Source organism: Hyla sarda, chromosome 7 (assembly GCF_029499605.1).
Source record: "Hyla sarda isolate aHylSar1 chromosome 7, aHylSar1.hap1, whole genome shotgun sequence".
NCBI lineage: Eukaryota > Metazoa > Chordata > Amphibia > Anura > Hylidae > Hyla > Hyla sarda.
In genome coordinates this window covers 23,455,670-23,599,848 of record NC_079195.1, presented here as the reverse complement: position 1 = coordinate 23,599,848, position 144,179 = coordinate 23,455,670, and the positions used below count along the sequence as shown (strand labels likewise).

The 144,179-nt window shown below is 46.0% G+C and overlaps 2 protein-coding genes across 3 annotated transcripts; one reads left to right on the top strand and one right to left on the bottom strand.

Annotated features, from left to right (window-relative positions):
• Positions 1 to 36,734: 36,734 nt before the first annotated feature.
• Positions 36,735 to 92,902, bottom strand: CASP2 (caspase 2). 2 transcript variants are annotated; one of them, XM_056529410.1, is made up of 11 exons: positions 92,642 to 92,902; positions 70,002 to 70,146; positions 66,590 to 66,748; positions 63,409 to 63,463; positions 58,014 to 58,102; positions 55,847 to 56,020; positions 54,846 to 54,974; positions 51,726 to 51,816; positions 47,993 to 48,139; positions 47,285 to 47,394; positions 36,735 to 37,140 (listed from the first exon to the last, which is right to left on the bottom strand). In XM_056529410.1, the coding sequence occupies exons 2-11, from the start codon at positions 70,143 to 70,145 to the stop codon at positions 36,991 to 36,993; spliced, it is 1,248 nt and encodes a 415-aa protein (XP_056385385.1). In that variant the 5' UTR covers position 70,146; positions 92,642 to 92,902; the 3' UTR covers positions 36,735 to 36,990. The 2 variants fall into 2 exon arrangements, with proteins under 2 accessions (XP_056385385.1, XP_056385384.1); XM_056529409.1 differs by lacking the exon at positions 92,642 to 92,902 and adding an exon at positions 74,569 to 74,805 and having other exon boundaries at positions 36,736 to 37,140.
• A 21,830-nt stretch (positions 92,903 to 114,732) lies between these two features.
• Positions 114,733 to 117,884, top strand: LOC130281872 (protein spinster homolog 1-like). Its single transcript, XM_056529604.1, has 2 exons — positions 114,733 to 114,847; positions 116,328 to 117,884. The coding sequence occupies exon 2, from the start codon at positions 116,353 to 116,355 to the stop codon at positions 117,865 to 117,867; it is 1,515 nt and encodes a 504-aa protein (XP_056385579.1). The 5' UTR covers positions 114,733 to 114,847; positions 116,328 to 116,352; the 3' UTR covers positions 117,868 to 117,884.
• Positions 117,885 to 144,179: the final 26,295 nt, after the last annotated feature.

The following is a 144,179-nucleotide window of genomic DNA, read 5'->3' as shown; positions in this document are numbered from 1 at the left end:
AAACCCTACACCAGAACGCTGGAGCCAGCGCCGGGAGCTCGTGAAGTCATAGCTCCACCCCATTATAACGTCACATCCCGCCCCCTCAATGCAAGTCTATGGGAGAGGGTATGTGGTATGAAGCGCCAGCAGTAGCTCTTCCCACACTTTTCTTTAGAGGCTCCTGTGCCACCATTTTAATGAAGGAGGCTGAGGCACAGCTGGAGAGGAGGGGTAGCGGAGGGTGGATCCTGGAATAAGTTACTGTGTGTCCTCCCAACCAGAAGAAGAAGCTGTCATCAGGAGCGAGGGAGACAGTCAGGAGGAGAGCGCCCTCCACTGCCACAACCAATCAGGGTGGGGGGTGCTGTTATGTGTGTGCGGGTAAGTGGGGAGACTGTACAGCTGGTCCCTGCCCTGGAGTCTTCTCCTGCCCAGGTGGCACATGGAATAACTCTGCTGCCATCTGCAGTGCTGCCAGTCAACCACAGGCCCCGTGCTACATCTCCGGTCAACCTTCCTCCTGCTGTACCTCCTGTCACTACTGTCATCCTCCTGCTGTACCTCCTGTCAACCTTCCTCCTGCTGTACCTCCTGTCACTACTGTCATCCTCCCACTGCACCTCCTGTCACTACTAAAGCAATTGCATAAAGAAAGCTATATATTTAAGCCTGCAAGGGGCCCAATTTCCCGGTATTAATTAGCAACTGAATCAGCCATGGATGGGGGGGATTTTTTGACCCCTCTCCAAACTGATGGAGGGAAAAACCTTTTTAAAACATAACCTTTAATTGGTTTATAGTAAAATACACCAAACCCAGTGACAAAAGTGCTATAATACCCAGCACCAACTCAAAAAAGGGTCAAACAAAGCAGTTACCACAGTTGTATGTGGATTTTACAGATTTAGTTTAACTATTGCTTGGAATATCACCTCCTGTCACTACTGTCATCCTGCCACTGCACCTCCTGTCAACCTTCCTCCTGCTGCACCTCCTGTCACTACTGTCAACCTACCACGGCACCTCCTGTCAACCTTCCTCCTACTGCACCTCCTTTCACTACTGTCATTCTCCCGCTGCACCTCCTGTCACTACTGTCATCCTCCCACTGCACCTCCTGTCACTACTGTCACCCTCCTTACAAAAAAGTGTGAAAAAGTTTTACAAAAAATATTTTTAAATATTTTTAAAATGCCCCTAATAAAAATTCAGGACACCCCAAAAAAAAAAAACACTTAAAAAATAAAATAAATAAATAAATGTATATGATATGTTCTGCTCTAAGTGTGGGCCAAACCAATGCACAGTCACTCTCTATAATAATGGACTGATCCAATGAACTGTCCCATCAGTCTCTTAGCTAACTGTGGGCCAAACCAATGTACAGTCACTACCTACAATAATGGACTGATCCAATGAACTGTCCCATCAGTCTCTTAGCTAACTGTGGACCAAACCAATGTACAGTCACTACCTACAATAATGGACTGATGCAATGAACTGTCCCATCAGTCTCTTAGCTAACTGTGGACCAAACCAATGTACAGTCACTCTCTATTATAATGGACTGATCCAATGAACTGTCCCTTCAGTCTCTTTGCTAACTGTGGACCAAACCAATGCACAGTCACTATCTACAATAATGGACTGATCCAATGAACTGTCCCATCAGTCTCTTAGCTAACTGTGGACTGTACCAATACACAGTCACTACCTACAATAATGGACTGATCCAATGAACTGTCCCATCAGTCTCTTAGCTAACTGTGGACCAAACCAATGTACAGTCACTCTCTATAATAATGGACTGATCCAATGAACTGTCCCTTCAGTCTCTTTGCTAACTGTGGACCAAACCAATGCACAGTCACTACCTACAATAATGGACTGATCCAATGAACTGTCCCTTCAGTCTCTTTGCTAACTGTGGACCAAACCAATGTACAGTCACTACCTACAATAATGGACTGGTCCAATGAACTGTCCCTTCAGTCTCTTTGCTAACTGTGGACCAAACCAATGCACATCCATTACCTACCATAAAGGATCCATCCAACACAGAAGCACATAAGCTTATATCTAGAATATATGAAATCATCCCCTTCTGCTGGACCGATTTCAGTCAAATTTAATAGGGTTGTGTATCATCCGCAAATATGTTATTACGTTAAAATGAAGACAAATCTACCAAGGGGTAGACATCCAATCAGAAGAATATCAAATGTCCTTTATGAAAGATCTCATTGGGACTGAAGGGGTATTATACATTCTAATAGGATTGGTTCCCCAGAATGGGGACTGACATCATAGTGCAGTTAAATCAATTTCTGAACATGAGTCAAGTCATTAAAGAAGAATAGCGCTTACGCATAAGGGACAACACATGACCGGTTTGCTAGGAAGGTTCTCAAGTATATAAAGGGTACTCCGGTGGTCAATGTGTTTTTGTCATCTTAAAGGGGTACTCCGGTGGAAAACGTATTGTTTTAAAATCAACTGGTGCCAGAAAGTTAAACAGATTTGTAAATTACTTCTATTAAAAAATCTTTATCCTTCCAGTACTTATTAGCTGCTGAATACTACAGAGGAAATTATTTTCTTTTTGGAACACAGAGCTCTCTCCTGACATCATGACCACAGTGCTCTCTGCTGACACCTCTGTCCATTTTAAGAACTGTCCAGAGTAGGAGAAAATCCCCATAGCAAACATATGCTGCTCTGGTAGATTTGTCTTAATTTTGACGTAATAACATATTAGCGGATGATACACAACCCTATTAAATTTGGCTGCAATCGGTCCAGCAGAAGGGGATGATTTCATATATTCTAGATATAAGCTCATGTGCTTCTGTGTTGGATGGATCCTTTATGGTAGGTAGTGACAGGGAGCCTGTCTGCTTCAATGGGTGGATCGATCGCTTGGTGGGAGAGAGATCAATCTGCAGCTAATGCAACAGCTGTCGGCACCCTGATTGAAAACCACAGGTCTTATGAATCAATGCAGCTCATTTATGTTTCAATGGGTGGGGTGGCTGATGTGTGGGAGGGAGGAAAATGGAATTATGGGATTTGTAGTCAAAAAAGAAAACTAAAACAGGAAATACTAGTTGACAATAAGCTAGCCACAGTATTATGGTAATCTACAACATAGCCATATAGCCCCAAGACAAGCGCAGATCCTTCCTAAGCATGTCCATTACTGTCTGCTACCCAGTAGCCTCGCAACCCTTGACAAAGCGGATTAGTCCGTGAAACGTCGGGGAGGCTGTTGTCTAGGTTTTAACCAGCGGCAGACAGGAATATATACAATAACAGGACTGGAAGTCTATGGATAGGTGATACAGGTATATCCTGCACACCAGCCAGTATAAGAGATACCATAGCTCCAGTGATACCTGTACAAGTAGGGGATTATCACAATACCCTCACTGTCAATTCAGTCACCGGCCGCTGATAATTTTAAAACGTGTGAAGGGGTTAATTTTAAAACAATAATAATAATAAAGGTTATTTTAGGGGAGGGGATCTAGTAAGGGTTTATCCCCGCGAGGGGGCAACCCCTTAACGGTTGTTTATCAGAAACCTGACCGACTGCACTAAGCCTCGACCTCAACTCCAACACCACTGGAATGAATTACAAGAGATTGCGAGCCAGGTCTTCTCATCCAACATCCGTGTCTGACCTCACAAATACTCTTCTAGATAAGTAGGCAAAAATTCCCACAGACTCTTCCAAAACATTGTAGAAAGTCTTTCACAGTAGAGCGGAAGCTGTATACCTGCAAAGGAGAACAACACCACATAACTGCCTATGGATTAAGAATAGAATGTCCTGAGAGCTCCTGGAGGTGGAATGTGAAGGGGACACAATACTTTTGTCCACAAAGTGTAGATCTGATAAAGACCAGCTAAGTGGTGAAGACCAGCCATACACTGCTTTAATCAACATAAGGTATCTTCTCTTTAGGAGTGGGTATATTTGAGATATACTTTTGTATGTACAATTTGCGCCACTTACCGGTTTTACTTTGGGAACAGAGTCTAAGTGTTCCCCTGTTTTCACCCTCTATTCTGCTTCAGGATGCGGAAGCTGGACTTCAGCTGCAGGGAAGACACCAGTTCGCTACTGCAAGAGTGGTCCTGGTTAAGAGGCAGTGCCAAGCACCAGGGATACAGGCAGGAGGGTCGAGCTGACACTGAAAATGGTATAACCACAGCAATAAGAGTACGATGCAGCAAAGCTGGGATGGTGTTTGTAGCAGAGCTGTGTAGCTCAGAAGCAGCCAGGTGGTGTTTTGCTTGCTGAAAGCAAAGGCGTTGTTCGACAGTACAGGTCATACACTGGAGGGCAATGAAGTACAAGAGGAGCAGGCAGAGACAAAGTCAGTGAAAGTGCAAAGGAAAATCTACAGCTCACCTCCCGTTGGATCCTTAGCTTGGCCCAGCTTGGTACGTAATAGTAAAATAGAAGAGAACATTTGATCCAGCAATTCCTTAAAACATTGATTCTTTATTCCAAAATGATAAAAGTTGCAAGACGAACACACATCACACCACCTGGCCAGTGACACACTCCCAATGGACGAATTTCGAGCACATGGGCTTGCTTGATCACATACCACCTGTGCACACCTAGCCCTCTAAGTACGTGACCCACATTGGGGGGTCCGTATTTACATAGTTATATAGTTACATAGTTAGTATGGTTGAAAAAAGACATACGTCCATCAAGTCCAACCAGGGAATTGAAGTGAAGGGTGTAAGGGGATAAGGGGAAGGGATGTAGTTTTATAATTCTGCATAAGCATTAATGTTATTTTGTTCCAGGAATGTATCTAACCCTGTCTTAAAGCTGTTAATTGTTCCTGCTGTGACCAGTTCCTGAGGTAGACCGTTCCATAAATTCACAGTCCTCACGGTAAAGAAGGCGTGTCGCCCTTTAGACTAAACCTTTTCTTCTCCAGACGGAGGGAGTGCCCCCTCGTCCTTTGGGGGGGTTCAACCTTGAACAGTTTTTCTCCATATTTTTTGTATGGGCCATTTATATACTTATATACGTTTATCATATCCCCCCTTAAACGTCTCTTCTCAAGACTAAACAATTGTAACTCCTTTAATCGCTCCTCATAGCTAAGATGTTCCATGCCCCATATTAGTTTAGTCGCGCGTCTCTGCACCCTTTCCAGCTCCACAGTGTCCCTTTTATGAACAGGCGACCAAAACTGAACAGCATATTCCAGGTAAGGCCGTACCAATGCTTTATAAAGGGGGAGTATTATGTCCCTGTCCCTTGAGTCCATGCCTCTTTTGATACATGACAATATCCTGCCGGCTTTGGAAGCAGCAGCCTGACATTGCATGCTATTCTGTAGTCTGTGATCTACAAGTACACCCAGATCCTTCTCTACCAGTGACTCTGCCAGTTTAATCCCCCCTAAGACATACGACGCATGCAGGTTATTAGTACCCAGATGCATAACTTTACATTTATCCACATTGAACCTCATTTGCCAAGTGGATGCCCAGACACTTAGTCTATCCAAGTCATCCTGTAACTTATGCACATCCTCTATAGACTGTACCGTGCTACAAAGCTTGGTGTCATCTGCAAAGATAGAAACAGAGCTGTTAATACCATCCTCTATATATACACAGCCCCCCTCTATATACAGAGCTGTTAATACCATCCTCTATATCATTAATAAATAAATTAAACAACAGCGGGCCCAGTGCTGAACCTTGGGGTACACCACTAATAACCGGGACCAATCAGAGTACGAATCATTGACCACCACTCTCTGGGTATGATCCATGAGCCAGTGTTCAATCCAGTTACAAACTAAAATTTCCAAACCCAAAGACCTTAACTTACCTGTCAGACGTCTGTGAGGGACAGTATCAAATGCTTTAGCAAAATCCAGAAACACTATATCCACAGCCATTCCTCTATATACACAGCCCCCCTCTATATACACAGCCATTCCTCTGTCAAGGCTTCTACTCACCTGTTCATAAATAGTGTTGCTCGCGAATATTCGCAATTCGAATATTATTCGCGAATATCGCATATTCGCGAATTCGCGAATTTCGCGAATATAGCGCTGTATATTCGTAATTACGAATATTCGTTTGTTTTTTTTTTTTGTTTGTTTTTCTTCACAGTACACATCACAGTGATCACCCCTCTCTGCTTCCAGCTTGTGTGGTGTAAAGAAGGCTGTAATACTACTGTGTGAGACTGGCGTGCGGAAATTTGCATATGCTAATTTTCGCATATGCGAATATTCGCATATGTTAATTTTCGCATACGCGAAAATAAAACGAGAATATAACGAATATGCGAATATTCGCGAATATATGACGAATATTCGTCCATATATTCGCGAATATTCGCGAATTCGAATATTGCCTATGCCGCTCAACACTATTCATAAAAGCAAATTAGATTGGTTTGACAACTTCTATCCTTAGTAAACCCATGCTGGCTCAGTGGCGGATCCAGGGGGGGGCAACGGGGCAATTGCCACCCCCGCCCCCTAGAATGGTGGAGCCGAAGCTGTAAGCTCCCGCTCCACCATTCACTAACCTTGGCTGTCACACGCTGTGAGTACACAGCGTGTGAGCTGTGGGGTCGCGATCCACTGCAGGCCGGTGCGATGACGTCACATCATCGCGCCGGAGCCTGGAAATCCCTTCGCCGCGGCCAGCATACAGTAAGTAAGAAGAGTATGCTCAGGGCCCAGGGGATTTGGGGGATAGAATATGTGCCACTGTTAAGGGCACTATATCGTACAGGAGGAGGGGGAAGAGAAAGGGGCATTTTTAATGTGAGGGGCTGCAGGGCAAAGCACTGGGGGCACTATATGTGAGGGGCACAGCACAGGGGGCATTATATGAGAGGGGCACAGCACAGGGGGCATTATATGTATGGGGCACAGCACAGGGGGCATTATATGATATAATTCCCCCTGTGCTGTGCCCCACACATATAATGCCCCCTGTGCTGTGCCCCACACATATAATGCCCCCATCATGCGCCCCTCATGTATAATGCCCCCATCCTGTGCCCCTCATATATAATGCGCCATCATGCGCCCCTCATATATAATGCGCCATTATGCGCCCCTCACATATAATTCCCCCTGTGCTGTGCCCCACACATATAATGCCTCCTGTGCTGTGCCCCTCACATATAATGCCCCCATCATGTGCCCCTCATATATAATGCCCTCATCCTGCGCCCCTCATATATAATGCACCATCATGCGCCCCTCATATATAATGCCCCCATCCTGTGCCCCTCATATATAATGAGCCATCATGCGCCCCTCATGTATAATGCCCCCTGTGCTGTGCCCCTCACATATAATGCCCCCTGAGGGGACAGGACAGGGTGCATTATATGTGAGGGGCGCATGATGGGGGCATTATATGTGAGGGGCAAAGAACGGGGGCATTATATGTGAAGGGCACAGCACGGGGCATTATATGTGAGGGGTGCATGATGGGGGCATTAGATATGAGGGGCGCATGATCGGGGCATTATATATGAGGGGCAAAGAACGGGGGCATTATATGTGAGGGGCACAGCACAGGGGGCATTATATGTGAGGGGCATATAACAGGAGCATTATATGTGAGGGGCACAGCACGGGGGGCATTATATGTGAGGGGCATATAACAGGAGCATTATATGTGAAGGGCACAGCACAGGGGGCATTATATGTGAGGGGCATATAACAGGAGCATTATATGTGAGGGGCACAGCACGGGGGGCATTATATGTGAGGGGAACAGCACAGGAGACATTATATGTGAGGGGCACAGCACGGGGGGCATTATATGTGAGAGGCACAGCACAGGGGGGCATTATATGTGAGAGGCACAGCACAGGGGGGCATTATATGTGAGGGACGCATGATGGGGGCATTATATGTGAGGGGCAAAGAACGGGGGAATTATATGTGAAGGGCACAGCACAGGGGGCAATATGTGTTAGGGGCACAGGGCATTATTATGTGGGGGGAACAGGACGGGTCATAATTATTATATGTAGGGGCACAAGATGGGGCATTATTACTATATTTGAAGGCACAGAGTGTTCTGCATTTCAGAAGTATATTGTAGATTATGAGGAATTTCTGGGGTGGTACATTTTTTTATGGGCAACAATACATTTGGGTATTTTATTCAGAGGGTGCACTGCACAGCAAGTTATATTCAGGTTATATTCAGAGAGTGCAGTGTTTGGTAGTATTAAATTTAGTGTCACGATTCGGCTGGCAAGAGGTGGATCCTCTGTGCCAGAGAGGGATTGGCGTGGACCGTGCTAGTGGACCGGTTCTAAGTTACTACTGGTATTCACCAGAGCCTGCCGCAAAGCGGGATGGTCTTGCAGCGGCGGTAGTAACCAGGTCGTATCCACTAGCAACGGCTCAACCTCTCTGACTGCTGAAGATAGGCGCGGTACAAGGGAGTAGACAAGAGCAAGGTCGGACGTAGCAGAAGGTCGGGGCAGGCAGCAAGGATCGTAGTCAGGGGCAACGGCAGGAGGTCTGGAACACAGGCTAGGAACACACAAGGAAACGCTTTCACTGGCACGATGGCAACAAGATCCGGCGAGGGAGTGCAGGGGAAGTGAGGTATACATAGGGAGTGCACAGGTGAACACACTAATTAGAACCACTGCGCCAATCAGTGGCGCAGTGGCCCTTTAAATCGCAGAGACCCGGCGCGCGCGCGCGCCCTAGGGAGCGGGGCCGCGCGCGCCGGGACAGGACCGACGGAGAGCGAGTCAGGTACGGGAGCCAGGGTGCGCATCGCGAGCGGGCGCCACCCGCATCGCGAATCGCATCCCGGCTGGAGGCGGTATCGCAGCGCACCCGGTCAGTGGATCTGACCGGGGCCCTGCCGTAGCGAGGATGTTGCGAGCGCTCCGGGGAGGAGCGGGGACCCGGAGCGCTCGGCGTAACAGTACCCCCCCCCTTGGGTCTCCCCCTCTTCTTGGAGCCTGAGAACCTGAGGACCAGACTTTTATCTAGGATATTGTCCTCAGGTTCCCAGGACCTCTCTTCAGGACCACAGCCCTCCCAGTCAACCAAAAAAAAAGTTTTTCCTCTGACCTTTTTGGAGGCCAGTATCTCCTTTACGGAAAAGATGTCAGAAGAACCGGAAACAGGAGTGGGAGAAACAAGTTTGGGAGAGAAACGGTTGATGATGAGTGGTTTAAGAAGAGAGACATGAAAGGCATTAGGAATACGAAGAGAAGGAGGAAGAAGAAGTTTGTAAGAGACAGGATTAATTTGGCACAAGATTTTGAAAGGACCAAGATAGCGTGGTCCCAATTTGTAGCTGGGGACACGGAAGCGGACATATTTAGCGGAGAGCCATACCTTGTCTCCGGGAGAAAAAATGGGGGGAGCTCTTCTTTTCTTATCGGCAAACTTTTTCATGCGCGATGAAGCCTGTAAGAGAGAATTTTGGGTCTCTTTCCAGATGGTGGAAAGATCACGAGTTATTTCATCCACAGCGGGCAAACCAGAGGGCAAGGGAGTAGGGAGGGGGGGAAGAGGGTGACGGCCGTACACCACGAAAAATGGGGATTTGGAAGAAGATTCAGAGACTCTGAAGTTGTACGAGAATTCGGCCCAAGGTAGAAGATCTGCCCAGTCATCCTGGCGGGAGGAAACAAAATGCCGTAAATAGTCACCCAGGACTTGGTTAATTCTTTCTACTTGCCCATTGGATTGAGGATGATAAGCAGAAGAAAAGTTTAATTTAATCTTGAGTTGTTTACAGAGAGCCCTCCAGAATTTTGACACGAATTGGACGCCTCTATCCGAGACGATCTGCGTAGGTAAACCGTGAAGACGAAAAATGTGTACAAAAAATTGTTTTGCCAACTGAGGTGCTGAAGGAAGACCAGGAAGAGGAATAAAATGTGCCATCTTGGAAAATCGATCAACGACCACCCAAACAACAGTATTGCCACGGGATGGGGGTAAGTCTGTAATAAAGTCCATACCAATCAGAGACCAAGGCTGTTCGGGGACAGGCAGAGGATGAAGGAGACCAGCAGGCTTCTGGCGGGGAGTCTTATCTCGGGCACAGACAGTGCAGGCCCGCACAAAATCAACAACATCCGTCTCCAGAGTCGGCCACCAATAGAAACGAGAGATGAGTTGCAAGGATTTTTTGATGCCCGCATGGCCTGCGAGGTGGGAGGAGTGACCCCATTTGAGGATTCTGAGGCGTTGGCGTGGAGAGACGAAGGTCTTCCCTGGAGTAGTTTGCCTGATGGAGGCTGGAGAAGTGGAGATCAGGCAGTCAGGAGGAATGATGTGTTGCGGAGAGAGCTCTACTTCCGAGGCATCCGAGGAACGAGAGAGAGCATCGGCCCTAATGTTCTTGTCGGCAGGGCGAAAATGAATTTCAAAATTAAACCGGGCAAAGAACAGAGACCACCTGGCCTGGCGAGGATTCAGCCGTTGGGCAGACTGGAGATAGGAGAGATTCTTGTGATCGGTGTAAATAATAACTGGAAATTTTGATCCCTCCAGCAGATGCCTCCATTCCTCAAGTGCTAATTTAATGGCCAGTAACTCTCGATCCCCGATGGAGTAGTTCCTCTCCGCCGGAGAGAAGGTCCTAGAAAAAAAACCACAAGTAACAGCATGCCCGGAAGAATTTTTTTGTAGAAGGACCGCTCCAGCTCCCACTGAGGAGGCATCAACCTCCAATAGGAAGGGTTTAGATGGGTCAGGTCTGGAGAGCACGGGGGCAGAAGAAAAGGCAGACTTGAGCCGTTTAAAAGCGTCTTCCGCTTGAGGAGGCCATGACTTAGGATTGGCATTCTTGTTGGTTAAAGCCACGATAGGAGCCACAATGGTGGAAAAATGTGGAATAAATTGTCTGTAATAATTGGCGAACCCCAAAAAACGTTGGATAGCACGGAGTCCGGAGGGGCGTGGCCAATCTAAGACGGCAGAGAGTTTATCTGGGTCCATTTGTAGTCCCAGAGCGGTGTGGCCCATGACAGAGCTTTCCCAGACAGAAGGCTGACTACGAAAGCCACCTTAGACCTTTCAGTAGGAAACTGGTCCGACATCATCTCCAAGTGCAGGGAACATTGTGAAAGAAAGCCACGGCAAAACTTAGAGTCCCCATCAAATTTATCCGGCAGGGATAGTCGTAGGCCGAAAGCGGCCACTCGCTGCGGAGGAGGTGCAGGAGCTGGCGGAGGAGATGATTGCTGAAGCTGTGGTAGTAGCTGCTGTAGCATCACGGTCAGTTGAGACAGCTGATGGCCTTGTTGCGCTATCTGTTGTGACTGCTGGGCGACCACCGTGGTGAGGTCGGCGACAACTGGCAAAGGAACTTCAGCGGGATCCATGGCCGGATCTACTGTCACGATTCGGCTGGCAAGAGGTTGATCCTCTGTGCCAGAGAGGGATTGGCGTGGACCGTGCTAGTGGACCGGTTCTAAGTTACTACTGGTATTCACCAGAGCCCGCCGCAAAGCGGGATGGTCTTGCAGCGGCGGTAGTAACCAGGTCGTATCCACTAGCAACGGCTCAACCTCTCTGACTGCTGAAGATAGGCGCGGTACAAGGGAGTAGACAAGAGCAAGGTCGGACGTAGCAGAAGGTCGGGGCAGGCAGCAAGGATCGTAGTCAGGGGCAACGGCAGGAGGTCTGGAACACAGGCTAGGAACACACAAGGAAACGCTTTCACTGGCACGATGGCAACAAGATCCGGCGAGGGAGTGCAGGGGAAGTGAGGTATACATAGGGAGTGCACAGGTGAACACACTAATTAGAACCACTGCGCCAATCAGTGGCGCAGTGGCCCTTTAAATCGCAGAGACCCGGCGCGCGCGCGCCCTAGGGAGCGGGGCCGCGCGCGCCGGGACAGGACCGACGGAGAGCGAGTCAGGTACGGGAGCCGGGGTGCGCATCGCGAGCGGGCGCCACCCGCATCGCGAATCGCATCCTGGCTGGAGGCGGTATCGCAGCGCACCCGGTCAGTGGATCTGACCGGGGCGCTGCCGTAGCGAGGATGTTGCGAGCGCTCCGGGGAGGAGCGGGGACCCGGAGCGCTCGGCGTAACATTTAGAGGGCACAGTGTGGTAGTATTATATTCAGAGCAAGAAGCGAAGATACCAGCTCACTCCTGTAAGTGCCCGGATTGGATTTGGACTAATCCAGGTAAGTAGTAGGCAAAGAAAGGAATATCCAGCGCAGACTCTCATGCAAAGGAACTTCTTTATTGGTTAAAATGCATGTTGCTAAGGGATACAGCAAGGATTCATGCAGTGTGACGCGTTTCAGCCCGCAGGGCCTTAGTCATACACTTAAAACATTTTTTATGTGAGTCTGCTTATATATGCTAGGTGGAAGTGACGACACAACAGGTGACGCCTCTGCTACACCTGCATACATAATTAGCATCACCATCCAGTGTTAAATATATACACTACAAATGGAGCATAATACATTGGCAATGCCTTTAACTCTACTTGGACACTCAGGATTTATCATATAGAAAATTTATAAAATAGATAACAAAACCTTTCATTGTACAATCGTGAGCAGTCACAAAAAGAGAAAAAATCAGAAAAATAAAAGCAGACATGATAATATCCATAAAACTAGATGGGAGGACATGTAGATTTAATATCTTGACTTGGGTAATTTCGAACAACACACTTGAGGTATTAAAAATTATTGTTAATAAACATGAATAATCAATATGGTATAATGCAAAAATACACGATAGAAAATGAAGGAAAAAGTTTATTACTTCTAGACTTAGAGACCATATAATTGCATGTAAAGTGGAAGTAAATCTATATGTATGAAATAATATAAAAAAAATTATATATGTAAAGAAACGTACATTGAGTTTGATAGACTTTCCACTAATAATGCAATATGGTGTCTAGTCGTCTATTCAGACCTTGCGGCATGCGTGTTTGAAGCGTTAGGATCCAAAAAATCTCTCCATCAAGGACCTTTTGTCTCAAATCTCCTCCCCGTAGTGGTTTATTCACTCTTTCTATTCCTTGTAACATGAAGCTGGAGGTGTTCCCTTCATGTATGTCTACACAATGTTTCGTTACCATGGAGACATGCCGCCTCTGGAAGTGGGCAACGTCTGACAGATGTTTGCGTATGCGCACCTTGAGTGGATTGATAGTACATCCAACGTATTGCACATTACAGACGCGGCATGTGAACAGGTAAACAACTCCAACAGTTTTACAATTTATATATTGTTTAATATCATATGTCTGATTATTAGTGTTGAGCGGCATAGGCCATATTCGAATTCGCGAATATTCGCGAATATATGGACGAATATTCGTCATATTCGCGAATATTCGCATATTCGTAATATTCTCGTTGTATTTTCGCATATGTGAATATTCGCGTGTGCAAAAATTAACATATGCGAACATTCGCATATGCGAAAATTAGCATATGCTAATTTTCGCATATGCGAAAATTCGCACACCGTTCTCTCACACAGTAGTATTAGAGCCTTCTTTACACCACACAAGCTGGAAGCAGAGAGGGATGATCACTGTGATGTGTACTGTGAAAAAAAATAATAATAATAATAATAAAAAAAAAATGAATATTCGTAATTACGAATATATAGCACTATATTCGCGAAATTCGCGAATTCGCGATATTCGCGAATAATATTCGAATTGCGAATATTCGCGAGCAACACTACTGATTATTACTAGATGATACAAACGATGTAGAGTTGTGCATGTATTTGCAACATATGCACCTCTGGGACCCACATTTGTAGGATCCAGGGTGATTAAGCCATGTTGGTTTTAGGCAAGGAGACTCCAAGTATAAACTCGGTGAGTGGGGGCCTTTCGTGAAACACACATAAAGCCATCACCGAGAGCCTCCCTAAATTCTGGATCAGTGTGGACAATCGGTATGTTTTTCTCAATGATTTTTTTGATGGCTGTAAAGTCAGTGCTATACTGTGTTGAAAAAACTAAAGAAAGGGATTTTTTACTAGTCGATTTGTGTGAGACCACACAATTATATATTCAGAGAGCACAGTGTGTGGTAGTATTATATTCAGAGGGTGCAGTGTGTGGTAGTATTATATTCAGAGAGCACAGTGTGTGGTAGTATTATATTCAGAGGGTGCAGTGTATGATAGTATTATATTCAGAGGGTATGGTGTGTCGCGGTATTATATTCAGAGGGTACAGTGTGTTGTTTATTCAGGGGGTACAGTGTGTCAGAATTATATTCAGAAGGTATGTGCCAGTATTATATTCGAAGAATACAGTGTCTGGCAGGTTTATAATAATTATTGTTTTCATATAGAGGATCAGAATCCGCTGACATAGTGAGGAGCCATCTGGGCGTCAAGTTCTGCAGAGAGAAGATTTAGCTGGAACAAGTCCGGCGGTATGTACCATCTGAATTAGATAAGGAAAGACAATAGAGAAGACGTCACCTGTAGTCACTGATATCAATGTGTATTCTCCTCACTATAGAGAAGACGTCACCTGTAATCACTGATATCATTGTGTATTCTCCTCACTATAGAGAAGACGTCACCTGTAGTCACTGATATCATTGTGTATCCTCCTCACTATAGAGAAGACGTCACCTGTAATCACTGATATCATTGTGTATTCTCCTCACTATAGAGAAGACATCACCTGTAGTCACTGATATCATTGTGTATTCTCCTCACTATAGAGAAGACGCCACCTGTAGTCACTGATATCATTGTCTATTCTCCTCACTATAGAGAAGACGTCACCTGTAGTCACTTATATCATTGTGTATTCTCCTCACTATAGAGAAGACGTCACCTGTAGTCACTTATATCATTGTGTATTCTCCTCACTATAGAGAAGACGTCACCTGTAGTCACTGATATCATTGTGTATTCTCCTCACTATAGAGAAGACGTCACCTGTAATCACTGATATCATTCTGTATCCTCCTCACTATAGAGAAGACGTCACCTGTAGTCACTGATATCATTCTGTATCCTCCTCACTATAGAGAAGACGTCACCTGTAGTCACTGATATCATTGTATATCCTCCTGTGTGTGTCCCATCAGAGCTGGAGTCACTTGTAAGTTCTGCAGTAATGATGGGTAAAACAACAACTCCCAGCATCCCCTTACCATTGCTTAGGTCATACTGGAAGCTGTAGTTTTAAATGGTAGAAACTTCTTTAGCACTTTCCCATTCTGTGGCAATTGGTATATTTGATTATTATTCTGACATGTGAGCACGGCCAAAAAGTCTTAAACAAGGTTAGGACTGTATGATACATTTAATAATATTGTAAGTTCCGTAAGCAACATCTTGTTACGCCGAGCGCTCCGGGTCCCCACTCCTCCCCGGAGCGCTCGCAGCATTCTCGCATTTGCAGCGCCCCGGTCAGACCTGCTGACCGGGTGCGCTGCAATATCCCTCTCAGCCGGGATGCGATTCGCGATGCGGGAGGCGCCCGCTCGCGATGCGCGTCCCGGCTCCCGTACCTGACTCGTTCCCCGTCTGTCTTGTCCCGGCACGCGCGGCCCCGCTCCTTAGGGCGCGCGCGCGCCGGGTGTCTGCAATTTAAAGGGCCACTGCGCCACTGATTGGCGCAGCAGGCTCAATCAGTGTGTTCACCTGTGCACTTCCCTACTTATACCGCACTTCCCCTGCACTCCCTCGCCGGATCTTGTTGCCATTGTGCCAGTGAAAGCGTTTCCTTGTGTGTTCCTAGCCTGTGTTCCAGACCTCCTGCCGTTGCCCCTGACTACGATCCTTGCTGCCTGCCCTGACCTTCTGCTACGTCCGACCTTGCTCTTGTCTACTCCCTTGTACCGCGCCTATCTTCAGCAGTCAGAGAGGTTGAGCCGTTGCTGGTGGATACGACCTGGTTGCTACCGCCGCTGCAAGACCATCCCGCTTTGCGGCGGGCTCTGGTGAATACCAGTAGCAACTTAGAACCGGTCCACCAACACGGTCCACGCCAATCCCTCTCTGGCACAGAGGATCCACCTCCAGCCAGCCGAATCGTGACAGTAGATCCGGCCATGGATCCCGCTGAAGTCCCACTGCCAGTTGTCGCCGACCTCACCACGGTGGTCGCCCAGCAGTCGCAACAAATAGCGCAACAAGGCCACCAGCTGTCTCAACTGACCGTGATGCTACAGCAGCTATTACCTCAGCTCCAGCAACCATCTCCTCCGCCAGCTCCTGCACCTCCTCCGCAGCGAGTGGCCGCTTCCGGCCTACGATTATCCTTGCCGGATAAATTTGATGGGGACTCTAAGTTTTGCCGTGGTTTTCTTTCGCAATGTTCCCTGCACTTGGAGATGATGTCGGACCAGTTTCCTACTGAAAGGTCTAAGGTGGCTTTCGTAGTCAGCCTTCTGTCTGGGAAAGCTCTGTCATGGGCCACACCGCTCTGGGACCGCAATGACCCTGTCACTGCCTCTGTACACTCCTTCTTCTCGGAAATTCGAAGTGTCTTTGAGGAACCTGCCCGAGCCTCTTCTGCTGAGACTGCCCTGCTGAACCTGGTCCAGGGTAATTCTTCTGTTGGCGAGTACGCCATCCAATTCCATACTCTTGCCTCCGAATTATCCTGGAATAATGAGGCCCTCTGCGCGACCTTTAAAAAAGGCCTATCCAGCAACATTAAAGATGTGCTGGCCGCACGAGAAATTCCTGCTAACCTGCATGAACTTATTCATCTTGCCACCCGCATTGACATGCGTTTTTCCGAAAGGCGTCAGGAGCTCCGCCAGGATATGGACTTTGTTCGCACGAGGCGGTTTCTCTCCTCGGCTCCTCTCTCCTCTGGTCCTCTGCAATCCGTTCCTGTGCCTCCCGCCGTGGAGGCTATGCAAGTTGACCGGTCTCACTTGACACCTCAAGAGAGGACACGACGCCGCATGGAGAATCTATGCCTGTACTGTGGCGGTACCGAACACTTCTTGAAAGATTGTCCTATCCGTCCTCCCCGCCTGGAAAGACGTATGCTGACTCCGCACAAAGGTGAGACAGTTCTTGATGTCAACTCTGCTTCTCCACGCCTTACTGTGCCTGTGCGGATATCTTCCTCTACCTTCTCCTTCTCTGCTATGGCCTTCTTGGATTCCGGATCTGCAGGAAATTTTATTTTGGCCTCTCTCATCAACAGGTTCAACATCCCGGTGACCAGTCTCGCCAGACCCCTCTACATCAATTCTGTTAACAACGAAAGATTGGACTGTACCGTGCGTTACCGCACGGAACCTCTCCTAATGTGCATCGGACCTCATCACGAAAAAATTTAATTTTTGGTCCTCTCCAACTGCACTTCTGAAATTCTTCTTGGATTACCGTGGCTTCAACGCCATTCCCCAACCCTTGATTGGTCCACAGGAGAAATCAAGAACTGGGGTACTTCGTGTCACAAGGACTGTCTTAAACCGGTTCCCAGTACTCCTTGCCGTGACCCTGTGGTTCCTCCTGTATCCGGTCTTCCTAAGGCTTATATGGACTATGCTGACGTTTTTTGCAAAAAGCAAGCTGAGACTTTACCTCCTCACAGGCCTTATGACTGTCCTATTGACCTCCTCCCGGGCACTACTCCACCCCGGGGCAGAATCTATCCTCTGTCTGCTCCAGAGACTCTAGCCATGTCGGAGTACATCCAGGAGAATTTAAAAAAGGGGTTTATCCGCAAGTCCTCCTCCCCTGCCGGAGCTGGATTTTTTTTTGTGTCCAAAAAAGATGGCTCCCTACGTCCTTGCATTGATTACCGCGGACTTAATAAAATCACGGTAAAAAAACGCTACCCCCTACCTCTTATCTCGGAACTCTTTGATCGCTTACAAGGTGCCCACATCTTTACCAAACTGGACTTAAGAGGTGCTTATAATCTCATCCGCATCAGGGAGGGGGACGAATGGAAGACCGCATTTAACACGAGAGATGGTCACTTTGAGTATCTGGTCATGCCCTTTGGCCTTTGCAACGCCCCTGCCGTCTTCCAAGACTTTGTTAATGAAATTTTTCGTGATCTCCTATATTCCTGTGTTGTGGTTTATCTGGATGACATCCTGATTTTTTCTGCCAACTTAGAAGAACACCGTCAGCATGTCCGCATGGTTCTTCAGAGACTTCGGGACAATCAACTTTATGCCAAAATGCAGAAATGTCTCTTTGAATGTCAATCTCTTCCTTTCCTAGGATACTTGGTCTCTGGCCAGGGACTACAAATGGACCCAGATAAACTCTCTGCCGTCTTAGATTGGCCACGCCCCTCCGGACTCCGCGCTATCCAACGTTTTTTGGGGTTCGCCAATTATTACAGACAGTTTATTCCACACTTTTCCACTATTGTGGCTCCTATCGTGGCTTTAACCAAGAAAAATGCCAATCCTAAGTCCTGGTCTCCCCAAGCGGAAGACGCATTTAAACATCTCAAGTCTGCCTTTTCTTCTGCTCCCGTGCTCTCCAGACCTGACCCAGCTAAACCCTTCCTATTGGAGGTAGATGCCTCCTCAGTGGGAGCTGGAGCTGTCCTTCTACAAAAAAATTCTTCCCGGCATGCTGTGACTTGTGGTTTTTTTTCTAGGACCTTCTCCCCGGCGGAGAGAAATTACTCCATCGGGGATCGAGAACTATTGGCCATTAAATTGGCGCTTGAGGAATGGAGGCACCTGCTGGAGGGATCAAAATTTCCAGTTATCATATACACTGATCACAAGAATCTCTCCTATCTCCAGTCTGCCCAACGACTGAACCCTCGCCAGGCCAGGTGGTCGTTATTCTTTGCCCGTTTTGACTTTGAAATTCATTTTCGCCCTGCTGACAAGAACATTAGGGCCGATGCTCTCTCTCGTTCTTCTGATGCCTCTGAAGTAGAGGTCTCTCCGCAACACATCATTCCTCCTGACTGTCTGATCTCCACTTCTCCAGCCTCCATCAGGCAAACTCCTCCAGGGAAGACCTTCGTTTCTCCACGCCAGCGTCTCGGGATTCTCAAATGGGGACACTCCTCCCACCTCGCAGGCCATGCGGGCATCAAAAAATCCTTGCAACTCATCTCTCGTTTTTATTGGTGGCCGACTCTGGAGACTGATGTTGTTGATTTTGTGCGGGCCTGTACGGTCTGTACCCAGGATAAGACTCCTCGCCAGAAGCCTGCTGGCCTCCTTCATCCTCTGCCTGTCCCCGAACAGCCTTGGTCACAGATTGGTATGGACTTTATTACGGACTTACCCTCATCCCGTGGCAACACAGTTGTTTGGGTGGTCGTTGATCGATTTTCCAAGATGGCACATTTTATTCCTCTTCCTGGTCTTCCTTCAGCGCCTCAGTTGGCAAAGCAATTTTTTGTACACATTTTTCGCCTTCACGGTTTGCCCACACATATCGTCTCGGATAGAGGCGTCCAATTCGTGTCTAAATTCTGGAGGGCCCTCTGTAAACAGCTCAAGATCAAATTAAACTTCTCTTCTTCTTATCATCCCCAATCCAATGGGCAAGTAGAAAGAATTAATCAGGTCCTGGGTGACTATTTACGGCATTTTGTTTCCTCCCGCCAGGATGACTGGGCAGATCTTCTACCATGGGCCGAATTCTCATACAACTTCAGAGTCTCCGAATCTTCTGCTAAATCCCCATTTTTCGTGGTGTACGGCCGTCACCCTCTTCCCCCCCTCCCTACTCCCTTGCCCTCTGGTTTGCCCGCGGTGGATGAAGTGACTCATGATTTTTCCACCATATGGAAAGAGACCCAAAATTCTCTTTTACAGGCTTCATCCCGGATGAAAAGATTTGCCGATAAGAAAAGAAGAACTCCCCCCATTTTTGCTCCCGGAGACAAGGTATGGCTCTCCGCTAGATATGTCCGCTTTCGTGTCCCCAGTTACAAACTGGGACCACGCTATCTTGGCCCTTTCAAAGTCTTGTGCCAGATTAACCCTGTCTCTTACAAACTCCTTCTTCCTCCTTCTCTTCATATTCCCAATGCCTTCCATGTCTCTCTCCTTAAACCACTCGTCATTAACCGCTTCTCTCCCAAACTTGTTTCCCCCACTCCTGTTTCCGGTTCTTCTGACGTCTTCTCCGTGAAGGAGATTCTGGCCTCCAAGACTGTCAGAAAGAAAAAAATTTTTTGGGTGGATTGGGAGGGCTGTGGCCCAGAGGAGAGATCCTGGGAACCTGAGGACAACATTCTAGACAAAAGTCTTATCCTCAGGTTCTCAGGCTCCAAGAAGAGGGGGAGACCCAAGGGGGGGGTACTGTTACGCCGAGCGCTCCGGGTCCCCGCTCCTCCCCGGAGCGCTCGCAGCATTCTCGCATTTGCAGCGCCCCGGTCAGACCTGCTGACCGGGTGCGCTGCAATATCCCTCTCAGCCGGGATGCGATTCGCGATGCGGGAGTCGCCCGCTCGCCATGCGCGTCCCGGCTCCCGTACCTGACTCGTTCCCCGTCTGTCTTGTCCCGGCGCGCGCGGCCCTGCTCCTTAGGGCGCGCGCGCGCCGGGTCTCTGCAATTTAAAGGGCCACTGCGCCACTGATTGGCGCAGCAGGCTTAATCAGTGTGTTCACCTGTGCACTTCCCTACTTATACCTCACTTCCCCTGCACTCCCTCGCCGGATCTTGTTGCCATTGTGCCAGTGAAAGCGTTTCCTTGTGTGTTCCTAGCCTGTGTTCCAGACCTCCTGCCGTTGCCCCTGACTACGATCCTTGCTGCCTGCCCTGACCTTCTGCTACGTCCGACCTTGCTCTTGTCTACTCCCTTGTACCGCGCCTATCTTCAGCAGTCAGAGAGGTTGAGCCGTTGCTGGTGGATACGACCTGGTTGCTACCGCCGCTGCAAGACCATCCCGCTTTGCGGCGGGCTCTGGTGAATACCAGTAGCAACTTAGAACCGGTCCACCAACACGGTCCACGCCAATCCCTCTCTGGCACAGAGGATCCACCTCCAGCCAGCCGAATCGTGACACTTATTTTCTGTCCGCCAATACAAAATACTCTAATAGTGCCCCTCCCGAGACTCGACTCTGGATCCGACCCTGTGCTGGCTATCACTTATTATACTATTATCCCCTATGTATTCCTGTATGTAATCCCTTATAAGTCCTTCAAACAATTTACCCACAATGCACGTTAGACTTACTGGTCTATAATTGCCTGGCGAAGACCTAGAGCCCTTCTTGAAGTTTGGTACCACATTAGCCTTGCGCCAGTCCCTTGGCACAATACCAGACACCAGAGAATCTCTAAATATCATGAAAAAGGGTACAGATATTTCTGAACTTACCTCTCTAAGAACTCTTGGGTGTAGTCCATCCGGCCCTGGAGATTTGCTTACATTTACTTTACTTAACTTACCTTGTACCATCTCTACATTAAGCCAGTTCAGTACATTACATGATGTGTTACCAGCACTGACCTGGCCAATGTCAGCTCCTTTTTCCATAGTGTATATAGAACTAAAGAACCCATTCAGTAGCTCCGCCTTCTCTTGATCGCCCGTGACAACCTCCCCATTATCATTATTAAGGGGTCCTACATGCTCTGTCCTTGGTTTTTTTGTATTTATATATCTAAAAAAATATTTGTGAAATTAAGATGCATATAAAATTGTGATGGTATAACCAAAGCAATAAGAGTCCGATGCAGCAAAGCTGAGATGGGTTTTTTTTCTAGCAGAGCTGTGTAGCTCAGAAGCAGCCTGGTAGTGTTTTGCTTGCTGAAAGCAAAGGCGTGGTTCGACAGTCCAGGTCATACACTGGAGGGCAATGAACTACAAGAGGAGGAGGCAGAGACAAAGTCACGAAACAGGCCAGATCTGAAACACAGGTTCACAGAAACAAACAGACACTTTTGATAAGAGAATACTCAATGTTGCTTAGGCACCAGAGAACGGGTGAAGCAAATGTATATAGACCTGGCAGGGATTGGAGGAGGTGCAGGAATCATGGATGTGCACAAACCCTTAAAGCTACAGTACGTGAACGCACACAGTTCCAATAGGTCACCACCTGCGACAGTACAGAGGAGGACGTCTGAAGCCTGCAGCCAGAAGAAGAAAATCTCCCAGGAGAACGGACTGAATGGACTGATGTTTTTTACTGATTCAACCACTTTTAAAAGAGAGGAGTGAATTAGCATTAGGTCTCATCCTGGCATATTTACCATCCCTATATTTGGCCAAACCCCATGACAGGTTTCTTCCATCTTGCAATCCAAAACTATTTAGGAGGTTATATTCCATAACTTTTTTGCCAAGAGGTCCCAGATGAACCCTATATTATCACTATTGTGAAACATGTCGGGACGGAGAAATAAGGTGTATGAGGGCCACTAAAAAGTTGCTCAACTTTTACACTGGGTTTGTCATAGGAATAAAGTAGGGATAGCACTTTTCAACAAGAAGAATCATCCCGTAAATGGTACAGTGTGTACCTCATAATGAGAACAGAAGGAAGGGCACGAATTTCCATCTAATCTATGGAGAACACCCAATACTGGATAAACCTAAAATGGACATCGAAAGGGTCTAGGTAGGAAATCATGGTTGTTCCATCGTCTTGTATTCTATATATTTTTTTCTCACAAATAATTGTATTTTTAACTTAAAGAGTAGCTCCCACCATCTCACATTTATTTTACTCTGTCCCTACCTATAGGTAATCTATCCCTAACCCCCTCCCTGCCTTTAAAAAAAATTTTTGCCACTAACATAGCGGTCATCTGCACGTCTTTTTTCTTCCCGGCTCGTTCCTCTACCGGAAGCCGACTTTCTCAGCGGGCGCACTTCACTGACGCCTGCTAGGCAAAGACTTCCGCCCTCACTTCATCTATGCTACGCTCTCGTAAGGAGCGCGCATAGATGATCTGCCAATCGCATGGCAGGCTGCTCCGGGGTCTCCTCCTCCCTGTTTATCTGTACATGTGATACCCGGGGAGGAGGAGTATAGGAGTAGCCTGCATAGCGACAGTAGTGGAGCATCAGCGCGGCACTGATAACTAGTGTGCGCGCGCCGTCTCCACTACAGTGTACATGTCGGGGATGAATGGGCTGCGCGCGACTATAACCAGCCAATGCACGCAGCCCCGGTGTTTAATGCGCTCGCTCCCGCCTGTCTGATTGACAGGCAGGGAGCGAGTGCAGCCGAAAAGAAAAAGGACTGATTTTGCCCAGCCAAAAACAGTCCTTTTTCTGGCGTGACGTCACGCCTGGCTGCAGCCGGCCACTAGGAGGGTGACCCCTAGTGGCCGGTTTTTAAACGTAAATATCACCACGAAAAATAAAAAATAAATAATGGAAGTATATTAGAGATATGTTGTAGTACATAAGTACTACAACATATCAAAAAATAAAGTTGATGACAGTGCCCATTTAAAGGTTTATAGCAGAAGGTTTATATCCCAGAAAAGAGGGTTGTCTAAATTAATCCAGTAAGGTGGATGTTCTGGACCAGTGTTTCCCAACCAGGGGGCCTCCAATTGTTGCAAAACTACAACTCCCAGCATGCCCGGACAGCCAAAGGCTGTCCGGGCTTGCTGGGAGATGTAGTTTTGCAACAGCTGGAGGCATCCTGGATGGGAAACACTGGTCTGGACAATGAGGCCACATGACTCCAATGGCCTCCACAGTCACTAGATCTCATCCAATAGATCACCGCTGGGATGTGGTGGAACCGGAGATTTTCATCATGGATCTGACAAATCTGCAGCAACTGTGTGATGTCATCATGTCCATATGGAGGAACTGTGTGATGTCATCATGTCCATATGGAGGAACTGTGTGATGTCATCATGTCCATATGGAAAAACTGTGTGATGTCATCATGTCCATATGGAGGAACTGTGTGATGTCATCATGTCCATATGGGGGAACTGTGTGATGTCATCATGTCCATATGGATGAACTGTGTGATGTCATCATGTCCATATGGAAGAACTGTGTGATGTCTTCATGTCCATATGGAGGAACTGTGTGATGTCATCATGTCCATATGGAGGAACTGTGTGATGTCATCATGTCCATATGGAGGAACTGTGTGATGTCATCATGTCCATATGGAAAAACTGTGTGATGTCATCATGTCCATATGGAGGAACTGTGTGATGTCATCATGTCCATATGGAAGAACTGTGTGATGTCATCATGTCCATATGGAGGAACTGTGTGATGTCATCATGTCCATATGGAAGAACTGTGTGATGTCATCATGTCCATATGGAGGAACTGTGTGATGTCATCATGTCCATATGGAGAAACTGAGTGATGTCATCATGTCCATATGGAAGAACTGTGTGATGTCATCATGTCCATATGGAAGAACTGTGTGATGTCATCATGTCCATATGGAGGAACTGTGTCATGTCATCATGTCCATATGGAAGAACTGTGTGATGTCATCATGTCCATATGGAGGAACTGTGTGATGTCATCATGTCCATATGGGGGAACTGTGTGATGCCATCATGTCTATATGGGAGTACTGTGTGATGTCATCATGTCCATATGGGGGAACTGTGTGATGTCATCATGTCCATATGGATGAACTGTGTGATGTCATCATGTCCATATGGAAGAACTGTGTGATGTCATCATGTCCATATGGAGGAACTGTGTGATGTCATCATGTCCATATGGAGGAACTGTGTGATGTCATCATGTCCATATGGAAGAACTGTGTGATGTCATCATGTCCATATGGAGGAACTGTGTGATGTCATCATGTCCATATGGAGGAACTGTGTGATGTCATCATGTCTATATGGAGAACTGTGTGATGCCATCATGTCTATATGGGAGTACTGTGTGATGTCATCATGTCCAAATGGAGGAACTGTGTGATGTCATCATGTCCATATGGAGGAACTAGGTGATGTCATTGTGTCCATATGGAAGAACTGTGTGATGTCATCATGTCTATATGGAGGAACTGTGTGATGTCATCATGTCCATATGGAGGAACTGTGTGATGTCATCATGTCCATATGGAAGAACTAGGTTATGTCATCATGTCCATATGGAGGAACTGTGTGATGTCATTGTGTCCATATGGAAGAACTGTGTGATGTCATCATGTCTATATGGAGGAACTGTGTGATGTCATCATGTCCATATGGAGGAACTGTGTGATGTCATCATGTCCATATGGAGGAACTGTGTGATGTCATCATGTCCATATGGAGGAACTGTGTGATGTCATCATGTCCATATGGAGGAACTGTGTGATGTCATCATGTCCATATGGAGGAACTGTGTGATGTCATCATGTCCATATGGAGGAACTAGGTGATGTCATCATGTCCATATGGAGGAACTGTGTGATGTCATCTTGTCCATATGGAAGAACTGTGTGATGTCATCGTGTCCATATGGAGGAACTGTGTGATGTCATCATGTCCATATGGAGGAACTTTGTGATGTCATCATGTCCATATGGAAGAACTGTGTGATGTCATCATGTCTATATGGAGGAACTGTGTGATGTCATCATGTCCATATGGAGGAACTGTGTGATGTCATCATGTCCATATGGAGGAACTGTGTGATGTCATCATGTCTATATGGAGGAACTGTGTGATGTCATCATGTCCATATGGAGGAACTGTGTGATGTCATCATGTGCATATAGAGGAACTGTGTGATGTCATCATGTCCATATGGAGGAACTGTGTGATGTCATCATGTCTATATGGAGGAACTGTGTGATGTCATCATGTCCATATAGAGGAACTGTGTGATGTCGTCATGTCCATATGGAGGAACTGTGTGATGTCATCATGTCTATAAGGAGGAACTGTGTGATGTCATCATGTCCATATGGAGGAACTGTGTGATGTCGTCATGTCTATATAGAGGAATTGTGTGATGTCATCATGCCCATATGGGGGAACTGTGTGATGTCATCATGTCCATATGGGGGAACTGTGTGATGTCATCATGTCCATATGGAGCAAAATCTCTGAGAAATGTCTCCAGCACCTTGTTGAAAGGATGCAACTAAGAATGAAGGCAAAAGGGGGTCCAATTCGGGACTTGAAAGGTGTACCTAATAAAGGGCCCTGTGAATGTAGGGTTACCTGTGTGTTGTTTTCGTATATGGTTATAGTGCGTCCTATGAAAATAACATGGAATCGCCATTGATTAACAAAACGAGCACTGCTATATCTATGAAGAAAGTTTTTTAAACCAACCTAGCGTATATAAATCTCTCCTGAGGGAATTTGTGAGGCCCAGTTAAGTCTGTAAACCCCCACTTTAGAGGACTGGGCCTGGGTCCAATAGTATTAAGTCTTTAGCATTCCCAAGGCCTAGGCAGAACGCTGCAATCCCCCCGAACATAATTATTTCATGAAGCGCTATACGCACAATTTACTGCAGGGATTCCACTGCTGATCAGTTATTACAGTAGGACTCTGTCTCCCTCTTGTGGACAATACTGGGTGCTGCTCTCTGTCATCCATATGTAAGAGTGCAGGTGTTGTACGAGATACTCTGCGCCCATATTCTGTAAATAATAGTTATTTGTAATCAGAAACTACTTATTGTCAGCAAACAGTTTCAATGGTCACCAGTCATTAGACCACAGTTTCCGAACCAGGGTGCCTCCAGCGGTTGCAGAACTACAACTCCCAGCATGCCCGGACAGCCTTTGGCTGTCCGGGCATGCTGGGAGTTGTAGTTCTGCAACCGCTGGAGGCACCCTGGTTGGGAAACAATGCATTAGATAAAAACACCGATAATAGGGCCTTCGATAAATCTATACAATGACTTTAGAATTGCAGCAATTCACCATATCATAGATCCCACTAGGTAATAAAACTGTTCTGTGGGATATCGGCCCATGTGGACCCGATCGCTTCCAGCAGATGGAGGTCCTGACCTGCTCTAAACAGCTTGTTCTACTTCGTCCTGAAGATGTCTATAGGATTAAGATCTACCGTAAGAACTGTGAAGGCCATGGAAGCAAGAAAAGAGATCTGGATCCATCTGACCAGGCCATGTTTCTCTATAGAGATCTGGATCCATCTGACCAGGTCATGTTTCTCTATAGACATCTGGATCCATCTGACCAGGTCATGTTTCTCTATAGACATCTGGATCCATCTGACCAGGCCATGTTTCTCTATAGACATCTGGATCCATCTGACCAGGCCATGTTTCTCTATAGACATCTGGATCCATCTGACCAGGCCATGTTTCTCTATAGAGATCTGGATCCATCTGACCAGGTCATGTTTCTTCACAGAGATCTGGATCCATCTGACCAGGTCATGTTTCTCTATAGAGATCTGGATCCATCTGACCAGGCCATGTTTCTCAACAGAGATCTGGATCCATCTGGCAAGGCCATGTTTCTCCACAGAGATCTGGATCCATCTGACCAGGCCATGTTTCTCCACAGAGATCTGGATCCATCTGACCAGGTCATGTTCCTCCACAGAGATCTGGACCCATCTGACCAGGCCATGTTTCTCCACATAAATCTGGATCCATCTGACCAGGCCATGTTTCTCCCCAGAGATCTAGATCCATCTGACCAGGCCATGTTTCTCAACAGAGATCTGGATCCATCTGACCAGGTCATGTTTCTCCACAGAGATCTGGATCCATCTGACCAGGCCATGTTTCTCCACAGAGATCTGGATCCATCTGGCAAGGCCATGTTTCCCCACAGAGATCTGGATCCATCTGACCAGGCCATGTTTCTTCCTAGAGATCTGGATCCATCTGACCAGGCCATGTTTCTCCTCAGAGATCTGGATCCATCTGACCAGGTCATGTTTCTCCACAGAGATCTGGATCCATCTGACCAGGTCATGTTTCTCCACAGAGATCTGGATCCATCTGACCAGGTCATGTTTCTCCACAAAGATCTGGATCCATCTGACCAGGCCATGTTTCTCAACAGAGATCTGGATCCATCTGGCAAGGCCATGTTTCTCCACAGAGATCTGGATCCATCTGACCAGGCCATGTTTCTCCACAGAGATCTGGATCCATCTGACCAGGTCATGTTCCTCCACAGAGATCTGGACCCATCTGACCAGGCCATGTTTCTCCACATAAATCTGGATCCATCTGACCAGGCCATGTTTCTCCCCAGAGATCTAGATCCATCTGACCAGGCCATGTTTCTCAACAGAGATCTGGATCCATCTGACCAGGTCATGTTTCTCCACAGAGATCTGGATCCATCTGACCAGGCCATGTTTCCCCACAGAGATCTGGATCCATCTGACCAGGCCATGTTTCTTGGTAGAGATCTGGATCCATCTGACCAGACCATGTTTCTCCACAGAGATCTGGATCCATCTGACCAGGCCATGTTTCTCAACAGAGATCTGGATCCATCTGGCAAGGCCATGTTTCTCCACAGAGATCTGGATCCATCTGACCAGGTCATGTTTCTCCACAGAGATCTGAATCCATCCGACCAGGTCATGTTTCTCCACAGAGATCTGGATCCATCTGACCAGGCCATGGTCCTCCACAGAGATCTGGATCCACCTGACCAGGTCATGTTTCTTCACAGAGATCTGGATCCATCTGACCAGGTCATGTTTCTTCACAGAGATCTGGATCCATCTGACCAGGCCATGTTTCTCTATAGAGATCTGGATCCATCTGACCAGGCCATGTTTCTCCCCAGAGATCTGGATCCATCTGACCAGGCCATGTTTCTCCACAGAGATCTGGATCCATCTGACCAGGCCATGTTTCTCCACAGAGATCTGGATCCATCTGACCAGGCCATGTTTCTCCACAGAGATCTGGATCCATCCGACCAGGCCATGTTTCTCCACAGAGATCTGGATCCATCTGACCAGGCCATGTTTCTCCACAGAGATCTGGATCGATCTGACCAGGCCATATTTCTCTATAGAGATCTGGATCCATCTGACCAGGCCATGTTTCTCTATAGAGATCTGGATCCATCTGACCAGGCCATGTTTCTCCACAGAGATCTGGATCCATCCGACCAGGCCATGTTTCTCCACAGAGATCTGGATCCATCTGACCAGGCCATGTTTCTCCACAGAGATCTGGATCCATCTGACCAGGCCATGTTTCTCCACAGAGATCTGGATCCATCTGACCAGGACATGTTTCTCTATAGAGATCTGGATCCATCTGACCAGGCCATGTTTCTCTATAGAGATCTGGATCCATCTGACTAGACCATGTTTTTCCACAGAGATCTGGATCCATCTGAACAGGCCATGTTTTTCAACAAAGACGTGGATCCATCTGACAAGATGATGGGGGGCATTTATCATTGTTGTCTGTGGTAGACATGTTTTACAGTCAATGATCTTAATGACCTGGCACAGCATATGATAAATGTGTCTGAGCAGTACACAGCTAGAGGTTACCTGAGAAAGTGTCTGTGATAAGTACTGCGTGTTGCTGTATTGTATTGTATTGTTGACCCTCTGCTGACCCCTATAACTTTCTTATTTTTCCATATATGGGGCTGTATGAGGGATCATTTTTTTTTTGCACCATGATCTGTAGTTTTTAGTGGTCCAACTTTTGCGTATATGTGACGCTTGGTCACTTTTTCGCCATGATTTTGGGATATGATGTGACCAGAAAATCAGCAAATTTGTACTTTGGTATTTTTTCACATTTACGCCATTCACCGCAACATTTTACTTTAATAGTTCGGACATTTCCGCCCGTGGCGATACCAAATATGTTTATATATTTTGTTGTTTTATGTTTTTTTTTTTTTGTACAATGGGAAAAGAGGGTAATTTATTTTATTTTTTTAAGGGAGGGGCTTATTCACACTTATTAAACTCAGGGGGTGCTGGGAGTTGTAGTTGTGTACCATATGGAGCGAGACAAGTTAGGGCAACGATCCCAAACCTATGATTCTCCAGCTGTTGCAAAACTACAACTCCCAGTATGTCCTCACTGTCAGGGCATGCTGGGAGTTGTAGTTTTGTATTTTTCTACACCTTAATTTGTGGTGTTGAAAATTTTTATACGTGCACAAAATTACATAGTGCAGGGCATGTGATTAATATAAATGGCCGGATACCAACCAAACAACAGCCTGACGTTACCAGGGTGGGCGAGGACCATTGTTACTGGCCCTCCCCAGCCTAAATAACACCAGCCTGTTACCGCCAAGGCCCAGGAGCGCCATTTTTGATGCTCCAGTGCAGCAGCCTCACATTATTTTCAATGGGATTCTGCTGCACCATAGACGCAATTTAGCTGTCACAATTTTATGTGGTAGGGTAGGGTCACACGTAGTGCAAAACCGCTGCAGAATTCAGCAAGCGGATTATGTTGCTACCCATTGACTTCAACGGGTAGCAACATAATTTACTTGCAAATTTGCCACTGTGGAAACTTCCCTTAGGAAACCCAGTGATCAGAACATCCCCACCCTCACAGATCAGTTACTTGTTCCCTATTCTGTGGACAACGTTTCATTTTGAGATAACCTGTTAAACATGTCTCACCAACCTCCTATTAAAATGAATAGGAGCGATGCTGCTGCGCGCAGTATATTCAGCTTCAGGCTTCCACTTGGTTGTTTTTCTGGCAGTTTTTTGAGCCAAAGTCAGAAGTGGATCCATAAGGGAGGAGAAGTGCAAGTCCTTCCTTTATATGTCCTATTCCTTTTGAATACACTTCTGGCTTTGGCTTAAATACTGCAGCGGCAATTTTCCAAAAACTGCCAGAAAAAAAAAAAAGTGGAAACTTAGCCTCAACATTACATTGGGCCAAAGTGATATTGAAGCTGACCAAACTGCGCGCAGCAGCATCGCTCCTGTTCATTTTAATAGGAGGTTGGTGAGAGTTTTTAGTTGCAAGCTAAGAAGTGTTTCCCAACCAGTGTGCCTCCAGCTGTTGCAAAACTACAACCAAAGTGATGTTGAAGCTGACCAAACTGCGCGCAGCAGCTTCGTTTCTATTCATTATAATAGAAGGTTGGTGAGACTTTTTAGTTGCAAGCTAAGAAGTGTTTCCCAACCAGTGTGCCTCCAGCTGTTGCAAAACTACAACCAAAGTGATGTTGAAGCTGACCAAACTGCGCGCAGCAGCATCGCTCCAATTCATTTTCATAGAAGGTTGGTGAGACTTTTTAGTTGCAAGCTAAGAAGTGTTTCCCAACCAGTGTGCCTCCAGCTGTTGCAAAACTACAACCAAAGTGATGTTGAAGCTGACCAAACTGCGCGCAGCAGCATCGCTCCAATTCATTTTCATAGAAGGTTGGTGAGACTTTTTAGTTGCAAGCTAAGAAGTGTTTCCCAACCAGTGTGCCTCCAGCTGTTGCAAAACTACAACCAAAGTGACGTTGAAGCGGACTAAACTGCGTGCAGCAGCTTCGTTTCTATTCATTATAATAGGAGGTTGGTGAAACTTTTTAGTTGCAAGCTAAGCAGTGTTTCCCAACCAGTGTGCCTCCAGCTGTTGCAAAACTACAACCAAAGTGACGTTGAAGCGGACTAAACTGCGTGCAGCAGCTTCGTTTCTATTCATTATAATAGGAGGTTGGTGAGACTTTTTAGTTGCAAGCCAAGAAGTGTTTCCCAATCAGTGTGCCTCCAGCTGTTGCAAAACTACAACTTCCAGCATGCCCGGACAGCCGACGGCTGTCCGGGCATGCTGGTAGTTGTAGTTTTGCAAAGGCTGGAGGCACACTGAATCAAAGTATAAAAAACGTTTCACCATTCAGATTTTAACAAACACAGAACTATGGTATAAAAATTTATTGAACCAGTAAAGAAATTATTTTATACATATATATTTTTTTTATTAACGGAAACGCACCGCGTCACATACCAGTGATACATGACAACGGCGTATTTGGCAGAGTATAAAACAATACAGAGCGCGGCAGTGACAGAAGTGCGAAAAGTCCTGAGATATAATAGAAATAGAAAAAAAAAAGGCCACAGAGTCACGTGTAATGCTCGGACCAATGGCAGCAAGGAATGTAGAAATGCCCCTCCCCCATGCATATCAAAAGCGCAACGTTCAACCTTATTTTGTTACAAGTACTCTAGGATCGGTAAAAAGTCACACAAAAACTAAACAAAAAAAAAAAACAACTAAAAAACTTTGCTTAAATTGCATGATAAATGTGGAGCTGTTTGCAGGAGCCTCACACTGTAAAGACTTTTCTATGCTGCCTGCGTAAAGGAAGGAATGATGTAGTCATTGGAATGGTTGCGGATAGTTCCCTATTCCACGAGCCCCATATAACCTAAAAAAAAGGTACAGTAGTACTGTAGGAGGAGGGGGACCCCACTAGACAGCACCTTAATACAAAGATTATACCCCTCTATGGGAATTCAGCAGTAAAAATGAGCAAACTGACCTGATATTGCGGAGGAATTGGTTTCGGATTTCAGTGTGGAAATTTCACAAAGCACCTAAGTCTAGGAAATCCGTAACGTATCAAAAACACAGCACAAAGTATTTTTGTAGCAGAAATATTTTGTGAAAAATTTGCAAGTTCCATTTCCCCCCAAAAATGTGTTAAAAGTCCAAAATTTAAATTCACATAATTAAAATATAAAGAAATGATGAAAACCAAAAAAGGTGATTATAAAAGCATAGCAGAAACGCAGACGCGTTTCGAACCATATGGTTCTTAATCATGGCATTTTTGGTTTTCATCATTTCTTATATTTTAATTATGTGAATAAAATTTGGGACTTTTTAACGAATTTTTTGGGGGAGCTGGAACTTGCTAATTTTTCTAAGGACCTGTTCACACCAAATATGCGGTTTGGATTGTTTCCGTGCTTCCCATGAGACACTTTAATTTCCTCCTCAAGAGAAATCTACAGGGCGGTGAGCTGGTTTTTCTTCCTTCAAATAAATATTTTGTGCAGAAATTGACAGTATGCCATATATGGGGCAGTTGCAAAATTCCGTCCAGACTGTGGCGCCGCTATTAATCGGACCTGCACCGTGCCCACTGACGGCAATGCAGTCAGTGTACAATCCTGACGAAAGAACCAACACGCTTATTTTTTAGCGGACTTTCCATAGTTTAAAGGAGTATTCCAGTTATAAACTATTTTTTTTCATATCTACTGGCTCCAAAAAGTTTAACAGATTTGTAAATTATTTCTAATAAAAAAAAATCTTAATCCTACAAGTACTTATCAGCTACTGAAGTTGAGTTCTTTTCTATCTGACCACAGTGCTCTCTGCTGACACCTCCGTCTCTCTCAGGAACTGTCCAGAGTAGGAGCAAATAACCATAGCAAACCTATCCTGCTCTGGAAAGTTCCTGAGACAGAGAACTCAACTTCAGCAGCTAATAAGTACTGGTGGGATTTAAGCTTTTTTAATAGAAGTAATTTACAAATCTGTTTCCAGTTAATATGAAATTTTTTTTTTTAACTGGATACCCCTTTAAACTGCGCAGTGGAATCGCACTGACAGCAACGGAAGCTGCTGCAAGCAGATTCCACTGCAGAATTTCTCAGTGTGCTTTTTTTTTTTTTTCTATATTTCCGCAACAAATATTTCTGGCTACGGAACAACATCTCAGCTTCCTGACGTTATGTTTTACATGTAAGAAATGGGATAAATTAAACTGCAATACAAGTTGAGGATCCAACCGTACAGCACCACATACCTCAGCTTCCTAAAGTCGTCCTTGACATCAAATGAATAAAACTGCATGTAGTCAAGGGTGATGACTACCCCCGACATACAGTGCCACATACTGCAAATTTCTGAAGCCTGGCTTGAAATAATGATGGCGTAAATAAAAGTACTGGGGGAGGGGGGGGGGGGGGAAATTACCATACAGCGTCCTAAGGCTGAGTTCACACTACAAAATTTCTAAGCGGAGTTCTGCTTTGAAACTCCGATGTAGCAGAGTCCCATTGCTGTCAATGGAATTCCACAGCACCATGCAAACAATGGAATTTTTGCAGCAGAAATTCATCTGCCGAAAGAACGAATTCGGTCATTTGTTTGGCTGAATATGTGCAGAATACATTGCAGTCTATAAGGGACGTGAGTGTCCGCAAGGTCCTAGTGCCAACTGATTCAGTCGTCCGGATTCTATATTGTGAACCCAGCCTATATCTCAACCTTCTGAAGCCTTGTTTGAAGTAATTAAAAAATAATAATAATTAAAAAATAACAATATATAAGTGCATTCTGAAATCAGGACCATACAACTCCCCAATATCTCAAATTCCTGGAGCACCTGCTTGACATGATAAGAGGTTGAGGACCCCAACACAAAGCCCCACATTTCAGCTTCCTAAGCAGCTAAGCTTTAAATAAAAAAAAATAAAACTTAATTAATTAAAAAGTGCCAGAATACATTTAAAATCACAAAGAAATTAACACACTGACAAACTGAAGTTGTAGCCACTGGAAAATAAAATAAAAAAATATATATATTATTTTAATTCAAAATGTAAGTTTCCACGATTGTATTTGTGGTCTGCTAATATATGACCTGAACCTTTCCTTTTGCAGGGAAATACTCCACAGCAGCCGTCTCCAACCTTGTGGCTATCTGGGCATGATGAGAGTTGTAGTCTGCTCACTAGGTAGAGAGCCACAGGTTGGAGAGATTTGCGCCAATGGAGGTGATGTGTAATGTATACCCCTTGATTTGTAGGGCTCGCTCCTGCTGGGGAGTCATTTGGCTGGTGAAGGGATGGTAGGGATTGGCAGACAACGCATTTCTCTAATATAATACATTTTTTTACTGGAATTCTATGGCAGGGTAATTAATATAGGTTATAAAATAAAAAAAAATTAAAAACGTATTTTATATATATATATATATATATATATATATATATATATATATATATATATACACACACATAAAAATTTAAAATTCTCATTATTGGTGAAGCTCCGTAAAATACTGAATGTGTTGAATGAGTTGATTAGTTCTTCCATCTGGAGTGCGGCTTAGACCCTGTTCACATGTGAGATCTGTCGATCCCTATCATGACTCCCTAACCCACTGTTTCCCAACCAGGGTGCCTCCAGCTGTTGTAAAACTACAACTCCCAGCTTGCCCGAATAGCCTTTAGCTGTTTGGAAGTGCTAGGAATTGTAGTTCTGCAACAGCTGGAGGCGCACTGATTGGGAAACACTGAGATAACAATTCTGGAACATCTTTTCTTAGAACTCTGGGGCAGATTCTGTACATCAACATGCGGGCGTCAGAACTTTGGTGCAGTTTGAACCAAAAAAAACAAGCACGTGTGTTATTAGGTAGATTTTTTTGAACAAATTAAGACAAGAAAAAGTTTTGTACCACATTCATCAAGAAGTTATGGTTGAACGGAAAGTGGGCGTGGTTTCTAATTAAAAGACTTAAAGGGGTACTCCAAAGGATTGGGGATAAGATGTCTGATCGCGGGGGGGACCCCCGCGATCAGACATCTTATCCCCAATCCTTTGGATAGGGGATAAGATGTCTAGGGGGCAGAGTACCCCTTTAAAGGGGTACTCTGCCCCTATAGATGTTATCATAACATGTATGATCGCAGGGGGTCAGGCCGTGGGGACTGACGTCACGCCATGCCCCCTTCATTCATGTCTATGGGAGGGGGCGTGACAGCTGTGTTCACCAGTCATCCGGCACTGCACAGAGTTCGCTCCGTAGACCGGATGACTGAGGTGTCGGGGGAAAAAATGCAGAGGTCCCCAGCCTTTCAGGGAGGACGCAAAGGCTCGCTGGATTTATGGAGAGGCATTTGTGGGATGCCAGGCTTGATAAAACCCCCAAAATTTAATTTATTCACACAGTTCCAAGAGGGAAAAAAAATAGGAATAACACGAAAAGATGAAGAGATGCTGCAGAATTGTTATGTTTTGGAGAACACAAAACAGAGAGATAGAGAAACAGAGAACGGACAGGTCCTCTATAAAAGGCTTCTCTAGGGTTTAGAAACAAAATAGGGAAAAAGAATAAAATAAAAAATAAAAAAAATAATAATATTTTTAATCTAGAGCTGCAACTTCCAGATACAATTCCTGTATGTCTGATCTACGGAAGGGACCAGTGTATGACCGTGTCCATGTGAGCATACATACATGCTAGTTTGGATACTTGCATGTTTGGATACATTTCCAAAAGCCCTGTTGTTAGGCTTAGTTCACAAAGTGATTCTGAATGTGGTTAAAAAATGCAAAAAAAAAATAAATAAAAAAAAAATACTTGATTTAGCACAAAACTATACATGGTTCCTGGTGCAATATCTGTTCTTCGCTTCCACTGAAATGTCCCAAAAAAAAAAAAAAAAAACATTTACTGCTTTTGACCCGGTCTGAATTGAAATCAAAGGTTCATATTGTTTACAGGGGTACTCTGATAGAAAACTAATGTTTTCAAATCAACTGGTGCCAGAAAGTTATACAGATATTTAAATTACTTCTATTTAAAAATCTTAATCCTTCCAGTAATTATCAGCTGCTGTATGCTCCAGCGGAAGTTGTGTATTTCTTTTCTAGTCTGACCACAGTGCTCTCTGCTGACACCTCTGTCCATGACAGAAACTGTCCAGAGCAGGATAGGTTTACTATGGGGATTTGCTCCTGCTCTGGACAGTCCCTAACATGGACAGAGGTGTCAGCAGAGAGCACTGTGGTCAGACTAGAAAGAACTACACAACTTCTGCTGGAGCATACAGCAGCTGATAAGTACTGGAAGGATTAAGATTTTTATATAGATGTAATTTACAAATCTGCATAACTTTCTGGCACCAGGTGATTTGAAAACATTTGTATGCCACCGGAGTACCCCTTTAAGTAACACAGGACTGTTGAATGAAGCGCTACGTCAAATCTATACAGCACCCTGTGTGAACCTGGCCTAACCAGGAATGTGAAGTGTGTGCAGGTCCACGAATGTTCATTGGAGAATGGGCGACAATACAAAGCTGGAAGACATGAATAGAACATAAAAATAAAGCAATTCTTTCGCATGAAGAAAAAAAAAGATAAATTCTGTCCAAAATTTAAGTGCTGCTCTGCAGGTCACTGGGGGGGATTCCTGGGAACAAGTAGAGGTCTCGGCACAGGGTGCTGTTGTACTCAGACATCTCTTTGCAACGGTCGTATTCAGTCCCTGGAGCGTGGCCTTCTCGTCTTTTAATGCGTGCGTTCACCTGGACAGCAGAAGAGAGGATTGCAAGTCAAGGGTTAATTCTACTACATTACTTAACCTCTTCAGGACATAGGGCGTATGGATACGCCCTGAATCCCGAGTCCTTAAGGACCGAGGGCGTATCCATACGCCCGTGGGAATTCCGGCCCCCACCGCTAGCCGGTTGGGGACCGGAGCCGGATGCCTGCTGAAATCGTTCAGCAGGCATCCCGGCATATCGCCCAGGGGGGTCATTATGCCCCCCCATGTCGGCGATCGCCGCAGATCGCTGGACAATTCAGTCCAGCGATCTGCGGCGATTCCGGGTCAATCGGGTCTCCGGTGACCCGGAATTACTGGCTGTTCGGGGCCGTCTCTGACGGCCCCGAACAGCCAGAGCCTGCAGGGGTGAGGTGGCACTGGTGCCACCTCACGATCGCCCTGATTCGTCGGCCGGATTACCGGCCGACCAATCAGGGCGCCTGCTGCGGGTGTCACTCCCGCACCCGCTCCGCCCCTCTTCTGGAGGACGTGAGCGGGTGCGGGAAGACGACCCCCGGTGCTGGGGACCCCGATCCCCGGCGCCCCTGTTGGGATCGGGGCCCCAGGAGCAGCTGCGGTGGCGGGACTGACCTGCAGCGTCTGGATCGTTGGAGGTGAGTGACAGCCTCCTGCTGTTGCTTAGCAACAGCTCCCAGCATGCAAAAAGGGCATGCTGGGAGCTGTAGTTATGCAACAGCAGGAGGCAGACCACCACAACTCCCAGCATTCCCTTATGGGCATGCTGGGACTTATGGTTTTGCAACAGCTGGAGGCACATTCTTTCTATGGAAAAGTGTACCTTCAGCTGTTGTATAACTACAACTCCCAGCTTGCACAAACAGCTAAAGTGCATGCTGGGAGTTGTAGTGGTGCATCTGCTGGTTGCATAACTACAACTCCCAGCATGCCCGTTGGCTGTCGGTGACTGCTGAGAGTTGTAGTTTTGCAACAGCTGAAGGCACACTGGTTGTGAAACTCAGTTTTTTTTTACCTAACTCAGTGTTTCACGACCGGTGTGCCTCCAGCTGTTGCAAACTACAACTCTCAGCAGTCGCCGTACACCATGCACCGTACATGCTGGGAGTTGTAGTTTTGCAACAGCTGGAGGCACACTGGTTGTGAAACACTGAGTTAGGTCACAAACTCAGTGATACATAACCAGTGTGCCTACAGTTGTTACAAAACTGCAACTCTCAGCAGTCACCGACAGCCAACGGGCATGCTGGGAGTTGTAGTTATGCAACAGCTGGATGTCCCCCCCCCCCCCCCCAATGTGAACGTACAGGGTACACTCACATGGGCGGAGGCTTACAGTAAGTATCGGGCTGCAAATTTGAGCTGCCGCAAACTTTCTGCTGCAGCTCAAATTGCCAGCGAGAAACTACTGTGAACCCCCCGCCCGTGCGACTGTACCCTAAAAACACTACACTACACTAACACAAAAAAATAAAATAAAAAGTAAAAACACTACATAAACACATACCCCTTCACAGCCCCCCTCCCCTCCCCAATAAAAATGAAAAACGTCTGGTACACCACTGTTTCCAGAACGGAGCCTCCAGCTGTTGCAAAACAACTCCCAGTATTGTCGGACAGCCGTTGACTGTCCAGGCATGCTGGGAGTTTTGCAACAGCTGGAGGCACCCTGTTTGGGAATCACTGGCGTAGAATACCCCTATGTCCACCCCTATGCAAGTCCCTAATTTAGGCCTCAAATGCGCATGGCGCTCTCACTTTGGAGCCCTGTCGTATTTCAAGGCAACAGTTTAGGGTCACATATGGGGTATCGCCGTACTCGGGAGAAATTGTGTTACAAATTTTGGGGGGTATTTTCTGCTTTTACCCTTTTTAAAAATGTAAAATTTTTGGGAAAACAAGCATTTTAGGTAAAAAAAAAAATATTTTTTTACATATGCAAAAGTCGTGAAACACCTGTGGGGTATAAAGGTTCACTTAACCCCTTGTTACGTTCCCCAAGGGGTCTAGTTTCCAAAATGGTATGCCATGTGGGTTTTTTTTGCTATCCTGGCACCATAGGGGCTTCCTAAATGCGGCATGCCCCCAGAGCAAAATTTGCGTTCAAAAAGCCAAATGTGACTCCTCTTCTGAGACCTGTAGTGCGCCAGCAGAGCACTTTTCACCCCCATATGGGGTGTTTTCTGAATCGGGAGAAATTGGGCTTCAAATTTTTAGGGGTATTTTCTGCTATTACCCTTTTTAAAAATAAAATTTTTGGGGGAAAACAAGCATTTTAGGTAAAAATTTTTATTTATTTTTTACATTTGCAAAAGTCGTGAAACACCTGTGGGGTATTAAGGTTCACTTTATCCCATGTTACATTCCCCGAGGGGTCTAGTTTCCAAAATGGTATGCCATGTGGGGTTTTTTTGCTGTTCTGGCACCATAAGGGCTTCCTAAAGGTAACATGCCCCCCAAAAACCATTTCAGAAAAACGTACTCTCCAAAATCCCCTTGTCGCTCCTTCCCTTCTGAGCCCTCTACTGCGCCCGCCGAACACTTTACATAGACATATGAGGTATGTGCTTACTCGAGAGAAATTGGGCTACAAATACAAGTAAAAATTTTGTCCTTTTACCCCTTGTAAAAATTCAGAAATTGGGTCTACAAGAACATGTGAGTGTAAAAAATGAAGATTGTGAATTTTCTCCTTCACTTTGCTGCTATTCGTGTGAAACACCTAAAGGGTTAAAACGCTGACTGAATGTCATTTTGAATACTTTGGGGGGTGTAGTTTTTATAATGGGGTCATTTATGGGGTATTTCTAATATGAAGACCCTTCAAATCCACTTCAAACCTGAACTGGTCCCTGAAAAATACTGAGTTTGAAAATTTTGTGAAAAATCGGAAAATTGCTGCTGACCGTTGAAGCCCTCTGGTGTCTTCCAAAAGTAAAAACTCATCAATTTTATGATGCAAATATAAAGTAGACATATTGTATATGTGAACCAAAAAAAAATGTATTCGTAATATCCATTTTCCTTACAAGCAGAAAGCTTCAAAGTTAGAAAAATGCTAAATTTTCAAATTTTTCATCAAATTTACGGATTTTTCACCAAAAAAGGATGCAAGTATCGACAAAAATTTACCACTATGTTAAAGTAGAATATGTCACGAAAAAACAATCTCGGAATCAGAATGATAACTAAAAGCATTCCAGAGTTATTAATGTTTAAAGTGACAGTGGTCAGATGTGCAAAAAACGCTCCGGTCCTTAAGGCCAAAATGGGCTCCGTCCTGAAGGGGTTAAAGGGGTACTCCGGTGGAATTTTTTTTTTTTTTTTAAATCAACTGGTGCCAGAAAGTTATACAGATTTGTAAATTACTTCTATTTAAAAATCTAAATCCTTCCAGTACTTATAAGCTGCTGTATACTCTACAGAAAGTTCTTTTTTTTCTCTCTTTTCAGTCTGACCACAGTGCTCTCTGTTGTCCATGTCAGGAACTGCCCAGAGCAGGAGCAAATCCCCATAGCAAACCTATGCTGCTCTGGACAGTTCCTGACATGGATAGATTCGTCAGCAGAGAGCACTGTGGTCAGACAGAAAGGAAATTCAAAAAGAAAATAACTTCTTCTGTAGTATACAGCAGCTTATAAGTACTGGAAGGATTAAGATTTTTAAATACAAGTAATTTACAAATCTGTTTAACTTTCTGGCACCAGTTGATTTAAAAAAAATAAAATAATAATGTTTTCCACCGGAGTACCCCTTTAAGACATGCAAGGATTTAGGGCTTAATAATTAGGGCTTGAATAAACTCTAAAGAAAGTTGGGTGACTGTCAATTACAGCTTTAGTGGATAGGTCAGTGTTTCCTAACCAGGGTGCCTCGAGATGTTACAAAACTACAACTCCCAGCATGCCTGGACAGCCAAAGGCTGTCCAGGCATGCTGGGAGTTGTAGTTTTGCAACACCAGAGGCACTCTGGTTGGAAAGCATTGGGATAGGTAATAAAATCCTTAGTACAAAAACCAATGCGCTCCCCACGCTATATAGACTGGTGGGTATCCTGGCAGTCAGGCCCCTATGATCAATAAGTGATGGCATATATAGGCAATACATTTACAATATCACAATCAGAACCCTATACGTATAGGGTAACAACAATAAGAAGATTTTTTAACTTACCGTAAAATCTCTTTCTCGAAGGATCCATTGGGGGACACAGACTGTGGGGTGTATGCTGCTGTCTCTAGGAGGTGTGACACTATGGTGATAAAAAAAGTCAGCTCCTCCCAGCAGGATATACCCGCCTTCAAGCTCTGAGCTAGTCAGTTTAAGTTCCAGAGCAATAGGAGGAGACCAATAGGTCAAGGAAAAACCCAAAACTGTCCGAGAACCAGAAGAAAAAACATAACTGAACACACCCTCGGACAGAGAACCAAGGAAAAAAAAACAAAAAAGGGCGGGAGCTGTGTCCCCCAATGGATCCTTCGAGAAAGATTTTACGGTAAGTGTTAAAAAATCTCCTTTTCTCTATTGGCTCCATTGGGGGACACAGACAGTGGGACGTACCAAAGCCGTCCCTTGGGTGGGTAGATAAGTAATCAGTTAAACGGCTGATCCACTGCTGCCTACAACACCTTACGCCCCAGGGTAGCATCAGCCGATGTGAAAGTATGAACCCGATAAAACCTTGAGAAAGTGTGCAAAGACGACAAGGTAGCCGCCTTGCAAATCTGCGAGGCTGAGGCTCTATTCTGGAGAGCCCAGGAAGCCCAACAGAACGATTGGAAATCTTCCCCTTACAGCGATAGGCTTCCGAAATGGGAGACCGAATCCAGCTAGAAATAGTGGCCTTGGAAGAAGGTTGTCCCTTGCGACGACCTTCCAGGACGAAAAAAGAATCACACTGACGAAAGGAAGAAGTGATGGAGAGATAAGACCGAACAGCCCGAACCACGTCCAGCTTGTGCAGTAAGCGCTTCCTAGGATGAGAAGGAGCCAGGCAAAATGACGGGAGGACAATATCCTCATTGAGATGAAAGGCCGGGACCACCTTAGGTAAAAAGGAAGGGTCTGGCCGGAAAACGACCTTGTCCTGGTGGATCACCAGAAACGGAGAACGGCAGGAAAGAGCTGCCAATTCAGACACCCTCCGGATGGAGGTGATAGCCACCAGAAACGCCACTTTCCAAGAAAGGAGGTGGAGAGACACTTCTCTAAGGGGCTGAAAGGGTGCACCCTGGAGGGCACTCAGAACCAAATTCAAGTCCCAAGGGGGAGAAGGTGACCGATAAGGAGGAACAGCGTGCGCCACTCCTTGCAGAAAGGTCCGGACATGAGGGGCCGCTGGAAAAGAACAGTAAGGGCCGAAACCTTACCCTTAAGAGAACTGAGAGACAACCCCAGTTCCAACCCCGACTGCAAAAAGGAGAGAAGACGGGGAACAGAGAAGGTCACCGGGGAGAAGTCTTGTACTTCCCACCAACGAAAATAAGACCTCCAAGTACGGTGGCAAATCCTTGCAGAGGAGGGCTTACGAGCCTTGAGCATGGTGCGAATGACTTGGGAAGAGAACCCGTGGGCCTTCAAAACCGCAGTCTCAACCGCAACGCCGTCAAATGCAGCGACTGTAAATTGGGGTGGCAAAGAGGACCGAACAGAGCGGAAGGTGCAGTGAAGCGCCGTCCAGGAGCCTGACTACGTCGGCGTACCACAACCTTCGGGGCCAATCTGGAGCTACCAGAATGGCGGGGACGCCCTCTGCCTTGAGCTTCCTCAGCACCCTGGGAAAAAGCGGAAGAGGAGGGAACAGATAGGGTAAGGTAAACCACGTCCAAGGAATCACTAGGGCGTCCACGGCCAGAGCCTGAGGGTCCCGGGACTTGGACACAAACGGAAGGATCTTCCGATTGTGCCGGGATGCGAAGAGGTCCACGTCCGAAATGCCCCAGAGGTCGCAGAGGTGCGCGAAGACCTCTGGATGTAGAGACCACTCGCCGGGGTCGGGTGAGGACAGACTGAGGAAGTCCGCTTCCCAGTTGAGCACCCCCGGGATGTGAATCGCCGAAATGGCCGGAACCTTGCTCTCCGCCCAGGAGAGAATCTTGGTCACCTCGGCCATGGCTGCCGAGCTGCCCTGACGATTTATGTACGCCACGGCCGTGGCATTGTCCGACTGAACGCGGACAGGACGGGACTGAAGATGGGACTCCCAATGAAGAAGACAAAGAAGAATCGCCCGTAATTCCAATTTGTTTATCGGAAGAAGGGTCTCCTGGGGAGACCAGAGTCCCTGAACCGTCCAATCTCTGAACACGCCGCCCCAGCCCGACAGGCTGGCATCCGTTGTAACAACCTGCCAAAGAAGGGGAAGAAACGACCGCCCTTGGAGAAGAAGGGAGGAGCGGAGCCACCAGAGCAGAGACTGATGGACCCTGAGAGGGAGAACAATCTGACGATCGAGGGACAGAGGAGACCTGTCCCACCGAGAGAGAATCGCCAGTTGGATGGGACGGTAATGAAACTGGGCAAAAGGTACGGCCTCCATAGTTGCCACCATCCGACCCAGGACTTCCATACAAGTGCGGATGGAGACTGATACCTGGGTCCGAAGGGAGCGGACCCCCGACAGGAGCGCCAGACGTTTGTCCGGCGGAAGACGAATTCGGGCAGAGGCCGTGTCAAAAAGAAGTCCCAGAAAGGTTAGTGACTGGGTAGGACGGAGGACTGACTTGTCCTGGTTGACCATCCACCCGAAGCGAGTCAGAGTGTGGAGAGTGATGTCCAGATTTTCCAGAGTCTGAGCCCTGGTTGGAGCCTTTATGAGAAGGTCGTCCAGATAGGGTATCACTGAGATTCCCCTCGACCGTAGCAGGCCCATCACCGGCGCAAGGACCTTTGTAAAGACCCGAGGAGCCGTGGCTAGACCGAAGGGGAGGGCTACAAATTGAAAGTGCCCCTCCGGAACCGCAAAGCGGAGGTACCGATGATGGCCCGGAAATATTGGCACATGGAGCTAGGCATCCTTGATGTCCACCAATGAAAGGAACTCCCCTTGTTCCAGGGACGCCACTACCGAACGGAGGGATTCCATTCGGAAGTGGCGGATGAGAAGATGAAGATTGAGACACTTGAGGTCCAAAATTGGATGCACAGAACCGTACTTCTTGGGGACCACAAAAAGATTTGAATAGAAACGCCGAAAACATTCTCCTGAAGGAACAGGAACGATAACCCCCTGGAGAAGCAGAGACTGGAGAGTCACTCGAAACTGCTTCGCCAGAGGAGGAGACCGGGGGGCCCGGGATCGAAAAAAAGCGATCCCTCGGAAGGGATGCAAATTCGATCCGGTAACCGTTGGACACCACGTCCCTGACCCAAGAGTCTTGAATGTGAGAGGTCCAAATGTCTCGAAAAAGTAAGAGACGACCTACCACCCGAGAAGAAACTGCGGGTGGGGGCCTCACTTCATGCAGAAGTGGGCTTGCGGTTGCCTGATTTGGGTGCAAAACGTCCGGACCGGTTGGAGTCCGACTTCCAAGACGGGCAAGACCAGAACGAGGGAGCCTTCTTGTCCCGCGAGGGCGCCTGCTCGGATCCCTTGTTGGAGCTGGAGGTCCGAAAGGACCGAAAGGAAAAGGCCTTCCTTTGGGAAGTAGGGCGAGCCTTATTATGAGGTAACAAGGAACTCTTACCTCCCGTTGACTCAGAGATAATCTCATCAAGGCGTTTGCCAAAAAGACGGCCACCCGTAAAAGGGAAGCTCAGTGAGAGATCTTTTGGAAGCGGCATCCGCATTCCAAGCCTTAAGCCACATAGAGCGTCGGAGAGCCGCTAGATGACCCACAGCATAGGCAGAACAACGGGCTGCCTGAATGGAAGCTGCGCACAGAAAATACCCGGCTTTAGAGCGTTGGAGAGCCAAAGCAGATAGCGGGATCCCCCCCGGAGGACCTAAGATATCCTGACGAGCTTTTGGCACCACTCCGACAGGGCCTTAGACACCCATGTGGAGGCCAAGATGGGAAGAAGAAAAGAGCCAGCAGCTTCAGTGGCAAACTTCGCTAAGGATTCTACCTTCTTGTCCGTGGGATCCTTGAAGGCAGCGGCATCTGCCAGAGGCAGTGTAGTCGCCTTATTGATCCGGGAAACTGGTGGGTCCACTGAGGGAGGAGAAACCACCTAAGTGACAAAGACCTTGTCAAATGGATAACAATCTTGAATTGTCTTGATTCCCGGGAACCTCTTGTCTGGATGTTACCATGCGGTCTCCAGAATGTCGTCAAAGTCAGCGTGAGAGCTGAACTTCTGAGGTGCTGGCTTAGCACGATGAAAGGATACTCCTGGATTGACATCCGAAGATCCTGGGTTCTCTAAGTGAAAGGTGTCTCTCAGGGCTGTAACCAAAGAATTAACTGTTGCAACTGAGTCCGGGCGGTCCTCAGAGTCAGATGCCGGCTCAGAAGCCTCGTCCACCAGGGGAATGAGAATGGGTAGAGACAGTCCTGGAGGGGGGCGACTCTGACCGAGAACACGGCTCTGGCGTGGCAGAGCGGCGACTACGAGAACGTCCTCTGGAGGAGCAACGTTTGTGCCCAGATGACAGGGGGGGGCGGGACCCACGAGGGGAACGCTCACGTCTACTTGAAGACTCATTGGAAGGGTCAGACGAGGCACCCCTAGGACGCTTGTGAGAGCGTGAAGAATGCGGGGACGAGGAGCGAGCCCTTCCAGAGGTCCTGTGCAGGGAAGACCCCTTCAAGGCGGACACCACTTCCCGGGAGGCCTCAGCCACCGAGCGGGAGACTTTGTTCAAGTCAGCCATATACTGGGTTAGGGAAGAAACCCAGGCTGGGGGAGTGGCTGGATCCACCGGGACCGAAGGGGCATCAGGGGGTACCAGGGGGTCTGGGGGAGCAGTGGAGCAGGCAGGACAAGTGGGCTCAGCAGAGCCAGACATTTTGGTATTACAGTGCTTACAGAGATAGTAAGTCACTGAAGTTCCAGGTCTCTGTTTAGAGGGAGGAACAGCTCTGGGTACGGACATAATAAGGGAAGGGAGATAGGAACTTTCTCACCCTAGTCTGTGTCCCCTGTCAGCTGCAGTGAGGAGACTCGCTCTGTGCAGCTAGAGAGAGAAACTGGCCAGCCAATAGGAAGAGAGGGGCGTGCCTGAAGCAAGGCACTAAGTAAATGACCCCTTCCTACTGAAATTCGGGCCCACGGCGCTGATTGGAGGCTGCTTCGCGCCTCTGAGCTCTCCCAGCCCTGTGGGCGGAGCCACAGACCGGCCGGGAGAACTGTCATGGTGCCCGCTCTTTGCCCCGAGCGCACCTGTCGCTCGTTTGTGCGGGGGAAAGTGCAGCCCCTGTAAGTTAGTCCCCAAAAACTAAAGGGTGGGCCAAAACAGGGGGTCTCCAGCTGCTGGGAGTCCGTACCTGTGGAGAAAAAAGGGAGAAGTACTTACCTCAGTCAGAAGAACTCACCTACTGGAGTCTTCAGTGAAGTCTTCAGTCAGCATTAGTTACCTGCATCACGCCTGGCTGCTATGCGCGAGTGAGGCGAGCAGGGAAATAGGGGGGCCCGGACCCGTGAGGTACCACCCAAGCGCTGACCGTTGGTGAGGGGGGTGAACAGCGCATATACGCAATGTCTGTGCCCCCTCACTCGCAATGGGGAAACGGGGAACCGCAGTCCCTGAGTCCCCACCTGAAAAAAGAAAAGAAAAGGAATAAAAAACTAATACGTCCCTAACTAGGAAAACAAAAAATTTAGAAGACCTGGTCTGCAACCACCCGGACCACGTCCACCTCCTTCAGACACTAAGCTTAAACTGACTAGCTCAGAGCCTGAAGGCGGGTGTATCCTGCTGGGAGGAGCTGACTTTTTTTATCACCATAGCGTCACACCTCCTAGAGACAGCAAGATACACCCACTGTCTGTGTCCCCCAATGGAGCCGATAGAAAAAACACTGTGTAACAGAATTCGCTACTATAAGCTTAGTTTTCTTATATAATACTGCACACAGGAACAACACACTGGTAAAAAAAAGATAGTATAATAAGTCCCTTAATGGGTTTAGAATATATATATATATATATATATATATATATATATATATATACACACATATACACACACTAAATCAGGGTATTACCTTGACTAGCATGTCGGCTACATGCGTGTCCTTGGCGTGTTTGGAAAATACATCAGTAAGATCTTGTACGAACCACGATCCATGCCTTGTGTTACGAAGTGATACAGTACCTAAAAAAGGATGTAAGTGATGAATCCTATAATCGATGTACAAGTCCACATTTGAGCAATATTTTATGTATTACTTATCCAATACTGATCCTGAGTTATATCCTGTATTATACTCCAGAGCTGTACTCACTATTCTGCTGGTGAGGTCACTGTGTACATTCATTATATTACTTATCCTGTACTGATCCTGAGTTATATCCTGTATTATATTCCAGAGCTGTACTCACTATTCTGCTGGTGGGGTCACTTTGTACATTACATTACTTATCCTGTTCTGATCCTGAGTTATATCCTGTATTATACTCCAGAGCGGTACTCACTATTATGCTGGTAAGGTCACTGTGTACATACATTACATTACTTATCCTGTACTGATCCTGTATTATACCCCAGAGCTGTACTCACTATTCTGCTGGTGAGGCCACTGTGTACATACATTACATTACTTATCCTGTACTGATCCTGAGTTATATCTTGTATTATACTCCAGAAATGTACTCACTATTCAGCTGGTGGGGTATATGTTACATTATTCTGTACAGATATAAAGTGAACAGCCTGGACTCTGGTTGCCATCACGCATGTTTCACGCACTCACCCTTCAGACATGCATAGGCGCAGATCATGTCTGACTGAGTCGGCAGCCGAACCCTTCTGTGCTCTCTTCCGGCATCGCTCTGTTCACAGCCAGGAGATCCAGTTTGCTCTCTTCCATCTTGCTGGTCAACACCTTGGTCTGTCTCATCTATTGTATATAAATATATTATATATATATATATATATATAAATATATATATATATATATATATATATATATATATATGGTACATGTTTTACTACATTACTGGCAGAAGGAGAAATGAAAAATCTGTATTTATTTGTGTAAAAGAACATACTGGCCTAATTCTGCTGATAAATAATTATATTTAAAAAGGAAACCTGTCAGCAGTATCCCCCGCACTAAAGCTGTCCCACAGGCTTGTAGTGCGGTTGATGCTGATCAAAACGATACTCATGGCGTCTAGATTCGCCCAGCCGTTCTGCCCGGCAAAGATGACATCAGCGTCCCCCCTAGCTCGGTTCGGAGCTCCGCCCATGCCCCATGGCCATCATTTGCATAAAAAGGAGAATTGCGGCGGAACGGCTGGGCAAATCTGGACGCCGTCAGAATCATTTTAATCAGCATCACCTAATCTACAAGCCTGTGTGATAGCTTTATTGCTGACAGAATTCCTATAATAAGCGGTTTGGTGAAGAAACAGCTGTAGCCTGGTTTCCTGCACTGCAGTGTTTCCCAACTAGTGTGTCTCCTGTTGCAAAACTACAACTCCCAGCATGCCCGGACAGCCAAAAGTCAACAACAAACAAGTGCAGAATTGCCTAAAGGCCAGTGTTTTCCCCAACCAGGGTGCCTCCAGCTGTTGCAAAACTACAACTCCCAGCATGCTGGGGGTTGCAGTTTTGCAACAGCTGGAGGCACCCTGGTTGAGGAAACACTGGCCTATAGGAAACAAGGTGATGGATGAAATTCTAACCAACACATAAGCGACTACCAGTCACCACCAGTACCGATGTGGAACCAAATTATAGGAACAGAAAAGTGATTTATGTTGCTAATGAATTTACCTATAAACTTGTGACAAGGTGTGTGTGTGTGTGTGTATATATATATATATATATATATATATATATATATATATATATACATACACACACACATACACCTTGTCACAATTATATAGGTAAATTCATTAGCAACATAAATCTAGTATGTGTGTGTATATACAGTGGGGATCAAAAGTTTGGGCACCCCAGGTAAAAATTTGTATTAATGTGCATAAAGAAGCCAAGGAAAGATGGAAAAATCTCCAAAAGGCATCAAATTACAGATTAGACATTCTTATAATATGTCAACATATGTCTTCCAGTTCTTTGAGATTTCTGGGCTGTCTGTCACGCACTGCTCTTTTAAGGTCTATCCATAGATTTTCAATTATGTTGAGGTCAGAAGATTGTGAAGGCCATGGCAAAACCTTCAGTTTACGCCTCTTGATGTAATCCCCCATGGATTTCGAGGTGTGTTTAGGATCATTATCCATTTGTAGAAGCCATTCTCTCTTTAACTTCAGCTTTTTCACAGATGGCAATAAGTTAGCATCCAAAATTTGCTGAAATTTGATTGAATCCATTTTTCCTTCTACTCGTGAAATGTTCCCTGTGCCACTGGCTGCAATACAACCCTAAAGCATGATTGATCCACCCCCATGCTTAACAGTTGGACAAAGGTTCTTTTCATTAAATTCTGTCCCCCTTCTTCTCCAAACGTACCTTTGCTCATTCCGGCCAAAAAGTTCAATTTTAACCTCATCGGTCCACAGAACTTGTTTCCAAAATACATCAGGCTTGTCGATATGTTCATTTGCAAAGTTCAAATGCTGCTTTTTGTGGCGAGGACGTAGAAGAGGTTTTCTTCTGATGACTATTCCATGAAGACCATATTTGTACAAGTATCTCTTTGTAGTGGAATAGTGTACCACAACTCCAGTGTCTACCAGATCTTTCTGGAGGGATTATGCAGTCAAATGTGGGTTTTGAATTGTTTTTCTCACAATCCTGCGAGCTGTTCTGTCTGATATTTTTCTTGGTCTTCCAGATCTTGCTTTAACTTCCACTGTTCCTGATGACTGCCATTCCTTAATTACATTCCGAACAGAGGATATTGACATCTGAAAACGTTTTGCTATCTTCTTATAGCCTTCTCCAGCTTTGTGAGCGTCAACTATTTTCAGTTTCAGATTTCTAGACAACTGCTTAGAAGAACCCATGGTGCTGATTGTTGGGGCAAGGTCAGATGAGTCTGGGCATTTAAAACCTTTGAGATTGACATAACCTGGTCTTCCCAGATGATGATTAAGAACAATCCATGACACTGGCAGGTCTCAGCTTTGCAAATGGGGCAGTGCATGCTATAAATTCTGCAGGGTGCCCAAACTTTTGCAGATGCCATTTTTTTGTTTTCTGTTATTTTGAAAGTGTAAATGATGAAAATAAAATCTAACTTTTGTTGACATATTTTAAGAATGTAATCTGTAATTTGATGCCTTTTTGGAGATTTTACCATCTTTCCTTGGCTTCTTTATGCACATTAATACAAATTTTTACCTGGGGTGCCCAAACTTTTGATCCCCACTGTATATCAAAATGGAGACTATGCACAAGGTATGGCAGCCTAAAAATACACAACAAAATCTGGTCTGGATACGTGGGATGGCCTTCTGGAGAGGTTTCACTGTATATAATCCATGTCACTCAAACCCACTTATTTTGGAAGGACCAGCTGACCATTTTTTAGTATGGGGTTGTGCCAACTTTCATCTGCTCGATCCTCTTGTTCTCAGGGGGAGATAAGGAGGAAGATTCTCTAAAACTGCTGTAATTTCTGTTCCAGCGATATTATTCACACCTTTTTTTTTTTCTCCTTACATTTTCAAAGGCCTTTTGTGCTGCTTTCAAAATATGAAAATATGTGAAAATTCCTTTTCGCGTCACTTTTGTTGTTTTTGGTTTTTTTCGCGCCAAATTTTTTAAAATTTTTTGTTGCAGCCAAATTGGATTTTTTTGTGCCAAAATTGCTGAGTTTGGCACCAAAATAGGCGATTTTGATGCCAAAATTGCGCCAAATTTTAAATCCCAGAAAAGTCTGGTGGAAACATCTCATGAAATATTCCACGGTTACTAGTGCCCAGACAAGCGATAACCGTATAAATAAAACATTTCTGAGCTTAAATGTAAGCGCAGATGCAGTGACCAAGAAAAAAAAAAATTATATATATTTTTTTTAAAACATTTTTCCATAAATATTTTTTTTTAATATTCACTTAAATAACACCTCCCCAAGCCCCCTCCCCCCCAAAAAAAACAAAACAAACAAAACTACAACCATTTCTGTGATTTTCTACACTATCAAAAAGCTGGTGTGAAATTTTTGATGTAAACTGGGCTCTCAACCTTTGAAAATATCATGTAAAGCAGACAATATACGTGGACACGCCCACTTTTACAAAACTGACATGAACAGTATAAACTGTGACACAAAGCTCTTTGAAAAATGTGGTTGATACTTTTCGTGCCAAAATTTTGGCGCGTAATTGATTTTTTTTTTTTTTTTTGCACAAAGTTCTTTAAGAATCTCCCCCAAGGTGTCTGGTTGCGGCTTCCTTCACTCCCCATTGTGAACACATGATCGCTCGGCCGGATACTTGTTGGATACAGAACAACATCACGCGTAATGGTAGGTGCAGCAGCTTAGATACACCGGATGTATCACTCACCTCCTCGGCAGGCCTGGATAAAGATCATTTTGGGTTTGTTCTGCAGATTGGGGCAGTGGGCATTGTCCAACTTGGTAAAAACATCCTGCAACTATGATACGAGAAGATGTTGTCAAACCTGCAGCGTTCAAGTTTTACGTATATCATGACTATAAGGCCAGGTTCAGACTACGGAATTTCCGCCTGCAATTCCACTTTGAAATTGCAGGCGGAAATTCCGCTTGCCAAAATGTATAGTGTAGTCAAATGGGTTTCAGTTCACAAATTCACACTTCGGAAGCGGAATTTGTGAACGGAAAATCCTTTTGGAAATTTACACCTGAAGAAAGGCGCTGGTCATTCTTCAGGCGGAAATACTCGCGGAACACATTGCAGTCTATTGGAGACTGCAGTGTCCGCACGGTCCTAGCGCCGCCTGACATAGTCGGCGTAGGCCGCACTCTGAATCTCTGGGCGGAAATTTTCTGCCCAGAGATTGCGTAGTCTGAACCTAGCCTAAACCTGAGTACAAATCTAGTGAAGGACGGCTCAGAAACAAAGTATTAGCTCCGCAATGACCTTGTGACACACACAGGACCTCTGTGCCCCAACCACTAGGATCCTTGTCAGGAAAGCCGACAGGACAGATTTGAATGAGATCAGGAAGTATTACTTTACTGAGAGAGTAGTGGATGCATGGAATAGCCTTCCTGCAGAAGTGGTCGCTGCAAATACAGTGAAGGAGTTTAAGCATGTATGGGATAAGCATAAGGCTATCCTTCATATAAGATAGGGATAAGACTATCCTTCATATAAGATAGAGATAGACATAAGGTTATCCTTCATATAAGATAGGGATAGACATAAGACTATCCTTCATATAAGATAGAGATAGACATAAGACTATCCTTCATATAAGATAGGGATAGAAATAAGGCTATCCTTCATATAACATAGGCATAAGGCTATCCTTCATATAAGATAGGGATAAGACTATCCTTCATATAAGATAGAGATAGGTATAAGGATATCCTTCATATAAGATAGGGATAGACATAAGGCAATCCTTCATATAAGATAGGGATAGAAATAAGGCTATCCTTCATATAAGATAGGGATAGGCATAAAGCCATCCTTCATATAAGATAGGGATAGAAATAAGGCTATCCTTCATATAAGCTAGGGATAGACATAAGGCTATCCTTCATATAAGATAGAGATAGGTATAAGGCTATCCTTCATATAAGATAGGGATAAGCATAAGGCCATCCTTCATATAAGATAGGGAAAGAAATAAGGCTATCCTTCATATAAGATAGGGATAGGCATAAGGCTATCCTTCATATAAGATAGGTATAAGGCTATTCTTCATATAAGATAGAGATAGGTATAAGGCTATATTTCATATAAGATAGGGATAGGAATAAGGCTATTCTTCATATAAGATAGGGATAGACATAAGGATATCCTTCATATAAGATAGGGATAGGCATAAGATTATCCTTCATATAAGATAGGGATAGACATAAGGATATCCTTCATATAAGATAGGGATAGGCATAAGCCTATTCTTCATATAAGATAGGGATAGACATAAGGATATCCTTCATATAAGATAGGGATAGGCATAAGACTATCCTTCATATAAGATAGGGATAGACATAAGGATATCCTTCATATAAGATAGGGATAGGCATAAGGCTATCCTCCATATAAGATAGAGATAGACATAAGACTATCCTTCATATAAGATAGGGATAGAAATAAGGCTATCCTTCATATAAGATAGGCATAAGGCTATCCTTCATATAAGATAGGGATAAGACTATCCTTCATATAAGATAGAGATAGACATAAGGTTATCCTTCATATAAGATAGAGATAGGTATAAGGCTATCCTTCATATAAGATAGGGATAGACATAAGGCAATCCTTCATATAAGATAGGGATAGAAATAAGGCTATCCTTCATATAAGATAGGGATAGGCATAAAGCCATCCTTCATATAAGATAGGTATAAGGCTATCCTTCATATAAGATAGGGATAGACATAAGGCAATCCTTCATATAAGATAGGGATAGAAATAAGGCTATCCTTCATATAAGCTAGGGATAGACATAAGGCTATCCTTCATATAAGATAGGTATAAGGCTATTCTTCATATAAGATAGAGAAAGGTATAAGGCTATATTTCATATAAGATAGGGATAGGAATAAGGCTATTCTTCATATAAGATAGGGATAGACATAAGGATATCCTTCATATAAGATAGGGATAGGTATAAGGCTATCCTTCATATAAGATAGGGATAAGCATAAGGCCATCCTTCATATAAGATAGGGAAAGAAATAAGGCTATCCTTCATATAAGATAGGGATAGGCATAAGGCTATCCTTCATATAAGATAGGTATAAGGCTATTCTTCATATAAGATAGAGAAAGGTATAAGGCTATATTTCATATAAGATAGGGATATGAATAAGGCTATTCTTCATATAAGATAGGGATAGACATAAGGATATCCTTCATATAAGATAGGGATAGGCATAAGATTATCCTTCATATAAGATAGGGATAGACGTAAGGATATCCTTCATATAAGATAGGGATAGGCATAAGCCTATTCTTCATATAAGATAGGGATAGACATAAGGATATCCTTCATATAAGATAGGGATAGGCATAAGACTATCCTTCATATAAGATAGGGATAGACATAAGGCTATCCTTCATATAAGATAGGGATAGACATAAGGCTTTCCTTCATATAAGATAGGGATAGGCATAAGACTATCCTTCATATAAGATAGGGATAGACATAAGGCTTTCCTTCATATAAGATAGGGATAGGCATAAGACTATCCTTCATATAAGATAGGGATAGACATAAGGCTGTCCTTCATATAAGATAGGAACAAGGCATAAGACCATCTTTCATATAAGATAGGGATAAGGCATAAGACCATCCTTCATATAAGATAGGGATAGGCATAAGACCATCCTTCATATAAGATAGGGATAAGGCATAAGACCATCCTTCATATAAGATAGGAACAATAATTTATTGATAGTATTCAGAATATTGTACAGACCAGATGGTTCTTATCTGCCGACACATTCTATGTTTCTATGTCTTACCTGAACAAGTTTGCCATCAGATCCGTACACAGCTCCATCAACTCCATGGGATAAGATGGCGACGATACAGGAATCCATCTTGGAGTGTTCGGGCAGTTTGGAGAATAGATCCAGCTCAGACATCATTTGCTATAAGAAGAAAATAAGAATTGATGGTACCTGGGCCTGTACAACACGCAGGAGACACCATCTATTCTTAGCATAAGATTCTGTAACATGAGACGAGGAAGCAGCAACGACACCATCACAAACCTACAGAACAGCATCGGATATCACTACATTTAACCTGAGGACGCAGGACAACAATCCTGAATGTAAAACACATGCAAAACCCTGTACGGATATCTCTGCGTGCACAATACTACCGTACACAACTACTATGTCTCCAGTGAAAATGTGCATAGATGAGTGTTTCTAAACCAGGGTGCCTCCAGCTGTTGCTCCCACCATGCCCAGACCAATGTTTCTAAACCAGGGTGCCTCCAGCTGTTGCTCCCACCATACCCAGACCAATGTTTCCCAACCAGGAAGCCTCCAGCTGTTGCTCCCACCATGCCCAGACCAATGTTTCCCAACCATGAAGCCTCCAGCTGTTGCTCCCACCATGCCCAGACCAATGTTTCCCAACCATGAAGCCTCCAGCTGTTGCTCCCACCATGCCCAGACCAATGTTTCCCAACCAGGATGCCTCCAGCTGTTGCTCCCACCATGCCCAGACCAATGTTTCCAAACCAGGAAGCCTTTAGCTGTTGCTCCCACCATGCCCAGACCAATGTTTCCCAACCAGGAAGCCTCCAGCTGTTGCTCCCACCATGCCCAGACCAATGTTTCCAAACCAGGAAGCCTTCAGCTTTGGCCAAACTACAACTCCCAGCATGCCCGGACAGCCATTGGCTGTCCGGGCATGCTGGGAGTTGTAGTTTGGCCACAGCTGGACACACCCTGGTTGGGAAACACTGGCCCAGACAGTCAAATGAAACCGCTGCTTCTTCTGCACTTACCTGAGCGGTGATGTTGCTGCGTTCACAGATTCTAAAGTTCAGCTGAAAAAACAAAAGCTTTAAGGCGTTCAGATCCACGTCCCCTCCGTGGCGGTAGTCGAGGTCTGGAGTGGCGAACAAAACATTACTTATGAGCAGACAAACCCCACGTGGCCGCGTGGTCATCTTGTAGGCCTAAAAATAATGTAAAGAAAGACAAAAAAGGGTCACGTTCACAGCTTCAGCGCAGTAACAGAAGACCCTGGGCTGTTAGGGTATTATTCACATGGCAGAATTTCCCCACCAATTCCGCATCCGCATTTATTTGGGTGGTTTCATGCGGACATTCTGAAGTGTGGATGGGAGTGCGGAATCCCATTGAAGTCTATTGGGCTTTAAATGGCCACTTTCACCAAAACTATATTTTTAAAAACAATAGAGCCATAGAAAATAAGTATATCTCTAATACAATTTCATTATTTTTTTTCCACAGTTTCTCTTAGAAAACTGCTCCTTTAAAAGTGGCCACTAGGGGTCCTCATAAAATGTCCCACACCTGTTACTATGGTCTTTCCGACGTTAGCAACATCAGCATCTCAGTGGGAATACAGGAAGTGAGGGGGGAGTTTTACAAGCCGGTGTGCGCTCCCTGTGTGAGGATCTCCAAACACACAGAGAGCAGAGGAAAGCGCGCAGTGTGTGAGCTGCTGTGATTGGCTGAGAGGAGGCCACACCCTCTCACACCTCCCCAGCATCATAGAGTGAGAGGAACAGGATTCAGTGCGCAGCTCCGTCCATAGCATAGAGGAGAAGGAGCAGAAGTGTGACAGCATGTTCAGCTAGTGCAGGGCGGTATGACCAGAAATGTGTGTCACAGTATTTTTCAAACTTATGGCGGTTCCACGGTATTTGACGGTATTTTTTTTCTCCCCACTCAATTCTCCCTTACCACCATACTCCCCCACCCCCTCTCGAATGAATTATCAGCCGCAGTGCGCTGGGGAACTAATCATATATGACCCACGGGCGCTGTCCTGCATTTCCTCCCCCCCTCCGCCGAATGAATGAATGAACAAACTATCAGCCGCAGCGCTGTCCCCACATCGGGGGACCAATCATATGCCCCGCAGGCGCTGATCTCCTTTTCAACCTGTGAGCCTCGGCGCTGGAAATGAATGAGTTGTGAGCTGTGGGCGCAGGACGGAGAACAGAAGCTGCCACCTCCCCCTGCAAGCGCTGAAAGCCAGTGGGCCGCGGCACTGCAGAACTTCAAATGAATGAGTTGTGAGCCACGGGCGCAGGACGGAGAATGGAAGCTGCCACCTTCCCCTGCAAGCGCTGAAAGCCAGTGGGCCGCGGGCACCGCAGAAGTTCTGCAGTGCCCGCTGCCCACTGGCTTTCAGCGCTTGCAGGGGGAGGTGGCAGCTTCAGTTCTCTGTCCTGCGCCCGCAGCGCACAACTCATTCATTTCCAGCGTCGCGGCTCACAGGAGGAAAAGGAGATCAGCGCCAGCAACATGATTGGCCCCCCCGATGTGGAGACAGCACTGCAGCTGATAGTTCGTTCAATAATTCGGTGGGGGGGGAGCAGGACAGCGCACGCGGGTCATATATAACTAGTTCCCCAGCGCACTGTGGCTGATAATTCATTCATTCGAGGGGGGGAAGGGCCCGACCGGTATTGCGGTATAGGGAAAAATTCATACCGTACAGAAAAAATACACCAGTATTCGGTATGAACCTTATACAGCAACATGTATCCCAGTAGTAAGTAGATGGGGAGGGGGTTTGTTACAGTGTGCCAGCCCAGTATTAAGGAGATTACATGAGGAGGACAGCTCAGTGACACACAGTGAGGGAGGAAGTTTAGTCATGTACAGTGAGGGCAAGAGAGGATGAAGAAGATGAAAATTCTGTGTGATCTGATATAAGCTGATTTTAAAAGAAATACAGACGCTAGACACGTAAAATTAGTATGTACATGATCAGGATGAGGTATTGACTAACATACTTTATTTTTTTCTTCCTGTGATATGATAGGTACGCTTTCATTTGATGCGAAATCCGCATGCGGAAATTCCGCCATGTGAATATAGCCTTAGGGGATTCTGCTCTGCCCCAGGAGAGGCGATGTTTTTAGGAAATAGCTATAAAAAAAATAAAAAAAAATATTAATTCTTTATACAGACCTGCTTGTAATGGGAAAGGTAGAAGCCCACAGTAGTAGGAGACACGCTTGCTGGGCCATCGCCATTGTCTATACATCTCTCGCAGGACTCTAACAAAAGAAGTGATGTAGATATGGGAAAGAGAAGATAGCACAGACCTGGCAAGTACAGCACCAGTTCGTAACAGACTGTATACAGCAGTGTTTCCCAACCATTGTGCCTTCAGCTATTGCTAAACTACAACTCCCAGCATGTCCGGACAGCCGCTGGCTGTCCGGGCATGCTGGGAGTTGTAGTTTTGCAACAACTGGAAGGACCCTGGTTGGGAAACATTAGTATATGGCTTAACACTATAATTAATATACGTTTTCCTCATTATTTATACTACATGGCTCCAAATTTAAAAAGTAAAAATACAATGGCAGGACTGCTGATTTTTTCCATTACACCGCTGACAGACAAAATAATAGTTAAAGGAGTACTCCAGGGAAATAAACATATTTCCTCCACAGGACACGTGCCTAATCGATTTGACCCTGAAGCGCTCCAGCCGCCACCTTCTAAGACAAGCAGGAGCGACAGCACACTCAGCCAATCAGCAGGTCACAGCGGTACCTGTAAACAGGGGATAAGTGTATTTTTCCCCAGAGTACCCCTTTAGGGTGCGTTCTCACCTGGCGTATACGCAGCGTATTTCACGCTGCACAAAATTTGCAGCAGCAGCGGGAAATACACTGCGTATTCCTCGCTCACTATACACACATAGGGCTTTCCGGCGGCTGCCCTATGTTTGCAGTGATTTTTGGAGGCGGAGCCGCGCATCAGTCACGCCGGCACACGGCCTCGCCTCTAAAACTCACTACACGCGTAGGTAGGGCTGCCGCCAGAAAGCCCTGTGTGTAGTGAGCGAGAAATACGCAGTGTATTTCCCGCTGCTGCCGCAAATTTTGCACAGCGTCAAATACAATGCGTATATGCCAGGTGGGAACACACCCTTAAGGAGGTTATTCAAAGTCCCTCCCCCTCCTAAAAGGTGATGACCAGCTAATCACTGGGGGAGATGTCTGACCACTGGGACCCCCACTAACCGCAGCAGTACACATGCTTGGCCACCACTCCATTCATTCTTGTTGGGGCTTCTGAACATTGCCGAGCACTGAACTCTGCTATTTTTGGAAGTCCTATAGTAAAATCTCTTTCTCTGAGGATCCATTGGGGGACACAGGAACCATGGGTATACCTTGCTGACACTAGGAGGCTGACACTAGGCATTAACAAAAAAAAGAAGTTGGCCCCTCCTGGCAGGATATACCCTGCCCACTGACAAATCACTACAGAGAGTCCGAAGACGACCCAGACAAAAAGCAACCGAACAAAACCACTGACAGGAAATCGACTCTCAGGTCGACAAACTAATAACCAATGTGGTGGGTGCTGTGTCCCCCAATGGATCCTCCGAGAAAGAGATTTTACAGTTAGTGTAAAAAAATCTACTTTTCTCGTTCGGCTCCATTGGGGGATACAGGAACCGTGGGACATACCAAAGCAGTCCCCGGGGTGGGAAATCAGAATCCAGCTAAAGAGACTCAGGCGGATGGCAATGCCACCGTCGCCTGTAACACTTTACACACAAAACCGGCTTCTCGGAAGTGTGCACCTGGTAGAACTTGGGATCCACCGGGATATGGTTGCCTTAGAAGCCGGATGCCCTTTGCGCCGACCTTGCGGAATGACGGACAGCGAATCAGAGTGCCAAAAAGAAGAGGTAACCGAGAGATAGACACGCAGAGCTCTGACCATGTCCAAGTTGTGGAGAGAACGCTCCTTAGGGTGAGACGGAGCCGGGCAGAAGGAGGGAAGGACGATATCCTCGGTCAGATGAAAAGAAGAGACCACCTTTGGCAGAAAAGACGGTACTGGCTGAAGCACAGCCTTGTCCTGGTGAACAAGCTCGCCCAGGTTCCTGTGTGATAAATCCAGGCAGAGGATGGTTTATGTGCCCGAAGCATGGTGGGAATGACCCAGAGAGAGAAACTGCGAGCCCTCAGCACCGCGTTTCAACCGCCACACTGTCAAACGCAGCGGTAGTGAATTGGGGTGGTAGAAAGTACCTTGAAAGAGAAGGTCGGGCCGATCCGGGAGCAGCATGGGAACGTACACCACGAGACGAACTACGTTGACGAACCACGAGCGCCGGGGCCAATCCGGAGCCACCAGAATCGCTGAGACGCCTTCCGCCTTGAGCTTCCTCACAACCGACCAACATGTCCACAGCCAGAGCTAGAGGATTGCAGGATTTTGCCACGAAGCGGGAACCTGCCGGTTTAGAGAGGTCCACATCCGGGGTACCCCAACGTTCACAAATTGCTGTGAACACCTACGGGTGGAGAGACAACTCCCCGGGGTCGGGCGAGGAGCGACTCAGGAAGTCCGCCTCCCAATTGGCCACCCTTGGAATGTAGATTGCCGATATGGAGGTAACCTGGCGTTCCGCCCAGACAAGGATCCTTGTCACCTCCATCATTGCCGCAAGGCTGCGAGTGGCCCCCTGGCGATTGATATAGGCCACAGCCATGGCGTTGTCAGTAAGGACCTGAACCGGACGTGGAGAACGGGAACGGGCATTAGAGGCTCTAGATCTAGTTGACATAGATCTGGAATGGTGGGTCGGGGATCGGCAGTGGCCCCCAGGGGAGCGACCGTGGGAGTGAGGACGCTGCCTAGTAGATGGGGATAGGGAGCGAGAGCGGCGTGGAGACATCTCACAGCAATGCGAAAAGACACCGTCCAAGAAAGGATGCGGGGAGAGATCTCCCGAAGGGGTTCAAAAGGGACGCCTTGCCAAGCGCCGAGAACCAAATTGAGGTCCCAGGGCGGAGTGGGAGACCTGTAAGGAGGAGCCTCATGAGCCACACCTTGAAGGAAGGTGCGAACATGAGGGTCAGAAGCCAGGGGGCGCTGAAAAAGAATGGAAAGCTCCGACACCTGCCCCATGAGGGAACTAAGTGCCAAACGCGCTTCCAGCCCCGAGTGCAAAAAGGAAAGCAGGTCTGGCAAGGAAAAAAAAAACGGGAGACAGGGATAGGGCCTTGCACCACCGAAAGTAGGCAGGTCCTCTTCAACCAGCCTGGTGCCACCTGCATCATACCAGGCTGTAATAGCGGGGTGAGCAGGGGAAAGAGGGGACCCAGACCCAGGGCACATCCCTTAGCACTGGTCGGTGACAAGAAAGGGTTAACGGTGCATACTTTATGGACCGTGCCCCTTGCTCACAAGTGGGGGATCAGGCAGTACCATGCTCCTGTCGCCCCAACCTACATAAAATAACAAAGGAGAGAAAAAATATAACTCTAACAAAAACTATAAAATAATTAAAAGAAGACCAGGTCTGGAGAGCACCAGACCTGCGTCTGCCTCCTACTGACACTAAGCTAAAACTGATCATCTCAGAGTCAGTGGGCAGGAGGAGCAGACTTCTTTTTTGTTAATGCCTAGTGTCAGCATCCTAGTGGCAGCAAGATATACCCACAATTCCTGTGTCCCCCAATGGAGCCGAACGAGAAAAAGTATTTAGTCAGCCACCAATTGTGCAAGTTCTCCCACTTAAAAAGATGAGAGGCCTGTAATTTTCATCATAGGTTATAACCTCAACTATGAGAGACATAATGAGAAAAAAAATCCATAAAATCACATTGTCTGATTTTTAAAGAATTTATTTGCAAATTATGGGGGAAAATAAGTATTTGGTCACCTACAAACAAGCAAGATTTCGGGCTCTCACAGACCTGTAACTTCTTCTTTAAGAGTCTCTTCTGTCCTCCCCTCGTTACCTGTATTAATGTCTCCTGTTTGAACTTGTTATCAGTATAAAAGACCCCTGTCCACAACCTCAAACAGTCACACTCCAAACTCCACTATGGCCAAGACCAAAGAGCTGTCGAAGGACACCAGAAACAAAATTGTAGACCTGCACCAGGCTGGGAAAACTGAATATGCAATAGGCAAGCAGTTTGGTGTGAAGAAAACAACTGTGGGAGAAATTATTAGAAAATGGAAGCCATACAAGACCACTGATAATCTCCCTCAATCTGGGGCTCCACGCAAGATCTCACCCCGTGGTGTAAAAATTATCACAAGAACGGTGAGCAAAAATCCCAGAACCATACGGGGGGGACCTAGTGAATGACCTGCAGAGAGCTGGGACCAAAGTTACAAAGGTTCCCATCAGTAACACACTATGCCACCAGGGACTTAAATCATGCAGTACCAGACGTGTCCCCTGCTTAAGCCAGTACATGTCCGGGCCCATCTGAAGTTTGCTAGAGAGCATTTGGATGATCCAGAAGAGTATTGGGAGAATGTAATTTAGTCAGATGAAACCAAAGTAGAACTTTTTGGTGAAAACTCAACTCGTCATGTTTGGAGGAGAAAGAATGCTGAGTTGCATCCAAAGGACTCCATACCTCCTGTGAAGCATGGGGGTGGAAACATAATGCTTTGGGGCTGTTTTTCTGCAAAGGGACCTGGACGACTGATCCGTGTAAAGGAAAGAATGAATGGGGCCATGTATCGTGAGATTTTGAGTGAAAACCTCCTTTCATCAGCAAGGGCATTGGAGATGAAATGTGGCTGTGTCTTTCAGCACGACAATGATCCCAAACACACCGCCCGGGCAATGAAGGAGTGGCTTTGTAAGAAGCATTTCAAGGTCCTGGAGTGGCCTAGCCAGTCTTCAGATCTCAACCCCACAGAAAACCTTTGGGGGGGGGGGGGGGGGGGAGTTGAAAGTCCATAAGTCCATGTTGCCCAGTGGCAGCCCCAAAACATCACTGCTCTAGAGGAGATCTGCATAGAGGAATGGGACAAAATACCAGAAACAGTGTGTGATGACCTTGTGAAGACTTACAGAAAATGTTTGACTTCTGTCATTGCCAACAAAGGGTATATAACAAAGTATTGAGATAAACTTTTGTTATTGACCAAATACTTATTTTCCACCATAATTTGCAAATAAATTCTTTAAAAATCAGACAATGTGATTTTATGGATTTTTTTTCTCATGTCTCTCATAGTTGAGGTTATACCTATGATACCTATGATGAAAATTACAGGCCTCTCATCTTTATAAGTGGGAGAACTTGCACAATTGGTGCCTGACTAAATACTTTTTTGCCCCACTGTATGCACTCAGTCTCTCCATTCATTCTAACCTTCATTCTTAGGACAGTTCTTGCCTCCAGCTGTTGCAAAACTACAACGGCTGTCCGGGCATGCTTAGAGTTGTAGTTTTGCAACAGCTGGAGGCACACTGGCTGGAAAACACTTCTATAATGATAGATTAATTATTATAATTTTTTTTTGTGCCAGCTACTAGTTACATAGAAAAACTAGATGGAATATTGTACTGCAGCCTCACCCCGCCAGTGACGAACTCCTCCTTGCTCTTCCACAGACAAAGGGAAGCAGGTTTCCTGTAACAAAAGAAACAAGAGACTGTGAACAATGAACGTGATACAATAGGATCAGTTAATCCACATACTGGTGTTCTGTCTGGAACAAGGGGTCTGGTTATTTTAATAAAGCTGCTGGAAATATTCGGTAAGGATCCTTAATGCACGATTAACTAACCAATGACTGGAAAACGTCAGTGTAGGTGGGCGGAAGACAAACGGGTAGGTTTATTAATATGGCCTTAATTTATTATAATGGGGCATCCGTATAACCCAAATTCAGTCAGAAGTTCTCGTCTTCTGCTAAAAGTTTGGTTTGGCTAAAACCGGAACCTTGGGTGGTTTGGAAGGACCTGCTAAAATAACATCAGCCTCATGGCAGAAGGAAGAAGGATCACATGACCTCAGGGAATCCCATAATGCCTTTTTTAACAGCTCTCCTAGTCAATCAGGAGGCAGTATAGGGGTGATGTCAAAACAACTATAAAATCTTATGCACATAGCTTCAGCAGCCATTTTAGAGATAGCAGGTGTTAGATGAAGATCTCTGTAAGGGGCAGTGAGCATTGATCACTACATACAGGATTAGGGCCACTCACAGGGAGTCCCAGCAGTAGCCACCCCCTGCGATCAGCTACTTATACCCTATCCTGTGGATGGGGGATAAGTTCATTTTTGCTAGAGTTCCCCTTTCTAGGATGCACTTTCTAGGAAACCAATCCTGGATGGGAATAATTTTTCACAACTTGTAAAAAGCAATTGCCTCTTTACTTTCCAGGCAAAAATCCTGTTGCTACTCCCAAAAAGAGATAATTTCTGCACCATTCGAAAAAAGCTATTGCTTCTCCTGATCCCTGCACTATGAAGACTCCACACTTCAGTTGGCTGGGGGAAATTTATTTATATAACAAACACGTGTTTGCCTCGATCAGAGTATTTTATGTACATAATCCAATAAAGCACATTTAAAGAAGGTAATTACTATGACTTCCCATGGCTTAATATAACCCTGTATGGATAATTTATATATTCCTTACCCAAAGTGGGATTTATATAAGGCAGGAACAACTATAGAGACCAGATATGGGAACTAGAATTTTGCTGAGCACCGGTTCACATGCACCAATTCATCCTCCTGACTGAGTCTGTTCGGCTTATGCCATTCATCCACTGCCCACGCGCGGAAAGTCTGCGCATGCGCCGGAGACTTGTCTTGTGTAGTGAGGGCAAGGGCAGAACAGTAGATGGACCAAAACATTACACAAGTGCATTTCCCTTGTTTACAAACAGAACAGGGGCTTCTACTTTTGAGTGTTTTCTACAGGAATGTCATAAAGGGACGGGGCGTGATTTCACGCGGGGCGGAGTTGTGACGTCACGCCCCACCCCCTCAAGGCAAGTCTATGGAAGGGGGCTTGATGGCCGTCACGCCCCCTCCAATAGACTTGCATTGAGGGGGTGGGACGTGACGCCACACGGGGCTGACGTCAAGATACTCCATCCCCGTGGTCGGGAGGCATAAGACTGAGAGCCTCCAGCGCTTCCGGCAGTACTCACAAGTGGGTGTTACATGCTAGATTGCAGGGGTCCCCAATGGCGGGACACCCGCGATCAGACATCTTATCCCCTATTCTTTGGATAGGGGATAAGATGTCTTGGGGCCAGAGTACCCCTTTAAGCTCATCTGTTCACAAATGCTCATTCCATGCTCCACACTCCATTGCCCTCCATTAAAGTGTTTCACATTTCTACTTGGTATCCCCATGTTGGCTTCCAACCACATCTGCTGGAAAAATGTTACTTTTAGTAGTTTTTGGTGCAATTATTTGTAGTCAAAGTCAGGAGTAGATTCAGCAGGAGTAAGAAAAATAAAGGAATGACTTACACTCCTCCTTTCTGTTGGATGCACTTCTGGCTCTGGCTCCACAAACTGCATCAAAAGCTGCATTTGTGATTCCAGATGGTCCATTCTTGGAGCTCGTCTAAATCTCTGTCGGGTAATAAAGCAGGATCATTTTTTTTTAACCTCTGAATGCACAGAAGTTCTATGCAGCTCCTACTCAGGTCAAGAGGGCGGATATATATAAAAAGTAAACAAGCTGGCCCCCTTGTGGTGGCAAAGGGAGACAGTATATTATACTGCAACAACAGTATATACGCGTAAAAAAAGGATACAGGCAAACCTACATTTTCCACAATTCTCTATGATGTTATTTTACCATTTAAAGCGTTACCGTAACTTCAAAAAACTTTTCGACATTTGGTCCTCAGGATTGAAAGATGCAATCGGGAGTTATATGCCAGTGAAGTGGACAGTAGCAAGAACTTCACTCCTCGGCTCTCAATGAAGCCTGACTGCGTTAGTGTATGGAGTAAATGAATCAGACAGAGAAGGCAGCCAGGGAGTGAAGAGTGCTGCAGTGTTTGCACCAGATTATAATTCGCGACTGAAGGTCTCCAGACTTACAACGGGGAGATCTAAACTACAGTGATCCCCCGACCTACGATACGATAATTTCAACATACGATGGCCTCTAAGAGGCCAACGCATGTTGAAGGCAGTACCAACATATGATGCTTTTGTATGTCGGGGCCATCGCATAAACGGCTATCCGGCAGCGCAGACTGCTTCAGCTGCCACCGGATAGATGTTTATGGTGCCCCGTGTGGTCCGCTGACGATCACTCACCTGTCCCCGCCATTCTGGACCTTCAGGATCCCCTGCATCGCTATCGCTCTCCTTCATCGTCATCACGTCGACGCGCACGCCATCCAGTCATCCAATAGGAGCGGCGTGCGCAGCGACGTGACGAAGAGCGACAATCCCAGGCAGCAGAGACGGTCCGGAGCGGCTGGGACACCCCAGGGACGCGGCGACAGCGATGGAAGGCGACATCCAGGGCAGCGGTGATGGTCCGGAGCAGCAGGGACAGGTGAGTATAACTTTCTAAACTTATCATTGCACGGATCCCTCAACATACGATGGTTTAAACTAAGGATGGTTCATTTGCAACGGATTACCATCGTATGTTGAGGGACCACTGCATTGACATGTCTGGATGACGTGTCGACGTTTTTCAAATGATAGTAACACTTTAAGGGGCTTTATGCCCCTGTGACCAGCATTCTGATGGAGGCCGATCTTACCTCGGGTTCGGTTTTTCTCACTTTCTGCTCCAGCTGTTCTGCTAGGTGCTCCTGATTCGTGTCTCGCAGCGCAGTACAGAAGATGGAGAATGCATGCGGGCCACGTTTGGGAAGCAAATCCAGCAGCGCACTGTTCTGTCGGAAACTCATCCCCTTAGACTTGAGAGAGATGGGAGAGAAGAGCAGACAATAAGGATTTAAGAGTTGTTGTTCTACCATTAGAACTAATCCCCCTTTCCACAGGACCGGGGGTAGGTGACTGATCACAGGTGGGAGTCCGACTGCTGAGACCACCCACAATCTGAAACGGGACCTATTTTGTAAATACCAGGGTGGTGACTACTCTATAACCCATCCACAACAGGCTTCATGCATTGCACACCACTACATCCATAATACCGTGCCCATCCTTGTCTTCCCATAGGTCTTAGGGTACGTGCACACACTGAGAATTTCTGCCCAGAAATCCGGCTTTGCAGCAGCCTCCCATAGCTGTAAAAGGAACTGAATTCTGCACAAGCTGCACTGCCGTCAATGAGAATGACATGTCCGAACGGTCATATCACCGGCGGTGCCTGATGCTTTCAGAATCTCTCCTCGGGAATTGTACGTGTAGAAATTCTCAGTGTGAACTGGTCCTAAATTTTCCTGGGTGTACTTACATAAGCACAGAATACAGTAATGCGGACCCATGGAGACTCCACTCCTTAAAGGGGATCTGTCACCAGTGTCACCTGCTGGTACAGGGTAATAGTGCTGCCTGGGCAGAAAACCTCAGTATCAAGCAGGTCTATAAATGTTTATGAAAGTGCCATTGTACAGGGCCATGCCGGGCAGACAGAACAGTGCACCAAGGGGTTAGGAACGCCCCCAGTGCACCAAGGCACTTTATTAGCTTATTTGGATTTTCGGGCATAACTCTGGAACTGCTCTACTCCACGGATCAGAGAAAAAGGTATACTCTATTGCAGTGGTCTCCAACCAGCAGACCTCCAGATGTTGTAAAACTACAACTCCCAGCATGCCCGGACAGCCGTTGGCTGTCCGGGCATGCTGGGAGTTGTAGTTTTGCAACATCTGGAGGTCTGCAGGTTGAAGACAACTGCTCTATTGGAATCAGGACTAAGTCTGGGTATCAATCGAGGAGCCATAAACTAGCTGCCAAAACAGGGACCTGGGCTTGCAGGGAGGTGAGACACACCTAAATAAGTGAATGTAGCAGGGAGGTAACTGCCCAAACATTCGGCCAGTTCTATAAAAACTACTTTGGCTGGGAACCAGGAGGTAAGGCCCGAAAGGGTGAGAGTTTAGCAGTGCCCGTGCCAACACTCAGTGCGCCGGACACCCAGTGAGATCAGACACCTCAGGTTCACTACTCCCCAAGGCACAATGTACCTTGTCTCTACAGTGATCCCTCAACTTACAATGGCCTCAACATACAATAGTTTCAACATATAGTGGTCTTTTCTGGACCATTGTAACTTGAAACCAGACTCAACATACAGTCCAGATCTGTGAAACGTGTCAATGGCCGGAAGAACTGACCAATCAGAATGGGCGATTTACTGGTAAAACCCCTGTATTACTGAAGCGCATGCACTGAATTCCTGCCTAGTAGCGCCCCCTACAGTACAGGGAGGTATTACATTTTCTGTACTCTTTACCTGTCCCAGGGTTAGCTGCTCCTTGGGACACCAAGTAAGGGCGGCTCCATTTGACTTTTTTAGGACACTGTGTACTACGGATCGACCGATCTTGGGGCGGTCACGGTGCGGTGGGGGCGGGGCATTATCGGCAAGGTAATTGCCGATACCGATAATGCCCAAAATCGTGATTATCGGCCATACCGATAATCGGTCGATCCCTACTGTGTACTGTACAGGACCCCGAAGAAGCTCCTGTCCTCTACATAGACAGTGATTACAGCTCCCAGCAGATCTTTATTACTTTTATATGGAAGGATTTGTTTTATCTATATTAGTTATCTACTTATTTTTGTTTAATCCTCACCTTTTTCCTATTTTTGGATGACATTTTGGTGGCTTTAGAACCAATTACCAGGTTTCCATAGAGTTCTGGTCTAAACATACAATGGATTCAACATACAATGGTCGTCCTGGAACCGATTAATATTGTAACTTGAGGGACCACTGTATCTGGATTTTCGGACATAACTCTGGAACTGCTCCACTGATCAGAAAAAGGTATACTTCATCAGAATCAGCATCACCCGCACTATTACTATCAGCAGGTGAGTGAGGATGACACTGTTGACAGATTCCCTTTAGCAGTATGACTTGGTAAAAATCAACATGAAAGATATACAATAACAGGCTACATATAGCTGTGAGTTAGCAATCGACATAGGAGCCTATTCAGCGATCTGACCCCCCCATGATATCCCATACAGGGACCCAGCATTGCCGCGGCTCTGCGTAGCTAACACGCATCTCGTCGACCTCACCGAGGTTGACGACACGCCTCCTCCATACAGCTCTCTGAGAGAGGCAGGGACGAACGCTGCATCTCCGCCTCTCCCACAGAGATACATGGAGGGGGAGTGTAGGCCGCCGTGTCATGCTGCGGCCGACACGCCTCCTGCACAGAGGGAGCCGGGGCCCCGTACAGGAGAACGCGGGGGTCCCAGCGTTCAGACACTTATCCCCACACTTATAGTGGAGGAGCGTCTAACACCGCAGATCTCCTTTTAAGTTGGGATCGACCGATATCGATTTTTTAGGGCCGATACCGATAATCTGTGGCTTTTAAGGCCGATGACTTATACCGATATTCCGGTATAAGTTATCGGCTATTTCTCTGACCCCCCCCCCCCCAAAGAAGCCGCTGCAGATCAACGATTTAAAGGGGGCGCCTTAAATCAATGAACTGCAGTGGCTTTTGTGGGGCCAGAGACCGCCGCCGCTACCAACTCCTCCTGAGTCCAACCCCCCCATCCTCTGGCCAGAGACCGCCACCGCCCACTTCTCTCCCCTTGCCGGTCCTTAGTCCAACCACCGCCGCTGCCCCATCCCCGGTTTTATAATTACCTGTTCCCGGGGTCCGCGCTACTTCTGGCTCCGGCAGCATCCTGAGCTGTCACTGTGTGCACTGACTGTGACGTCGCGTTGAGGACATCACTCGTCATTGCGCAACGCACAGCGTAACGCAGGACGTCGCAGGAGCCAGAAGTAGCGCGGACTCCGTGCCCCGTGAACAGGTAATTATAAAACCGGGGATGGGGGAGGCAATGGGGCAGCGGCGGTCTCTGGCCGGGGCGGTGCATTATCGGATACCGATAACGTCCAAAATCGTGAATATCGGCTGATAATATCCCCCAAACCGATAATCGGTCGATCCCTACTTTTAAGTGAAACATTTGCACACAGAACTCCTGTCAGATCTTATCTTTTACCTGGATTTTTTCTTGCATATATGGAGTAAGGACTTTCTTGGCTACAAGATGTTCTATGATCTCATCGGGCTCCATCTCCTGTATTAACTTCACCCTCAGTCCGATGAGGACGTTTTTGTGTTGATCCTGCATTCCTCCCAGCATCCTAAGAAGAGAGCGAGAAAAAATTAATAAATCGTATAGTCTTACAGTCGGGATCTCTTCCAACTAAAATGCTGCATTGTGGCAGATCGATGTAGATATCCATTACTGTACCTGACATGTATATAAGTAACACATTCAGATGCTTCACATAGCAGGATATATACGAGGCCTCTCTAAGCCTCTGGGCAGAAAACATAATGCACTGGATGACCATCTGCTGATATATCACTGAGGGTGGGGGAGGGTAGCGCTGGGAGCGTATAGAGAAGTTAAAGGTGATTGTGTCATGAATAATTTTGTTTTCTTTTACAAAATATTTTGAAGTTTATACATGATACATAATCTATTTTAAGTGCTGCAGCTAGAAACTTGTCAGTTAGTTATACATATAAATAAATATATATTTATTTGTGGCGGCCATATTGGAAACACACATCCTGTATAGGACATTAGGACAGGGTGTGTTTGCTTTATGCCTATTATTGCATTTAAGGCTACCTTTACAACTCATTTATACTATAGAGCAGCGGTCTTCAACCTGAGGACCTCCAGATGTTGCAAAACTACAACTCCCAACATGCCCGGACAGCCAATGGCTGTCCGGGCATGCTGGGAGTTGTAGTTTTGTAACATCTGTAGGTCCGCACGTTGAAGACCACTGCTATAGAGGTTGACATTGGAAGTGTTTTATGACATATACCCCAGATGCATGCCAAAGTGGACTAAGAGGACAATGAACGTAAATGTACTTGTTGATGCGGTGGTACTTAACGCACCAGAACATACATTTACGTCCTCTACATTATGCGGGCACCGGACCGGTGTTTGCATCATGTGCAGCAGGTCCCGGCTGCTATCAGCAACCAGGGTCCCGCCGGTAAGGGCGGACATCAGTGAACTCCAGTTTCGGAAGCCTCCGGGTTTCCTGGACTGGGGTGACGTGACGCCATGCCACCTCTATTCATGTCTATGGGAGGGGGCGTGGCATGACTTCACGTCCAAAGGATAGGGGATAAGATGCATGATTGCGGGAATCCCGCCGCTGGGGACCCCTGTGATCTTGCACGCGGCACTTAGTTTATAATCAGTCCCCGGAGCGTGTTCGCTCCGCCCCATGTGACGCCACGCCTCCGCCCCCGTGTGACGTCACGCTCTGCCCCTCAATGTAAGCCTATGGGAGGGGACGTGACAGCTATCACACGCCGTCGGCCCTGTGGTCGCCGGTAATCAGACCCGGAGCGAACGCGCTCCACGGACTGATTACAAACGGGGTGCCGCGTGCAAGATCACGGGGGTCCCCAGCGGCGGAACTCCCGCGATCAGGCATCTTATCCCCTATCCTTTGGATAGGGGATAAGATGTCTAAGCACCGGAGTACCCCTTTAAGGACTTTTAGAAGGCGAGGAGGAAAAAAACTAAATGCAAAAATAAAATTGGCCTGGTCCTTAACCCCTTAAGGACTCAGCCCATTTTGGCCTTAAGGACTCAGACAATTAAATTTTTACGTTTTCATTTTTTCCTCCTCGCCTTCTAAAAATCATAACTCTTTTATATTTCCATCCACAGACTAGTATGAGGGCTTGTTTTTTGCGCGACCAGTTGTCCTATGTAATGACATCACTCATTATATCATAAAATGTATGGCGCAACCAAAAAACACTATTTTTGTGGGGAAATTAAAACGAAAAACGCAATTTTGCTAATTTTGGAAGGTTTTGTTTTCACGCCGTACAATTTATGGTAAAAATGACGTGTGCTTTATTCTGAGGGTCAATACAATTAAAATGATACCCATAATTATATACTTTTATATTATTGTTGCGCTTAAAAAAATCACAAACTTTTTAACCAAATTAGTACGTTTATAATCCCTTTATTTTGATGACCTATAACTTTTTTATTTTTTCGTATAAGCGGCTGTATGGGGGCTAATTTTTTGCGCCATGATCTGTACTTTTTTTTGATACCACATTTGCATATAAAAAACTTTTAATACATTTTTTATAATTTTTTTTTTAATAAAATGTATTAAAAAAGTAGGAATTTTGGACTTTTTAAATTTTTTTTCGTTCACGCCGTTCACCGTACGGGATCATTAACATTTTATTTTAATAGTTCGGACATTTACACACGCGGCGATACCAAATATGTCTATAAAAAATGTTTTTTACGCTTTTTGGGGGTAAAATAGGAAAAAACGGACGTTTTACTTTTTTATTGGGGGAGGGGATTTTTCACTTTTTTTTTACTTTTACATTTTTTTACATTTTTTTTACACTTGAATAGTCCCCATAGGAGACTATTCATAGCAATACCATGATTGCTAATACTGATCTGTTCTATGTATAGGACATAGAACAGATCAGTATTATCGGTCATCTCCTGCTCTGGTCTGCTCGATCACAGACCAGAGCAGGAGATGCCGGGAGCCGCACGGAGGAAGGAGAGGGGACCTCCGTGCGGCGTTATGAATGATCGGATCCCCGCAGCAGCGCTGCGGGCGATCCGATCGTTCATTTTAATCGCGAACTGCCGCAGATGCCGGGATCTGTATTGATCCCGGCACCTGAGGGGTTAATGGCGGACGCCCGCGAGATCGCGGGCGTCGGCCATTGCCGGCGGGTCCCTGGCTGCGATCAGCAGCCGGGATCAGCCGCGCATGACACGGGCATCGCTCCGATGCCCGCGGTTATGCTTAGGACGTAAATGTACGTCCTGGTGCGTTAAGTACCACCTCACCAGGACGTACATTTACGTCCTGCGTCCTTAAGGGGTTAAAGGGGTACTCTGGAAAACATTTTTTTTTAAATCAACTGATGCCAGAAAGTTAAACCGATTTGTAAATTACTTCTTTTAAAAAATCCTCCCAGTACTTATCAGCTGCTGTATGCACCACAGGAAGTTTGTTTCTTTTTTAATTTCCTTTCTGTCTGACCAAAGTGCTCTCTGCTGACACCTCTGTCCATTTCAGGAACTGTCTGGAGCAGGAGAGGTTTACTACAGGGATTTGCTCCTACTCTGGACAGTGCCTGACATGGACAGAGGTGTCAGCAGAGAGCACTGTGGTCAGCCAGCGGCTGTCCGGGCATGCTGGGAGTTGAAGTTTTGCAACATCTGGAGGGTCACAGTTTGAGACGACTGCTCTAAATAATTGTTCTTTATGTGTGGGCTTTCCAGCAGTTGCAAAACTTCAACCCCTATCAGGGCCAAAGTTTGGCAGGGCATGATGGGAGTTGTAGTCTTACAACAGATGGAAAATTGCAGGATGGGAAACACTGTTTCAAATATGACTTTATAAAACTGAGATATCCAGCATGTGTATGCTAAAATTAGGCCAAATTCACACTACGTTTGAGCTCTAAATTAGGATTAAATGTCAGGATATGCTCTCAATATGCACATCTATTAGTGAGATATTAGTCGGACAATTGTCCTTTGGTATACCTTTGGCTAGTATAGTTTCGGTGCCAACAACACCCTTAGAAATCTATGGCAATTATATAATGTATTTTTTGCCGTATAAGACGCACTTTTTCTTCCCCAAAACTGGGGGGAGAAAGTTGGTGCGTCTTATACGGCAAATACACATTAAAACCGGCGGTCCCTGCGGCCATCAACGGCCGGGACCCGCGGCTAATACAGGACATCACCGATCGCGGTGATGCCCTGTATTAACCCTCCAGATGCGGTGATCAAAGCTGACCGCCGTGTCTGAAGTGAAAGTGACACTAACCCGGCTGCTCAGTCGGGCTGTTCGGGACCGCCACGGTGAAATCGCGGCGTCCCGAACAGCTTACAGGACACCGGGAGGGACCTTACCTGCCTCCTCGGTGTCTGCTCCGTGCCGGGATCCCCTGCATGGCCGGCGCTCTCCTTAGTCGTTGCCGCGCACGCCGTCCCGTCATTCAGTAGAAGCGGCGTGCGGAGCGACGTGATGGCGGCGACGGAGAGCGAGGATACCGGGCAGCAGAGACGTTCTGGAGCGACGGGGACAACCCGGGGACGCGGCGACAGCGATGGAGGGCGACATCCAGGGCAGCGGTGACGGGTCCGGAGCGGGGGGGGGGGGGGGGGGACACGTGAGTATTACCTCCTATACCAGTGCTCTTCAACCTGCGGACCTCCAGATGTTGCAAAACTACAACTCCCAGCATGCCCGGACAGCCAACGGCTGTCCGGGCATGCTGAGAGTTGTAGTTTTGCAACATCTGAAGGTCCGCAGGTTGAAGATCACTGTCCTATACTTTACATTGTATTTGGTTCAGAATCTTTATTTTCTAGATTTTTATGCTTTAAAATTGGGTGCGTCTTATATGACAAAAAATAGGGTATATGCACACATATATATATATATGTGTGTTAATTGCTGTATATAACTGGATCATGTATCATAATGCAGCTGCCGCAGCATAGTCTTCCTTACGTGGCTTTTGTCGCCAAACAGCCGATCCCATGGAGCACCCCCACATGGAAGATATCGGTCGCTGACCATTGGTCACGGCAAGATTCATAGATCAGTTGGATGCCATCCATATTAAGCAGCCTCAGTAGCCAACATCAGGGTAATGCAAAGGCCGTGGGTAGGCTGATCGCTCTACAGCCGCACACAGACGTAGCTGTTGGTCATAACCGTCACATAACTGTCGGCTGAGGCTCGTCCGGCTGGTGGTTACCGCTCTCAACTGCCCCATATCAGGTCATTGATGTGTAATGTGAACGTAGTTTTAGACTGTCTCACATCAGAGCTGATTATTTTATAGTGTTTCCTGGACAATTTCGTTTGTCCGCCTTTCTCACTGAGCGGCAGCCATGCTTTTCTCCCTAAAAGGTCCACCAAGGACCTGCAGGGGCCAGGATTAAAGGGGTATTCAAGGAAAAAAACTTTATATATATATATATATTAACTGGCTCCAGAAAGTTAAACAGATTTGTAAATTACTTCTATTAAAAAATATTAATCCTTTCAGTACTTATGAGCTTCCGAGTTTAAGGTTGTTCTTTTCTGTCTAAATCCTCTCTGATGACACCTGTCTTGGGAAACGCCCAGTTTAGAAGCAAATCCCCATAGCAAACCTCTTCTAAACTGGGCGTTTCCCGAGACAGGTGTCATCAGAGAGCACTAAGACAGAAAAGAACAACCTTAACTTCAGAAGCTCATAAGTACTGAAAGGATTAAGATTTTTTAATAGAAGTAATTTACAAATCTGTTTAACTTTTTGGAGCCAGTTGATATATATATATATATATATAAATTTCCTGGAATATCCCTTTAACCCCCTGTGAATACTGCATTAGCCAGTATACTTGTGATCCAAAGCAATTACGGCTTCACTGGAACGGTTGCTGGCTCCTGGTCAGGCGCTGCCTGACCAGGAGCCAGCAACCGTTGCAGTGAAGCCGTATTTGCTCTGGATCACAAGTATACTGGCCTGTTAGGGTGCGTTCACACGGAGTAATTCAAGAGGAATTTACTCGAGTAATTCCTCCTGAATTCTCCGCTCCAAATTAAGCAACATCTCCTCTTCCCATTGACTGCAAAGTGTTTTACGCTTTCCTGTTCACACTGCGGAAATTCCACTTGTGGATTTCCTTTCCGCTTGAAGAAAGAACATGTTCATTCTTCAAGCAGAATCCAATAGTAAAAAAAAAAAAATTCCGCCAGACATTGTTTTCGAGCGGAATTTGCATGGAATTCGCGCAGAAATTTTGCACGAAAAAAAAAAAAAAGGGAAATTGCGATTGGTGGTTATAGGCCAGCAAAAAATAAAATTCCACGCGAAAAAAAAAAAAAACACGCAAATTCCACAGCGGAATTTTTAAGCGAGAATCCCGCTCAAATTCCTCAGTGTGAATGTACCCTAAGGCGGCTGGCTAAGGCCTCGCTGGGGGGGTTCAGTGCCTCCTCCACTTTAAAAGAGCGATGCTTGCTAGTAGTAACAGATGCGCCGTCTCGCATACAGGCACATCTACTATACACGCCCCTAGGGGTCGCAACCAGGGACAAATGTCGTTTCTGAGGTTACACAGGTTGAGAATCACTGGTTTCCTATCCTATGGCTCTCTAGTGTGGAAGGCTGTCCTAATGGAAGTTATGAACAGCTGTAGAGCCACAGGTTGGAATACACCGCCTTTAGATAAACCTCAGCCAAACCCAAAGATTTTGGCAGCGCCTGTTGTGTATGGTGGTGGTGACCCGACTATTCCCCGATGTCAAAGGAAACTAAATTTGCAAATATTGGATTTTTAAATGCGCAATCCTTTTGCAGAAGAACTATATATATATATATATATATATATATATATATATATATATATATATATATATAAACATATGCACACACGGGCAAGCCCAGCGTGCACGTGTGTATGTCGGGAGGAATAACTTCTGCTAAAGACTTACAGTCATGGCCGTAAATGTTGGCACCCCTGAAATTTTTCTAGAAAATGAAGTATTTCTCACAGAAAAGGATTGCAGTAACACATGTTTTGCTATACACATGTTTATTCCCTTTGTGCGTGTTGGGACTAAACCAAAAAAGGGAGGAAAAAAAGCAAATTGGACATAATGTCACCAAACTCCAAAAATGAGCTGGACAAAATTATTGGCCCCCTTTCAAAATTGTGGATAAATAAGATTGTTTCAAGCATATGATGCTCCTTTTAACTCACCTGGGGCAAGTAACAGGTGTGGGCAATATAAAAATCACACCTGAAAGCAGATAAAAAGGAGAGAAGTTCACTTAGTCTTTGCATTGTGTGTTTGTGTGTGCCACACTAAGCATGGACAACAGAAAGAGGAGAAGAGAACTGTCTGAGGACTTGAGAACCAAAATTGTGGAAAAATATCAACAATCTCAAGGTTACAAGTCCATCTCCAGAGATCTAGATTTGCCTTTGTCCACAGTGCGCAACATTATCAAGAAGTTTGCAACCCATGGCACTGTAGCTAATCTCCCTGGGCATGGACAGAAGAGAAAAATTAATGAAAGGTGTCAATGCAGGATAGTTTGGATGGTTGATAAGCAGCCCCAAACAAGTTCCAAAAGATATTCAAGCTGTCCTGCAGGCTCAGGGAGCATCAGTGTCAGCGCAAACTATCCATCGACAAAAAATGAAATGCTATGGAGGAGACCCAGGAGGACCCCACTGCTGGCACAGAGATATAAAAAAAGCAAGACTACATTTTGCCAAAATGAACTTGAGTAAGCCAAAATCCTTCTGGGAAAACGTGTTGCGGACAGATGAGACCAAGATAGAGCATTTTGGTAAAGCACATCATTCTACTGTTTACTGAAAACGGAATGAGGCCTAAAAAGAAAAGAACACAGTACCTACAGTGAAATATGGTGGAGGTCAATGATGTTTTGGGTTGTTTTGCTGCCTCTGGCACTGGGTGCCTTGAATGTGTACAAGGCATCATGAAATCTGAGGATAACCAACGGATTTTGGGTCGCACTGTACAGCCCAGTGTCAGAAAGCTGGGTTTGCGTCCTAGATCTTGCAGCAGGACAATGACCCCAAACATACATCAAAAAGCCCCCAGAAATGGATGGCAACAAAGCGCTGGAGAGTTCTGAAGTGGCAGCAATGAGTCCAGATCTAAATCCCATTGATCACCTGTGGAGAGATCTTAAAATTGCTGTTGGGAAAAGGCGCCTTCCAATAAGAGACCTGGAGCAGTTTGTAAAGGAAGAGTGGTCCAACATTCCGGCTGAGAGGTGTAAGAAGCTTATTGATGGTTATAGGAAGCAACTGATTTCAGTTATTTTTTTCCAAAGGGTGTGTAACCAAATATTAAGTTAAGGGTGCCAATAATTTTGTCCAGCACATTTTTGGAGTTTGGTGTGACATTATGTCCAATTTGCTTTTTTCCTCTCTTTTTTGGTTTAGTTCCAATACACACAAAGGGAATAAACATGTGTATAGCAAAACATGTGTTACTGCAATCCTCTTCTGTGAGAAATACTTCATTTTATTGAAAAATTTCAGAGGTGCCAACATTTACGGCCATGACTGTATTCTACCTAATGATCCTTGTTGCTGTGATCAGCCAATACTACAAGGGTTTACTAAACCTAATGGAAAGGTTTAGGGCAGAACTTCCCAACCAGTGAGCTTCCAGTAGTTGCAAAACTACAACTCCCAGCATGCCCGGACAGCCAAAGGCTGTCCGGGCATGCTGGGAGTTGTAGTTTTGCAACAGTTGGAGGCACATTAGTTTAGGATGCCTACATGCAAATAGTAAGATTCTTACTTTTAGGGCCCCTTATCTTGTTATGCAGAAGCTCTTTTACTACCGATACATTTTTCTTAATGTTTCTAATGTGGTCCGCAGGCCCATGGCGGGTGCTGTAGTGTTAATCGTGATGCAGCTTTCTTCTTTGTTCTGTTTACCCAAGGAGGAAATGAACACGTGACTTCTGAGGGAGGGTGGACAAAAAAACTTCTACAGAAGTGAAAGATGGAGCCAGGCCAAGTTATTTTACAACTTTATCACTAGATGCACACAAAACTAAACTACTCCGCCAATGTTGTCTGCCCACCAGAACGGAAAAACACATAAGTTCATAAACTCTTATTAGAATAATACACAATAAATTAATTTATAATATATGTCCACAAATAAATATATATATATATTTTTTTTTATTTTTTATTATTATTACATTTTTTATAGATATATACCGTATTTATCGGGGTATACACGCACCGGCCTATAACACGCACCCTCATTTTACCAAGGATATTTGGGTAAAAAAAGTTTTTTACCCAAATATCCATGATAAAATGAGGGTGCGTGTGTGCGCGTGTATACCCCGATATACCCCCAGGAAAGGCAGGGGGAGAGAGGCCGTCGCTGCCCGCTTCTCTCCCCCTGCCTTTCCTGGGGTCTAGAGCGCTGCTGTTGGCCCTTTTCACCCCCTGGTTATCGGCGCCGCTGCCCGTTCTGTCCCCCTGACTATCGGTGCCGGCCAGGGGGAGAGAAGCGGCGCCGACAGCCAGGGGGAGAGAAGGGGCAGCGGCACCCATTGCCGGCGCCGCTGCCCCGTTGCCTCCCCCCATCCCCGGTGGCATAATTACCTGAGTCGGGTCCGCGCTGCTCCAGGCCTCCGTCGTGCGTCCCCAGCGTTGTTGCTATGCGCGGCGCTCTGACGTCATGCGCCGCGCCGTTCAGCGCATAGCAATGACGCCGGGGACGCACGACGGAGGCCTGGAGCAGCGCGGACCCGACTCAGGTAATTATGCCACCGGGGATGGGGGGAGGCAACGGGGCAGCGGCGCCGGCAATGGGTGCCGCTGCCCCTTCTCTCCCCCTGGCTGTCGGCGCCGCTTCTCTCTCCCTGGCTATCGGCGCCGGCACCGATAGTCAGGGGGACAGAACGGGCAGCGGCGCCGATAACCAGAGGGTGAAAAGGTCCGACAGCAGCGCTCTAGACCCGATAAATACGGTATATATATATATATATATATATATATTTATTAAGGTTAGGTTTACAAGCTTTATATATTCACCCCCCTCCATATCCAATGTCACATGATTGCCATGGGGGTCTCTGAAGTGCGCTCTCTGTGTTCTCCGATGACAGCGCTGCTCTGCCCAGCGGCTGTAAGTGCTCTGCGCATGCCCAAAGTTGTCCTCCACAGTGGATCGGAAACGACAGAAATGGGGCGGCGTTTGTGTCCGCCTGAATCACGGTGAGAGCGTCGTAATCACAGCCACACGTGCATGCCATTTTAGTCTATAAAATAACGGCAAACCCAGATTTGTAAATTATTTATATTTTATAATCTTAATCCTTCCAGTACTTATCAGCTGCTGCATGCTCCAGAGGAAGTTATGTAGTTCTTTCCATTCTGACCACAGTGCTCTCTGCTGCCACCTCTGTCCATCTCAGCAACTGTCCAGAGCAGGAAAGGTTTGCTATGGGGAATTTCCTCTTCCCTGGAAAGTTCCTGACACGAACAGAGATGTCAGCAGAGAGCACTGTGGTCAGACTGGAAAGAACTACACAACTTCCTCTGGAACATACAGCAGCTGATAAGTACTGGAAGGATTATGATTATTAAATAGAAGTAATTTACAAATCTGTTTACATTTCTGGCACCAGTTGTTTAAAAAAAACAAAAACAAAAATATATATATATTTTTCCGGTGGAGTACTGTTTTAACCCCTTAAGGACCCAGCACATTTTCACCTTGAGGACACGAGCATTTTTTGCACATCTGACCACTGTCACTTTAAGCATTAATAACTCTGGGATGCTCTTACTTATAAATTTGATCCAGAGATTGATTTTTCGTGACATATTCTACTCTTTCTTAGTGGTAAATTTTCATTGATACTTGTATCATTTCTTGGTGAAAAATTCCCAAATTTCATGAAAATTTTTAAAATTTAGCATTTTTCTAACTTTGAAGTTCTCTGCTTGTAAGGAAAATGGACATATTAAATAAATTATATACCGTATATACTCGAGTATAAGCCGACCCGAGTATAAGCCGAGACCCCTAATTTCAACCCAAAATCCCAGGAAAAGTTATTGACTCGAGTATAAGCCTAGGGTGGGAAATACATCATCCCCCCCCTGTCATCATCCAGACCCCCGTCATTAACATCCTCATCATCATCACCGCCTGTCATCATCCAGACCCTCATCATCATCACCTGTCATCATCCCACACCCCCCCTTCATCATCCTCACCCCCCTTCATCATCATCCCACACACCCCCCTTCATCATCCCCTTGTCATCATCCCCACCCCCTTCATCATCCCCTTGTAATCATCCCACACCCCCCCCTTCATCATCCCCTTGTCATCATCCCACACCCCCCCCTTCATCATCCCACCCCCCCCCTTCATCATCCTCTTGTCATCATCCGCCCGCAGTGGTCTTCAACCTGCGGACCTCCAGAGGTTTCAAAACTACAACTCCCAGCAAGCCCGGGCAGCCATCGGCTGTCCGGGCTTGCTGGGAGTTGTAGTTTTGAAACCTCCGGAGGTCCGCAGGTTGAAGACCACTGCGGCCTTCGACATCATCCAGCCCCCTCTCACCCCCCTTTAGTTCTGTACAGTACTCACCTCCGCTCGGCGCTGGTCCGGTCCTGCAGGACTGTCCGGTGAGGAGGTGGTCCGGTGGCATAGTGGTTCCGGGCTGCTATCTTCACCGGGGAGGCCTCTTCTAAGCACTTCCGGCCCGGAATAGAGGCGTTGCCTTGACAATGACGCAGAAGTACGTTGGCAATGAACGTACCTCTGCGTCGTTGTCAAGGCAACGTGACTATTCTGGGGCCGGGCCCGAAGCGCTTAGAAGAGGCCTCCCCGGTGAAGATAGCAGCCCGGAACCACTATCCCACCGGACCACCTCCTCACCGGACAGTCCTGCGGCACCGGACCAGCGCCGAGTGGAGGTGAGTACTGTACAGAACTAAAGGGGGTGAGAGGGGGCTGGATGATGTCGAAGGCCGCAGTGGTCTTCAACCTGCGGACCTCCAGAGGTTTCAAAACTACAACTCCCAGCAAGCCCGGACAGCTGATGGCTGCCCGGGCTTGCTGGGAGTTGTAGTTTTGAAACCTCTGGAGGTCCGCAGGTTGAAGACCACTGCGGGTGGAGAGTTCACTCGAGTATATGCCGAGGGGGGTGTTTTCAGCACGAAAAATCGTGCTGAAAAACTCGGCTTATACTCGAGTATATACGGGGCTTATACTCGAGTATATACGGTATTGATTCACATATACAATATGTCTACTTTATGTTTGCATCATTAAGTTGACAAGTTTTTTCTTTTGGAAGACATCAGAGGGCTTCAAAGTATAGCAGCAATTTTCCACAAAAATCTGAATTTTTCAGGGACCATTTCAGTTTTGAAGTTGATTTGAAGGGCCTTCTTATTAGAAATACCCCATAAATCACCCCATTATATATACTGCACCCCTCAGAAAACACAAAATGACATTCAGAAAGTTTGTTGTTAACCCTTTAGGTGTTTCACAGGGATAGCAGCAAAGTGAAGGAGAAAATTCCAAATCTTCATTTTTTACATTAACATGTTCTTGTAGACCCAGTTTTTGAATTTCTACAAGGTGTAAAAGGAGAAAAAGTCCCCCAAAATGTGTAATCCAAATGTGTACCTCATATGTGTATGTCAAGTGCTCTGTGGGTGCACTAGAGGGCCCAGAAAGGAAGGAGCGACAATAGGATTTTGGAGAGTGAGTTTTTCTGAAATGGTTTTTGGGGGGCATGTCACATTTAGGAAGCACCTATGGTGCCATAACAGCAAAAAAAAATTTTTTTTAAAACAAAAAAGAAAGAAAAACACATGGCATACTATTTTCGAAACTACACCTCTCATGGCACGTAACAAGGGGTACAGCGAGCCTCAACACCCCACAGGTGTTTGATGACTTTTCGGTAAAGTTGTATGTGTGTATTAAAAAAAATTTCCCACTAAAAATGCATTTTCTTCCTCAAATTTACAATTTTTTACAAAAGCTCAGAAATAAAAGACAAAAACGAGAAAAAGGGGGCGCTCCCTTTGTAACAAGTAAAGGTTCTGTGGGTCCCTCCACCACACCTAGGTGATTTTACTCACCCGTTGGTGCAAATATCTGTTGAGGATTGGTGGGTAGAGGTATTAGGAGGCTTCTGCCCGCTGATCGGGACTGGACTCTTAGCAGGAAGAGCCAGTTATACGACACGAATAACTCAAAAAGAGGCAAAAACGGTCTTATGAGGCACTGCTTTTGGAGGTCACAAAACGGAGAGACTCAAGCCAGCACAGGACAAGTGATTTTTATTTGCAAAAAGGACAATACGTTTCGGCACATACAGAGTGCTTTCCTCAGGTCCAAACGTATAACAGCACTCTTCAAATGCCGATGTGTGCAAGAGATGCTGGAAAGGATCCTGTGTGATGCGGCGCTGGCGCAAACGCATTGTCCTTTTTTGCAAATAAAAATCACTTGTCCTGTGCTGGCCTGAGTCTCCGTTTTGTGACCTCTAAAAGCAGTGCCTCATAAGACCGTTTTTGCCTATTTTTGAGTCATTTTTACAAGAGGTAATAGTAGAAAATGCCCCCCAAAAGTTGTAATCCCATCTCTTCTGAGTATGGAAATACCCCATGTGTGGGCGGATGTCAAGTGCACTGCGGGAGAACTACAATGCTCAAAAGAGAAGCAGTCACATTTGGCTTTTTGAAAGCAAATTTTGATGAAAATGGTTTTTGCGGGGCATGTCACATTTAGGAAGACCCTATGGTGCCAGAACAGCAAAAAAAATTCCCACATGACATACTTTTTGGGAAACAACACCCCTCAAGGAACGTAACAAGGGGTACAGTGAACCCACAGGTATTTGACAAATTTCTGTTAAAGTTGGACGTGAAAATGAAAAATTAGATTTTTTCTCACCAAAATGCTGGTGTTACGCCTAATTTTTTATTTTCACAAGGGGTAATAGGAGAAAATGCCCCCCAAAAATTGTAACCCCATTTCTTCTGAGTATGGAAATACCCCATATGTGGATGTAAATTGCTCTGCGGCGAACTACAATGCTCAGAAGAGGAGCGCCATTGGGCTTTTTGAGAATTTGCTTGGAATGGAAGTCGGGGGCCTTGTGCATTTACAAAGCCCCCCGTGGTGCATGAACCCCCCACACGTGACCCCACATTTTGGAATCTACAACCCTCACGGAATGTAATAAGTGGTGCAGTGAGCATTTACACCCGTTTGACAGATCTTTGGGACAGTAGGCTGTGCAAATGAAAAATTACATTTTTCATTTTCACGGCCCACTGTACCAAAAATCTGTCAGACACCTGTGGGGCGTAAATGCTCACTGTACCCCTCATTACATTACATGAAGGGTGTAGTTTCCAAAATGGGGTCACATGTGAGGGGGGTTACCGTTCTGGCCCTATGGGGGCTTTGTAAACACACGTGGACTTCAATTCCAGACACATTCTCTCTCCAAAAGCCCAATGGCGCTCCTTCTCTTCTGAGCATTGTAGTGCACCCGCAGAGCACTTTACATCCACATATGGGGCATTTATATGCTCAGAAGAATTGGGGTTAAAATTTTGGGGGGCTTTTTTCTTTATTACCCCTTGTGAAAATGAAGTTTGGGATTACACTATACCCCTTGTTACGTTCCGTGAGTGGTGTAGTTCACAAAATGGGGTCACATGTAGTTTTTTTTTTGCATTTATGTCAGAACCGCTGTAACAATAAGCCCCCCCTGTGCAAATCACCTCAAATGTACATGACGCTCTCACTCCTGAGCTTTGTTGTGCGCCCGCAGAGTATTTTACATCCACATATGGGGTATTTCTGAAGAAATTCCGAAAAAAAAGTATGGGGCAACACCAGCATGTTAGTGTAAAAAAAAAAAAAAAAAATTACAATAACATGCTGGAGTAGACCCCAACTTTACCTTTTCATAAGAGAAAAAGCTACCAAAAATTTGTAATGCCCCTATTGGATGACGGGACGGTGTGGGCGGCGACTTGATGACAACGAAGGAGAGCAACGGCCATGCAGCAGAGCATGAAAAGGACGGTCCAGAGCGGCGGGGACAGATGAGTGACACTCACCGGAGCACATCAAACGGCTATCCGGCAGCAGCTGAAGCTGTCTGCGCTGCCGGATAGCCGTTTTTGCGATGGCCCCGCCATATAAAAGCATTGTATGTTGAAATGATTGTATGTCGGGGCCATCGTAAGTCACTCACTCTGGGTAAAATGACAGCGATGAGGTAGGTAGGGATCCTCCTTGCGTCCAGCATGCTGTTCGGGACGCCGCGATTTCACCACAGCAGTCCCAAACAGCACCACTGAGCTAACCGGCAATGTTTAATTTCGCTTTAGACGCGGCGATCAAGTTTGATCGCCGCGTCTAAAGGGTTGATGCCGGACATCAGCTTGATCGGCGATGTCCGGCATTAGTTGTGGGTCCTGGTTGCTTATAGCAACCGGGACCCACCGGGTATGATGCGTGCTCACCTGCTGAACGCGCGTCATACCTCGGGAGCCACAGATGAACGTTAATGAACGTCCATTTGAGGCAAGGGGTTAATGTCATCCGTTTGCATCCGTTTTTTTCAATCCGTTTTTACTTCTGAGCATGCTTAGAACAAAACATTTTTTTGTTTATTAACTGAACAATAACGGATCCGAACAGATAACATCCATTTTTATTTTTGACGGGAGAAGAACGGGTCTAGACGTCCGTGTGAACGCAGCCTTAGAACTAGGGATGTAAGAAAAAATTAGGGATTCTTTTAGGGATGTGGAATTTTTATCTGCGGACGCCCGGAACAGCATGTCCTGGGCATCAGGAGATAAAAGTTCCACATTTGTGGAGCCGGGCAGGCCGGATCTGACACGGCGTCGCTCTGGGTGTATGGAGCGAGCTCCGACTCGTGCCCGCTCCGTACTATACGACCCCCGGCTGATTTTAGTAGCCGGGGGACGCCGCTAATAGCCAGCATGCGGCAATCGCCGCGGCTGGCTATTAAAGGAGTATCCGGTGCGCACTTTTCTCATGTTATCCCGTCCGGGCTGCAAAATAAAACGCACTTTATCTTACCTGCCAACGAGCCCCCGGAGCTCCGGTACAGGTGTTCGGTCCCCGGGCTGTATTCTTCTTACTTCCTGTTAGCCCGGCACGTCACACGGAGCTTCAGCCTATCACTGGCCGCAGCGATGTCCCGCCTCTGCTGGTGATAGTCCGGCACGTCACATGGAGCTTCAGCCTAACAGGAAGTAAGAAGAATACAGCCCGGGGACCGAACACCTGTACCGGAGCTCCGGGGGCTCGTTGGCAGGTAAGATAAAGTGCGTTTTCTTTTATTTTGCAGCCCGGACGGGATAACATGAGAAAAGTGAGCACCGGAGTACTAGATCGCCGCTGTCAAAGCTGACAGCGGCGTCTATTGGGATCTATGAATGCTCCCAGGTGGGCGATATATCGGGATATATCGCGATGTATCGTCACCTAGACGGTATCGCGATATATCGGGATATATCGAATCGCCACTGCATTATAGTATTATAACATTATAACAGCCAGACAATGAGAAGTGGAAGAAAGCAAGTAAATCCAGAAAGGGATCTTAAGAGGAAGCAGAAGTGAAGACACCGCTAAAGGAGTGTGAGGGAGAAAATAAAAGGAACTATGTGGTCAGGTTAGTGTTTCGTTCTTAAAGGGACTTTCTACTTATATAAATAATCCCCTCCGACTGGTCAGATATCACTAAGAAGCAGATGTCAGAAGAGGACGACTCCTGACACGTTACTCACTGCAGTCGCAGTCTATTTAAAATTTTTGTGTAACCTTTGCATAACTCTAAGTCTATATTCACATGGAAGAATGTTTGTGCGGAATTTCACATGAATCTTCCACAGGGACATTCCCGTGTTTCTGCGAGTTCCGCTCACAAACGCATTGCCGTTCATGAGACAGCGCATTTCCAAGTGGTCCTAGCGCCATCATATGTGCAGACACAGACATATTTTTCCATCCAAAAACCCACATGAGGGCTTGTTCTTTGCATGACCAATTGTATAAAATGTGCAGTGCAACCAAACAATAAAAAATAAAAAGAGTAAGTTAAGGAGGTTTTCTTTTTACAAGGGCTGCACAATTTGGGGAAAATGTGCGAATGCGATTATGGAGATAAATATTGCGATTTCGATATGGTACTGCGATATAATAAACAAATGGTCAAATCCCTGCCGATTCATATCCAATCCAAGGGGTGATTTTAACTTTTATTAGGGGGGGGGGGCTCACAATTATTTATTACCTTTTTTTTTATGTCAAATTTTTTAGTCCCCATAGGGCAGTGTTTTCCAAACAGTGTGTCACCAGTTGTTGCAAAACTACAACTCCCAGCATGTCCAAAGCCAAAGGCTGTCCGTGAATGTTGGTAGTAGTAGTTTTTCAACAACTGTTTGGAAGACACTGCCTTGGGGACTACACTACTAGTTGCCATCTTTTGATTGCAGACACATGTTATGCAGCTCTGATCAGTGTTATCGGCGCTCCATTACTACAGGCTGGCAGCATTATTGGAGCACCGATCGGACGAGCTGGAGGTAGGTAGGGACCCTCTGCCCTTCCTCTCAGCTGATCGAAACACCACTGGTTTTGACGTGGGTCTTCTGATCAACTCCACTGAGATACCCCAATCAACTTTGATCGTGGAGCCTAAAGGGTTAATGCCGGACATCGCCCAGATCAGTGATGTAAGGCATTAGCCAGTATGAAGTGAGCTCCTGAACTAGCTACACAGACCCGCCGCGCTGTATACATTAGGGCAAGGTGCTGGTGCGCACAACAGAGGGGCCAGGCCAAAGGCTGTCGGGGCATGCTGGAAATTGTAGTTCTGCAACTGCTGGAGGAACACTGGTTGGGAAACATTGGCCTAATCTCATGGTAAACACATAAAAAAAAAAAAAAAAAAAAAGAGCGCTTTTGCAGTAAAACCACATGCAAACCTGAGTAATTCCCCAAATATGAAAACCTCATCCCCCCCCCCACTCTATCCTACTAGTATCCCTCTCCAGCTGGACGGCACCACGCTTAGCTCAGCACTGACCCCCATACAGATTATGTCACAGTTTTATGGTTTCCTGTTTCATTGTTTGCAGATGTTTTACCCATAATTTGTTGCAGAACTTGTCTTTTTTCTCTCTCCTGGTTGTATGTTTACTACGTCGCCTAAAGATGTAATCTCGCATAACATAGCCATTAAAGGGGTACTCCACCCCTAGACATCTTATCACCTATCCAGAGGATTGGGGATAAGATGTCTGATCACAGGGGTCCCACAGCTGGGACCCCCACAATCTCTGTGCAGCACCTGGTGTTCGCTTGAAATGCTGGGTGCGGGCAGCGAGGATCGTGACGTCATGTCACACCACCTCAATGTAAGTCTATAGACTTGCATTGAGGGGGCGTGGTGTGACGTCACTAGGGGTGTGGCCGCGATGTCAGGACCCCCACTCCAAGTGTTCGGAACAAGATGTCCCAAAGGCTGGGGCAGCGGAGTACCCTTTAAAGAGAAAGCTATGGCGAAACAATCACTGAACTAACAGCTATTCCTCACATAGCTACCATAAAAATGCATGATCAGCTAGGCTGCACGTGCATATTATTTAAATTCGGGAAAAAAAAGCTAGGCTGTTGCATGTCATCTCTGCCAGTAAGGGTATGTTCACACTACGGAATTTCTGCATAAACCTAAACATTGATGTGAATGGGTCTTCTGCCGCTGAAATTGTTCCTCCAAAAGAATGAACATGTTCATTCTTCCAGGAGAATCCCAAAGCAGAGTCTCTTTGTTTAAAGGGAAAAGTGACTTCCCTGCCAGTAAAAAGTATATTGATATAGCCCATGTATGCTTACAGTCCCGTTAGGACACTGGGGGCAGCCGCCCGGACCACTTCCATCTCCTTCTGTAGCCCAACTGGACCACCGCCCCTGCCTCAGCTGATTTCACATAATATCTGCTCCATTTACCATGGAGAACAACAGGTAATAAGCCAGGAAATGTTTGTTAATATACATGCCAAGCATGCTGGGAGTTGAAGATTTGCAACATCTGGAGGGCCACAATTTGAGACAACTGCTGTAGGATGTAGTCACACTGCCTGCATCCCTATCTAGGAGCCAAAAATGGATAGCCAAGACAAGAGCAGCACTTAAACTTTTAAATCAACTGGTGCCAGAAAGTTCAACAGATTTGTAAATTACTTCTAGTAAAAAATCTTTACCCTTCCAGTACTTTTTAGCAGCTGTAAACTACAGAGGAAATTCTTTTCTTTTTGAATTTCTATTTTGTCTTGTCCACGGTGCTCTCTGCTGACACCTGATGCCTGTATCAGGAACTGTCCAGAGTAGGAGAAAATCCCCATTGCAAACCTATGCTACTGTGGACAGTTCCTGACACGGGCACAGGTGTCAGCAGAGAGCACTGTGGACAAGACAAAAAAGAAATTCAAAAAGATAAGAATTTCCTCTGCAGTTTACAGCAGCTGACAAGTACTGGAAGGGTAAAGATTTTTTTAATAGAAGTCATTTACAAATCTGTTGAAATTTCAGGCACCAGTTGATTTAAAAAAAAATATATATTTCCACCGGAGCACCCCTTTAATGAGGTTGCCAGGGGAGCGAGCACCAGACTGGTAAGTATGGTACAGTGGTCCCTCAACAAACGATGGTAATCCGTTCCAAATGAACGATCGTAAGTTGAAACCATTGTATGTTGAGGGATCCGTGCAATGTAAAGTATAGGACAGTGGTCTCCAACCTGCGGACCTCCAGATGTTGCAAAACTACAACTCCCAGCATGCCCGGACAACCAACAGCTGTCCGGGCATGCTAGGAGTTGTAGTTTTGCAACATCTGGAGGTCCGCAGGTTGAAGACCACTGGTATAGGAAGTTATTACTCACCTGCCCGCCACTCACCGCTGCCCTGGATGTCGCCCTCCATCACTGTCTCCGCGTCCCCGGACCATCTCTGCTGCGTCTCTTCATCGTCATCATCACGTCGCTGCGCACGCCGCTCCTATTGGATGACGGGACAGCGTGCGCGATGACCTGATGATGACGATGAATAGCGCCGGCGATGCAGAGGATCCCGAAGAGGACGGTCCTGAGTGCCGGTACAGGTTAGTGACACCCACCGGACCACACGGGGCACCTTAAATGGCTATCCGGTGGCAGCTGAGGCAGTATGCGCTGCAGGATAGTTGTTTATGCGATGGCACCGACATACAAAAGCATCGTATGTTGATGCTGCCTTCAACATGCGATGGCCTCTGAGAGGCCATCGTATGTTGAAATGATCGTATGTCGGGGCCATCGTAGGTCGGAGGGTCACTGTATATACAGTAGGGGCGAAGTAAATGTTCTCTGTTTATGGGGGCATAGAATTTAAAGGAAATCTGTCATCAGTATCACCCACACTAACCTGTCATACAGGCTTGTAGTGCTGGTGATACTGATCAAAATGATACTTACAATGTCCTGAATGGTCCAGCCGTTGCGCCGTTATCCCTGTTTTTCTGTTAATGTAAACGAGATAACTCGGGCACGGGTGGAGCTAAGACCGGAGCTCTGGGCACCCAACGTGATCTTCGCCGGGCAGGAGTTCCACCAGGCACATCAGTATGCATAGCCTCCCTCCCTGCTCTCTCGGCAGGTTCTCACCACGGCGCATGCGCCGTGGCGAGTACCTGCCGCGAGAGCAGGGAGTGAGGCCATGCATATCGATGAGCCAGGCGGAGCTCCTGCATGCTCTGTGGCGAGAACCTGCTGTGAGAGCAGGGATGGAGGGAAGCCATGCATATTGATGAGCCGGGCGGAGCTCCCACATGCGCCGTGGCAAGAACCTGCTGCAAGAGCAGGGAGGGAGGCCATGCATGTCGATGAGCCAGGTGGAGCTCCCGCATGCGCCGTGGCGAGTACCTGCTGTGAGAGCAGGGAGGGAAGCCATGCATATTGATGAGCCGGGCGGAGCTCCCGCATGCACCGTGGCGAGAACCTGATGTGAGAGCAGGGAGGCCATGCGTATTGATGATCCGGACGGAGCTCCAGCATGCGTCGTGGCGTGAACTTGATGTGAGAGCAGGGAGGCCATGCATATCGATGAGACAGGCAGAGCTCCCGCATGCGCTGTGGCGAGAACCTGCTGTGAGAGCAGGGAGGGAGGGAAGCCATGCATATTGATGAGCCGGGCGGAGCTCCCACATGCGCCGTGGCAAGAACCTGCTGCAAGAGCAGGGAGGGAGGCCATGCATGTCGATGAGCCAGGTGGAGCTCCCGCATGCGCCGTGGCGAGTACCTGCTGTGAGAGCAGGGAGGGAAGCCATGCATATTGATGAGCCGGGCGGAGCTCCCGCATGCACCGTGGCGAGAACCTGATGTGAGAGCAGGGAGGCCATGCGTATTGATGATCCGGACGGAGCTCCAGCATGCGTCGTGGCGTGAACTTGATGTGAGAGCAGGGAGGCCATGCATATCGATGAGACAGGCAGAGCTCCCGCATGCGCTGTGGCGAGAACCTGCTGTGAGAGCAGGGAGGGAGGGAAGCCATGCATATTGATGAGCCGGGCGGAGCTCCCACATGCGCCGTGGCAAGAACCTGCTGCGAGAGCAGGGAGGGAGGCCATGCATATTGATGAGCCGGGCGGAGCTCCCGTATGCGCTGTGGCGAGAACCTGCTGCGAGAGCAGGGAGGGAGGCCATGCATGTCGATATGCCAGGCGGAGCTCCCGCATGCTCCGTGGTGAGAACCTGATGTGAGAGCAGGGAGGCCATGCATATTGATGAGCCGGGCGGAGCTTCCGCATGCGCTGTGGCGAGAACCTGTTGCGAGAGCAGGGAGGGAGGACATGCATGTTGATGAGTTAGGCGGAGCTCCCGCCCGGCAGAAGATGACGTAGGGCGCCCAGAGCTCCGCCCAAGAGACCTAATTTACATAAAAAGAAAAAACAGGGATAACGGCGCAACGGCTGGACCATTCAGGACATTGCATGTATCATTTTCATCAGTATCACCAGCACTATAAGTCTGTATGACAGGTTAGGGTGCATGCACACCACGTTTTTGCAATACAGTTCCTGTATCAGGTTTTTGATGAAAAACAGATTCCTCAAAACCTGACTAAACTGTATCAAAAAGTGTGTACAAATTTTAACCCGTATAAGGTTTGAAAAATGTCCGGCTGCATCAGTTTTTTAAAGAAAAAAACGTATATGTCTTTAACTTTTCACTCCATTTTGAATAAAGTTTCACTTGTTTGATTGAAATTCCAAGAAAAAAAACTGCAAAGTCAAGTTCTGTACAGTTCCCATTGACTCCCATGTTAAAAAAAAAACGTATACGGTTTAGTACAATTTTTTACCCGGACCAAAAACCGTGGTAGGCTACAGTTTTGGATACAGGTAAAAAAACTGGACAAAACCGTATGAGATGAAAAATGGACTAAACCGGATGATGCGTTTGACATACGGTTTACAATGTTAAGTCCATGCATACAGTTTTCTATGCAGTTCCGTACGGTTTTTAACTTGAAACCGTATACGGAAAATGTATTACAAAAACGTGGTGTGCGTGCAGCCTTAGTGCGGGTGATACTGATGACAGATTTCCTTTAATACATCCATTTATGAGCGACAGTATATACAATTTATTTTTGGGGGCACAGTATATAAATAACAGGATTATATTCAGAGGGTTCAGTGTATGGCAATATATATGAAAAACAGACACAAGAGCCATAAAGCACTTTCATAAAGATGTAAAATTGCACATGAACCACGTGACACCACACCTCATTGGACGCTGCAGTACGACGTCATAAGGCAACTTAAAACTTTAATATTTTTGCAGTTGGTAAAAAAAATAAAGTTAGGTTCCCTCTTAAAATGAACTTCCCCACCTGACGCATGCGCACTCCCACCACCAGAACAATGACATCAAACTCACCTGTCGGTCAAGTAGAGGCAGTGAGTAAGCCACGCCCACCCGATCACGTGGTGTCATCCACACACAAAAAAAAAAATAATAATAATTCTAACGTTGCAGTGAGTAACGGCGGAATCCGGTAGGGGGTGGAGCCTACCGCATCCGGCGCCCGCCGCTGCAGCCCGTAGTCATCCCCCGCACCTGCGTCCACCCGTCACACCGAGCATACACGGGTGCTCCGTCTGAGCTGCCTTCCACACCAGGTGCGCATGCGCCGCACACCCCAGCCCCGCCCTCTCGTCCGGACACAAAGCCTTGACGTCATTGAGGTTTCGCGGGCTTTTTCCTGATTGGTCCGTTCCTGTTTTTCCCGCGGTTTTCAGGACGAAGAAGGAGGAAGTTTAGAGTAGACAATGGCGATGTGTTCTGCGGGCTCTGAGGCAGACACGGGACGTGGCCATGTTGGTGTGAGGGGAAGTGTGTAAAATCAGATGAAGAATGTTGTCCAATAGGCAACACAGTCGGCGCCTGAGGCGTTTATAAGGCCAGGCCAATGTTTGTGAGGAGAAATAAAATAACAAGACATTTTCTAAGGATCAGGCGATTCCTCTGGTGCAGATGTTAGAACCCAATATGTAATAATGATGAACAATAACACAAAGGGGGAATTTACCAGTAGATTTTTGTGCAACGCAAAAACCTGCAGCACAAATGTTTTATGTCCTGTCACTTCATGAATCTGTGCACATGACATAAACCCCCTGGACAGTGCAAATTAGTGTGAACAGCTCACAGGCATGTCTACACCAGTTGGTCGTGCAAAATTTAGTGAAACATTGAAAGGTGGTACGCTTCTGGTATTGGGTGGCATCTGAGCGCACGTCAGGGGATATCGGGTCATCGTGTGGTGCGCACACAACCAAGGGATTCTGTAGGCTGGCCAAGCACAAGGGTGACATACCGGGGTCACGATCAGATAAAGGTCCCACAACAAGGAGCGGGCCACGCTCATGATGCTGGGTTAGGTTTGGTGTTCGGTGTGAATGGCGAGAAGAGGTCAAGGAGAAGGAACACAGAATATTGGCGTGAGGTGTTGGTGGTTAGCAGATCATTAGCCAAGGTTGGTTAGGACGGATTTGGTAGAATGGTGGGGGATGGAAACTAGATTAAAGGTGGTTGAAGAGCAAGTTGGATGACAGGTATGACCTTTCCCCTTGCTCACATTGTGTGGGCTCCCTTCAGGAGAAAGTGGGTGTTCCCCAGCACACATGATGTCACTGAAGCCTGCGAAAGCTGTGCCTCCCCATGCCCCACACCCACTTCCTGAGTTTGGTCTCCTGCCAGGCCGGGTGGAGACCAAGCTAACTGTTTCACTTGCACAGGGAACAGAACAGAGCCACCTAGTGGTCATATTTTCAATCACATTAAAAACATAGAAAGGATGAGAATTTTAACAGCAAGTAAATAGCAAAATGTCTTATAATTACATAAGGAACAATATATTAAAAGTTTAGTTTAGTCAGCACGGGAGCTCGGATGTAATAACCACACCCTCTCATGATGTAACGCCCCGCCCCCTCAATAATGCAAGTTTTTTAACGTGTGGCTAAAAAAAGGCCCCTTCATCTGCAGGTCAGCTCAGAGGACAGGGAGTGACTGTCGGGGATTGGAGACTAGGAGAAGGATGTTGTCTGCAAAAGCGCCTATCCTGACATGCCAATTTTAACCTTAATGGGGTACTCTGCTTCTAAACCTCTGATCCCCTATCTAAAGGATAGGGGATAAGATGTCTGATCGCAGGGGTCTGGCCACTGGGACCCTCTGTGATCTCTGACGTGGCACCCTGGAAATCTGGTGCACAGAGCAAACTCTGCTCCGTGGCGGATTACGGGTGACTACAGCCGTCACGCACCCCTCCATTTATGTCTATGGCAGGAGGCGTGACTGCTATGTACTAGCCATATAATGAAGGAGGTCCCAGCACTCACCGATGCAAGCAATTTGATATTTTATTGTATATCCAAGTCACAGGATGCGTTTCGGCACTTAGCCTTCTTCTGCTGTCTAAGTGCCGAAACGCATCCTGTGACTTGGATATACAATAAAATGTCAAAATTGCTTGCATCGGTGAGTGCTGGGACCTCCTTCATTATATTGCATTACTTTTTCCTCGTGCACCACCACCTTTTCAGATAGTGCTGACCATTGCTCTACCATTGCTATGTACTAGCCATCATGCCCCCTCCCATAGACATGAATAGAGGGAGTGTGGAGTGACATCACGAAAACTGAAGCTCTAAGCTTCTGTGTTCTGAACGCCGCAGTCACTGGCCCGGAGATCGCGGGGTCCCTGCGGCCAGGCCCCCGCAGTCAGGCATCTTATCCCCTGTCCTTTGGATAATGGATAAGATGTGTAGGAGTGGAGTATCCCTTTAAGTGGGGGCAAATTAAGAAAAAATAAATTGCTACTCAGACCACAAATTGCACCTGCTGTGTTCCAAATAAAATGTCTCTAATACATCTTCCATGTATGTGAGCTGCGTCTACATCTGGACTATATTCAGTCTTTTTCCTAATACTTTGATGCCATAATTTTTTTTCTCAAATCCAATTGCATAAAAAGATGCAGCTATTCCATTATTATTAGAATGGATTATTGTTACCTGTGTAAATCCACAACATATATGTCCTATATGGGATTCATCTTATAACCTATCCTCCATATTTTAAAAAGAAAAAAAGAAAAAATAGTAGTAGTGAATGACGCTCCCCATGTCTGAGCATACAAAGGTGAGCATCTTGCAATTCCTCTGTTGAACACTAGGGGCTGCAACATTTTTCTCTTGAAAAGCGGTGAAGAAGTCTCCTAAAAAGTTCTTCACATGCCAGAAGGTCTAATGTTGTATTTTCCAAACATTGTGTCTCCAGCTGTTGCAAACCTACAATTCCCAGAATGCCCGGACAGCCGTTGGCTGTCTGGGCATGCTGGGAGTTGTAAGTTTGCAACAGCTGGATACACACTGGTCTAATGAGGTTTTTTAGGGGGAGGAGGAAAGATAAGAAATATAGTATAACTCCGCTATCTGTCTTCGTCCCTATCAAGGGTTAACAATGTACCAGGAAAGAAGACAGATAGCTGGCACTGTGCTGAGGGATGATTTGCAGTACACGACTATAGATGGCATATAGGGGAGAGATGGGGGTTTCTGGTATACAATCAATTTGCCATATGAGCAGCAATAAAGGTTGTCCTGGCATGCTGGAAGTTGTAAGTTAGCAACAGCTGGAGGAACCCTGGTTGAGAAACACTGATTTAAAGACACAGTGTGAACCATCTGAAGGAAGCAGTCAGGCTCACAGACTGCAGGTATACAGCCTTGTCACTCTCCTGCAGAAGCTAAGCCCCACCCCCACTTCCTATGTTCCATAAAAGTCTTTCTGTTACTAGAGATGGACTAAGCCTAACAACAAACAGTGAACAGCAGGTTGCTGTGAAGCAAGACACCTAGGGGTTAAAGGGGTACTCCACCCCTAGACATCTTATCCCTTATCCAAAGGATAGGGGATAAGATTTCTAATCGCGAGGGTCCCGCCGCTGGGGATCCTCGCGATCTCCCTGCTGCACGTGCCGTTCGTTTACAGCAGTGGTTCTAAAAGGGATTATCCAGGGGAAAAAAAATAGTTTTTATATATATCAACTAGCTTCAGAAAGTTAAACAGATTTGTAAATTACTTCTATTAAAAAAATCTTAATCCTTTCTGTACTTTTGAGCTGCTGAAGTTGAGTTGTTCTTTTCTGCCTAAGTGCTCTCTGATGGCACCTGTCTCAGGAACTGTCCAGAGAAGAAGCAAATCCCCATAGCAAACCTCTTCTACTCTGTGCAGTTCCCAAGACAAGCAGAGATGTCAGCAGAGAGCACTGTTGTCAGACAGAAAAGAACAATTCAACTTCAGCAGCTGAAAATTATTGGAAGGATTAAGATTTTTTAATAGAAGTAATTTACAAATCTGTTTAACTTTCTAGAGCCAGTTGAGATATATATATATATATATATATATATATATATATATATATATATATAAAAGTTTTTTTTTCCTGGAATACCCCTTTAACCTTTTCCCCCTGAGTACCGCTTGGCAGGCCATTTCCAATAATTGTACCCCAATTTTAGCAACAAGTTTATAGAGAAACCCCACTTCCCCGCAGCTTGCCTTGTGGTGACTTACAGTGGGGATCAAAAGTTTGGTTACCCCAGGTAAAAATTTGTATTGATGTGCATAAAGAAGCCAAGGAAAGATGGAAAAATCTCCACAAGGCATCAAAATACAGATTAGACATTCTTATGATATGTCAACAAAAGTTAGATTTTATCATCATTTACACTTTCAAAATAACAGAAAACAAAGAAATGGCGCCTGCGAAAGTTTGGGCACCTTGCAGAATTGATAGCATGCACTGCCCCCTTTGCAAAACTCATCTGACCTTGCCTCAACAATCAGCACCATAGGTTCTTCTAAGCAGATGTCTAGAAATCGGAAACTGAAAATAGTTGACGCTCACAAAGCTGGAGAAGGCTATAAGAAGATAGCAAAACGTTTTCAGATGTCAATATCCTCTGTTCGGAATGTAATTAAGAAATGGCAGTCATCAGGAACAGTGGAAGTTAAAGTAAGATCTGGAAGACCAAGAAATGTATCAGACAGAACAGCTCGCAGGATTGTGAGAAAAACAATTAAAAACCCACGTTTGACTGCAGAATCCCTCCAGAAAGATCTGGCAGACACTGGAGTTGTGGTACACTATTCCACTACAAAGAGATACTTGTACAAATATGGTCTTCATGGAAGAGTCATCAGAAGAAAACCTCTTCTACATCCTCACCACAAAAATCAGCGTTTGAACTTTGCAAATGAACATATAGACAAGCCTGATTCATTTTGGAAATAAGTTCTGTGGACCGATGATGTTAAAATTAAACTTTTTGGTTGGAATGAGCAAAGGTACGTTTGGAGAAGGAGGGGAACATAATTTAATGAAAAGAACCTCTGTGCCACTGTTAAACATGGGGGTGGATCAATCATGCTTTAGGGTTGTATTGCAGACAGTGGCACAGGAAACATCTCAAGAGTAGAAGGAAAAATGGATTCAATAAAATTTCAGCAAATTTTGGATGTTAACTTGATGCAATCTGTGAAAAAGCTGAAGTCAAAGAGAGGATAGGTTCTACAAATGGATAAAGATCCTAAACACACCTCGAAATCCACGGGGGATTACATCAAGCGGCGTAAACTGAAGGTTTTGCCATGGCCTTCACAATCTCCTGACCTCAACATAATTGAAAATCTATGGATAGACCCTAAAAGAGCAGTGCGTGACAGACAGCCCAGAAATCTCATAGAACTGGAAGACTTTTATAAGGGAGAATGGGCAAAGATAACCCAAACTAGAATTTTTGCTACAAAAAGCGTTTACAAGCTGTGATACTTGCCAAAGGGGGCAGTACAAGATATTATCACTGTAGGGTGCTCAAACTTTTGCAGACGCCATTTTTTTGTTTTCTCTTATTTTGAAAGTGTAAATGATGGAAATAAAATCTAACTTTTGTTGACATATTATAAGAATGTCTAATCTGTAATTTGATGCCTTTTGGAGATTTTTCCATCTTTCCTTGGCTTCTTTATGCACATTAATACACATTTTTACCTTGGGTGCCCAAACTTTTGATCCCCACTGTACTCCCTGCTGTCAGTTCTGAGCCAGAGCCTACGAGTGTCATAAATCTCTACAGCCGGGTGAAAAGTGACGTGTGCGCAAGACGACATAACACGGAACAATGTAGAGAAGGCGAAAGAAGGGACCTAATGACAAAGGGGACCGGTGAGGAAGTGCACAGTGCCGAGCATACAGGCCGAGAAATACACCACAGATAAGACGACAACCATAATATTTGTGATGGACAAAAAGGAATAAGGAGGTCATTCATTATATAATTATGGTATAATGTGAATATTATTTATTAATAATATAAATTCATAAATACTAAGGCACAATGTAAAAATGATAAAAATAAGTAAATAAACACTCAAAAATAATGAAATTGGATTGTGTCATGTGAATAGAGGGTATATCAATTAAATTAAATAAACTAAAAACTAGTGGCAAATTTAAGAAAATACTGTGTAAATTAAATGTAAAATGGGCAGACGGCCACAAAGGTAAAGTATACAGAGCACATGGGTCAAACTCCAATAAATATTAAAAATGTCAAAGGTGCAACAAAGCACGAGCAAAAAGATACCAGACCTACAGGAATACTGTGAAACTAACTATAGTGGTGGAAAAAGCAATAAATAAACAATCCAAAGGGCAAATTGTGGTGTAAAAGTATTTATTAACCCCTTAAGGACCAAGCCCATTTTCACCCTATGGACACTTTAAGTATTAATAACTCTGGAATGCTTTTACTTTTCATTCTGATTCCGAGAATGTTTTTTCGTGACATATTCTACTTTATGTTAGTGGTAAATTTTCGGCGATACGTGCATCATTTCTTGGTGAAAAATTCCAAAACTTTATGAAAAATTTTAAAATGTTGCATTTTTTTTTTTTACTTTGAAATTCTCTGCTTATAAGAGAAAAGGATATTCCAAATAAATTATATATTAATTCTCATTTACAACATATCTATTTTATGTTGGCATCATTAAATTGACATGTTTTTACTTTTAGAAGACATCAGAGGACAAAGCTCAGCAGCAATTTTCAAATTTTTCACAACAGTTTCAAAATCGGAATTTTTCAGGGACCAGTTCAGTTGAAGTGGATTTGAGGGGCTTTCATGTTAGAAATACCCCATAAATGACCCCACTATAAAAACTGCACTCTACAAAGTATTCAAAATGACATCCAGAAAGTTTGTTAACCTTTTAAGTGTTTCACAGGAATAGCAGCAAAGTGAAGGAGAAAATTCAAAATCTTAATTTTTTACACTTGCATGTTCTTGTATACTCATTTTTATTTTTTACAAGGGGTAACAGGAGAAAAAGCCCCCCCATAATTTGTAACCCAATTTCTCTCGAGTAAGGAAATACCTCATATGTGGAGGTAAAGGGCTCTGCATGTGCACTACAAGGCTCAGAAGGGAAGGAGCAACAATTGGATTTTGGAGAGGGATTCCTGAAATGGCTTTTGCGGGGCATGTTGCATTTAGGAAGCCCCTCATGGTGCCAGAACAGCAAAAAAAAAAAAAAAATATCCAACACGGCATACTTTTTTGGAAACTATACCCCTCAAGGAACTTACCAAGGGTACAGTGAACCTTAACCCCCCAAAGGTGTTTGATGACTTTTTAAGTCAGATGTGTAAATGAATATTTTTTTCACTAAAATGCGCCCCAAAATTTGTATGGAAACACCCAATATGTGAATGTAAAGTGTTCTGTGGGAGAACTACAATGCTCAGAAGAGAAGGAGCACCATTGAGCTTTTGGAGAGAGAATTTTGTTGAAATGGTTTTTGGGGGGCATGTCACATTTAGGAATCCCCTATGGTGCCAGAACAGCAAAAAAAAAAAAAAAAAAAAAATGGCATACTAGTTTGGAAACTACACCCCTCAAGGAACGTAACAAGGGGTACAGTGAGCCTTAACACCCTACAGGTGTTTGACAACTTTTCATTAAAATCGGATGTGTAAATGAAATAATTTTTTCCACTGAAATGCTGTTTTTCCCCAAATTTTACATTTTTACAAGGGGTAATAGGAGAAAATGCCCCCCAAAATTTGTAAAACATTTCTTCTGAGTATGGAAATACCCCATACGTGGATGTAAAGTGCTCTGCGGGCGAACTACAATGTTCAGATGAGAAGGAGCGACATTGAGCTTTTTTCCTATTTTCTCTGTGAAAATGAAAAATTTAGGTTAACACTGCCACTGTAGTGAAATATATATATATATATATATATATATATACACATCCAACATTAATAAAAATTCGTCAAACACCTGTGGGGTGTTACGGCTCACTATACCCCTTGTTAAGTTCCGTGAGGGGTGTAGTTTCCAAAAAAGGGTCACATGTGGGTATTTATTTTTTTTGCGTTTATGTCAGAACATCTGAAAATCAGCCACCACTGTGCAATCACCAATTTGGGCCTCAAATGTACATGGCTCTCTCTCACTTCTGAGCCCTGTTGTGCGCCTGCAGAGCATTTTACGTCCACATATGGGGTATTTCCGTACTCATGAGAAATTGTGTTACAAATTTTTGGGGTCTTTCTTTCCTTTTTCCTTGTGAAAATTAAAAGTATGGGGCTACACCAGCATGTTAGTGTAAATTCTTTTTTTTTTTTTTTTTTTTTACACCAACAGGCTGGTGTAGAACCCAACTTTTCCTTTCTATATGGAGTTAAAGGAGAAAAAGCCCCCCAAACTTTGTAACACAGTTGCTCCCAAGTACGGAAATACCCCATATGTGACCCTAACCTGTTTCCTTGAAATACGACAGGGCTCTGAAGTGAGAGAGCACCATGCGCATTTGAGGCCTAAATTAGGGATTTGAATAGGGGTGGACATAGGGGTATTCTACACCAGTGATTCCCAAACAGGGTACCTCCAGCTGTTGCTATACTCCCAGCATGCCTGGACAGATAGTTTGCAACAGCTGGAGGCTCCATTTTGGAAACACTGCCATATGAGATGTTTTTCATTTTTATTGGGGGGGGGGGGACAGTGTAAGGGGGTGTACATGTAGTGTTTTACCCTTTATTTTTTGTTAGTGTAGTGTAGTGTTTTTTGGGTACATTCACACGGGCGGGGGTTTATGGTGAGTTTCCCGCTAGGAGTTTGAGCTGTGACGGAAGATTTGCCGTAGCTTAAACTTGAAGCAGGAAACTCACTGTAAACCCGCCTGCGTGAATGTATCCTGACAGACTATGCATGCTGGGAGTTGTAGTTTTGCAGCAGCTGTAGGAACTGGTTGGAAAACCCGAGTTAGGTTCTGTTACCTAACTCAGTATTTTCCAACCAGTGTGCCTCCAGCTGTTGCAAAACTACAACTCCCAGTATGTACTGATGCTGGGAGTTGTAGTTATGCAACAGCTGGAGGCACGCAACTACAATCTGCTATTGGTAGAGATGAGCGAATTTTTCAAAAATTCGATTCGGCCGATTCGCCGAATTTTCCAAAAAAGTTTGTTTTGTTTCGAATTTTTTCGCGGCTAATCTATAATAAAAAAGGCTATTTCTAGCCTACATACAGCCACTATAGGGGTATAGAACACTTTGCTGTGTTCTAAAAGGCATATGGAGTGTGCTGGGTTAGTGAAATAATACTGTTTTTCAGAATAACATGCAGATTATCGGCCTCGCTTTTGGAATCACTGCCGCACAGCAGAACAATGACAGAGCCTGGTGGTGGCATCAGTGTCAGGAGACCATATAGTGACTGAATGACACAGCATGGAGGTGTTGGCAGCATGAGGAGACCATATAGTGGCTGAATGACACAGCGTGGATGAAGCTGAAGCATGAGAAGACCATATAGTGGCTGAATGACACAGCATGGACAGCTTGTCAGCATGAGGAGGCGATATAGTGGCTGAATGACACAGCATGGAGGTGTTGGCAGCATGAGGAGACCATATAGTGGATGAATGGCACAGCCCGGAATTGCCCGCAGCATGAGTAGGCACTAGGCCTTCACAATCCCTAAGTTTAAAAGATGAATTAAGAAATTTAAACCGAAGATTTTGGATAGCGGGTACTACCTATGAGAAAATTTGAAATTCCCAGACCCAGGCCCAACAGCGGCATCAGTAACCTATATATTGCCTGAATGACACAGCCAGGAGTTGCTTGATGCACGAGTACACACCAGGGCTTCACAATCCCCCCCAAAAAACACCACAATTTTAGAAATTTTTGAAAAAGATTTTGGATAGCGGGTGCTACCTATGAGAAAATTTGAAATTACCAGACCCAGGCCCCACCACAGCAGCATCAGTAACCCATATATTGGCTCAAGGACACAGCCTGGAGTTGGCTGATGCACCAGTACACACAGGGCTTCACAATTCCCCCCCCCCCCCAATCAACAAAATTGTATAATTTAATAAAAAAAATGTATACCTTTGTGTAAAAACAAGCGCATATCCAACAGTTCAGAAGACTCTATAATGCAGGACGGTGGACCACCCAAAGGCTTTCTTCTCAAAAATAATAAACCACACAATGTTTGAAATAAAAAAAAAAAAATTATGACATATGTGTGTAAGCGCATCTGTCTCCAAAAGATCAGATCAAAAAAGGAGTTTTTTCGCTAAAAATGATTAAGCAGAGTTAATCCCTCTCCGTATTTTTTATTTATTTCATAAAAAAATCACACGCAACAAGCGTTCCGTTGTGTAACGAAAATTCAATTTTATTACTGATAAAATTATCAGTAAATTTAAAAATAACACTACCCAAGAGTGTTTAATTACCCCATACATTGCAAAGGAACAGTCAGGAGTAGACCTCAGCAGTACCCAAGAGGCTTTAATAACCCCTTACATTGCACAATCAATTGCGAGATCGAGCAATAACAGGTGTGTTATGGCCTCAGATGTCTGGGCCGCACTAGCGCTCCACTGAACGGATTAGCGTGTCTCTATCTTTCACCGACAGGTGCGGGTAACCCACTACCTCTCTGAAAGGTAAGCTGCCTCGAAGCAGGTGGTCTCCCCCGGGCACGTTTGGCTCCTGAATTTCCACTACTGCCACACCACGCTGACTGCCAACCGTGCTGCCGCCTTGCTGACTCAAGGGCAACCTGCAACTCTCTTCTCCTGATGATGATTAACCCTTTAAGGACCGTTTTTTTTTCCGTTTTTGCATTTTCGTTTTTTGCTCCTTGCCTTTAAAAAATCATAACTCTTTCAATTTTGCACCTAAAAATCCATATGATTGCTTATTTTTTGCGTCACCAATTCTACTTTGTAATGACATCAGTCATTTTGCCCAAAAATCTACGGTGAAACGGAAAAAAAAATAATTGTGTGACAAAATCATTGGGCTTCCGTTTCTACGTAGTACATTTTTCAGTAAAAATGACACCTTATCTTTATTCTGTAGGTCCATACGGTTAAAATGATACCCTACTTATATAGGTTTGATTTTGTCGGACTTCTGGAAAAAATCATAACTACATGCAGGAAAATTAATACGTTTAAAATTGACATTTTCTGACCCCTATAACTTTTTAATTTTTCCGTGTATGGGGCGGTATGAGGGCTCATTTTTTGCGCCGTGATCTGAAGTTTTTTACTGTACCATTTTTGCATTGATAGGACTTATTGATCGCTTTTTATTAATTTTTAAATGATATAAAAAGTGACCAAAAATGCACTATTTTGGACTTTGCAATTTTTTTGCGCGCACGCCATTAACCGAGCGGTTTAATTAATTATATATTTTTATAATTCGGACATTTCCGCACACGGCGATTCCACATATGTTTATTTAAATTTTTATTTACACTGTGGTTTTTTTTTTTATGGGAAAAGGGGGGTGATTCAAACTTTTAATAGGTGAGGGGTTAAATGATATTCATTCACTTTTTATTTTCACTTTATTTTTGCAGTGTTTTAGCTCCCATAGGGACCTAAAACACTGCACACACTGATCACTGTTATCCCATAGGGACCTATAACACTGCACACACTGATCTTTATCATTGATCACTGGTTTCTCATAGGAAACCAGTGATCGATGATTCTGCTGCATGACTGCTCATGCCTGAATCTCAGGCACTGAGCAATCATTCGGCGATCGGACAGTGAGGAGGCAGGTAGGGGCCCTCCCGCTGTCCTGCAAGCTGTTCGGGATGCCGCGATTTCGCCGCTGCTATCCCGAACAGCCCACTGAGTTAACCGGCATGGTTTCACTTTTGCTTTTAGCCGTGCGGCTCAGCTCTGAGCGCGCGGCTAAAGGGTTAATAGCGCGCGGCGCCGTGATCGGCGCTGCGCGCTATTAGCGGCGGGTCCCGGCTTCACTATGAAGCCGGGCCCACCGTGATATGATGCGGGGTTACCGTGTAACCCCGCGTTATATCACGGGAGCAGGACCAAGGACGTACCTGTACGTCCTTGGTCCTTAAGGGGTTAATCCCCTTCTGCACCCGGCTCCCGTTGGCGATAGGGATCATTTTTGCCAGGAAAGAAGAATCACAACTAAGTGCGGGTCATAAGCTAGGGTTCATTAAGTCCCTGCACCTTGTACACACTGCATGTCTCTACTAACAATTGGATGGTTTAGTGAGGTCCTCGGATCGGCCCCGGCGGGGTAGGAGAAGGCCCTGGCAGAGCGCCGAGAATTTAACGATATTGTTGAAATTTGCATTAAGCATGTATTTAGCTACTGCTAAACTTCAAAAAATTATAGGTCCAAGGCCTGAGGCACCAGGGAGGCAAGTAGTTCCTGAAAGACACAGAATGATTCTAGAGCAGTCATTCGCAGTACGCAAGAGGGTTTCATAACACCTTACATTTAAAGATCAATGTTGACATTTGCATTAAGCATGTATTTAGCTACTGCTAAACTTCAAAAAATTATAGGCCCAAGGCCTGAGGCACCAGGGAGGCAAGTAGTTCCTAGAAGACAAAGAATGATTCTGGAGCAGTAATTCACAGTACCCAAGAGGGTTTCATAACCCCTTACATTTAAAGATCAATGTTGACATTTACATTAAGCATGTATTTAGCTACTGCTAAACTTCAAAAAATTATAGGCCCAAGGCCAGAAGCATCAGTTTCCCCCATATTAGGAGCATAGTTGTCCCCCAGATTAGGCAACATAGATGTCCCCCAGATTAGGAGCATAGTTGTCCCCCAGATTGGGAGCATACTTGTCCCCCAGATTAGGCATCATAGATGTCCCCCAGATTAGGAGCATAGTTGTCCCCCAGATTAGGAGCATAGTTGTCCCAGATTAGGCAGCATAGATGTCCCCCAGATTAGGCATCATAGATGTCCCCCAGATTAGGCAGCATAGATGTCCCCCAGATTGGGCAGCATAGATGTCCCCCAGATTAGGAGCATAATTGTCCCCCAGATTAGGCAGCATAGATGTCCTACAGATTAGGCAGCATAGATGTCCCCCAGATTAGGCAGCATAGATGTCCCCCAGATTAGGAGCATAATTGTCCCCCAGGTTAGGCAGCATAGATGTCCCCCAGATTAGGAGCATACTTGTCCCCCAGATTAGGCAGCATAGATGTCCTACAGATTAGGCAGCATAGATGTCCCCCAGATTAGGCAGCATAGATGTCCCCCAGATTAGGAGCATAATTGTCCCCCAGATTAGGCAGCAAAGATGTCCCCCAGATGAGGAGCATAGTTGTCCCCCAGATTAGGAGCATAGTTGTCCCCCAGATTAGGCAGCATAGATTTCCCCCAGATTAGGAGCATACTTGTCCCCCAGATTAGGCAGCATAGATGTCCCACAGATTAGGCAGCATAAATGTCCCCCAGATTAGGCATCATAGTTGTTTCCGCAGTCAGCGCGGGCCGGTCAGAGCCAATCAAAGGGCCGTATATGGCAAGCGGGCCATACAATGCCCAGGTCTGCCCCAGAGGGTTTCATAACCAACCATAATTGAGAAATTTTTGTTGTAGGAGCATGTTCAATCTACTCCAAGCCATCTGGCTTTGGTGGCTGGAAATCTTGGCTGATCCATCCCTGATTCATCTTGACAAACGTCAGTCTCTCCATTTTTAGTGGACAGACGAGTTCGCACATTACTGTCCGGGCAGGACAGCTTTTCCAGGGCAAACTCTGCTAGTTGTGGCCATAAATCAAGTTTGGCTGCCCAGAAGTCCAGCGGATCTTCAATGGTTGTTGGCATGGCCATGTCAAGGTATGCCACCACCTGCTGGTTCAGGTCCTGCTCCATGTCTACCTGCTGCTGATGAGTTGCTTCACTATGCGGGTGAAGAAAGCTACTCATCAGCGACTGTAGACTCAGGCTGCTGCTGATTGAGCTGGTACTGCTCTTGCCACCCCTCCCCTCCCCAGCAGCCATGGCAGTGGAAGGTGAGCGCAGAGGGCCCCCCGAGTCAGACCTGCGAATGGATGGACCATGTGGCCGATAGGCATCAGCCAATTGACTACATAGAAACTCTCTGTAGTAGGTCAGTTTGTCCTCCCTCTCAGTGGGTGTAAAAAAGGCCCCCATTTTGGGACGGTAGCGAGGGTCTATTAAGGTGGAGATCCAGAAGTCATCCCGCTGGCGTATTTTCACAATTCGGGGGTCACTATGCAAGCAACTGAGCATGCATCGTGCCATTTGCGCCAGTGACTCGGAGGGACTACCTGCCTCCATCTCCACTGCATACTGCCACGGTGTGTCTGGGTCCTCTGTCTCAACTTCCTCATAACCCTCCAGCTCCTCTGGCTGCTCCTGCTCCTCCTCTCCTGTCCGAAGACTAGAAACACCGGCCATCTCATCCAACCTAAACTGTGCACAGCTCTGCCCCTCATCATCCTCCTCCTCCAGTTCAGCCCCCACAGGGCCCATGTAGCCTGGAGATGTAGGCGCAACATCTCCATTGCCGTGACCAGCCATGGTTTCAATCATTTGTTGTAGGAAATGTAGGAGTGGAATTACGTAGTTCATGGCGTAATCCAGGCGACTCACAAATAATGTGGCTTCCTCAAAGGGCCTCAGCAAACGGCAGGTGTCACATATGAGCTGCCACTGGTTCACATTGAAGTTATACAGGGAAGTACTCCTATCTGCTTGGATCATCAAGAAATCGCAGATGGCTTTTCTTTGTTTGTATAGTCTGTCCAACATATGGAGGGTGGAATTCCAACGTGTGGACACGTCACAAATAAGACTATGTTGTGGGATACCGTTCTGACGCTGCAGCTCAAGGAAGGTGTGCTTGGCGGTGTACGAGTGGCTGAAGTGTAGCACAGTTTTCTTGCCCTTTTCAGGATGTTTTGCAAATGGGGTGAAGATTTGAGGAAGCGCTTGATAACCAGATTCAACACGTGTGCCATGCAGGGTGCATGTTTCACACTTCCTTGTCGCAGCGCGGACACGATGTTCTTCCCGTTGTCGGTCACCATGGTTCCACTGCCGTGCACTTTTGAACACACCGACAGGCTCAAGGACTGGCCCACCTTCTCTTGTACAAACTTATGCAGGGATGGTACTGCCTTCTTCGCAAAGAAATGATGGCTTGGGACTCTCCACCTCGGCTCGGCACAAGCCATCAATTCTCTGAAAGGTGCAGAGTCCACCACTTGAAAAGGGAGGGACTGCAACACCAGCAATTTGGACAGGAGCACATTCAACTTTTGCGCCGTTGGATGAGTGGGCGCATACTGTTGTCTCTTGGACTTAAAGCGGGAGAAGCAGGAGCGACAGAAGGAGGGTTTGACACACTGCTCTCTTCGGCTGAGGTGGTGGAGCCTTGGCTGGATGAAGGAGGTAGCGGATGGCCACTGGGTGATGCAGCAGGCTGGACCACTACATCGGAGCCACGGTTATCCCAGGCTGCTTTATGGTGGTGAAGCATGTGTTGACGCAGGACCGTGGTGCCGACATTGGGACCCTGGCCACGCTTCACCTTCTGCCGACAGATCTTGCATGTGGCTACGTGAACCTCCTCCGGATGCCTTATGAAAAACTTCCACACCGCCGAGTAGCTGATTTTCCCACCCGCAGTCCTCACTAATTGACTGCTACTGGCGCCATCTCCAGGAACCCCTGTTCCACTATCTCCCGGAAAGGTAGGCTGCCGCGAAGCAGGTGGTCTCCCCCGGGCACGTTTGGCTCCTGAATTTCCATTACTGCCACCACGCTGACTCCCAACCGTGCTACCGCCTTGCTGCCTCAAGGGCAACCTGCAACTCTCTTCTCCTGATGATGATGAAGCCCCTTCTCCACCCGGCTCCCAATTGCGATCGGCTTCATCATCATCAACAGTTGTGTGCACGTCACTGATGTCCTCCTCAGGTTCCCTAACAGTGTCTGCTTCAGGACCCTGAACACTTGCAACACCGCCTCCCACGTCACTCTCCGCATCACTACCTGTCTGCCTAGCGGAGCAAGCGGCGCATGTCTCCTCCCCTTCTTGGCTGTCCAGTAGCTGCTGACTGTCCTCTATTAGATCATCCTCAGTAAATAGTGGAGCTGAACCCACAGCATAAGATACTTCTTTAGGAGAGGGAACAGCATAGGACAAAGGCAATGGGAGGACAAGGACTGCTCCCGGGCCATGCCAACTGAGGGTTGTGTCTGAGGACCCCACCGACTGTTGACTGGGGGTGTCAGATGTCACTTGTGATGATGTGGATAAGCGTGTTAACCAATCGACGAAGACAGATGGGTTGCTGGTGGAGACACGACCGCTGGCTGATAACGGAAGCTCAGGCTCAGGCTGCGACTCCTGCTGCCACTCGACCCAATCTGCTGCCAACTCTGCCTGAAGTATTTAGGCCTCTGCCACTCCTCTGTGCACGTCCTGGCACTTCTCTGCCTAACATAGTTAGTGCGTTTATGAGGGTATTACAATACGCTACACCACTCTTTAAACAGTATTTGTCTAGAACAGCAGCAGGTGATTACTTACGGCTGTCCTTGAACAGTATGTAGGCCCTTGACAGATAAACAGGTACTAGATGGTACAATACTTGGATGTACGTATGCGGTATGCACTGATGAGGGCAGTAATATGCCTAACTATTAGCAGAAAAAACTCTGTATTTTTGTAATACACCAGCCGGTGGATACTATTGTTTGGACTTTGACGGTTTGGAGCTCCTTGACAGCTACTAAATGATACAATACTTGGATGTACCTATGCGGTATGCACTGATGAGGGCAGTAATATGCCTAACTATTAGCAGAAAAAAACTCTGTCGTTTTTGTAAAACACCAGCCGGTGGATACTATTGATTGGACTTTGATGGCATGGAGCACCTTGACAGCTTAACAGGTACTAAATGGTACAATACTTGGATGTACCTATGCGGTATGCACTGATGAGGGCCTATTAGCAGAAAAAACTCTGTATTTTTGTAGTACACCAGCCGGTGGATACTATTGTTTGGACTTTGATGGTATGGAGCACCTTTACAGCTTAACAGGTACTAAATGGTACAATATTTGGATGTACCTATGGGGTATGCACTGATGAGGGCAGTAATATGCCTAACTATTAGCAGGAAAAAAAATCTGTATTTTTGTAAAACACCAGCCGGTGGATACTATTGTTTGGACTTTGACAGTGTGGAGCACCTTGACAGCTTAACAGGTACTAAATGGTACAATACTTGCATGTACCTATGCGGTATGCACTGATGAGGGCCTATTAGCAGAAAAAACTCTGTATTTTTGTAAAACACCAGCCGGTGGATACTATTGTTTGGACTTTGACGGTATGGAGCACCTTGACAGCTTAACAGGTACTAAATGGTACAATACTTGCATGTACCTATGCGGTATGCACTGATGAGGGCTATGCGTAACTATACGCAGAAAAAACTGTTTAAAAAAACAAACAGCCGGTGAATAGTATTGTTTGGACTTACACAGTATGTAGCCAGCCCCTTGACAGATTAACAGGTACAAAATGATGCAAATGCACTACAGTCCACTGAACAATCACATATTTCTGAACAGCAGCAGGACCCAACAGTGCAGCACCACAAAAAAAATCCAGGGATTAAACCCTAAATTGCACTCTGTCACACAATTCTGAGCAGCAGAAGATTTGTGGAGCAAATAAAAATAAACTCAATTGGGCTGAAAAATGAGGAGATGAGATGCTTCAGAAAGTTCAGGCAGCTTGGAGATCTGTATGAGGCAGCTGACAGCTATCTGCCCCTCTCTGCTGCAATGCTCAATAACGTGAATAGGAGGTTTAGCAATCAATGATCCTTCTCAGAGTAACAGCACAGCACTCTGCACTCCTACCTTTCCCTAATGCTGATGTGACTAGCAGTTGCAGTGTAACGCTGTGGTATGAGCTATTCACACACACACAGTCCCGTCCTCTACATCTGAGTGCATAGATGAAATGAAGAGAGGCAAGATGGCCGCCGATTATATAGGGGCTGTGACATCACAGGGGTCAGTGAACACTGATAGGCTGCATCTCACATGTGATTCAGGGTCAGCACGTCTACCTTCATTCCCGCCGCTGTTTCCCGCCCTCCCATAATCCCCTGCCCCATGTACTCACATGTGGATCTGCCATCTTTGGTCCCCAGTAGCCTGGAACGCTGTAAAATGGAGTTTAATGAAGCGGTTCGTGCGATAGAATTGCAGCGATATTTGTATTCTTTGGGAATCCAATTTTTCATGAAATTTTTAACGAATTCGGGTTCATCAACTTCGATTCGCTCATCTCTAGCTATTGGTTGGTCACCTCTGACTGACCAATAGCAGGGAAAGGAGGGGTGGCACCCCTACCACCTCACTCCTATCCCTTCAGGGGGAACAATGCTGTCTTGTCAGCCCCGATCCTCCTTATTTTCCTGGTCACTGGAGACCCGTTTTACCCGGGATCTTCGCAGATCGCGATCGCTGACATGGGGGGGGGAGGGGGAGGGTGGTAATGTTCCGTTCAACGTCCTGTTACTGGTGGTGAACAGAAACGCTGAGAGCCCTTAACCCCTTAAGGACACATGACGTACTGGAACGTCATGTGTCCACTCCCGATCTATAACGCGGGGCCACGGCGTGGCCCCGCGTCATAGCGGTTCGGGCCTGGCCTCTAACAACGGCCGGGACCCGTGGCTAATAGCGCGCGGCATTGATCGCTGTGCCGCGCGCTATTAACCCTTTAGACGCGGCGTTCAAAGTTGAACGCCGCGTCTAAAGTGAAACCGAAAGCATGCCGGCTAGCTCAGTGGGCTGTTCGGGATAGCCGCGGTGAAATCGCGGCATCCCGAACAGCTGACAGGACAGCGGGAGGGCCCCTACCTGCCTCCTCGCTGTCCGATCGCCGAATGACAGCTCAGTGCCTGAGATCCAGGCATGAGCAGTCATGTGGCAGAATCATCGATCACTGGTTTCTTATGAGAAACCAGTGATCAATGTAAAAGATCAGTGTGTGCAGTGTTATAGGTCCCTATGGGACCTATAACACTGCAAAAAAAAAGTGCAAAAAAAAAGTGAATAAACATCATTTAACCCCTTCCCTATTAAAAGTTTGAATCACCCCCCTTTTCCCATAAAAGAAAAAACACAGTGTAAATAAAAATAAAAATAAACATATGTGGTATCGCCGCGTGCGGAAATGTCCGAATTATAAAAATATATCGTTAATTAAACCGCACGGTCAATGGCGTGCGCGCAAAAAAATTCCAAAGTCCAAAATAGTGCATTTTTGGTCACTTTTTATATCATGAAAAAATGAATAAAAAGCGATCAATAAGTCCTATCAATGCAAAAATGGTACCGTTAAAAACTTCAGATCACGGCGCAAAAAATGAGCCCTCATACCGCCCCATACACGGAAAAATAAAAAAGTTATAGGGGTCAGAAGATGACAATTTTAAACGTATACATTTTTCTGCATGAAGTTATGATTTTTTCCAGAAGTGCGACAAATTCAAACCTGTATAAGTAGGATATCATTTTAATCATATGGACCTACAGAATAAAGGTAAGGTGTCATTTTTACCGAAAAATTTACTGTGTAGAAACGGAAGCCCCCAAAAGTTACAAAATGGCGTTTTTTTTTTCAATTTTGTCTCACAATGATTTTTTTTCCCGTTTCACCGTAGATTTTTGGGCACAATGACTGACGTCATTACAAAGTAGAATTGGTGGTGCAAAAAATAAGCCATCATATGGATTTTTAGGTGCAAAATTGAAAGAGTTATGATTTTTTAAAGGCAAGGAGCAAAAAACGAAAATGCAAAAACGGAAAAAACCCCGGTCCTTAAGGGGTCCAGGCAAAACCTTTTTTTTATATATATCAACTGGCTCCGGAAAGTTAAACAGATTTGTAAATTACTTCTATTAAAAAATCTTAATCCTTCCAATAGTTATTAGCTTCTGAAGTTTTCTGTCTAACTGCTCAATGATGATGTCACGTCCCGGGAGCTGTGCATGATGGGAGAATATCCCCATAGGAACTGCACAGCTCCCGGGACGTGAGTCATCAGAGAGCAGTTAGATAGAAAACAACAACTCAACTTCAGAAGCTAATAACTATTGGAATGATTAATATTTTTTAATAGAAGTAATTTACAAATCTGTTTAACTTTCCGGAGCCAGGTGATATATAAAAAAAAAGTTTTGGCCTGGAATACCCCTTTATGTCTCAGGATGTCCTTGGTCCTAGTGGGGTTTAAAGGTCAAAAGATTAAAATACATAAACTAAGTAGACACTGTGAAGTACGGGGATATACTCGGCAGGCCTGGGGAAATATTTTTCTAAAAGATGTTTTTATGTACTTGATGTATTTCTAGGTGTGTATATATATATATATATATATATATATACCGTATTTACCGGCGTATAACACGCACTTTTTAGGCTAAAATTTTTAGCCTAAAGTTTGTGTGCGTGTTATACGCCGATACCCCCCCCCCCCCCCCCAGGAAAGGCAGGGGGAGAGAGGCCGTCGCTGCCCGCTTCTCTCCCCCTGCCTTCCCTGGGGTCTAGAGCGCTGCTGTCGGCCCTTTTCACCCCCTGGTTATCGGCGCCGCTGCCTGTTCTGTCCCCTTGACTATCGGTGCCGGCGCCGATAGCCAGGGGGAGAGAAGCGGCGCCGACAGTCAGGGGGAGAGAAGGGGCAGCGGCACCCATTCCCGGTTGCATAATTACCTGAGTCCGGTCCGCGCTGCTCCAGGCCTCCGTCGTGCGTCCCCAGCGTCGTTGCTATGCACGGCGCGGCGCTCTGACGTCATGCGCCGCGCCGTTCAGTGCATAGCAATGACGCCGAGGACGCACGACGGAGGCCTGGAGCAGCGCGGACCGGACTCAGGTAATTATGCCACCGGGGATGGGGGGAGGCAACGGGGCAGCGGCGCCGGCAATGGGTGCCGCTGCCCCTTCTCTCCCCCTGGCTGTCGGCGCCGCTTCTCTCCCCCTGGCTATCGGCGCCGGCACCGATAGTCAGGGGGACAGAACGGGCAGCGGCGCCGATAACCAGGGGGTGAAAAGGGCCGACAGCAGCGCTCTAGACCCCAGGAAAGGCAGGGGGAGAGAAGCGGGCAGCGACGGCCTCTCTCCCCCTGCCTTTCCTGGGGGTATATCGGGGTATACACGCGCACACACGCACCCTCATTTTATCATGGATATTTGGGTAAAAAACTTTTTTTACCCAAATATCCTTGGTAAAATGAGGGTGCGTGTTATAGGCCGGTGCGTGGTATACCCCGATAAATACGGTATATATATATGTCAAAGAAGAAAGCAGCACTCCTAAAGCGTAAGTAGGTGCCTCCAGCTAGGGTCCGGGTCCAGGATCCTGCTTACGTAGATCCAAGGAAGATGTTGTGGCACTCAAGGTATGGTGAAAAAATGAAAACTATTTATTCATCCAAAATGTGCAGAGAGCGACGTTTCGATGGTCTCACACCATCATTATCAAGTGGCTTCATAATGATGGTGTGAGACCATCGAAATGTCGCTCTTTGCACATTTGGGATGAATAAATGGTTTTCATTTTTTCACCATACCTTGAGTGCCACAGCATTTTCCTTGGAACTATATATATATATATATATATATATATATATATATATATACACAAATAAAAAAAAATGTTGCAGTCTCTTGTAATACCTTTTTTATTGGACTAACAGAATTTTGTAGAGACAAACTTTCGGGATTCCGCCCTTTATCAAGTCCAATAGTCAAGGATTAATGATCAAAGGACTTGATAAATTATCAGGGAGGAATCCCGAAAGTTTGTCTCTACAACATTCTGTTAGTCCAATAAAAAAGGTATTACAATCTGCATCACTGGACTAATACGGCTCCTCACATTTACTGTACAGATATACACATACCTGAAGATGGTTTAGAACCCTGTGATGTCACACATGCTTGTGATGATGTCACCGTAAGCTGTACAAGGAGGTGCGCGCCGGCTGCAGTCTCTTCAGTGTGTTTTGCATTCACAACCTGTGGTGTAAAGTGTTTCTTAGAGAGAGTTTCTATTTGCGATAGAGAATTCGAGATTTTGACCGTTCCTTGTCTGAAGAGAGAACCACAAGGTAAGTCTCAGCCTCTTCTATTCATACATACACAGGGCATTTTGTTTGTCAGGTTTTTTTTTGTTGTTGCTTTTTTTTTTAGAGCAAAAAAAAAAGAGAAATTAATTTCCAAAAGAAATAAGAAAAGTTATATTCCTCATAGCATTGTGACAATACTTGGCTTAGGCATTAAACATAATAAAACGCACAGATAGTAACATGACCAGAGCTTTTTCTTGCAAAACTGCTAAAAGGCAATTATGCCCAAAAAAGCCCCCAAGAAAAAGAGTCCTAATTCATGAAATTCTAAAAGATATGAGTCTATGAGAAAGATTTGGTGGTGTAGTAAAAGAATGACAGAAAGATTAGGGCAGAAATATAATAGTATGTAATAGTATTCTGTGTACTAACAATAGAAATACTCTGGGTACTCCGAAAGGGAAAATGTTCAAATCAACTAGTGGCAGAAAGTCATATAGGGGACGGATAGATCCCAATGAGGTGGGGTAGGTTCATTAATGGTAAATGTATATAGCAGGATAGCCCAATTGTATCTACAGTATGAAGTTCCCATGGCCCAGTGACCATACAGCCAAGCCCTTATAATCCGCCATTACTAGGACCGGACAGGTTCAGCGTTATCAGATATTACTAGGACCGGACAGGTTCAGGGTTATCAGATATTACTGGGACCGGACAGGTTCAGGGTTATCAGATATTACTAGGACCGGACAGGTTCAGGGTTATCAGATATTACTAGGACCGGACAGGTTCAGGGTTATCAGATATTACTAGGACTGGACAGGTTCAGGGTTATCAGATATTACTAGGACCGGACAGGTTCAGGGTTATCAGATATTACTAGGGCCGGACAGGTTCCGGATTATCAGATATTACTAGGACCGGACAGGTTCAGGGTTATCAGATATTACTAGGACCAGACAGGTTCAGGGTAATCAGATATTACTAGGACCGGACAGGTTCAGGGTTATCAGATATTACTAGGACTGGACAGGTTCAGGGTTATCAGATATTACTAGGACCGGACAGGTTCAGGGTTATCAGATATTACTAGGACCGGACAGGTTCAGGGTTATCAGACATTACTAGGACCAGACAGGTTCAGGGTAATCAGATATTACTAGGACCGGACAGGTTCAGGGTTATCAGATATTACTAGGACCGGACAGGTTCAGGGTTATCAGATATTACTAGGACCAGACAGGTTCAGGGTTATCAGATATTACTAGGACCGGACAGGTTCAGGGTTATCAGATATTACTAGGACCGGACAGGTTCAGGTTATCAGACATTGGAAACCTCAGGGAAGACGTCTCCATATAAAACACTTATAGAGAAGCGTCTTCTTCTGAGGCTGCGATGGTCTTAGTGTTATCTTGTGGTTCTGTGCTGGACATTTCTGCTCTGTATGAAGGATCTATTGTATAATGACAGGAATGATGACATGTTGTCTAATGTCTTCACTTATCTCTCTCTCTAGTGTTTTCAGGCTCTGACCTGTGACCATGGCCTCTCCACAAGACCCATTGCTGAAGGAGGAGGAAGAAGCAATGGAGGACCATAGTGATATTGATGTAGAAAAGGGCGATATCCCTGAGAGGCAGAACCTGCCATCTCTAAGCGTGATGTCCACCGCACGTTCCATCATCACCGTAGTGATCCTCGCCTTTGTTAATTTGCTCATCTATGCAAATCGCTCCAGCGTGGCGGGGGTGCTGCCTTATATACAGAAAGCATATGACACCAATGCTAGTCTGTCCGGCTTATTGAATACATTGTTCATTGGAAGCTACGTGCTGGTCGCACCAATTGCCGGATATTTGGGCGACCACTGTAATAAGAAATATACTGTCTGCGCAGGAGTCATCGTTTGGCTGAGCATGACACTTACCCTGTCATTCATCCCTGACGGGTATTTCCTGCTCTTCCTGCTGACGAGTGGGCTGGTTGGAGCCGGAGAGGCGACTTTCTGCACCATTGCCCCCTCCATCATTGCAGACCTTTTTACAAGTGACCAGCGGACCCGCATGCTGAACGTGTTTTACTCCGTCATACCTGTAGGCTGCGGACTAGGATACATCATCGGGCCCAAAGTGACTGATGCAGCAAGGGGCGATTGGCACTGGGCGTTTCGGGTCACCCCTGGCCTGGGCCTCATAGCTGTGGCTTTGATGATTTTGGTCACAAAGGAGCTTCCAAGAACGACTACAAACGAGAAGAAGAACAACAAATCCCAGAAGTTTGCCAAATGGGCGACAGATCTGAAAAAACTATTTAAAAATCGAAGCTTCATGTTAACCACCATGGGATCGACGGCTGTATCCTTCATAGTGGGAGCCATAGGTGTATGGGGTCCATCATACCTGACCCACGCACGAACACTCCTACAAGAGAAGGACCCTTGCCGTGCTGAACCGTGTGACTATCACGACATCCTAATATTTGGTGTGGTTACAGTCGTCTCCGGCATTCTGGGAGTTGTAGCAGGGTCGGAGATAAGTAAAAGATATCGCAAATCCAACCCACGGGCTGATCCGCTTGTGTGTGGCTGCGCGATGATGCTCTCCGCCCCGTTTCTTCTGTTGGCATTGACTTTTGGCAACATCAGCCTTGTTGCCACCAACATCTTCATCTTCATCGGAGAGACGCTTCTGTCAGTAAATTTCACTCTCATATCTGACATTATACTAAAAGTAGTAACTCCGTGGAGGAGATCTTCAGCTCTGGCCGTGCAGATGACAATCTATCACCTCCTAGGTGACGCCGGCAGCCCGTACCTCATCGGCCTGATATCTGACACCTACGAACGAGGATATGCCAAATCCCCTCTTCTGAAATACCGCAGCCTGGAGTACGCCCTCATGACCTCCACCATAATGGCAGTCATCGGAGGGGCCTTCTTCATGGCCACGGCCCTATTTATAGAGAGGGACGAAAAAGAAGCAGAGATGGAATCAGAACCTCCGTCATCCTCCTCCTCCTCACTGCTTCCTGCCGATGAGGACCGCGCTTCAGACTGAGGAAAAGTCATTGCCTACCTTTATCTCGTTTACTTAATAAAAAAAAAAATTAAGAAAAAAATTGCTGCATTTGTTCTATGTTCCACTTTACCCCATAAAAATATTCTCTACCGACCCAACTGTGTCCAAACCCCAAATAGAACAATGTAAAAAGACTATTAATAACAAGAGGGATATATATGTGTTTGTGTATATGTGCGTGTGTATGTATATGTGTGTATGTGTTTGTGTGTATATGTGTGTATATGTGTGTATGTGTTTGTGTGTATATGTGTGTATGTGTTTGTGTGTATATGTGTGTATGTGTTTGTGTGTATATGTGTGTATGTGTTTGTGTGTATATGTGTGTATGTGTTTGTGTGTATATGTGTTTGTGTGTATATGTGTGTATGTGTTTGTGTGTATATGTGTGTATGTGTTTGTGTATGTACATGTGTGTATGTGTTTGTGTTTATATGTGTGTATGTGTTTGTGTGTATATGTGTGTATGTGTTTGTGTGTATATGTGTGTATGTATATGTGTGTATGTGTTTGTGTGTATATGTGTGCATGTGTTTGTGTGCATGTGTGTGTATGTATATGTGTGTATGTGTTTGTGTGTATATGTGTGTATGTGTTTGTCGGTATATGTGTGTATGTGTATGTGTTTGTGTGTATATGTGTGTATGTGTTTGTGTTTATATGTGTTTGTGTGTACATGTGTGTGTGTTTGTGTGTATATGTGTGTATGTGTTTGTGTGTGTATGTGTTTGTGTGTATATGTGTGCATGTGTTTGTGTGTATATGTGTGCATGTGTTTGTGTGTATATGTGTGTATGTGTTTGTGTGTATATGTGTGTACATGTGTGTATGTGTTTGTGTGTATATGTGTGCATGTGTTTGTGTGTATATGTGTGTATGTGTTAGTGTGTATATGTGTGTATGTGTTTGTGTGTATGTGTGTATGTGTTTGTGTGTATATGTGTGTATGTGCGTGTGTGTTTATATGTGTGTGTATGTGTTTGTGTATGTACATGTGTGTATGTGTTTGTGTGTATATGTGTGTATGTGTTTGTGTGTATATGTGTGTGTGTGTTTGTGTGTATATGTGTGTATGTGTTTGTGTGTATATGTGTGTATATGTGTTTGTGTATGTATTTGTGTATATGTGTGTATATATATATGTGTGTATGTGTTTGTGTGTATATTTGTGTGTATGTGTTTGTGTATGTACATGTGTGTATATGTGTGTATGTGTTTGTGTGTATGTGTGTGTATGTGTTTGTGTATGTACATGTGTGTATATGTGTGTATGTGTTTGTGTGTATATGTGTGTGTATGTGTTTGTGTATGTATTTGTGTATATGTGTGTATGTGTTTGTGTGTATATGTGTGTATGTGTTTGTGTGTATATGTGTTTGTGTATATGTGTGTGTATGTATTTGTGTATATGTGTGTATATGTGTTTGTGTGTATATGTGTGTATGTGTTTGTGTGTATATGTGTGTGTATGTGTTTGTGTGTGTATGTGTTTGTGTGTATATGTGTGTGTATGTGTTTGTGTATGTACATGTGTGTATGTGTGTGTATTAGGGCTGCAAGATATGTGTAATTGTGTTTATGGAGGTAAATATTTTGATTTCGATATTATAAACAAATGGTGAAGTTCCCCCTATTTAATGTCCAATCCCCCTATTTTATATAGCCATCTCCCCCCAATTTCATGTTCACTGACTAAACATAAAATGGAGGGAATTGGATATGAAATGGGGAGAAATTTGCTTAACTCCTTGGGGACTGAGCCCATTATAACCCTAAGGACAGGAGCATTTTTTGCAATTCTGACCACTGTCACTTTAAGCATTAATAACTCTGGGATGCCTTTAATTTTCATTCCGATTCCGAGATTGTTTTTTCGTGATATATTTTACTTTATGTTAGTGGTAAATTTTTGTCGATACTTGAAAAATTCCAAAATTCCAAAATTTTATGAAAAAATAGAATATTTAGCATTTTTCTAACTTTGAAGCTCTCTGCTTGTAAGGAAAACAGACATTCCAAATAAATAATATACTGATTCACAAATACAATATGTCTACTTTATGTTTACATCATAAAATTTACATGTTTTAACTTTTGGAAGACATCAGAGGGCTTCAAAGTTCAGAAGCAATTTTCCAATTTTTCACCAAATTTCCAAAATCTGAATTTTTCAGGGACCAGTTCAGGTTTGAAGTGGATTTGAAGGGTCTTCATATTAGAAATACCCCATAAATTACCCCATTATAAAAACTGCACCCCTCAAAGTATTCAAAATGACATTCAAAAAGTTTGTTAACCCTTTAGGTGTTTCACAGGAATAGCAGCAAAGTGAAGGAGAAAATTCAAAATCTTCATTTTTTACACTCGCATGTTCTTGTAGACCCAGTTTTTGAAACTTTACAAGGGCTAATAAGAAAAAAAAAATACCCCCAAAATTTGTAACCCAATTTCTCTCGAGTAAGGAAATACCTCATATGTGTATGTCAAGTGTTCTGCGGGCGCAGTAGAGGGCTCAGAAGGGAAGGAGCGACAACGGGATTTTGGAGAGTGAATTTTGCTGAAATGTTTTTGGGGGGCATGTCACATTTAGGAAGCTCCTATGGTGCCAGAACAGCGAAAAAAACAACAGGAAACACTGCCGTATGAGATGTTTTTCATTTTTATTGGGGGGGGGGGGGGGGGGGGGCGACGTGTAAGGGGGTGTATGTGTAGTGTTTTACTTTTTATTATTTGTTAGTGTAGTGTAGTGTTTTTAGGGTACATTCACACAGGCAGGGGTTCACAGTAAGTTTCCTTGAAGGAAACCCACAGTAAACCCGCCCGTGTGAATGTACCCTGTACATTCAGATGGGGGGGAGGGGGCGCCCCAAGGGGGGGGGGGGGGCCCCCAAACCTTCAGCTGTGGCAAAATGACAACTCCCAGAATGCACTGACATGCTGGGAGTTGTAGTTTTACAACAGCTGTAGGCACACTGTTGGGGAACCACTGAGTTAGAAAACAGACTCTAGCTCAGTGATTCCAACCCATGTACCTCCAGCTGTTGCAAGACTACAACTCCCAGCATGTACGGTCTGTCAGATCACTCTGGGAGTTGTAGTTTTGCAACAGCTGGAGGCACACGGGTTGGAATCACTGAGTTAGGAAACAGACTCTAGCTCAGTGTTTCCCAACCAGTATCCCTACAGCTGTTGCAAAACTACAATTCCCAGCACGGCCAGACAGTCAGGGATGCTGGGCGTGTAGTTCTGCAATATCTGGCCCTTCAGATGTTGCAGAACTACAACTCCCAGCATGCCTGGACAGTCTGGGCATGCTAGGAGTTGTAGTAATGCAACAACTGGGGAAGAACAGTGGCCTCCAAACTGTAGCTCTCCAGATGTTGCAAAACTACAACTCCAAGCATGCCTAGACTGTCCAGGCATGCTGGGAGTTGTAGTTCTGAAACATCTGAAGGGCCAGATATTGCAGAACTACATGCCCAGCATCCCTGACTGTCTGGCCATGCTGGGAGTTGTAGTTTTGCAACATCTGGAGGGCTACAGTTTGGAGACCACCATATAGTGGTCTCCAAACTGTGCCACTTCAGATGTTGCAAAACTAAAACTCCCAGCATGCCCAGACAGTCAGTGCATGCTGAAAGTTGTAGTTTTGCAACATCTGGAGGACCACAGTTTAGAGACCACTACACAGTGGTCTCCAAACTGTGACCCTCCAGATGTTGCAAAACTACAACCCTCAGCATGCCAAGACAGCCTTTGGCTGTGTGGGAATGCTGGGAGTTGTAGTTTTGCAGCTTTTAGAAGGCCACAGTGAAGATCACTTATCGCGATCTTCACTGCAGCCTTCTCCGATGCACTTTCCGTCCGCCGCTCAGATGATGACGCCGCTGCTCCGGGATGCTGCCGCCTCAGGTCCGGGTAAGCCGGGCCATGTTCCCCCCCCTCGCCGCCCGTGTTCCCCCCGCTCTGTACCGACTTCGATCGGTGGGCAGAGCGGGGGGAAATGAACTCTAACCCCCCGCCCCCCTCCTGCCATTTGTGGTCAGCCTGACCGACCAATGGCAGGGGATAGGAGGGGGTGGCAAAACTGCCACCTCGCTCCTATCCTTTAGGCTGGTTGGAGCTGTCTCTGACAGCTCCGATCACTCTTATTTTCCGGGAGATCGGGTCACCAGTCTGAATTGACCTGCGATTTGCTGCGATCGCCGACATGGGGGGGTCTCAGGACCCCCCTAGGCATTGCCATGGGATGCCTGCTGATAGATATCAGCAGGCATCCCGGTCCGATCACCGCCAGGCGAGCGGCAGTGATCGGAAATACGGAGGGCGTATGGATACGCCCTCCGTCATTAAGTGACGGGACGCGAGGGCGTATGCATACGCCCTCCGTCCCCAAGGAGTTAAAGGAGTACTCTGCCCCTAGACATGTTATCTCCTCTCCAGTGGCGTAGCTATACAGGTCGCAACGGTCGCCATGTTAGCCAGGGGGTCCCGCAGGGCCCCCCTTGCCACAATCACATTATGGCCGGCACCGCCATCAATTAAGGCCGGCACCGCCATTAATTAATCAGTATGACTGCAGCCGCTGCTACCAGACCTGTCCGTCTGGCAGCAGTGCAGTCTACATGAGGAGGACCTGGGGTGGGACCTGAGTGACTATCCCACCCCTGCCTTTCCACCGCATTAAGTGAGTGGAGGAGGAGGGGCATGGCACGTACGGCGCCAACAGGAAGCCCTGCCTCTCTCCTTCCGCAGTGACTGCCCGTAATCTCACCTAGTCACACCGCCTGCAGGACCATTAGTCACAGCCTGATAATCCGCCCGCAGGACCGTCTGTCTGACTGCTTCCCTTTCCTCCGCCCTGTATGAGTAAACCCCTGCAGCGCCGTTCATTTATGGCAGTGTTCTTCAACCTGCGGACCTCCAGATGTTGCAAAACTACAACTCCCAGCATGCCCGGACAGCCGTTGCAGGATGCAAAAATTGTCATTCAGACTGCCAGCAGTAAAATAATAAATATACTTACCTGCTTTCGCTCCCCCGGTGCCTCCAGTAACCCGCTCTGGCCTCTGCCCCGATCCTTTTCCTGGTTGCCGGTGGTCGGTGAGTCACACTGCCGCTCAGCCTATCGCCGGCCGAGGCGGGGCTTGGCTGAGTGCAGTATGACTCACCGACCACCGGCAACCAGGAAAAGGATCGGGGCGGAGGCCAGAGCGGGTTACTGGAGGCACCGAGGGAGCGACAGGAGGCATGTATATTTAATATTTTACTGCTGGCTGTCTGAATGGCAATTTTTGCATCCCGGAGTTCTCCTTTAAGTTAGAGAAATATATATTGTGAAAACCCCTCTTATCATAAATATTATCATAAATATTATATTCAGGGGGTATATTGGGTGGCAGGATTATATTCAGGGGGTACAGTAGGTGGCAGGATTATATTCAGGGGGTACAGTGGGTGGCAGGATTATATTCAGGGGGTAAAGTAGGTGGCAGGATTATATTCAGGGGGTACAGTGGGTGGCAGGATTATATTTAGGGGGTACAGTAGGTGGCAGTATTATATTCAGGGGGTAAAGTAGGTGGCAGTATTATATTCAGGGGGTACAGTAGGTGGCAGTATTATATTCAGGGGGTACAGTAGGTGGCAGGATTATATTCAGGGGGTACAGTAGGTGGCAGGATTATATTCAGGGGTACACTAGGAGGCAGTATTATATTCAGGGGGTACAGTGGGTGGCAGGATTATATTCAGGGGGTACAGTAGGAGGCTGTATTATATTCAGGGGGTACAGTGGGTGGCAGTATTATATTCAGGGGGTACAGTAGGTGGCAGTATTATATTCAGGGGGTATATTGGGTGGCAGGATTATATTCAGGGGGTACAGTAGGTGGCAGGATTATATTCAGGGGGTACAGTGGGTGGCAGGATTATATTCAGGGGGTAAAGTAGGTGGCAGGATTATATTCAGGGGGTACAGTGGGTGGCAGGATTATATTCAGGGGGTACAGTAGGTGGCAGTATTATATTCAGGGGGTAAAGTAGGTGGCAGTATTATATTCAGGGGGTACAGTAGGTGGCAGTATTATATTCAGGGGGTACAGTAGGTGGCAGGATTATATTCAGGGGGTACAGTAGGTGGCAGGATTATATTCAGGGGGTACAGTAGGTGGCAGGATTATATTCATTGTAGTTTTGCAACATCTAGAGGTCAGCAGGTTGAAGACCACTGATTTAAGGCATGCCTATGAAGTTAGCGCAGGAACTCCTGCGCTCACTTCATAGTAGTTGCGCATAGTGACATCCTCTGATGTCAGAAGCCAGTGTTTTCCAACCATGGAGCCTTCAGCTGTTGTAAACCTACAACTCCCAGCATGCCCAGACAGCCTTTGGCTTTCCGGACATGCTGGGAGTTGTAGTTTTGCAACAGCAGAAGACACAAAACTACAAATCCCTGCATGCCCAAACAACCTTTGGCTGTTTGGGCATGCTGGGATTTGTAGTTTTGTGTCTCCTGCTGTTGCAAAACTACAACTCAAGCCAAAGGCTGTCTGGGCATGCTTGGAGTTGTAGTTTTGCAACAGCTGGAGGTGCCATGGAAAACACTGGCTTACAGTAAATGTCTTAAAGGAGTACTCCAGGATGCAAAAATTGTCATTCAGACTGCCAGCAGTAAAATAATAAATATATATACCTGCTTTCGCTCCCCCGGTGCCTCCAGTAACCCGCTCTGGCCTCTGCCCCGATCCTTTTCCTGGTTGCCGGTGGTCGGTGAGTCACACTGCCGCTCAGCCTATCGCCGGCCGAGGCGGGGCTTGGCTGAGTGCAGTATGACTCACCGACCACCGGCAACCAGGAAAAGGATCGGGGCGGAGGCCAGAGCGGGTTACTGGAGGCACCGAGGGAGTGACAGGAGGCATGTATATTTAATATTTTACTGCTGGCTGTCTGAATGGCAATTTTTGCATCCCGGAGTACTCCTTTAAGTTAGAGAAATATATATTGTGAAAACCCCTCTTATCATAAATCATCCTGTACAGATTAACATTAGGGTAGAGTTACATGTAACAGATCCGCAGCATATTTTACGCTGCGGATCCGCCGATGACTTGACTCTATAGAGTGCCTCCTGCTGTTTTCCCCCTTGTGTGCTGCTCACAACAGCAATCTGCCACTAACAAGCAGCCACACAGGGACCTGAGAGTCACCGCGGGCACATGCTATGTACTCGGAAACATCATGGAGCGGCTCGTAGCGGCGGATTGCTGCTGTAAGCAGGACACAGGGGAAAACAGCTGGAGGCACACTATAGGGTCAAGTCATTGATGGATCAGCAGAGTAACATACACTACTGATCTGTTACATGTGACCCTACCCTAAGGGTGCATTCACATGTGCATATTTTTGCTGCAGATTTGATTCAGCAGATTTTGCTGCCCATTGACTTCAATGTGTAGCAAAATCTACCAGAGCAAATCTGCAGCAGAAAATGTATTGAATCTGTAGGGGGAGGGGGGGGGGGGCTGCACAAGTTCAGCCATCCTGAATAATGGTATCTGCTTGTTCATGAGGTGATCATAGAATTTGGGGTCCGGAGGCAGCGTGTGTATGTATGGTGTGTGTGTGTGTATGTACTGTATGTATGGTGTATGAATGATGTGTGTGTATGTACTGTATCTATGATGTATGAATGATGTGTGTATGTACTGTATGTATGATGTATGAATGATGTGTGTGTATAAATGATGTGTGTGTATGTACTGTATGTATGATGTATGAATGATGTGTGTGTATAAATGATGTGTGTGTATGTATGGTGTGTGTGTATGTACTGTATGTATGATGTATGAATGATGTGTGTGTATAAATTATGTGTGGGTATGTACTGTATATATGATGTATGAATGATGTGTGTATGTACTGTATGTATGATGTATGAATGATGTGTGTGTATAAATGATGTGTGTATGTACTGTATGTATGATGTATGAATGATGTGTGTGTATAAATGATGTGTGTGTATGTACTGTAGATATGATGTATGAATGATGTGTGTGTATAAATGATGTGTGGGTATGTACTGTATCTATGATGTATGAATGATGTGTGTATGTACTGTATGTATGATGTATGAATGATATGTGTGTATAAATGATGTGTGTATGTACTGTATGTATGATGTATGAATGATGTGTGTGTATGAATGATAGATGTGTGTAAACAAGATGTATGTATGATGTGTGGAGATATATTATGCGGGGGGATCTGGAGGCGGCAGGTGTATGCATGATATGTGTATGCATGATGTGTGTGTATGTATGTATTATGCATGTGTGGGGTCGGGGGCGGAGGCGGCGTGTCTATGATGTGTGTGTGTATGTACTTTATGTATGAATGGTGTGTGTGTATATACTGTATGTGGCAGTATTATATTCAGAGGGTACATTGGGTGGCAGTATTATATTCAGGGGGTATATTGGGTGGCAGGATTATATTCAGGGGGTACAGTAGGTGGCAGGATTATATTCAGGGGGTACAGTGGGTGGCAGGATTATATTCAGGGGGTAAAGTAGGTGGCAGGATTATATTCAGGGGGTACAGTGGGTGGCAGGATTATATTCAGGGGGTACAGTAGGTGGCAGTATTATATTCAGGGGGTAAAGTAGGTGGCAGTATTATATTCAGGGGGTACAGTAGGTGGCAGTATTATATTCAGGGGGTACAGTAGGTGGCAGGATTATATTCAGGGGGTACAGTAGGTGGCAGGATTATATTCAGGGGTACACTAGGAGGCAGTATTATATTCAGGGGGTACAGTGGGTGGCAGGATTATATTCAGGGGGTACAGTAGGAGGCTGTATTATATTCAGGGGGTACAGTGGGTGGCAGTATTATATTCAGGGGGTACAGTAGGTGGCAGTATTATATTCAGGGGGTATATTGGGTGGCAGGATTATATTCAGGGGGTACAGTAGGTGGCAGGATTATATTCAGGGGGTACAGTGGGTGGCAGGATTATATTCAGGGGGTAAAGTAGGTGGCAGGATTATATTCAGGGGGTACAGTGGGTGGCAGGATTATATTCAGGGGGTACAGTAGGCGGCAGTATTATATTCAGGGGGTAAAGTAGGTGGCAGTATTATATTCAGGGGGTACAGTAGGTGGCAGTATTATATTCAGGGGGTACAGTAGGTGGCAGGATTATATTCAGGGGGTACAGTAGGTGGCAGGATTATATTCAGGGGTACACTAGGAGGCAGTATTATATTCAGGGGGTACAGTGGGTGGCAGGATTATATTCAGGGGGTACAGTAGGAGGCTGTATTATATTCAGGGGGTACAGTGGGTGGCAGTATTATATTCAGGGGGTACAGTAGGTGGCAGTATTATATTCAGGGGGTATATTGGGTGGCAGGATTATATTCAGGGGGTACAGTAGGTGGCAGGATTATATTCAGGGGGTACAGTGGGTGGCAGGATTATATTCAGGGGGTAAAGTAGGTGGCAGGATTATATTCAGGGGGTACAGTGGGTGGCAGGATTATATTCAGGGGGTACAGTAGGTGGCAGCATTATATTCAGGGGGTAAAGTAGGTGGCAGTATTATATTCAGGGGGTACAGTAGGTGGCAGGATTATATTCAGGGGGTACAGTAGGTGGCAGGATTATATTCAGGGGGTACAGTAGGTGGCAGGATTATATTCAGGGGGTACAGTAGGAGGCAGTATTATATTCAGGGGGTACAGTGGGTGGCAGGATTATATTCAGGGGGTACAGTAGGAGGCTGTATTATATTCAGGGGGTACAGTGGGTGGCAGTATTATATTCAGGGGGTACAGTAGGTGGCAGTATTATATTCAGGGGGTACAGTAGGAGGCTGTATTATATTCAGGGGGTACAGTAGGAGGCTGTATTATATTAAGGGGGTACAGGAGGTGGCAGGATTATATTAAGGGGGTACAGGAGGTGGCAGTATTATTTTCAGGGGGTACAGTAGGAGGCTGTATTATATTCAGGGGGTACAGTGGGTGGCAGTATTATATTCAGGGGGTACAGTGGGTGGCAGTATTATATTTGGGGGTACAGTGGGTGGTAGTATATGCAGGAGGTACAGGGATGGTAGTTTTATATTCAGGGGGTACAGTATTTAGCAGAATAATAATGATTACTGTCTTCATACAGAGGATGAGGAGCCTATGATGTCCGGGCGTCAGACTCTGCAGAGAAGATGGAGCTGGAAGACGTCCTGACGTCTGAACCAGATGAAGAAGAAAAGACAACAGAGAAGACATCACTCAGGTCACTGATATCATTGTGTATTCTCCTGACTGTCCTATCAGCTGGAGTCACTTGTAAGTTCCACAGTGATGATGGGTGATGCTGTACCCTAATCTGGGGCTCTCCAGCTGTTGCAAAAATACAACTCCTATAATGCCGGAGGCTCTCCAGACATGATGGGAGTTATAGCTTTATAACAGCTGGAGAGCAACTGGAACCAGGGTGATTGGGTGATTGGTGGGGGTCCCAGCAGTTGGACCCCCACTAGAAAAATGGGCTGTTTATTCTTAAATGCCTGGGCATATGTTTTGTCTGTCTGGCCCTGCCTGTTAGTCACTTATATAGTTGTGTATTCTCCTGACTGTGTCCCATCAGTGCTGTAGTCACTGATATGTTTGTGCGGCCGAGTAAGGGGTCGTCCGAGATTGGGGAAGCGGGTCGTCAGGTGGTAGGGGGGGCCAAGGCAATTTTTCGCACCGGGGCCCTTGGGTTTTTAGCTAAACCCCGGATTATTAGAATGGATTATTGTTACCTGTGTAAATCCCCAACATTATTGTCCTGTATGGGATTCATCTTATAACCTTTCCTCCATATTTTAAAAAGGAAAAAAGAAAAAATAGTAGTAGTGAATGACGCTCCCCATGTCTGAGCATACAAAGGTGACCATCTTGCAATTCCTCTGTTGAACACTAGGGGCTGCAACATTTTTCTCTTGAAAAGCGGTGAAGAAGTCTCCTAAAAAGTTCTGCACATGCCAGAAGGTCTAATGTTGTATTTTCCAAACAGTGTGCCTCCAGCTGTTGCAAACCTACCATTCCCAGCATGCCCGGACAGCCGCTAGCAACAGCTGGAGACACACTGGTCTAAGGAGTTTTTTTTAGGGGGAGGAGGAAATATAAGAAATATAGTATAACTCAGCCATCTGTCTTCGTCCCTATCAAGGGTTAACAATGTACCAGGAAAGAAGACAGATAGCTGGCACTGTGCTGAGGGATGATTTGCAGTACACGACTATAGATGGCATTTAGGGGGGAGATGGGGGTTTCTGGTACACAATCAATTTGCCATATGAGCAGCAATAAAGGTTTTCCTGGCATGCTGGAAGTTGTAAGTTAGCAACAGCTGGAGGAACCCTGGTTGAGAAACACTGATTTAAAGACACAGTGTGAACCATCTGAAGGAAGCAGTCAGGCTCACAGACTGCAGGTATACAGCCTTGTCACTCTCCTGCAGAAGCTAAGCCCCACCCCCACTTCCTATGTTCCATAAAAGTCTTTCTGTTACTAGAGATGGACTAAGCCTAACAACAAGCAGTGAACAGCAGGTTGCTGTGAAGAAAGACACCTAGGGGTTAAAGGGATACTCCGCCCTTAGACATCTTATCCCTTATCCAAAGGATAGGGGCTAAGATTTCTAACTGCGAGGGTCCCGCCGCTGGGGACCCTCGCGATCTCCCTGCTGCACGTGCTGTTCGTTTACAGCAGTGGTTCTAAAAGGGATTATCCAGTAAAAACTTGTTTTTTATATATCAACTAGCTCCAGAAAGTTCAACAGATTTGTAAATTACTTATATTAAAAAAAATCTTAATCCTTTCAGTACTTTTGAGCTGCTGAAGTTGAGCAGTTCTTTTCTGCCTAAGTTCTCTCTGATGGCACCTGTCTCAGGAACTGTCCAGAGAAGAACCAAATCCCCATAGCAAACCTTTTCTACTCTGTGCAGTTCCCAAGGAAAGCAGATATGTCAGCAGAGAGCACTGTTGTCAGACAGAAAAGAACAACTCAACTTCAGCAGCTGAAAATTATTGGAAGGATTCTGGAGCCAGTTGATATATATATGTATATATATATATAAAAGTTTTTTTTCCTGGAATACTCCTTTAACCTTTTTCCCCTGAGTACCCCTTGGCAGACCTTTTCCAATAATTGTACCCCAATATTAAAGACATGTTTATAGAGAAACCCCACTTCCCCACAGCTTGCCTTGTGGTGACTTACAGTGGGGATCAAAAGTTTGGGCACCCCAGGTAAAAATGTGTATTAATGTGCATAAAGAAGCCAAGGAAAGATGGAAAAATCACCAAAAGGCATCAAATTACAGATTAGACATTCTTATAATATGTCAACAAAAGTTACATTTTATCATCATTTACACTTTCAAAATAACAGAAAACAAAAAAAAATGGTGCCTGCAAAAGTTTGGGCACCTTGCAGAATTGATAGCATGCACTGCCCCCTTTGCAAAGCTGGGACCTGCCAGTGTCATGGATTGTTCTCAATCATCATCTGGGAAGACCAGGTGATGTCAATCTCAAAGGTTTTATATGCCCAGACTCATCTGACCGTGCCCCAACAATCAGCACCATGGGTTCTTCTAAGCAGGTGTCTAGAAATCTGAAACTGAAAATAGTTGACACTCACAAAGCTGGAGAAGGCTATAAACGGCAGTCATCAGGAAGAGTGGAAGTTAAAGCAAGATCTGGAGGACCAAGAAAAATATCAGACAGAACAGCTCGCAGGATTGTGAGAAAAACAATTCAAAACCCACGTTTGACTGCAGAATCCCTCCAGAAAGATCTGGCAGACACTGGAGTTGTGGTACACTATTCCACTATAAAGAGATACTTGTACAAATATGGTCTTCATGGAAGAGTCATCAGAAGAAAACCTCTTCTACGTCCTTGCCAAAAAAATCTGTGTTTGAACTTTGCAAATGAACATATAGACAAGCCTGATGCATTTTGGAAATAAGTTCTGTGGACCGATGAGGTAAAAATTTAACTTTTTGGCTGGAATGAGCAAAGGTACGTTTGGAGAAGAAGGGGGACAGAATTTAATGAAAAGAACCTCTGTGCAACTGTTAAGCATGGGGGTGGATCAATCATGCTTTGGGGTTGTATTGTGGCACAGGGAACATCTCATGAGTAGAAGGAAAAATGGATTCAATAAAATTTCTGCAAATTTTGATGCAATCTGTGAAAAAGCTGAAGTCAAAGAGAGGATGGCTTTTACAAATGGATAATGATCCTAAACACAGCTCGAAATCCACGGGGGATTACATCAAGAGGCGTAAACTGAAGGTTTTGCCATGGCCTTCACAATCTCCTGACCTCAACATAATTGAAAATCTATGGATAGACCCTAAAAGAGCAGTGCGTGACAGACAGCCCAGAAATCTCATAGAACTGGAAGACTTTTGTAAGGAAGAATGGGCAAAGATAACTCAAACTAGAATTTTGGCTACAAAAAGCTTTTACAAGCTGTGATACTTGCCAAAGGGGGCAGTACAAGATATTATCACTGCAGGGTGCTCAAACATTTGCAGACGCCATTTTTTTGTTTTCTGTTATTTTGAAAGTGTAAATGATGGAAATAAAATCTAACTTTTGTTGACATATTATAAGAATGTCTAATCTGTAATTTGATGCTTTTTGGGGATTTTTCCATCTTTCCTTGGCTTCTTTATGCACATTAATACACATTTTTTCCTGGGGTGCCCAAACTTTTGATCCCCACTTTATTCCCTGCTGTCAGTTCTGAGCCAGAGCCTCCGAGTGTCATGGATCTCTACAGCCGGATGAAAAGTGACGTGTGCGCAAGACGACATGACACAGAACAACGTAGAGAAGGCGAGAGAAGGGACCTAATGACAAAGGGGACCGGTGAGGAAGTGCACAGTGCCGAGCATACAGGCCGAGGAAGACACCACAGATAAGAAGACAACCATAATGTATGAGATGGACAAAAAGGAATAAGGAGGTCATTCATTATATAAATATGGTATAATGTGAAGATTATTTATTAATAATAAAAATTCATAAATAATAAGGCACAATGTAAAAATGATTAAAAAAAATAAGTAAATAAACACTCACAAATAATGAAATTGGATTGTGTCATGTGAATAGAGGGTACATCAATTAAATTAAATAAACTAAAAGCTAGTGGCGAATTTAAGAAAATACTGTGTAAATTAAATGTAAAATGGGCAGACGGCCGCAAAGGTAAAGTATACAGAGCACATGGGTCAAACTGCAATAAATATTAAAAATGTCAAAGGTGCAACAAAGCACGAGCAAAAAGATACCAGACCTACAGGAATACTGTGAAACTAACTATAATGGTGGAGAATGCAATAAATAAACAATCCAAAGGGCAAATTGTGGTGCAAAAGTATTTATTAACCCCTTAAGGACCAAGCCCATTTTCACCTTATGGACACTTTAAGCATTAATAACTCTGGAATGCTTTTACTTTTCATTCTGATCCCGAGAATGTTTTTTCGTGACATATTCTTCTTTATGTTAGTGGTAAATTTTCAGCGATACTTGCATCATTTCTTGGTGAAAAATTCCAAAACTTGATGAAAAATTTTAAAATGTTGCATTTCTTTTTTACTTTGAAATTCTCTGCTTATAAGAGAAAATGATATTCCAAATAAATTATATATTGATTCCCATTTACAACATATCTACTTTATGTTGGCATCATTAAGTTGACATGTTTTTACTTTTAGAAGACATCAGAGGACAAAGCTCAGCAGCAATTTTCAAATTTTTCACAACAATTTCAAAATCGGAATTTTTCAGGGACCAGTTCAGTTGAAGTGGATTTGAGGGGCTTTCATGTTAGAAATACCCCATAAATGACCCCACTATAAAAACTGCACCCTACAAAGTATTCAAAATGACATCCAGAAAGTTTGTTAACCTTTTAAGTGTTTCACAGGAATAGCAGCAAAGTGAAGGAGAAAATTCAAAATCTTAATTTTTTACACTTGCATGTTCTTGTATACTCATTTTTATTTTTACAAGGGGTAAAAGGAGAAAAAGCCCCCCCATAATTTGCAACCCAATTTCTCTCGAGTAAGGAAATACCTCATATGTGGAGGTAAAGGGCTCTGCATGTGCAATACAAGGCTCAGAAGGGAAGGAGCAACAATTGGATTTTGGAGAGGGATTCCTGAAATGGTTTTTGGGGGGCATGTCGCATTTAGGAAGCCCCCATGGTGCAAGAACAGCAAAAAAAAATATCCAACACGGCATACTTTTTTGCAAACTATACCCCTCAAGGAACTTAACAAGGGGTACAGTGAGCCACAGGTGTTTGATGACTTTTTTGTTTAAGTCAGATGTGTAAATGAATATTTTTTTCACTAAAATGCACCCCAAAATTTGTAACCCCATTTCTTCTGAGTATGGAAACACCCAATATGTGGATGTAAAGTGTTCTGTGGGAGAACTACAATGCTCAGAAGAGAAGGAACACCACTGAGCTTTTGGAGGGAGAATTTTGTTGAAATGGTTTTCTGGGGGCATGTCACAGTTAGGAATCCCCTATGATGCTACACCAGCATGTTAGTGTAATTTTTTTTTTCCACACCAACAGGCTGGTGTAGAACCCAACTTTTCCTTTCTATATGGGGTAAAAGGAGAAAAAGCCCCCCAAACTTTGTAACACAGTTGCTCCAAAGTACGGAAATACCCCATATGTGACCCTAAACTGTTTCGTTGAAATACGACAGGGCTCTGAAGTGAGAGAGCACCATGCGCATTTGAGGTCTAAATTAGGGATTTCCATAGGGGTGGACCTAGGGGTATTCTACACCAGTGATTGCCAAACAGGGTGCCTCCAGCTGTTGCTATACTCCCAGCATGCATGGACAGTCAGTTTGCAACAGCTGGAGGCTCCATTTTGGAAACACTGCCATACAAGACATTTTTCATTTTTATTGGGGGGGGGGGGGGGGGGGAGGGACAGTGTAAGGGGGTGTACATGTAGTGTTTTACCCTTTATTTTTTGTTGTAGTGTAGTGTAGTGTTTTTAGGGTACATTCACACGGGTGGGGGTTTATGGTGAGTTTCCCACTAGGAGATTGAGCTGTGATGAAAAATTTGCCATAGCTTAAACTTGCAGCAGGAAACTCACTGTAAACCCGCCTGTGTGAATGTGCCCTGACAGACTATGCATGCTGGGAGTTGTAGTTTTGCAGCAGCTGGAGACACTGGTTGGAAAACCTGAGTTAGGTTCTGTTACCTAACTCAGTATTTTCCAACCAGTCTGCCTCCAGCTGTTGCAAAACTACAACTCCCAGCATGTACTGATGCTGGGAGTTGTAATTTTGCAAGATCTAGAGGGCCACAGTTTAGATGCCACGGCACAGTGATCTCCAAACTGTACCTCTAAATCTTGCAAAACTACAAATCCCAGCATAACCAAACAGCAAACGGCTGTCTGGGCATGCTGGGAGTTGTAGTTTTGCAACATCTGGAGGGCTACAGATAAGAGACCACTTATAAGTATAGTGGTCTCCAAACTGTGGCCCTCCAGATGTTGCAAGGCAACAACTCACCTACTGGCTTCCGTTAGTAGCAGGATCGCCGCCCGCCGCCGATCGCCGCCCGCTTTCGGTAAGGGACCTCCGACGCGGCTCCCAGCACAGTTCCCCCACTCTTCTCGGACTACCGTAGGGGGGCAGAGCAGGACCGAACTTTACCCCCCACCCCCCCCCACCCACAATCTGCTATTGGTAGAGATGAGCGAATTTTTCTAAAATTTGATTCGGCCGATTCGCCAAATTTTCAGGAAAAGTTTGTTTTGTTTAGAATTTTTTCGCTGCGAATCTATATTAAAAAAGGCTATTTCTAGCCTACATACAGCCTCTATAGGGGTATAGAACACTTTGCTGTGTTCTAAAACGCATATGGAGTGTGCTGGATTAGTGAAATAATACTGTTACTCAGAATAACATGCAGATTATCGCTTTTAGAATCACTGCCGCACAGCAGCACAATGACAAAGCCTGGTGGTGGCATCAGTGTCAGGAGACCATATAGTGGCTGAATGACACAGCGTGGAGGTGTTGGCAGCATGAGGAGACCATATAGTGGCTGAATGACACAGTGTGGAGGTGTTGGCAGCATGAGGAGACCATATAGTGGCTGAATGACACAGCGTGGAGGTGTTGGCAGCATGAGGACACCATATAGTGGCTGAATGACACAGCGTGGAGGTGTTGGCAGCATGAGGAGACCATGTAGTGGCTGAATGACACAGTGTGGAGGTGTTGGCAGCATGAGGACACCATATAGTGGCTGAATGACACAGCGTGGAGGTGTTGGCAGCATGAGGACACCATATAGTGACTGAATGACACAGCTTGGATGAAGCTGAAGCATGAGGACACCATATAGTGGCTGAATGACACAGCATGGACAGGTTGTCAGTACGAGGAGACCATATAGTGGCTGAATAGCACAGTGTGGAGGTGTTGGCACCATGAGGACACCATATAGTGGCTGAATGACACAGCGTGGAGGTGTTGGCAGCATGAGGACACCATATAGTGACTGAATGACACAGCGTGGAGGTGTTGGTAGCATGAAGACACCATATAGTGGCTGAATGACACAGCTTGGATGAAGCTGAAGCATGAGGACACCATATAGTGGTTGAATGATACAGCATGGACAGCTTGTCAGCATGAGGAGACCATATAGTGGCTGAATGACTCAGCATGGAGGTGTTGGCACCATGAGGACACCATATAGTGGATGAATGGCACAGCCCGGAATTGCCCGCAGCATGAGTAGGCACCAAGCCTTCACAATCCCTAAGTTTAAAAGATGAATTAAGAAATTTAAACCGAAGATTTTGGATAGCGGGTACTACCTATGAGAAAATTTGAAATTCCCAGACCCAGGCCCAACAGCGGCATCAGTAACCTATATATTGCCTGAATGACACAGCCAGGAGTTGCTTGATGCACGAGTACACATCAGGGCTTCACAATCCCCCCCAAAAAACACCGCAATATTAGAAATTTTTGAAAAAGATTTTGGATAGCGGGTGCTACCTATGAGAAAATTTGAAATTCCCAGACCCAGGACCAACAGCGGCTTCAGTTACCCATATATTGCCTGAATGACACAGCCTGGAGTTGGCTGATGCACCAGTACACACAGGGCTTCACAATCCCCCCCCCCCCTTTCTTCTCAAAAATAATAAACCACACAATGTTTTAATTTTTTTTAATAAAATTGTGACATATGTGTGTAAGCACATCTGTCTCCAAAAGACCAGATCACCAAAGGGTTTTTTTCACTAAAAATGATTAAGCAGAGTTAATCCCTCTCCGTATTTTTTATTTTTTTTTCATTAAAAAAATCACACGCAACAAGCGTTCCATTGTGTAACGGTTAGCATTCTGCAAAATTCAATTTTATTACTGATAAAATTATCAGTAAATTTTAAAATAACACCAGGAACAGTCAGGAGTAGACCTCAGCAGTACCAAAGAGGCTTTAATAACCCCTTACATTGCACAATCAATTGCGAGATTGAGCAATAACAGGTGTGTTATGGCCTCAGATGTCTGGGCCGCACTAGCGCTCCACTGAATGGATTAGCGTGTCTCTATCTTTCACCGACAGGTGCGGGTAACCCACTACCTGTCTGAAAGGTAAGCTGCCTCGAAGCAGGTGGTCTCCCCCGGGCACGTTTGTCTCCTGAATTTCCACTACTGCCACACCACGCTGACTGCCAACCGTGCTACCGCCTTGCTGACTCAAGGGGAACCTGCAACTCTCTTCTCCTGATGATGATTAAACCCTTTCTGCACCCGGCTCCCGTTGGCGATAGGGATCATTTTTGCCAGGAAAGAAGAAGCACAACTAAGTGCGGGTCATAAGCTAGGGTTCATTAAGTCCCTGCACCTTGTACACACTGCATGTCTCTACTAACAATTGGATGGTTTAGTGAGGTCCTCGGATCGGCCCCGGCGGGGTAGGAGAAGGCCCTGGCAGAGCGCCGAGAATTTAACGATCATTGTTGAAATTTGTATTAAGCATGTATTTAGCTACTGCTAAACTTCAAAAAATTATAGGTCCAAGGCCTGAGGCACCAGGGAGGCAAGTAGTTCCTGAAAGACACAGAATGATTCTAGAGCAGTCATTCTTAGTACCCAAGAGGGTTTCATAACCCCTTACATTTAAAGATCAATGTTGACATTTGCATTAAGCATGTATTTAGCTACTGCTAAAATTATGGGCCCAAGGCCTGAGGCGCCAGGGAGGCAAGTAGCTCCTGAAAGACACAGAATGATTCTGGAGCAGTCATTCACAGTACACAAGAGGGTTTCATAACCCCTTACATTTAAAGATCAATGTTGACATTTGCATTAAGCATGTATTTAGCTACTGCTAAACTTCAAAAAATTATAGGCCCAGGGCCAGAAGCATCAATTTCCCCCATATTAGGAGCATAGTTGTCCCCTAGATTAGGCAACATAGATGTCCCCCAGATTAGGCAGCATAGTTGTCCCCCAGATTAGGAGCATACTTGTCCCCCAGATTAGGCATCATAGATGTCCCCCAGATTAGGAGCATGGTTGTCCCCCAGATTAGGAGCATAGTTGTCCCCCAGATTAGGAGCATAGTTGTCCCCCAGATTAGGAGCATAGTTGTCCCCCAGATTAGGCAGCATAGGTGTCCCCCAGATTAGGCAGCATAGATGTCCCCCAGATTAGGCAGCATAGATGTCCCCCAGATTAGGAGCATACTTGTCCCCCAAATTAGGCAGCATAGATGTCCCCCAGATTAGGCAGCATAGATGTCGCCCAGATTAGGCAGCATAGATGTCCCCCAGAATAAGAGCATAGTTGTCCCCCAGATTAGGAGCATAGTTGTCCTCCAGATTAGGCAGCATAGATGTCCCCCAGATTAGGCAGCATAGTTGTCCTCCAGATTAGGCAGCATAGATGTCCCCCAGATTAGGCAGCATAGATGTCCCCCAGATTAGGCAGCATAGATGTCGCCCAGATTAGGAGCATAGTTGTCCCCCAGATTAGGAGCATATTTGTCCCCCAGATTAGGCAGCATAGATGTCCCCCAGATTAGGCAGCATAGATGTCGCCCAGATTACGAGCATAGTTGTCCCCCAGATTAGGCAGCATAGATGTCCTCCAGATTAGGAGCATAGTTGTCCCCCAAATTAGGCAGCATAGATGTCCCACAGATTAGGCAGCATAGATGTCCCCAAGATTAGGCAGCATAGTTGTTCCCGCAGTCAGCACGGGCCGGTCAGAGCCAATCAAAGGGCCGTATATGGCAAGCGGGCCATACAATGCTCAGGTCTGCCCCAGAGGGTGTCATAACCAACCATAATTGAGAAATTTTTGTTGTAGGTGCATGGTCAATCTACTCAGAGGCATCTGGCATTGGTGGCTGGAAATCTTGGCTGATCCATCCCTGATTCATCTTGACAAACGTCAGTCTCTCCACATTTTTAGTGGACAGACGAGTTCGCCTTGGGGTGACTATGGCCCCGGCCGCACTAAACACCCGCTCTGATGGCACATTATTGGCTGGGCAAGACAGCTTTTCCAGGGCAAACTCTGCTAGTTGTGGCCATAAATCAAGTTTGGCTGCCCAGAAGTCCAGCGGATCTTCAATGGTTGTTGGCATGGCCATGTCAAGGTATGCCACCACCTGATGGTTCAGGTCCTGCTCCATGTCTACCTACTGCTGATAAGTTGCTTCACTATGCGAGTGAAGAAAGCTACTCATCATCGACTGTAGACTCAGGGTGCTGCTGATTGAGCTGGTACTGCTCCTGCCACCCCTCCCCTCCCCAGCAGCCATGGCAGTGGAAGGTCAAACCTGCGAATGGATGGACCATGTGGCCGACAGGCATCAGCCAATTGACTACATAGAAACTCTCTGTAGTAGGTCAGTTTGTCCTCCCTCTCAATGGGTGTAAAAAAGGCCCCCATTTTGGGACAGTAGCGAGGGTCTAATAAGGTGGAGATCCAGAAGTCATCCCGCTGACGTATTTTGCCAATTCGGGGGTCACTACGCAAGCAACTGAGTATGCATCGTGCCATTTGCGCCAGTGACTCGGAGGGACTACCTGCCTCCATCTCCACTGCATACTGCCACAGTGTGTCTGGGTCCTCTGTCTCAACTTCCTCATAACCCTCCAGCTCCTCTTGCTGCTCCTGCTCCTCCTCTCCTGTCCGAAGACTAGAAACACCGGCCATCTCATCCAACCTAAACTGTGCTCCGCTCTGCCCCTCATCATCCTCCTCCTCCAGTTCAGCCCCCACAGGGCCCATGTAGCCTGGAGATGTAGGCGCAACATCTCCATTGCCGTGACCAGCCATGGTTTCAATCATTTGTTGTAGGAAATGTAGGAGTGGAATTACGTAGTTCATGGTGTAATCCAGGTGACTCACAAATAATGTGGCCTCCTCAAAGGGCCTCAGCAAACGGCAGGTGTCACGTATGAGCTGCCACTGGTTCACATTGAAGTTACACAGGGGAGTACTCCTATCTGCTTGGATCATCAAGAAATCGTTGATGGCTTTTCTTTGTTCGTATAGTCTGTTCAACATATGGAGGGTGGAATTCCAACGCGTGGACACGTTGAAAGCCTAATTGGCTGCATTTGTGGGAGTGGCGTGGGGTATAAAACCACAACTTTCCCACAGGTAGGGGCGTGTGTATCATTGGCAGTAGTTCTCTTGTAGGCTTCTGTATTAGGTCTCACGTTCCTGGAGAGTTAGTTGGTGGTTTCTGTGTCGGTCCTATCCCCCGTCCTCTACGAGGTTTTTCAGGTAAGCGCCGGTTCCCGGCCTCTATGTGTCCTGTTTATGCAACCCCACTGCTCCCTGTCTATGTTGTTCTGGGGCAGGGTACTGCTCTCCTCACCAGGGCCGCCCTCCCCCCACGTTCCCGGGCCCTCCCGTCGGCTTTGCTGCCGCTCCCGGGAGTCCGGGTTTCCCAGGTCAACAACAGGGCTCCGCCCCTATCTGGTTCTCCTTCGGCCTGGTGGCGCCGCTGGCCCGGGGCGGGGAGACGTCCTTGTGCTGGTCCCGCTGCTCCGTTCCCTCACGCCGCTCGCTGGCTTGTCGGCGGCATGCTGGGGGGGCGGGGTTTCGCAGCACCAGTGGATGGCATCACTCCCCCGGCGCCGCCTTGCGTCACTCAACGAGGGGAGGCCGACACGGGCGCCGATCGGTGTATCCGTCCCGCCGGGCCTCGCACTCCTTCCCCTCTCCGGTCTCCCGGCGTGTCCTAGACATGGCGGGGAGATGGAAGGGGCGTTGCTCCGGGGTCATGGTGGGCGGGGCATGCGCCCCGGGCCCAGAGAAAAATAGATATATACATGTATAATGTACATAAAGGGGAGGAGTTTTTGTTTTGTTTTGGGGTATTGCTGCATATGGGGGTCTCCCCTGGGAGACAGGGCATGTAAAAGACTATAAAATAAGAGGGAAAGGCATGCATGCACTCTCCTGGGGCAGCACATAAAAAATCCAGGGTGCCACTTCTGCACAGGGCCTCAGTGAGTTACATAGTTACATAGTTACATAGTTAGTACGGTCGAAAAAAGACATATGTCCATCAAGTTCAACCAGGGAATTAAGGGGTAGGGGTGTGGCGAGATATTGGGGAAGGGATGAGATTTTATATTTCTTCATAAGCATTAATCTTATTTTGTTCCAGGAACGTATCTAATCCTGTTTTAAAGCTGTTAATTGTTCCTGCTGTGACCAGTTCCTGAGGTAGACCGTTCCATAAATTCACAGTCCTCACGGTAAAGAAGGCGTGTCGCCCCTTGAGACGAAACTTTTTCTTCTCCAGACGGAGGGAGTGCCCCCTCGTCCTTTGTTCAGTGAGCGGAGGGCTTCACGCCCACTCAAAACACCGGTCTCCATGGTCTCCATATCAACGGGCCCACGACTCATGCATGTTCCACGTTGTTTCTCAGTTCCCATGGCTACCAGACCTCACCAGTGGCTCCCTTCAGCTCAAGGCAGGGAGAGAATTGCGTACTCACACTGTACCACTCGTAATTTCCATTTTCACGGTCGCTACTGGAGACCGCACTATCTACTATGCTTCCAAAATGTCATTTCTGTGATTTCTTTCCCCCCCTCAGGTTTGTCTAGTTGGTGGTCGGTGATTAGGTTCCCTTCTAAACGTTTTCCTCTCAGCTTGCAGCTCGAGGTACAAAAAAAAAAAGGGGGTCGGGGGAAATACATATTATATACACACGTGCAAACCCACAAACTCACGTCCCATGATCCACGGTTCTGACATCCACGGGTATACTCCCCAATGTCACACATGACGCTGCTACTGACATTCCATCACAGCCACGCACGTCCTCACACACACCTGCCACTAGGCTCTCGATCTGACTCTGCTTCAGTCGGGGCATGGCACTCATGTTGTACCTGACTCATTCAGCGCAACATGTCATTAAACTAGGCGGAGGATCACCTTTTGTCTGACAAGTCTTCAGCGGGGTCCTCTGCGGGTGCCGTTTCTGACTCTTCTTCAGCGCAAACGGCATACACATAGTCACTACAGTGATTACTCTCTTCGCCACCCACACCCTCTAGTTGTTACACCACGCTAATTGTCTCATATAATATTCACAGCTGTATCAGGTCGTGCTGCCAAGGCTGTCGCGTTGTCCCTACAGCTCAGGACAGCAGCAGGTCAGTTCCCGTGCCTAGTAGCTAGGTGAAGTTGAGTTAGTTGCAAATTCATCAGTCATTTTTCTTTTCCCCACCGGCACCCTTCACTGGCCCAGATAGGTTCGGCTAGAGGTATGTCCCATCGCTTGGACATTGAGGATGCCCTCTCTGTTCCGGAGACCCCTGCCAGGGCTTCGGACCGAGGCAGCATGCCGTCATACCGAGTATGGACCATTCCCAGGTTGATGGAGGAGTTAAGGCGAAGGGACATCCCCTTCCCAACCTCTGCCAGGAAGGGCGAACTGTATAACCTGCTCACTGCCGACCAAGCCCCCAGGGGCAGTCAGGAAGCTGTCCAGGCTCAGGCGTCAAGCACCTCGCTGTCCCAGCTTCATACTATGATGGCAGACGTCCTAGCGTCAGTCGCTGGCTTCCAGGCCAGACTGGACCTTATGGACTCCTCCAAGAGTAGCGAATCTGCTCCCACTACGGCAGCTCCCACGGCTTCTACCTCACAGGCTACGCCTACAGGTACGCCATAACTCCCACCAAACATCACCCCAGCGCATCTCATCCCGGCGCCCATGAAAAAAGAGATCCTAGAGGGCAAGGATGTCAACCTTGCGTCCCTCCTAATCGCTACGACAGACATCAAGGACACCACGCCTGTGGTGAGCTGGCGGTGACATTCAAAAGCAAGGATGCCAAGCTCAACAGGTCCTTGAACGTCACCGAATTCGTCCTTGCATTCGGCCTCTTAGGGACGTCATCTGCTCGGTCAGCCCTAGCCGCAGTGTCGAGTTAGACCTGTATCTGCACAGAGTTATCCAGATGGCTCATAAATACGGGGGCACTACGTTTTATGATTACCACAAATCCTTCTCGGCCAAAGCAGCGGCAGCTTACGCCGAATTCAACTATATAACTAACTGGGAGGTTGTTCATACGGAGCTCTATTGCGATCACCTCCCACTCAGCCAATTGATGTCCTAGGAGCAGCGACCCAGGGGAGCCTAGCTCCAGCAGGGGCCCCAGCTCCCACGCCTCTGCTCCTCAGAGGAACACAGGCGCTCTAGACAGGCTGGGCAGGCCAGTGAGGTTCCTGGGCAAATACCCGATCTGCAACAACTTCAATCTCTCCTCCTGTCAATACAGCAACTTCAGACTCCTGCACATATGTCTCACCTGTTACAGAGCTCACCCCAGCTCAATCTGCTCCCAGAAGGGCTCTCAGGCGTAACTAGGCGTGGTCCAGGTGCAGGTCCTGGCCGGGGTCCTCGCCTGTCACCCTGATCCCAACTGAGTCAGTTGGTTGGTGGCTGGGTTCTGTGACGGATTCCACACAGGCTTGGTCTGACCACCAAACTCACTTTTGGCGCGAAGAGTAGCCCGTGGCTTTTCGATCAGTTGGCCACAGCCCTTCACTGGGCACTCCAAAACGTCACACACTGCCAACACACCATACATTACTTGGACGATTTCTTGCTGCTTGAACACCCCAAATATACTCCAAGTAACCTTTCCTCACTGCTTGCTTTGTTCAAATAGATTGGCGTCCCTGTCGCTTCACACAAAACAGAGGGTCCCTACACCCAGCTTGTCTTCTTGGGTATCATCCTGGATACCGGGAACATGCAAGCGAGACTACCACAGGACAAACTGGCCAGAATCCGGGAGCGACTACACAGCCTCTCCAGGTGTCGTACGGTCTCCAGGGTCGCGCTTCAAAGCCTCCTGGGAATGATGGCTTTCGCCATGAGGATTATCCCTCAGGGGAGAGCATTCATTTCCAGGCTCCTGGACCTTCTCCCCTCAGTCTCTGGCCAGAGGCAGACTATTCACATTGACAATGAAGCCATGGCAGACCTACTTATGTGGGACCAGTTTTTAGACAAATGGAATGGGGTGTCTTTCTTTACTCCTGGAGCATCAGAACTGTCCCCCATTGTCCGGTCCGATGCTTCTGCACTCGGGTTCGCAGCTATACACAAGAATCAGTGGCTGACAGGTCCTTGGCCTCCAGAGATCGGCTACATTCCCGGTTTCAAAGAAACCTCTGCACTGTTCGAGATATATCCCATTGTAGTGGCCGCTGCAGTGTGGGGACGGTCTTGGAGTAAAACAACTGTTCGCTTCATATGCGACAACACGGCCACGGTCGATATACTAAACAAAGGGTGCTCTAAGTCCCCCCACATCATGCGCTTTGTCAGAAAGTTCGTGTTGCTAGCACTCGAGCACAACTTCCACTTCTCAGTCGAACATATTGAGGGCAGGTTAAATGTTGCAGCTGACGCATTGTCCCAAGCTAACCTGAGGCTGTTCTTTCAGGTACTACCAGGAGCAGATCGAACTGGAACCACGGTCCCCCCGCTCCAGCAACTGACGGCCTAGCCACCTACTCAGCAGTGGCTATCGGTCTAATCCGATGTTCCTTAGCACCCAGCACGATTCGGGCTTATGATTCTGCTCTGGCGTCTTTCACTACCTTCATGAACAACTTAGGTCTGCCTGACACAATCTCGGTGCA

Coding starts and splice junctions, on each gene's coding strand:
- LOC130281872 (XM_056529604.1), top strand. CDS start 116,353: ATGGCCTCTCCACAAGACCCATTGCTGAAGGAGGAGGAAGAAGCAATG.
- CASP2 (XM_056529409.1), bottom strand. CDS start 74,678: ATGGATGGCATCCAACTGATCTATGAATCTTGCCGTGACCAATGGTCA. Junction 66,749..70,001: donor ATATGCAAGAAAAAATCCAG/GTAAAAGATAAG, acceptor ATCTCTCTCAAG/TCTAAGGGGATGAGTTTCCG. Junction 51,817..54,845: donor CTGATGGCAAACTTGTTCAG/GTAAGACATAGA, acceptor CTCGTATCATAG/TTGCAGGATGTTTTTACCAA.